General features: G+C 43.7%; 2 protein-coding genes and 4 long non-coding RNA genes across 12 annotated transcripts; 2 read left to right on the forward strand and 4 right to left on the reverse strand.

The window, feature by feature from the left end:
• Positions 1–25,170: 25,170 nt before the first annotated feature.
• POU2AF3 (POU class 2 homeobox associating factor 3) lies at positions 25,171–34,990 on the reverse strand. Of its 7 annotated transcripts, none has more exons than XM_059417660.1 (5): positions 34,863–34,990; positions 32,888–32,982; positions 28,832–29,014; positions 27,224–27,453; positions 25,171–25,836 (listed from the first exon to the last, which is right to left on the reverse strand). In XM_059417660.1, exons 1-5 carry the CDS (start codon positions 34,988–34,990, stop codon positions 25,465–25,467), a joined length of 1,008 nt encoding a protein of 335 aa, XP_059273643.1. In that variant the 3' UTR covers positions 25,171–25,464. The 7 variants fall into 7 exon arrangements, with proteins under 7 accessions (XP_059273643.1, XP_059273662.1, XP_059273681.1 ...); XM_059417679.1 differs by having other exon boundaries at positions 28,832–28,886; positions 34,863–34,934; XM_059417698.1 differs by lacking the exons at positions 32,888–32,982; positions 34,863–34,990 and adding an exon at positions 30,668–30,952 and having other exon boundaries at positions 28,832–28,886.
• Positions 28,903–31,159, forward strand: LOC132028584 (uncharacterized). The gene is made up of 2 exons (XR_009407476.1): positions 28,903–28,995; positions 30,998–31,159. It is a non-coding gene; the product is annotated as an uncharacterized LOC132028584 (long non-coding RNA).
• Positions 33,920–39,627, forward strand: LOC132028579 (uncharacterized). Its single transcript, XR_009407474.1, has 4 exons — positions 33,920–34,008; positions 34,785–37,092; positions 38,055–38,173; positions 39,204–39,627. It is a non-coding gene; the product is annotated as an uncharacterized LOC132028579 (long non-coding RNA).
• A 4,393-nt stretch (positions 39,628–44,020) lies between these two features.
• POU2AF2 (POU class 2 homeobox associating factor 2) lies at positions 44,021–70,757 on the reverse strand. The gene is made up of 5 exons (XM_059405791.1): positions 70,709–70,757; positions 67,310–67,419; positions 48,746–48,788; positions 45,969–46,273; positions 44,021–44,764 (listed from the first exon to the last, which is right to left on the reverse strand). Exons 1-5 carry the CDS (start codon positions 70,755–70,757, stop codon positions 44,363–44,365), a joined length of 909 nt encoding a protein of 302 aa, XP_059261774.1. The 3' UTR covers positions 44,021–44,362.
• A 16,342-nt stretch (positions 70,758–87,099) lies between these two features.
• LOC132013104 (uncharacterized) lies at positions 87,100–92,685 on the reverse strand. Its single transcript, XR_009402877.1, has 3 exons — positions 92,609–92,685; positions 89,352–89,449; positions 87,100–87,176 (listed from the first exon to the last, which is right to left on the reverse strand). It is a non-coding gene; the product is annotated as an uncharacterized LOC132013104 (long non-coding RNA).
• Positions 92,686–111,592: 18,907 nt separating this feature from the next.
• LOC132013111 (uncharacterized) lies at positions 111,593–115,834 on the reverse strand. Its single transcript, XR_009402879.1, has 3 exons — positions 115,766–115,834; positions 113,836–113,957; positions 111,593–111,763 (listed from the first exon to the last, which is right to left on the reverse strand). It is a non-coding gene; the product is annotated as an uncharacterized LOC132013111 (long non-coding RNA).
• Between the last annotated feature and the right edge of the window lie 28,345 nt (positions 115,835–144,179).

Here is a 144,179-nt window from a genome sequence, read left to right on the forward strand (position 1 = left end):
GCGCCCCTATGCTCTTCTATTTAATCGGAGCCGGGTTTCTACCAAACCAGGCAGTGTTACGGGTCGTACTGCATAAGCTCTTCATTAGATAGGGAAAGCCCAAAGGTCTTACCAGTACAGCAGCCTTCTCGAGTGGAAAGGCTCCAATGAGAGCAGCTAAGGCCATCTTAAATGTCAATTATTTGACAGCCGGAGACTTTCTCTGTTTGTAGACCCCTAAGCAAATGCAAGAATGAAACATAAAGGCAAGAGTAGAATGTTTGGAGCCTTCTCCATCTATCTCACCTGGGTACTTTTTAAAAATTAACACATAATGTACTATTTGCCCCGGGGGTACAGGTCTGTGAACTGTCAGGCTTACACACTTCACAGCACTCACCTTAGCAAGTAACCTCCCCAGTGTCCATAACCCCACCACTCTCTTCCTACTGCTCTCCCCACCCCCCAGCAACCCTCAGTTGGTTTCCTGAGATTAAGAGTCTCTTATGGTTTGTCTCCCTCCCCGTCCCATCTTGTCTCTGTGCTACTATCCAAACCCTGTGGCTTTTTGCTACGAAATGAGATAAACACCATTTTGGATGTGTGGTACATACACGATATAGATAGATAAATGAATGGATGCAGACTTACAGAACTAAATATATTTCACGGGTTACACAGACCCAAGCCAGAATACTTACCCTTTCGTACTTCTGTTGGCTCCACGAAACTTCGTCCTTCAACTGACCTAAGTCCGAGGGGTGTGTCCGTGGAGGGGCAACATGGGGCGCGCAGACGCTGTTTCTCAGGGGTCTTGAATGTCAAAGTTGCCGTCAAGATTCGGAGCCTTCCGAATCTTGTTTTGTTTCCTCTCTCAGTCTAGGGGAGTATCATTTCTTAGGGTGAGGAATTCTGAAGATTAGTAGGTTGTGGCCGCAAGCCCTCTACACAAGCTTCTGCGTGGTGCTTTCCCAAAGCGAAGGACGCTATGATGGTTCATGTTCATTATGCTCCTTTTTGCATTCGTTTTGATAGAGTTTTCACCCATTCAACAGGTGCTCTAGAGGGCTCGATCCCGTTACTCAAGTTTGACACTATCTACCTGGAGATAGCTTGGATCCCACTGGTTGAGGGCTCAGTCCCACAAGAATGCTCCCCCACCCACTTCAGATGCCAGTCCTAAATTCTGACCCCAGGGGCTCTAGTTTGGAGTCCAGCGTATTTAACTTAACCGGCAGTTGGAAGAGGCGCACAAAACAAATGGGGGGGCTCACCCTTCTCCCCAAACCTGCAAGTGTTCAGCAATCCAGAAGCTCTCCGAACCCCACCTTTTTAAAAAGAATTATTTAGGGGAGTGCAAAGGGAGAACAAGGCCCCCAAGGAGCAAGAAGACTGATGGGGGAGGGGCGAGATCCCAGGACCCGGAGATCTGACAGGAGCCCCAGACAGACGCTTTAACCGAAGGCGCCCCCACGCTTTTGTCTTTTTGTGGAGGCTCCTTAAAGAATCACTGATCGACAAAATCATCCCTCCCTGTGATCAATCCAAATTCCTGCCCTCTTCCCTTTCAGGAGGTTCTAGCGGCCAATCACAGGTCAGTTCCTCCCTCAACAAGCCCCTCCTCAGGTTACCTAGGGAGCGTTCCTAAATCGCTTCATTAACAAAACAAAAAACACCTTATCCCCCTCACTCAGGAAATTCCAAGGGTTTGGGGAGCACTGTGCTGTGGATAGGATGAAGGCTGAATTTCTGTTTGTTTGTTTGTTTTTAAATCACAGTATTGTAGTGAGTAACTTGATAAATCAAGAATTTCTTGCCTTTCTTTTTTGTTTCCTGGCATAGTTAACATAAATCAGAATATCTAAGAGGCTGAAATTAAATGTATTAAACACCTTGGTCAATTTCAACATAGAATTCAGTTCTTACAAATTATGAGTACCCTATCCTGTAGATTTGATTTTTAAAAATGCATTTCAGAGGGAAGAAAGATGTGGTCGGTATGGCGTTTTTATGAGATCATTCAAAAGAGGGATTTCCCTTTTGGTGAAGGGGATTCTGTTTTGTTTTGGACTTACATATCCACATTTCCCCTTTGAAACAGAAATCTACATGCCATTTTACTAAACGGAAAAGCCCAGAAAGAGCACAAGGGCTTTGGGGAAAGACACAGTAACACTGCCCACTCGCCATGGCAGACTTGTATTTCTGTCTTTCTGCTTAGGGAAGCAAGTCAGGATAAAGATTTTTTTCGAGTTGCAGTAGTTGGCCCTCTTGACCCCGGGGGGAACACTGGCGCTGGTCTATGAACTTGAAGACAAGGAGGCAGAGAGGAGATTCCCATGATGCTGAAGGGGCTTTTGAGCTAACCTGCCAGCTCACCTCGGTGACTCAGCAACAACTCAAGTTCTGAGTCTCTGCATTCAGGGCTGTGTTCTGATTAGATGCACTTTCGAAATGGAATAAGAAACTCTTTTTCACACATGGAAAGCCACTGTAATCTCATGTGAGGCAGTGGTACATAGTGAAAAGAACAGTCTAGAGCAGACAAAACTAGGTTGGAATGGGTATAATATATGTAATAATATAATTAAGTACCCATCGTAATGTCTGACATTTCTATCAGAAGCCTTTCATAAATGTTCATTCCTCCTGAGTAGAAGGTGAGAAGACCATCTTTCATCTCACACTTAGCATTTTAATACAGCTCACAGGTATGCTAGGCATACTTCGTAAACAAAATTTAAAGGTAAATTAGCTTTCTTCTAGCTGATATTAAAACAGAAACTCCTGGCTACAAAATAATTTACCTTGCTGTTTACAGCAGTTGCTTATCATCAGTTTTAGGTCTGACGTGAGAGTATCTTTCATGTACTTAAAGAATGTAGTTGTCATAACCCTAATCATACTGGTGAACCCAGTATTTAAAATTAAAATATATGCAAAGACTTACCGGAAACGTGGTACATTATTCTGGAAAAGTTCAGTGCCGTGACGCGGACTCATCAGAATCTCTATCAAGATAAAAAACGTTATTATCACTCCCCAATTCCCTCCTGCCTGTCTCTGCTGCCACTTCCCGGGAGGAAACCACCAATCATTTTTCGGCATAGATTAGTGTTGCATGTTGCAGAATTCATATGAGCGGGGTCACACAGCGGAGGCTCCCTTGGGTAACTCTCCAGTCACTCAGCAGGATGCGCTTACATTTATCTACATTGTTGCACATGTATGCAGCTTGTTTCTTTGAATTACGGAGTAGTTAGTATTCCATTGCAAGAACATACCACAATTTGTTTATCCATTTCCCTATTGATTGACCCCTGGGCTCTTTCCAGTTTCTGCCTCTTAAGAATACACTGGCTAAAAATATTCTTGTACAAGTTGGTTTACTTTGTGTATGTCTGTGTGTGTACACATACGCTCTTATTGATTTTGGGTAAGTACCCAAGAATGAAACTACTGTATCATACAGTATGTATATGTTTAGTTTCATAAGAAAGCTGCCAGATCTTTTTCTAAAGTGGTTGTGCCATTTTATCCCACATCCTTGCTAATATTTGGTGTACTTCTCTTTGGTCTTAATTTGCATTTCTTGGGGCTCCTGGGTGGCTCAGTGGGTTAAGCCTCTGCTTTCAGCTCAGGTCATGATCTCAGGGTCCTGGGATTGAGCCCTGCATTGGGCTCTCTGCTCAGCGGGGAGCCTGCGTTCCCCTCTCTCTCTGCCTGCATCTCTGCCTACTTCTGATCTCTGTCTGTCAAATAAATGAATAAAATCTTGAAAAAAATTGCATTTCTTTAATAAGTAATGATGTTGGGCACTGTCTGACACGTATTTGTTGTTCATCTTCCTTTGTGAAATGTCTGTTCAAATCTTTTGCTCATTTTTCAAAAGGTATTTGTCTTCTTACTAAATTATAGGATCTTTATGTATTCTGAATACAATTCTTTTGCCCGATATATGTTTTGTGAATATTTTCTCCCAGCTGTAACTTCTGTATTAATTTTTCTATTACTAACTTTTGATGAGTATAAGCTCTTAAATTTGATGCAGAATTTTTTTTTAAAGACTATTTATTTATTTATTTATTTGACAGACAGAGATCACAAGTAAGCAGAGAGGCACACAGAGAGAGGAGGAAGCAGGCTCTCTGAGAGAGCCCCATACCGTGTGGGGTTTCCATCCCAGGACCCTGGGATCATGACCTTAGCCAAAGGCAGAGGCTTTAACCCACTGAGCCACCCACGCACCCCTCAGAATTTTCTTTTATGGGTATTTATTTCTGTGTCTTATCTAAGAAATTTTTGCCTAACCCTCCGCCATCACAAGCTGTTAAGATATCCTATTTTCTTCTGGAAGCTTGGTAGTTTAATGCTTTATATTGAAATCTAAGATCCATTTTTTGGTGGGGTATAAGATAGGAATCAAGGTTTTTTTCTAATACCATTTGTTGAAAAGCCTTTCTTTTTTCCACCAGATTTGTCTGACATTTTTTTTTAAATTTTATTTATTTATCAGAGAGAGAGGGGGAGAGAGCGAGCACAGGCAGACAGAATGGCAGGCAGAGGCAGAGGGAGAAGCAGGCTCCCGGCTGAGCTAGGAGCCCGATGTGGGACTCGATCCCAGGAAGCTGGGATCATGACCTGAGCCGAAGGCAGCTGCTTAACCAACTGAGCCACCCAGGCGTCCCTGTCTGACATTTTTGTTGAAATTAATTGAGTATCTTAGAAACCATTCAATATTTACCATTATGTATGATATTGGTTGTAGGTTTTTTTTTTTTTTTAAAGATTTATTTATTTATTTATTTGACAGAGAGATCACAAGTAGACAGAGAGGCAGGGAGAGAGAGAGAGAAGCAGGCTCCCCGCTGAGCAGAGAGCCCGACGCGGGACTCAATCCCAGCACCCTGAGATCATGACCCGAGCCCAAGGCAGCGGCTCAACCCACTGAGCCACCCAGGCGCCCTGGTTGTAGGTTTTTAATGGATGCCCTTTGATTGAGGAAAGATTGAGGAAAGTTTAAAGAAATAACCTTTCATTTCTAATTTTCTTTCTTTTTTTTTTTTTTAAAGATTTTATTTATTTATTTGACAGACAGAGATCACAAGTAGGCAGAGAGGCATTCAGAGAGAGGAGGAAGCAGGCTCCCCACTGAGCAGAGAGCCTGATGCGGGGCTCGATCCCAGGACCCTGGGATCATGACCTGAGCTGAAAGCGAGGCTTTAACCCACTGAGCCACCCAGGCGCCCCCATTTCTAATTTTCTGAGTTAAAAAAAAAATCACAATGGTGCTGAATTTGTCATATGACTTTTTTAAAAAAAATTAACATATAATGTATTATTAGCCCCAGGGTTATAGGTCTGTGAATCCTTAGGCTTACACACTTCACAGCACTCACCACAGCACATACCCTCCCCAGTGTCCATATGATCCACTGAATTATCATCCAGTCTTCTTCATTCTGTCAATATGGTGAATTACGTGGGTAGGTTTCTTTGAAATTTAAATTAACCTTGTATCCTTGGAATAAATCTCGCCAAAATGTAACTTTTTTAGTAAAAGTCTTTGTCTATATTTATGAGGGCTATTGGCCTGTAGTTTTTATGCACTCTCTTTATCAGGTTTGATATCAGGTTATGCTAGCCCCAGAACATGAACTGGGAAGTGTTTTCTTTCCATAATCTATTATAGTTTGTGTAAGATTGGTGTTCATTTCACCTGAAATGTGTACTACAATTTACCAGTGAAATTACCTGGGCCTATAGCTTTCTTTGTGGGAATGTTTTTGATGCCATATTTAATTGAGGTTTCTCAACTCTGGCACCATTGACATTTTTGACTAGATAATTCTTTGTGGTGGGAAGCTGTTTGATGTTTTGCAGGATGGTTAAGGCCAAAACTAACATCTGTCCATTAACAGCTAACAGCTCTCCCTCACCCAGCTGTGACACCAAAAATGTCTCCAGACATTGCCAAATAACTCCTAGGGAATAAAATCACTCCAGGTTGAGAATTATATTTAATCTATATTTTAGAGGCATATCCTAAAGTCATTGAGTTTTCTTTTAATACCTTTTTAAATATATATATATTTCTCTATAAATTTTCCTTTAACACTACCTTAGCTGTGTTTTGCAAATTTTTATAAATTGCATTTTCATTACGATTAAATCAGGGATATTTCCTAATTTTCCTTGTGATTTCTTCCTTGGCCCATGTGTATGTGGATATGTTCTGTTTGCTGTCCAAGTATTTTGGCATTTTCCAGATATCATAATATTACTGGTTTGCCTTTTAACTCTATTGTGAGAGAATATAATCTGTGAGAGTACAATCTTTTCAAATGTATTAAGACTTGTTTTATGGACCACCATTTGGTCTTTCTTGGTGAACATACCATGTTCTCTGGGGGGAAAGAATCAAATTCTTAATTGTTGGTTGTTGTATTCTACACATGTTATTTCAGTTAAGGTAGCTGATAGTATTGTTTAGGTCTTCTATGTTTTTACTGGTTATTTTTGCCCAATTTTATCAACTGCTGCAAGAGGGGGTGTTGAAATCTGCATGACTGTGAATTTATTTATTTCTGTGTTTAGTCCTGTTGACTTTTGTTTCGTGTATTTTGAATTTCTGTTATTAGGCGCACACACATCTATGGTTGTCATGCCTTCTTTGTAAAAAGATTCTTTTATCATTATAAAACATCCCTCTTTGTCTCTGGTCATACTGTTTGTTTTGAAGTCTACTTTATTTCATGTTAATATAACCACTTCAGCCCCTTTGTGCTTACTGTTTGCTCAGTATTTACCCTCCTTTGTAAGGAGAACTAATACTATAGCATTTTATATTTATACTGCCTTATTTCTGAGCGGATTCAGCTTTTACGTTCTCCTTTGATCTCCACAGCAGTCTTACAGGGAAAATGATGCTGTTACCTGCATTTTACAGAGATGAAACTGAGTCGGCAGGAATTAAGTGACTTTCCTAAGAGCAATGGTGGTCAGTGAGTAGAAACAGAACTGGATTCCTGACTCTTGGCTGCTATGACATGCTTTTCTCGTAGACGAAGTGGAAGGAGAATTGGAAAAATCCAGTGTGGCATGCCTGGTGATAAGCAAGGGCAAATGTAGGAAGCCTATACTGAGGACGTGGTCCATTTTCTAACATCTAAAGACACGGATGCCCACAGTTCCTCTCCAAGGCTCCAGGCTGACTCTAAAGAAAAAGCTTTTGGTTATAAAGGCAGTGAGATGTGGTCACCATACGGTGAATGGAATCATTAAGATCTCTGGGCCTCAGAGGCGGTCTGGGCTGTGAGCCTCACGGTTCCAAGATACATTTGAGGAGTGTCTGTGTGTTTGCATTTTGTTATATGTAGTACTGCTTGGCCTGGAGATAGAGGGAGGGATCAGATGCTCTCTGCTTGGTCTCTTGCCTGCTCTAAGATTCTCTGACTCCTCCTTGTGGAAGCCATCAGAAAAGCCGATGTCTCTAGTTGCCCCTCATAGGCGGAGCCTGACCTTCTCTGAAGGAGCCTTTCCTTACTTCTCACCTGGCAAACTAAGCCACAGGTGGCCAAGCTGTTGGTCCTCCTGGGGCTTGTCTGCTCCAGCTGGACTGGGGAGCTCGGCTATGCAAATACCAGTTATGAGCTTGAGTTTGTGCCGACCTCATCTTTTGCTTTGAAACCTCCAATGCCCACATGCCTGCCTGGTGAAGGAAATCTGCCTAGGGAATGTAGACAATTGTTTGTTTGTTTGTTAGTAATTTGCACAAGTGGTGAATTATATAACTCATGGACATGAGCTTGTGATTCTTTTAAATATTCCTAGCTTTACAGTGATTTCTATAATAAAAAAATGCACTCTACCTTTGTTTGCCTCCCAGTCCACTTCACTTCGGTCACTTGCTGTTCTTAAACTGTAGACCCTTCTGCTTCTGTGTCCTTGACATGCCCTTTCTCTCTGTTGACTCACTTCCCATGCCCAGTTCAAATACCACCCTCTCTGAGGACTGCCCCAGCCTTGTCAGTCAGAGTAAATGACTCTGAGCACCTAGGGCCCACTGTAGGAATCCTCCAAATGGAGGTGATCCCCAAGGGTCCCCTGGAGGAAAAACATTCCCTTTCAAGAGGTGTAGGAAGGCAGAGTTTGGCCTTCAAAGCAGCTGCAGGGCAAACCATGCAAACGGAGGGGATGAGTGTGCACCCCGTCCTGAGCGGTCCTCCTCTGCTCACCTGGCTTGTCAAGTCCTGAAACTGTGCATTGACCAACGGTATCTGTTTTCAGTCTGGAGCTGGATGGAAAGGGTGAAGCAGTCAGGCAAATCCCCCGTGGCTCGGTAATTTCTGGAGAGTCCTGGCACAAGTCATTTGCATAATGCAGACTTAGCTCCCGAAGGGAGCTGCAATCCCGATGCAAACGAACTCCAGCTGTAGTAACGTCCCAGGCTCGGGGTGGGGGGGCTGATGGCGCCATTGCTGGGAGCCCTGGTGGGAGATCACTCTTGCCCTTTCCAGCCCCAGGGACAGTAAAGTATAAGTGGAACTTCCTGTGTCAGGGGTGGGGATGGTGCTGGGAGCGACTCTCACCTCCTCCTCCCCACATCGGGCTGGGAGTACAGGCGGGAGTCTGAACCCGGCAGAGAGAGCTGGGAGGCTCTTGGCTCCAGTCCCATGACTCCTGCACTTGTGGCTCTGTCCTGGCCACACGGATGCTCAAGGTCATCTTCTCCCGTGGTCCCACAAGACTTGTTGTTAATTAATAAGCGCTCGCACGTGCGCACTCTGTTCTAGGCTCTGCTCTAAGAACTTCACGGTTCTTCACTCGTTTCATATTCTCGTAACCGCCGCAGTCGTGCCGGCTGGTTGGCTGAGACCAGGTTCTATGGGGCCGGGTGGATCCAGTTTCAAATCCAGATTCTGTCCCTTCGTAGCCATGTGACCAAGGGCCAGTGGCTTGGTGCCTCTCCGCCCTAGCTCCCCCATCTGTAAAGGCGGTTCTGAAAGGATTGCCACGAAGATTAGAGGAGATGATGCAATATGCGCAAAGCTCTTAGCCTGGGGCCTGGGGTCTTGAGTGACTGCCGGCACCGAGAAGTGTGAGGAAAACCCCGTCTCTCAGAACTCCCTCTCTGTCGCCCATGGGCTCCTCTCATGGGATCACCAGAAACATTCTCCCGTGAACCGAATTCCATCTTCAGGGTTCTAGAGACCCACGTCCCCTCTCTCACTGCACCCCGGACTCCATCCCTAAGCGACCTGCCGCCCGCGGAGGGGCGGAGGGGCGAAGCGGGCGGGGGACTGCCGTGAATCCGCGCTGCGACCGGAAGCGTCTCAGGACGCCGCGCGACTGAACACTCCGTCGCGCGCGTTCGTGCTTCCGGTTGGACGCACCTCTCTGGGGGGCTGGGCGTGGGTGAGGGGGGAGAGCGCCCTCTGGCTCACCCCTGCAGAGCAGGGCCCCCGCTTGGGGGGGTTACGAGCGCCCACCCTCCTTAGCCTCCTTGTGAGGGGGCGCCCGACGGCCTCCGTCCACAGGAGACCGAGGGCGGGGATCGATGGGATCCATGGGCTCGCCCCTCCTCATCTCCCGGGAGATCATCGCAGGGAGATCTCGCCCCTGCAGCGGGCTGGGTAGGGAGAGGCAGGAGTCCTAAACAGGGGTCTGGGCTGTTCCAGGGAGACACGGCGAAGAGGCCCAGGTTCTGGAATAGTCTGCTTGCCCTGGCTGGACTTGACAAGCCCAGATCAAAGATAACCTTTGCCCCCTCAAAACGTCACTTCCGGTCTGGCGCTCTGACCCTGGGTCAGACCCAGCAGGCCCCGGGCCCTGGGCCCCTGGGTGGGGCAGGCTGCATGGTCAGCAGCCTCAGGCACAGGGAACAGGGATCCCGCCTGTCAGACCCTTCACGACCCCTCCCCCACCCCAGGTCACCCGTGGCAGAGAAAGTTAATGAGTGATTTATTAAGTTGCGCAGGTGACATTCCTGTCCTTCACTTCCCAGACCCAGATGGCTGAAGGAGACCTTTTATTCGGAAAACTGATTTTGTCCGTGTACACATTTGGATTTTATGTATTTGAGAGCAGTTTCTTTGCAGAGATGGGCTCATAAAAGAGTTCTTGGTGTTCAGTGTGGAGGCGAATTCCACCCTGCACAGCTCCTTGGGGACCAGGGCGGCGCGGAGTCGAGATAAGGCAGTAGCACTATCACCAGCATTCAGCCAGGCCACACAGGATTGGCTGTGTAAAGCAACGCTGGGGACCTGTGTTTGTGAACCCTGGCTAAGTGCCAAGGAGAGTGCCCTCGCTTTAAGGGCAAGATGACCGAGCTGATTTTCCCAAAGGCAGTCATGGGGATTTGGATGGAGATGAAGCAGCCTCTTTCCCAGAACCAGTCTGTGTCTGGCCTGAGCTGGGCTGCGCTGCGCTGGGCTGGGCTGGGCGGGATAGAGCCTGCAGCTCTAGCCCTTCCTTTCTAGGAGACGTCCCTACCATCCTCTTCACTGGACCTCCCCGCCGCCCCCCATTTTTATCCGGGTCTGCCCTGTCCCGCTTCCCTGCTCAGCCAGCTCTCCCCGGGTCAGCTGAGTGGGGGACTTACAGAAAGCATTTCTCCTCCTTTCTATTTCCAAATGACTTATACTAGGGATTTGGTCTCCCCGCTGGGGAATCTCCTGCCCTAAGAATTGAGGGGCTCAGCCATGCCAGGGATAGGATGGTCGATGAGTCCCAAGTCCCAGGACCTGCTTCCATGAACATCCTCTAATCTCAACGGACAAGAACTGTCACTCCCGTTCTCCACCCAGCTCCCCTGTCGGCTATCCCTTGCCCTTCTGTGTCTTCACTCCGTGTGTGTGTGTGTGTGTGTGTGTGTGTGTGTGTTGGGGAGGGGGGTTGCAGAATGAGCTGTCCAGAGCTCCCTGGTAGAAATCCTGCAGTGGTGTTGGGACGTCTAATGCTCCCCAGGAGACCCCCGCAGCTCCATGGCACAAGTCACACAGGTCTTCAGGAGCAACACGAGCTGCCAATAATGACTGAGCTTGTAGGCTCTGGGCGTAAAGTGCTTTCTCCTTTACATCATTGATTTCCTCACTACAGCTCTGAGCGACGTGCTATTACCAGTTTCATCTTATAGATGAGGCTAATGAGACAGAGAGAAGTTCAGTAAACTTACTGAAGGCCACACAGCTACGAGTGGTCAAGTCCTCCTGGAAGCTAGGGTCTGTCTGAGTCTACACTGCAGCCTTTAACACTATATGCTACTGTTCCTCATGTGAATATTTATAGCAACTTTATTTTCAATTTACTATAATTGCACAAGTAGCTCAGGAATACAGAATTCTTGTGAACAAGTTAAAACTGCTCAGATAAGGCAGGAATCCCATTCGTTCAATATCCCCTAGATTTTGTCACTTTCCCCTCCTCAAGTGGTCATTATTCTCAGTGTGGCTCATGTAATATCAGGGCTTTTCCTACTCACAGTCACGTGAGTACATGCATAGAAATCGTCAGCATTGCTCGGTACTTGTCATTACACAGAGCTGGGCTCATAACCAGCATTTTGGACCCTCCTTCACTTCATGTCTTGACCCTCTTTCCAGGTAAGCAGGGCGGATTCGTTCACTGCTGTCTGCCACTGCCTAGAATTTCCTATTACGGATACATGCCTTTGTTGTCTGGTTTCTGTGTTGTTTGTCATTCCACAGTTGGTGAACATTTATTTACGTTGTTGCCGAATTTCCATCATCGCGATGTTTTATCCCAAATCCGTGGACGTGGCTCCTGGTGTGCTTTTGTTGAGTATTTTTCTATGGCAGACAAAAGAGAACAGCTGTGTGCTAAAGTATGCAAATTTAAAACTTTAGTTGATACTGACAAATGATTCTCCGAAGTGGTCGCACCAATAAATTGTTTTTTAACATGGTTACACCCATGTTGGGGAAAAGTACCATCTCTCCAGGAGGATAGTGCAAGAGAAAATGGGCTTTAGTGGAAACAGCCCAAATGGGCAGCAGGCCATAAGTGATAGCGCTGTGGCTTCACAGCCTCAAAGCTGGGGAGATGACAGCCACTCTGAGTCTCAGTGTTCACATCTGCAAAATGGAGCCAACAATCTCACTAGTTCAGAGGGCTGTTGTGAGGTTTAATTGAGAGGATATATGAAAAGCTCATAGCGTATGGTCATGTACCTGTGAAGAATGGATGACAATGATCATTAGCTACATGGGAAAGAAATGATGACGGGGGGCACTCAGAGCGGTCTTTCCTGGAAAATCCTTAAGTACAGCGAGCTCACACCTGGTCTGGACCCAGGCGCCATCTCCTGGAGGCAGAAGACTGGATGACGGGCTGTGAATGACCAGCCAATGTCAGAGCAGAGCTAGAAGTCACAAGCCATGACCTCAACCTTGACAGGCCAGCCTCGGAGAGGGGGAAGGCCATATAGCGTGGACATTCATCATCTTTTTATGCCAACTAGACATTTACAAGAAATGCTCCTGTGCTTTTGAGTTGTCAACTTTGGCCTTTGAAATACTTTTTTGTTCTTTTTGCCTTTGAAATACTTTGAAATAGCTTTTTAACCCTAACTTCTTTCACATTTTGTGTGGCAAATGTGCAGGCCATCGAGGGACTGCCAGTGTAGTGGTCATGCTTTCATTTGGTGGGTTTCACTTTCCTATCAACATGGCACAGTCTTGGCTCTGACCCTCACTTGATATGAGTAACGTTGGGAAAACCATGGAAAGCTTTAAGTCTCCATCCTTTGTAAAAGCTGGATGACAAAAATGCCCATGAGAGAAGCCAGTGCTTAGGAACAGTTAAAATGTGCCATACGTAGTGCTTATTAATCCCTTTATATGTGTTATTGGTTTATTACCTAATTTAATGCTCACAATAAGTAGAAGTAGGAAGTGGTCCCTGGAGACAAATCTGGGTTGAAATCCACTGGCCGTGGAGCCTTGGGAAAGTGACCGAGTATCTCGGTGACTCAGGAAATTTTGTAGAGAAGGATAATGGACTGATATACAAGACTCCAGAAACAGCCCACGGGATCTTGGTGTGAGAGCAAGCCCCCCAGCCATGATGTCCCTACCAGGTGGCACCCTGGTTATTGGGCTGGAAGTCAGGGAGATAAAGGCCTTTGTGACAACCAAGATAAATACAACCATGAGAGCAATGCTTGACCCCAAGTGCCAGGGCTGGGCCAGCTCTTCTGAGGAGTGAACTCTGGGCTGGGTCGATGGTACCCATGTTGGCTGTCCCCAGCTCGAGAGGAAGCAGAAGGGCTCATGCTTTCCAGAAGGAGGTGGGGTAGGGGCAGGATTTATTGTAAGGAATTGTCTCATGTGATGAAGGGAGCTGGCAGATCCAAAATCCACAGCATGGGCCAGCGGGCTGGAGACCAGGGAAGGACGGATGAGAGTGGAAACTGAGGCACAGAGGGGTGCAGTAACTGGCCCAAGGGCAGACGTCAGTGGAGCCAAAACTTCGACCTAAGCAAACTCTTCTTCAGAGCCTATGCCCCTAACTGCTATCGTCTGTGGCCTTGGGTACGGGGAGGCTGTTACTGTATTTGTTCCCCTGTTGAATTTTCGAGAGGTTCAAAAAAGGCATGTATGTGCATGGTGGCTGGCAGAGAGGAGATGCTCTGTAGCTGATGATTCTTTCTCTTTGCTGTCTTGTTATTAAAAATGAGGCACGTGGCCGCAGCTATCACCCTTTGAATCTGATCCCTCTGTCCCCGAAATGGATTTTGAGCCAGAGGAGCACGTACTATATGTGTGTTGGAGGGTGGCAGGGGACTGACGACCATGGGGGGTGCTCCTGCAGGCCTCTGTGTGTCGCCAAGCCAGACTGGGGCTGAGCCCTGGACAGGCCAGGAGCTGGAGAGAGAGAACAGGGCTTGGGGCTGACCTGTAAAGCCCGGGGCCCTGTAGCCAGCAGGCAGATAGGGGCTGGGGGGCTCTGGGGGCCTTTAGGAGCCTGTCCTTTGTCAGACTGTGGCCTTGGCCTGCACCCAGCCCCTGTCTCTGCTGCCAGGCGCCAAGCACCCTCGTGAAGAGGTGGAACCGGTCAGACAGTGATCCCTGGGACCATCTCACTTGACCTTCAGCCCCAGTTATCATCCCATCTGACTTTCCACCCAGGAGGGGGCAACCGAGCCGCTGGGTTGTGGTATGTGCAGATAAGGCCCCCACTCACGTCTCTGCAGGCTGCTCGCGCTGGCCCCTGCGGGGCAAATGACCCAGTGCAAGGAAGTGAGCCCTAGGGCTGGCAGCCCTGAGTGCAAATCCTGACTCCGATTACTAACTTTGTGATACTGGTCAAATTGCTTTACTTCTCTAAGACTCAGTTCCTTCATCTATAAAACAGGGATAATATTACAGATCTTGGAGCTGCTTGCTGGTTCAGTTAAAGGTGCTCCCATATGTCAGAGGTCGTGGTCTAGAACAAGAGTGCATTCCTCCTGTCTCACCTTGGAATCACTCCTTGTCTGAGGAAGACGTTGGTCCTGCAGCTACCTTATCTACCTTATCTGCCATTGTCCCTGAGCCTACAAGCATCGACGAGGACCCAAAGCCCCTTCTACTGGCCCCATGCTTAGAGCTTGGGCATAGAGTGACTGACAAAGCTAGGCCAGGGTCCCCGTCCAGCACTCTGGAGAGGGGATGCCAGACTTGGCTGAGACTCAGCCAGCGGTGACAGTCCCTGTGCAGGGAAGTCACCCCGTACCCGCTGGGGTGGATGGATTCTTGTGCATTTCAGTTCTCTCCCCTGGGAACATGTCCTGGCTGGCTTTGATTGATTTATTTTGGCTTTCAAGTCACAGCACACGAATTTCTGAATTCCAAAGCCCTCTAGCCAATATGCAAATGGTTTTAATTTGAGGTGTAACAGACAGGTGGAATTAACACTCCAGAGCCTGCACTTCCTTGGCAGCTCCTGCCATAAAGCTGATCACTAAAAAGCAAGATTATTTTTTCCCTGTAGAAATCATTTGAGTCTCCTCCATCCTGTGGTCCCTTTAGGCAGTTAGGTCCTTTTAGGGGTTAAAGAAGAAAACAAAGAGGGGCGCCTGGGTGGCTCAGTGGGTTAAGCCGCTGTCTTCGGCTCAGGTCATGATCTCAGGGTCCTGGGATCGAGTCCCGCATCGGGCTCTCTGCTTGGCAGGGAGCCTGCTTCCTCCTCTCTCTCTCTGCCTGCCTCTGTGCCTCTATGCCTACTTGTGATCTCTGTCAAATAAATAAATAAAATCTTTAAAAAAAAATAGAAGAAAACAAAGAGAAAATTCTAAGTAAGAGGATTTTTCCCCACTGCTTTTGGATATGACACTTTGTTTTCTGTGTGTGAGTTTACCACGAGTGGGTTGGGGGCTGTTGCTTGGTTGATAGTTGGGTCCATCTTGGACCAGAGAGGAAAATGCCAGGCAACTCTGGGGCTCCCCTAGAACTCATTTTAGTTCTTCCTTTGGTCTATTTTTCCTTCCATTCCTGTGGGTTTCTTTGTGGGACACTCTGGTCCAACAGAATAGACTGTACCTAATTTTCATTAAGATAATAGTTAAGAGCATGTGCTCTGGATTCACATCCTGATTTTTCCCTCTTTCTGTCCTTGTGACTCTGGGCGTTTCATTTAAACGTCCCGAACCTACAGATAACTCAGTTACCTGTAAGATGGAATAGAAGAGCGCCTGTTTCACTTTGCCAGGATGAAATTCCCACCACACAGTACAGTACACTGTACTTACAGACTCTCATGGAGTGCTTAATCCTTTGTCGGATGTGTTACTGACTAGGAAAATGGTGGGTAGTACTGTGGGCGCAGACATAAGAGAAAGGTTGGTTTTGGTTGCTTCTTTTCGTTTTTTGTGTGTGTGTTTTTGTGTTTTTTTTTTTTTTTCTTTTTGCGGGTTTTTTTGTTTTTGGCTCTAAGGCAGTCTGGGAGAGACAAGACTTACCTAGGACTGGAGAAAGATGACAGAGCCCAGCCAGTGTGTGACAGAACGGTAAGGTGATGAGAGGAATGGAAATGCAGGGAAGAAGTGTCCCCAGGAGAAGGGAGGAAACACTTCTCCTTTACTGAGCACTTACTATGCGCCAGGCTCCATAGGGCTGGACTGCTCTGTCCCTATCAGAGCCCTGGGAGGTGAACATGTTCACTCCTGCTTTATTCATAAAAAGGCACCGAGGCTCAGAGGCATGGAATAACCTGTCCGAGGGTACATGGCCAGAAGTGGCTGGTTGGCACTGGAGTCTGTACCATGGAGGGCAGGCTTGAGCTGACCTCGAAGGAGGGGTGGGGTTCAGAGAGGTGGAGGCTTGGTTTGCTGCCTTCTGGGCTGTGGTAGTGTTCCTCACTAGGAAGCCCTTGAGAATGCTGCCTAAGGCTCAAGGAGGCCCCCTGGGGACCCACCACTGGTCTTGTCATGCCTGACGGCTGTGGGCATCAGTGCCAACCTGTCCGGGCAGGTGGAGACCACGGGTGACTCTTGCCTTGCCACAGCCCAGCGGCGAAACCTTACTCGCGCCCTGGGCCCACGAGGTGCCAGGCATTTGCCTTCTTATCAGGCTGGGCACATTCCACGGCCAAGTGGCCACCTGGGGTGTCTCAGTCAGAGCTGATCCACTTGGAGCTGTGTACACATTTGCATACTGCCCATCCTTCGAGTTTGCATTTTTGAGAATTTGGCCTGGCTGCAGGGGTGGCTGGCGTGCTCAGGGTGATGCCTTGGCGGCTGCTTGCTCTGTAGCACCGACAGGGCTTTGGGCCTCCTGGGACAAACCTGGTTCTGCTGTAAGAGGACCTGGATTTGAATCCTGCCCATCTTCCCCCGCTGTATGTCCTTGGGCACGTCACCTGGACTCCTGAGGCCTCCTGTTCCTTACCATAAAATGGGACGGATAAAAGTTATTGACCTTTAGTTTCATTTGAGTATCAAATATTCTAGAGCCTGACCTAGTTGCCACATGCTCCGTAAAATTAATAATCACCATTTTCAGTGGTTTCAGTTGCTTCTCGAAGAGTGAGAGTTCCGAGCTCTCAAACAGTGCTCAGAGAGGAGGATGCAGAGATGAGTAAGAGAGTGTGCTGGGGGCTTGATGCTATCTGCCTCGTTCACGCTTGGAGGAGCCCCAACTCCAGGTCCGCAGCTGCCCAAAGCACTGTGTGCCGAGTCTGAACAGGTGGAAATTCTGTGCTTTACCGAATTGCTCAGACAGGCCGTGTGTCTGTGACGCAGCTTCACCCCTGAGAGGTCACCGCTGGGCTGACATGGGGCTCGAGGGGGGGTTTAGCTCACACATACGACCCAGCTGGGAACCGTAGCAACCAACAAGTGAAGATGCCAGCGGGTGATTCTTGCCCATCGTATCCAGGGCTTAGTGGAGAGAACTCAGTGTGTGTGGCCCCCCTGAATTTAAATGCAACTCGCCACTGTGGGATGTTGGGCAGGTTCCTTCCCCATTCGTGTTTTTTTTTTTTTTTTTAAGATTTTATTTATCCACTTGACAGAGAGAGATCACAAGCAGGCAGAGAGGCAGGCAGAGAGAGAGGAGGAAGCAGGCTCCCCAGTGAGCAGAGAATCGGATGCGGGGCTCCATCCCAGGACGCTGAGATCATGACCTGATCCAGGACAGAGGCCTTAACCCACTGAGCAACCCAGACGCCCCTCCCCACTCTTTGAGCCTTGTTCACGCTAGGAGGCCTGCGTCCCTTGACCCCTCCTTTCCCCTTGGCATTTGTAGGAGCGTGGTTAGGTTGGCGTCATTAGCATTATTATCTCAGCGAGCAAAGGAACTCAGTCCGCTTAGGGCACTTGCCCAAGATCACTTCCAAGAAACCCAGCGTGAGAACAAAGTGTCACATTGGGATGGAGCCTCCTGTGTTGCAAACCTCAGCCAGGACCCCTGGGACCCTCGCGAAGATGTTCTGGGCCAGTGGAGACCCTGAGCCCATCCTTGGGCTTCCTAATCACTGTGTTTTTCCAAACTAAATTCCTGTTCTCAGGTGATACCAGCTGGATATTTGCATAGTGTATCTCTGAGAACAATCTCAGGCCAAAAGTCCGACGTTTTATGAGAAGTTGACTAATTATATGAGGCACCCCTGGTCTCCTGCCATGGAGCAGAGAGGGTGCCTTGATGATTTCAGAGGGTTGTAAAACTTCTCTGGACAGTTATTGGCCAAAACAAAACAAAACAAAACAAAAAACCCTCAAGGGACTGTGTGATGTTTTTATGGAGACATTTTTTGGGAGGGTGGGTCTGGCTTTAGGGAGAGTCTCTAAAGAACAGTCTTCACTGGCCTGGGGGTTTGATTTTGATCAGTTCAGCCTGAAATCAACTTTATTCCCAAATCCCTGGCTGGCCAGCCTGCAGCCCGAAAGCCCTAGTCAGGTGCACACAACACAGGGTTGGGTGGGAGACGGGGGTGGGGGTGCGGCTAGCTCTGGTTCACTCGTGGTCCTCCTCTGAGTTTCAAAAAGTGGACTGACCCCTTCCACTTGGTGGTCTAGTGGATTGAATTTTTCTCCAGCAAACGGAGAAAAAAGTCAGTGTGTCTGGAGAAGCTGTGGCTTCTAAAAACCAAACTTCGCACTGTTTCCTCCCGTTGGCCTTGCACTTGTCCGCACAAGCACTTGGAAGCTGATTGTGGTGAGGTCTGCCAGAGAGCAAGGGCCTCCTAGTGGACCGCATGGGACCAGGAGGGGCAGATTCCTGCAATCAGGCCTCGTGGAGGTCTGAGACCTGGGCTTACTCTTCCCTTGCCCAGCGGCCAGCCCGGAGAGCCACGGAAAGTCCTGCACCCCTCTGCGAGAGGAGGTCGGGGAGAGGGTGAGGCAGGGGACGGTCACATGAATTAGGTCCAGAGCTGGAAACTCGGTGGTGGGATTGGCACTCTCGGAAGCATCCAGCTGGGGCTCGGGAGCTGGCTGGCTCTTCGTTCCAACCCTCCAGCCCTGACGGGGGTGTCATCCCCCTGACCTTCACAGGTGCAAGTAGACGGAGTAGAGGACAAAAAGAATTTCTCAAAGCCTTCCTTTAAGGAGAGGTGGCCCATCAGAAGGTACAAATTTCTAGTTACAGGAGAAATAAGTCCTGGGGTCGCAGTGCCCGGCATGGTGACTCTGTTTAACGATACTCCCATATTTGAAATTTGCTAAGAGAGTAGATCTTAACAGTTCTCACCCAAGAAAATTTTTTTTTGGTAACTGTGTGCTGTGGATATTAACTAGACTTATCATGGTGATTGTTCTGCAACATATACAAATACTGAATCATCACCTTGGACGCCTGAAATGGGTCTGTTATGTGTCAATTACACCTCAAGAAAAACAGAAATGCAGTGGCTCAGTCCCTACCCCAAACCTATTTAATGAACAATCATTTTTAACAAGCTCTCCCCTCAGGTGATTCATATGCTCATTAAAGTTTAAGCAGAAAGAAAAAAAAAAGGGGACAGGGAACCGGGCCTGCCCTTCCTAGCACAAGCTGCCAAAATGCATCAAGTCCCTCTGAGTGCACCTGGGTCCCCCCACCTGCGGTGTCAAGGTCTCCTGCGGAGGAGGGGGCTACTGCACCCCCCCCTTTCTCATGCGGTGGGAGGGGTTCCTTTCCCTGGAGGCGTCAGGGTGCACCCACCAGCGGGCGCTCCAGCGTCCCCACGTCCGCCCTTTCTGTCCGGTCTGTATTCGGAACCCGTTCTCGGAATAGGCTCCGTACCCTTTTTCTTCTTTCCCTCCCTTCCCTCATCCGCTTTCTCTTTCTCTCTCCCTTCCTTTCTTCAACTTCCTCTGCCTCCTCTATTTCCCTTTTTTCTAGCTTCTCTGTCCCCAGCTCTCCCCCTTTCTAGGCATTGATTTTGGTCCCTACCCTTGACAACTTGCCTCCTTGACAAAACTGTGGGCTCCGCGAGGCTAGGGACCATGTCTGAACTTGCACCCCACCGGGCACATGCAGGGACTTTCTAGAGGCAGGTGTCAGCCTCGTTCTCAGTGAGGCCGTGTCCTTTGTGGCCTGTGCCCATGCTGCGGAGATCAAGGCAGGGACCCCGCTGTCTTCCCCCCACCTCTGGGCTGTTCTCCTTGGCTGTGGCTCAAGCTGCCGCTGGGGTACCTTCCACAGCTGATGGCTGCTTGTCGCCGCCCTGGATGGCTGGTCCTGTCTTCTACGCCTCCTTCCAATAGTAAATCGAGCTGAAACCAAATCCCAGGGCACATTTCAAGTATCTCGCCCACTGAGCTTCCCCTGTTCTCAGTCTTGGCCTTTCCCGAGTCACTTCCCTGGAAGAGGTCCTTGAAAGTGCAGAGCTCAACAAACGCTTTTAGCCACCTGCGCGCAATCACCGCGGGGAAGAAGGAAGACGGCCGGCTGTCACTAAATGCTTCTCCTGCCAGTCCGAGGCACTTGTATTTCTGTTATGTTTTTGTTTGGCACTTCCATGATTGCGTCTCTTCTGGCTTATTTTCTGGAAGAGAATTTCCCACAGCATTGGGAAGTTTTGTTGACAGGGACGGTGTCTTCATGGCCTTTCCTCCTGCGGAGAGCCTGGGGCAGCATTTTACACACAGTAGCTGCACAATTAATGTCTTTGGAATGTGGAAGAGCGACTCCAGGCTCTTCTCAAGAATGCTTCCTAAAGGGGCCTTCTGATTGCGCTTTAGGACATTTAAAATAACAGTTCCGAGGAATCATGTGAAACAGAGCTATACTGGAGCCGTTTCCCCGTAGAGGCCCCGGTAATCTGACCAAGTCTCGGTTGCTCTTCCGTTCTGCATGTTTCCAATTCAGCATTTTGTTGCCAGAATCAAAGATGTCCTCGTTCTGCTGATGGACAATGCTGAACATGGATGGAGATCATCGTCTTGGACACCTGAAACAGGGCCAGCAGTGCAAACTCCCCACTCAGGAGAATTCTGCTCTAGGAGCATCTAGGACCTCCCCTGGGGGACGAGGACATAAACTGTGGGATTAGACGGATTGTGCTTGAATTATGGTCTTCTCACTTACTGATTTGGGTACTTGACTCCAACTCTGGATTTCAGTTTTCTTGTCTATAAAATGGAATTAACAATACTCAGTCTGTTGGTTGATGAGGGGGGGCCAAGTGAGACAGGGGCAGCGGGGTGGTCTGGTGGACCCAAAGTAGCTGGGGAACCCCATGTGTAGTTGTGACCCACTGATGTCAGCAGAAGCATGGTTTTCTCCTAAAGTGCAGAGAAAACATAAAAGCCAGAAAGGCAGGAGAGGCTTTCCCAAAGGGTTCAAGATGACCCTTTTTAGACATCTGTGCCTTTGACGGTGTTCCTAGAATCCCCATTCTATCCAAGACGGGATGGCCCTTGTGTCAGTAACTTAGAGGATTTGGAAAGGTCTTGGAGGGCCTGGCCATGCCACGTCACTGGACTCCCTGGATGATGCCTGTGGTGTGAGCCTCTTGTGACCAAGGAGAGTAACATTCCACCAGTTATCCCCAGTACAAAAACGAGAGTAGGTTTCATTCCCAGTGATTTGTGCATTTTGGGCACTAAATTGTAGCCCAAAGAGGTTAAGGTCCTTGTCCAACATTACAGAGTAAGTAAGTGGCGGAATCAGGATTCAAACCCAGGTCTGTCTGGCTCGAGGGCTCTGAAGTCTGGGCTCTCCTGATTTGTGTGGAGACGATGGGGTCAGTGTCTGGGATGTGGGACTCCTACTCCTCCCCTTTGGGCTGCAGGAAGGGGCTGCGCCTTCCCCCCACCGTGGAATTGGCGGGCAGCCCCAGGCTCGGGCTGCCCGTGGCAGACCAGAGGGGACGGCTCAGTTACGTGCTCTGCAGATGGCCCCTCTCCAGTTCACTGTGGAGCACTTGCTTCTCCAGTCATTTCCACGAGAAAGAAGACAAGTGTCCGAAAAGGGCAGGCAAGCCCATTGTAGCTTTGCTCCTTCCTTTGGCCCCTGAGGAATGTCGGGGGACAGACCTCATCCTCTTCATCTTCTCATTCACAAAGCTCGGCTGCGAGGAGCGTTTAGAACCCTCAGCAGAGAGACTGAAAGCAGCCGCAGGAAGACCTCCGGGAGGGCTCGTCTGCTTCTGCTCGCAGAGTGTGCCGCGTGGGACACAGGGAGCAGTTGGAGGCTCACCGCGTGGGAGCAGGCAGAGGGCAAAGGAGGAAACATCTTTGTGCCATATTCAGGCCAAAAAACACTCAAAGTGGAGACACCAAGGGCCGCAGAAAGTAGGCAATCTCTCCCACCTGTCCAGCTCAGGGACAGAGGACAGAGACAGAGAAGAGGTGGCTTTAAGTCTGGTGTGTGTCCCCAAACATGCAAAGTCCCTTTGCAGCACGAAGAAAGGAGGAGGCACGCAGAGAGAAAGTCGAAGAATGCCCATGTGACACCACCCTGCGGTCCCTTCAGGTTGGAGCCCATTAATGATAATAATGAATGTGGGGGGGATGTGGACTATTGTCCGAGACCCATGCTCTTGTGGAATTTTGAAACAATTGCCTGTCAACAACCTGATGAGGTTGGAAGAGCTACCCAAGGTTGTGTTTTCTGTGTGTCCCTTAAAGTGACCTCAAAAATGAGGCACATGCCCCTTCCTCTCTTGCTTCAACCCTAAGACAATCTGTTCTTTTTTATAACACTTTGTTGACTTGTAACAACTGCACGTACGGTAAAGATCTTTGGACTGAGAAAGTTCACTGCCTTCCCTGCTGAGAGACAGTGGTGTCCTTGGACAAGTCACTTAGGTACTCTGGGCTCCGTTTCCTCGCCGGTGGAATAAGGGTCAATTGGACAAAACCACTGGTTCTCAGCCCTGGCTGTGTATTAGGCTCTTCTGGGGGAGGGGAGTTTAAAAAATACTGATGCTTATTCATAGAAAATTCCAGACATCGACAACATATAAATGCATGCTGTAAAGAAAATGATATCCATGGTCTGGTTAGCATCGTACTAATGTCACCCTCCTGGTATTGATATTAGACGATAGTTATTCGAGGCCCAGTCACCACTGAGAGAAGCTGGATAAAGGTTATGCATTATTTTTGTAATCTCCTAAAATTTCAAAATAAAGAGTTAAAGAAATCCTACTGGACACAGACTAACTGAATCCTCCTTTCTGATTCTGAGGCACAGGCGTGCCTGTGTACATGGATTTTTTGCAGCCTCCTGGGTACACGGTGATGAGAGCCCCTCCGTCTTGTGCCAGCACTGCGGGCGATGCTCTCTCTGCTGCTGTAGGGCTCCGAGCTGCTCCGTGTGAGTGCTAGTGCCTGGGAGACCGGCGGGCCGTGTTCATTCACCTCTTCGTGTGCGGTCGACCTGTTGGCCCAAATATCTGGCCAGTTCTTCAAGACCAGTTTAAGGTGTTGTGAGCTTTGTTAGCCCGTGTGTCACAGTCTTTTTTGAATCTTTTTCCAAACTATATTTAGGCCAACACTAAGGGACATACAAAGAAAGAACAAGAAGCTCGGAGCAAGCAGTCCCTGTGAGATCTGCAAGATACCGGATCCGGAAGGCGCAAGACAGAAGCAGAGAAAAAGAAGAAAGAAAGAAAGAAAGAGAGAGAGAGAGAGAGAGAGAGAGAGGCAGGCAACAGGAAAAGGATTTTTTGTGTCAACCCTTGGTCATCTTTGGGTTCTCTGCTCTTTGTCCCTTGGGACAGCTGGGGTGGGGTTGGGCAGATGGTATGCCGCTGTTTCTGTCTGTCCCAACAGATGTTTCTCGATGCCAGGCCCGTTTCCATTTAGTTGGAAACTCTTAAAAAAAAATTTCATTTTATTGGCATTTCAGAAAGGCAGCGATTGTTTTATTTCCTGGGCACAACTATCCCAGGAGGCAGGTTGCAACTTGTTCTGTTTGCCGGAGCCTTCGTGGAGTCCCCAGGGAGGTGACAATTAGGCATGTCATTTTGAAAGCCTATCTGCTTCCTGACAGAACAAGGCCCACAGAGGTGGTGGTTTGTCAGCTTCTCTCCCTCAGTCCCCAGAGTGGGGGCCTCAGCTCTCGTGCTTGGCACCTTCATATCTGTGGACAGTCAGCCCTTCAGGAGAGCTCTTACTGGCTGTGTGGGGGACACACCTGTGTTTGTAGGAGGAATTGGGAGTTTCATGGGGTGGGGGGTGATTTCACAGGTTCCAGAGCAGTCTTCCACCAACGACGGCTCAGAATTTTCACCTCCAGAGAGTGAGTACAAAGCACAACTCCGGTGTTCTTCAGACCCAAGCCTGGGTACTTCCTGACTGGGTAACATCGGGTGGGTGACTTGACTTCTCTGAGTCTCAGACTCCTGATTTTGCCATCAGTTTTGTTGTGGAGCTTGTGTGAGAGGAGAGAGAACTGAGAAAACCTGAAGGCAACTCTGGTGCTCAGGGAGGGCTCGGAAAATGGTAGCCATGGCCGGGACCCATGGTACCAGTATGGCCGCCATCGTGTGGAAGCTTGGGACACGGAAAACGCCCCCCTGACTGCAGGGACTCACTGCAGGGATTAGGTCCTCTGCTTCCACGCTCTCAGCAAACAGGATGGAACAGTATACTCTGACATGCTTGACTTAAGTAACTCTTCTTTACCCTGAACGATGGTTGGGCTCGTTCAAATGGATTCATCAGAGGCAGTCAACTCTGAAATTCAGTCACGAACAATGTGGTCGACGGTCTCAACCAACCTGTCAAAAACGAGTAATAGCGTGTGTTTAAGGTGTTACCGTGGAAGTTTGGAAATCTGAGGTAACAACGAATTCCAGACTTTGTGGTCCATCAACAACAGCATGGCGGTTCTCAAGAGAAAAAAAGATCAAGTATTTGCCCAGAAAGTTTACAAAACAACACTTTGGACATGAAAAAGAATGATCTATGGGTTAATATTGCTGTAGGCAAGATGTGCCTTTTGGACATATTAATATTTCGTTGACTAATGTTAGATACAAGAAGCTAATGATTCATAAATGTCTTTCTCTTATGTGGCTCCAAGATGTACACCCTCGTTTGGAGGTGAGGCTGCCTCTCGCTTTCGGCCATCACAGCTGTGTCTACCCTCCGTCCCTATGACAGCCCAGGCAACTCGCCAAATTAAAGTAATTTAAAATTCATGAACTAGTGAGATTAAAATATTGAGAAGTAACTGGTGATTTCCAGAATTAATTGGCATTAGTCAAAGCAACAGGAAACTCTCATCAGAAAATTAAAAAAAAAATAAGCCAACGTTTAATAATACAAAATTTATTAGTTAAAAAAATTAGAATTTGTTCGTTACATAGAAAAGGAAAACTGAACACTCCCTACAACAATTTTAACTGTCAGCATAAAAAGTAGGAGTGGCACGAAGACCAGATCTGACGACTTGGTACTAATGCCTAAGCGAGCATCAGAACATTGGAAATGTGACACAGGAACGGGGCTTTGTGATACTTTGTTAACAGGCTGCATTTCGAGTTGTCATTTGGTGTGGCCGAAGGACCGAGATACTCACGCCATGTTCCAATGTAATGTAATTGCTATTAACTATAGCAGATGTCCCAGTTTGTTCCCCTTTTATAGAACTCGCTGGCCACAGCTGCGGAGGGGGCCAAGTTCACATAGTCTGTGCTGGGGTAGGAAAAGCACTCCGCTGCTCTGAGGGTGTCCACGTGTTCTGCCTCACAGGACGCGCAGTAGCAGACCGAGGGGCCGGCAGAGGGGAAGCAGTCGTACTGAGTGTACGAGGGCAAGTGTGAGTAGGAGTACTCTTCTGAGGAATAGCCACAGTTTCTGGGGTCCAGAGAAGGGGAAGAATTGTAATTCTCCGGGGCACACGCAGGTAGCTGAGCCAGTGAGTAACTGTAGTCTAAGGAACCAGACAGAGTGGAGGAATCCAAAGACGATCCTGGGGTCTAGAAAAAGCCAGGGAACAAAGAGCTTGATTAGTTAGACAGGATTCAAAAAGCTGAATAGAGAGGATTTATTAACTCAAGAGTAAGAACAGTAGGGAGGGGACAGTGAAACACAACAAAACACCCAGCCCAACCCAGGGCTGCAGAAGTAATTTTATTTGCTGACTGCATGATTTCAGGACACCTTAGTCTATATTTGCCTTTTTCTTCCCCAACAATAAATCGCCTTGCTTCACTGGCTTCCTTTGTTGTAACCCTACTTTAGAGGACGCTTTGTTCTTAAACCACAAAACCCCATTCTGCTTCAAGTCACCTGCACGTCAAATCTTGCTGTGGGCCACAGTAGAAGTTGAAGGTGGCACCTTGGATGTTCCTCCACACCTTTAACTGTGGAGAGGAAAGAGAACCAGACTCAGGTACCACTGGGCTCTTCAGTGTGCCCGTGTCTGGCAGACTCCAAGACGCACAACTACTCTCACTGAAGTCTTATCCCCAGAGGAGAAATGTACCTCCGCTTTCTCTTAAGCTGGTCTACAATTATTACAGAGAAAGCCTTCTTTGGAAGCCAAAAGGGAGCTGGGTGACTGGGGTCTGGTGTGTATTTTCTTGGAGTTAATTTCTCATATCCTAAAAATTTAGTCTGATACCTACGTGGACTTTTGACAAACCAAAAGAAAAAATTATGTACATTTAAAAAAAAACAACTTACTTTTTATGGTTTAGAAAACTACAGGAGTATCTAAAAGACATCTCAAACAACTGGTGTTTACTAATGGAAATCTTACTGCGTTTAAATGATACCACATTTTCAAACACGTGAGGTTCACCAAGAATAGAGAATCCAAATTCTCTGAAGTAAGAGGACTTTTTTTATTAGCAGTCTCAGACTCAGATGAGTTCTCATGACTATACCAGACCCAAAACACCAGTTAGTGGGACCAGCTCAGTGCCAAAATGAAATAAAAATCCGTTATCGGGATGACAGTTTGGTACTATGTTGACAAAGCCTTAATGTCCTTTTCTAGAACTCGAAGATCCAAGGACCATCACTTAAGTCAATGATTTCCAATTCACAGATGCCTTCACTACAGTTTGAAAACATTCAATGAATATTGCCAGGAAACCTTTTTAAGGGCTCACACCACTTTACTCGGGTGTAGCTGCCTTGGGAGATCATAATCGTGTGTACCCAAAGGTTTGCCCTGTGCCATGTGTGGTTACTCCGACCGCCACTGAGTTTTAAGTGGCTTCTGGGCTGTTTCCTGGATGACTTCTTAGTTGACAGGGTCTGTGTGATTTCTCATGAGATGATGAAACCCTCTTTACAAAGCCTTACTACCCCGGAGGAGGCAACAATCAGGTTTTGCAAAGAACAGAGATAAATTACCAGGCTCTGGTTAAAGCAGAAAGGGGCAGCTTGGAAGCTGTCAGGGAAATAGGGTGATGTGCTCTGCGTGGGATTGAGCAAGGGGTCCAGGTGTGTCTCTGTCTGAAGGTAGGACTCAAACACCTGGTCGATACAGCTCATATTTTCTTCACAGGAAACACAACTGGAAAATTCTCGGGGTTGAAAGGAATTGGATGTGGAAGAAACCGGTTCAGACTCCAAATACAGCCCTAGAAGAGAAAGGGAAAAAGAGAGATTTTGTTTGTTTGTTTGTTTAAAAGTTACACTTACGACTTTGAATAGAATACTGCATTCTGGATATTTTACCATGTTAGGGGCTTAAGAAGTTCTAGAGAAGTAAACAGGCAGGCAATTGGATGTTTTTTTGTTGCTCTAGTGAATTTGAGTCCCAGTTGCTCAAATCTGGTTAATAATGTGGAAAGTGGCTATAAATATGACGAGGGCACAAATAAAAGAATGACAGTCCAACCTGTGTCTAATTGTCACAGTCAAATAATGGCTCAAGACTCTACTTTCTTGGACTATAAGGCATCGACATCCCATCTGTGGTTCAAATAAGTCTCACCTCTCAGAAGGAAGGCTTTAGGAAAACATCTGAGGTCATGGGAAACAAGTCTCTTGATTTAGGTTTGTAGCTTTGCTAACCTTTTCATACTTTCTCAGTAACTTAAATTTTGAGAAGTGATACAAATGACAATGCAAATGATAAAAATAGAAGCCAAGAATGTAAAGTGAATCAGTAGTGCTTGCTATAAAATACAAAAAGCAAAGATGTGTCCTTAGGAAATATTTTCACATGCTAACGGAGCTAAAATAAGTGAGCTAGCCATCATGCAGAATGCTGAAAACGAGACTCCTCTTCTGTTTTATTGTAAATAGGTTCGATTTCTGATCGCCAGCCTTAAAGGCTCAGAGAAGACAGGTTTAGAGTGTATCCATTAGATGACACTAGAGCACTTGAACCTTGAAGTCTCAAGGTTCCTTAAGGTTAAGAGAAAGTGGCACGTTCAGGGGTGAGCACCACAAGCACAGGTTTCCTTGTGTGCGAGCTCCTGAAACACCTACCTCCTGGCTGGCGTAGGTAATACAGTTACTCGAACGGGGCTGAGAAAATGTGCAGTTGTTTGAGTTGCTTCCCGGGGAGAGAGGGAGGAAGGGGAGGGAAGCCCCGGCCGGTGGCTACACACTAAATCAACAGGAGCAAAGGCATTATTCGAGAACCCGAGGGTGTCCTGTATTCCATCTAACAGTCCCATAAAAAGGACAACAAGCTTCTGAACACAATTCCGATCTGTTAGTCAAGTTCAGTGACTGGGCGATGAGAAACTGGAGCAAATGTAGAGAACTAACTCTCGGGACAGCATAGGTAGCAGCAAATAGACATTTCGGGAAAGAAGGACAAAAGTGTGCCCTTGTTGTCTTGCTGGGCTTGACCTGGACTCACTATGCCCCGTTCCCCTTCTGATTGGTTGGATTCCAATTAAATGGTGGTGTCCACCTTCACCCCTGAGTCAAGCACTGAGAGACGTTTCTGAGATGGACTTTTGAAAGAGGTTTTGAGGGAACCGTGACACGCGTTGAACTGACCTGCTGAAGATGGCGGGGCTGGGTCTGAAAGGTGGACGCCGTTGCCTCCTGGCAGCTGCCAAAGCAAGAACATGACCGTGGACTCAGTGCTCTCGGGAGAAAGTGAAGACATTTTCCCATGAACAGTTCCCATGTCCATGTACTTTGGTGCCTTCTGCTCTAAGGTAAGCCAGATTCTTTTTTCTAAAAAAAGGTGGTTGTCATTACATACAACCAACTTTATTTCCATTCAGTTTTTATGTTTGCTTGGGTTTTTCCCCCCCAATAGATTTTCCCACTTAAATTTTAAATTTAAGTGTAGATAAAAATGAATTCAAATGATTTGTAGATTGCAGAGGAATGGAATAGTTCGAGTATGCCCAGTAAACAGCCTTTCTATTAGACAATTTAATTTAAAAGTAATAAGAGCTAAACTTATTTAATCCCAACCCTCTGTGACTTAGTCCATCCTTCTCTTCAAAATCTTCATATACTCTCTGGAGGCTTAGCCTAGGAATTTGTTCTCCCAAAAGGACACAATTCCTAACTTTGCTAATCCCGGGTAGCTAAAAGTAGGCACACATGCTTACTAGCTATGAAATGTTAACGATAGAAAATATGTCCTTAAAGCTGTCGTCCGTGAGCTGAAGCCTATCTACATTCTAGGTAATGTTCAGTCTTTCAACTCTGTATGAGTTGCTTTTTTTTACTATTCTACCCGAATACCTGAGATTTAGTGAAATTTAAGAGATTTTCCCTTTTAACTATTTAAAGTAAAGCAGCCTGTACCTTCCAATTGAACTGGTAATTGTACTGAGTAATTTAGGACTTTAAAAAAAAATTTCAGATGGTGCCTTTAAAGTTTAAAGGGACCAGCACTGCTCCGTACTCTGTGCTGGGAAGCCAAGTTCACCGCACCTCTCTCTCTCGGATTACAGGCATACTTACTCCCATACACCGTGCCTCTGGGGCTGTCGGCCGCTGCTGAAGCAGGAGGTGGTGTTAATTTTGAAAATGATCCATGCCGTAATGTCATGAACCAGGAAGCTGGAATCCTTCACCAGCTCTTTATGCAAATATTTGGCTGCACCTTGAGCTGAAGGACTTGGAAGGAGTGGGTTTTTAAAAAATCTGCTTTATGGCTGAGCTCACATTAACCCCATTCCTCTCCGGGAATGGTCTGTGTGTCTGCCTACCCGCGTTATCTCCCTCAGGTCTGTTTACAGTCTCCTGCTCGATATTATCTCTCCAGTCATGGGTTCACTTTCTCCTTCACCCCAAGAATACAAAGAAAGGCACCTTTCTCTTAGGTTTCAAAACAGCACAAAAATCCACTCTACAATTTATAAAAACACATCCAGGCTGCTAAAAAAAAAAGGGGGGGGGAATGGTTAAAGAAGGGTAACGTATATCCTTTCATAAATACTAACTCAAGTTTCCCTTTCTCCTAAAGGTAAAAGAGTGTGTGTGTGTGTGTGTATAGGGTTGTTTACAAACTGATCTGGCCGAAATAAGTTATTTTTTTAAATCAAATTTAAAAATCTGACATGCACACCTTTCTCCTGGCACTGTCTGTCACCTGCCATTCGCTTCAATCTATGACTTCCCTTCATGATTGACTTCAAGATTTCAAATGGTGGGTACAGCTGTGACTATAACAAATTAAGATACATACTTTCCTGCTTTATATAGCTGATATCATTAACCCTCTCCTTGCCTTGAAGCTTCCTTAGAGGTGTCCTTTGATCATTGAACAAATTGGAGATCATCTCTGCTACACCAAGGGGTCTCTACCGGGAAGCAGGCATACACCGTCCCCTGACAGCCGCTGTCCTTGCCTGGCGCGTATACCCTTACCGCTTTCCTAGAATCCCAGATCCTTCTGATGGTTCCGAGTGAGGGGTTTTATAGCTGGTTCTCATGATTCAATCATCAGTGTTACTTCCCTGCGCCTGTGAGGGCACTTGGGCTGATATAATCTTCCAGGAAGCCGAGAAGGGTGAGCCTTGCTGTAGGTGTCCCCAAAAGGCATTGGTTCAGAAGGACTGCTTTATTAGTTCTTGGGGGTGGTGGGGAGGGGCTGATAGCTCTCAGAAAAAAAACTTAGATAAATCACACAGCTCCAGGAAATGGATACTGGTCAGATACACAAGTGAAACGTTTTATCCTTTGCTTTCATTCCTGCAGTTAGCTCGCAGGGGGACAGTGGCCAAACCAACCTGCTAGAGGCCAACAGCCATAAAATCATCATGCCCAAGTGGGACTTCTCCAGGTGCATCGAAGCAGAATTCTACCATTTACTTTTGAGCAGCTTTGGCTCCTTAATGAAAGATTATACTTTGTTATGAACATCCTGTGTTTGTTTTTTTTTTTTTTTTTTTTTTTGGCATCAGAGACGTTTCCCAGTTCTCTTGTTCCTGGTTTTACTAATTTTATAACCATCTCTGAACTGAAGGAATTAATGGTTGAGACTACCAGAAGGATGAATTTAGGGAACCAATAGGTGGGAATGGGTTTTTGTTTTTACACGAAGAGTTAAGAAGAACCTGGCCATGTTTTTAGCTCTGCCTTTAAAGTGACTCTAAGACCTTGAACTTCAGCTGGACTAGAAGCATGCAGATCCCCATCTGTCTACCTCACCTGGTTGTTATAAGAACTAAATGAGATAAGGAGTGTGCAAAAGTGCTGTCTTTTAACCACTGCACAAACCTTCTGCAAATGGAAGGAAGCTTTATGTTAGCTAAAGTTACGTACTAATTTCTCCAATGAATGTAAAAGTTGTGCTGTACAGGCTGAACCACAGCACGCTTGCACCTGAACTTGAAACTCTGGGCAAAGGGAGTGAATGGACATGACTGGGGAGCTGGTTTTCGGTTCTTGGTTGTAATTTTAGTTGCTTTTCACAAATCATGATACTGACAGCTCTCATTTATGGAGTACTTGCTAAATGGAAAGCACTTGGACAAGTGCTTTATATGCCATAATTCATCTAACCCTCCTAAAATCCTATCGTCTCCAGCTGAAAGATGTGGACACAGGTGATGACCCCGAGTAATTGCTCCAGGATCCACACGTACCACAGAGGAGCTGAGATCTAAACCCAGGCCACTGGTTCTAGAACCTGTGCTCCCCACCCCTGTATCATTGGCCTCTTCCCACAAAGACTCATTTCAGAAAGTCGAATATCGTGCACAAACAGCACCAGGCTCCAAAACCACTGCAGGGAGGACGCCAATAAGCTGGAGACGGGACGGGTCCTAACACTGATGGTACGGGCTCCGCTGTCGTATCCTGCAGGCGCACAAGCAACCCACCGGCAGAGGTACGATCAAGGGCTTTCAGCAATGAATTACCCTCTGTTGGAGGAGAACCCCGCCTAGTTTATTTGGTTCTGCTGCTGCCCTGAGCACTCGTGGCAGCTCTGTCTGCTTGAGAAAGTACAAAAAGTGGCAGGGCACCCTTAGGACTGCCCACATCACCTCCCGATAACCGGGACCAGCTTAAGGCTTCATTTGAAGGAGGTGATTTTATACCCCGAGCTGTCTCTTCTGTAGACACATGGCCCATTTCTGCTGGGAACCTTCTATGCCTGGTGACTTACAGATAAATGACCTCAGAGGCTGGGTTTCATATGAATGAGAAGCAGGGGGCATTTGCACAGAGATTGTCTCCTTGAAGGGCTCGCTAAAATGACATAACGGAGAAACTTTCTTTGCACGAGAGACTCTCTTTTCACGTGTGAGGGCCCACACACTGTCTGCCTACCAGCATAACAACCTCATTAGCTGCGGGGGGCTCCTCTCCCAGCACCAGGCCAACAAGCTGTTTATAGTCAACTATGATCAGTGAGGGACGAGCTCCCCGCCAAATCCTGAACCCCATGACATTCTCTACCTGTTCTTTGGGGCTTCCAGTGGGGGGGTGGGGGGTAAGGGGCAGAAAAGTTATAAAGACGCTGAGGAAGGCCAGGTCTGGGGATGGTGACTGCGCTTAGTGTGGCCTCCAACACCTTTCCAGACACAGGGTTAAATGAGGCCGAAGGCAAGGTGGGGAGCCCAGGGAAGGGTTGATGCTTACGGTTCCCCCTGAGGCCGCCTGGTGCGCCCTTCTCTGCTGCAGCAGCTCCTTCACCGTGATCTTGACCCGGACACCTTGATACACCTTCGGTTTTTCTGGGGGAAAAGCGACTGAGTCAGTGGTCCCACGGTAGGTTTGGATGTCAGACTGGGATGTGGGGGAGGGGTCCTCGTTATAGGCTATGACGCAGGAGACCAGGTTTCTAGGTTTGAAGAATGCAAAGAGAATGCTGAAAGACAGGTGGGAAGGAACCCCACATTTCTCCAACTTCAAAGGATGAGGAGAAGCTGGGCAGGTTTCAGGGCCTTAGTGGGAGCAGAACCTATGGGTATCTGTGGGGCCACCCATCCCAGCTAGGCCCTATCGCTAGACCAATAGCACACAGGTTTTTCTGCTCCGGAATGTGGACAGCAGCCTAGGGAAGCTCACCACCTTGGCTCAGTTAGGGGAACCACGGGCTCTGGGACCAGCCTGCCTTGTGGGAGCGGGTATTACGGTCCCGGAAGGGGCCCACGGGGCAAGCAGGAGCCCCTGATAGCCCACCCCACCCCACCGTGATGCCCCCACCTTGCGGAAGAAGCTCTGCGTCCCGGCTTCACCAGGCCAAGCAGGCTTCTGGGGAGGCTCTAACCTCTACATGCCCTTGGTCTGGAAGCCAGCCCCGGGGAGAGCGGCGGACAGGGTGGGTGGAGGTGCGCGTTGGAAAGCTCTGTCCTCGGGCCGCTGAGGAACTTGCTAGACCGACCACAGGGAAGGGACCATGCCCGGGGCACTCCCACCCTCCGAACTTCTCTTCTGCCTGTCACCGTCGCCCCCTTTCTCCGCCTTTCCCGCTCTCCATCTTTTTCCTCCTCCCTCCTCGGGCCCCCGCTCCTGCTCTCCCTTCCCGCCGCTCCCCACCCCCTCCCTTTCTGGTGCAGGCGGCTCTCGGCGGCGCGCCGAGCCTCCGGGGACGGTGCAGCCAACGGGGAGGCCGCCCTCGGGGCTGGCGGGGCTCGGCCGCACTGCCCGGCTCGCGGGGAGGCCGAGCGGCGCCGGAGGGTCGGCGGGGAGGGAGTCCGGGCGCGCCGGGAGCGGGCGGCCGCAGCCCCGGGCCGACCCGGCGGAGCCGCAGTGAGCAGGTGAGACTCGGCGGGCTGCTGGGCCACGCGAGGCCGGGCCGGCGAGCTCTCGCCATCTGGGGTGGCCGCGGGCGCGCCGGCGGCTCCGGCCCTGACCTCGACCCTGGAGTGAGCGCCGGGGCGATCGGGCGGGAGGGGCCGGGCCCCGCGGCTCCCCGCGGCCGCGCGGGCTGCCCCGGCGCCTGGCCCCAGTGCAGGGCCGCCAGCGCCGCGCCTGGCCACTGCGGAGAGCGCAGCCGGGCAGCAGGGAGCCCCCGCGCCGGGTCGGGGGAGCGAGGGGGTCTGCGGGGGAAAGGAGGCGGCGCTGTTCGGCGCGCAGACCCGGGGAGCCCCGCGCCTGGCCCGCCGGGCCTGGACTCCGCGCCCTCTTGGCGGTGCCGTCTCTCCCACCCGCGCTCCCCGAGCGGCTCGCGGCTCGGAGGGCAGGGGGCGCGGCCCCGGGGCCACAGAGGGGCTGCCACCGCCCACCCCTGCGCTGCCCGCGGTGCGTGCGGCCCGCATCCCGGGCTCACCGTGAGCCTCTAGCTCCCCCCGCCGCCGCTTCTGGGCACACCGAGTCCGCAGCGCCACATCTCAGGGTCACAACCGTGGCCAAGGGGAAGGGCGGCTGGGGGATCGGGGTACGCGGACGTCCACAGAGGCCAGGCCGGCCTCTGGGCCTCTGCCCTGGGGAGCAGGCCCCGAGCTGGGAGCGGCCACAGCGTGGCCCGTGCCCTCTCGGGATCCCCGGCTCCTACTTGGCAATACCTGACTTTGTGCCTCTCTGTTCTATGCAGGAAAAGCTGTGGAAAGGCACCCGGATCGCAAGGCCCCTGGCTCGCGTGACCCGACCCCAGGAGAAGCAGCCCAGTTACCCGACATCGTGGTCAGCAGCAGCTGGGGCGCTGGCTGGGTGCTGGAGCTCCAGGCACTCGGCGCCTCCCAGGGCCCCTGTGCAGGGAGAGAAGCAGAGATGCAACATTTTTAAAGTTTCACAAAGCATCCAGCTGCACCCAGATTCCCGGAGCAGGAGACAAACAGAATTAATGTTTTATACCTTCGGGTATAGGTTTGAGTTTTTCCCCCCTCATGCCAAGTATTTAAAACCTCTAGAAACCCATGATTTGACAATCAATGATTGCGCGATACTTTCAATTTGAATATTCAAAGGCTTAACAAAATGGACTATCTTCTGCAGAAATCCTGCACACAGACACCCCACAGACAGCCCAAAGAAACAGGGATTGAGATCCCTTTGTGTCCCGGGCCTTGCTTTTATTGTATTTTAAACATTTTGCCCACCTTTCCACAGACAGAGCAGGAGTCCTCAAAGATGCTCTGTATTTCTGCCTCAAAGGCAGCTCTGGGAGCCCTGAGTGATTTAGGGGGCCCTTCTTGACCCCTGGAGCCAGGCTGGCCCACCAGACTGATTCCTGGATCCCTAGTCTTCAATTTAAGGGAAAATCTCAGGTTTTGGGGAGTGACCTTGGCAGCCAGTAGGTACCACACAGCAGGGAGTCCCTCTGGCCCCAGGTTGCAGGCCGCAGGCCCCGCAGAGGCCTCTGCCTCGTGCCTCATCTCCTCCTGGCCCCGCCTGGCCACCAGCGGCTTGCTTGCTTGCCTTTGGCCAGCTCTCTGACTGGGCCCCAGACCCTGCTGGTTCAAAACAGAATGCCTGCCCAGTAAGACCCTTTGCTTGTCCACCAGGAGCTGGGATGTCTGTGCAGCCTCACCCTTGAGATTTTCTGAGGCTGGCGTTTCTTGCCCCGGGAAGCCCCCCGGCTCTCCTCTCGCTCTGGCTCGAGCCATCCCTGCCCTTTTTGCTGCACCAGTATGGGTTGAGAAACCTTGATCTTGGTTCTTCCTCATTTTAGCTGAAAGGACATGGCTTTGTGTTCAGGCCTTCACACTCTGCATGAGAGGTGGGAGATTCCAGACACAGGGCTGCCAGGCTGGGGAAGCTGAGCCCCTCCCAAATGACTTAACTGTGCTGGGTTATGTTCTCCAAGCACGTGTTGTGTCTCTTGAGTGAGATTTGGAAGCTCAGGGAAACAGGAGTGGTGTCCAGAGAGGAAGTCAGTGCCAGGCCAGATCCCCTTCTAGCCCCTGGGGGGAAGAGAGAAGCCCCAGAAGACAGAGAGTCAGGAGGGGGTTCCCTCTGCAAATAAGCCAAGACACTCCCAGGATGCCAGTCCATGCGATGGTTATGCGCCCTGTTCCCTGAGTTCTCTGCAATGCCAGGAGTGGGGCTGAGCCCCGTAGGCCACCAGAAAAATAATCTGAATTCCCTTGAGTGTGTCCACTGGACGGTAGGAATGGGGGTCTCCGAGGTGACAAGGCACCGGGAGTCTGGGATGGGGAGGAGCTAGGCTTGGCAGGGGATCTGGGCTGGGAGCACTTGAGATGGCACCTGGCCCTGGAGGGCAGGATGGGGTGTGTCTGTCTCTAGTCCCTCTGGACTCTGTCAGCCTCTGCAGTCTCTTTCCACAGAGGCCTTTGAGCCTGGATCGTGTTGGGCGTCGGGCCTTGGGACCAGACTCGTGAGGAGGGGAAGGACCCTGGTTGTTCAGAGAGCCCCTGTTTCCTGTCTCCCTGCCGGGCCGGTCTGGGCACTGCTCCTTCTGATGGAAGAGTGAACAAACCTGGGGACGGGGGAGGGGCTCTTGTCCTCAAAGCTTCGTTCATTGTTTCTTTTCTCTTTTGCCTTCCTCCTTTTTGTTTTCCACCTATTTTTGGTTTGCTTTTTAAGATCTTCCTTTTGGACTTCCTATTTACTTTTTTCCAACTTCCTTCCTCGCTTCCTCCCGTCCCCTCTTCCTTCCTTTTTTCTTTCTCACTTTTTGTCACTGCCTTCCTCCATTTCTTGCCTGCATTGCTGTTTTTCTCCCTGGCCCCGAGTCTATTCTGGGGAGCTTTCTCATGTTTTCAGGCTTCCTTTCCTCACTAACCTCTCGTTTTGCTTGGAGATGGGCAGCGGTGCTAGGAGGCCGCTGAGTTCCCTTGGCGACATCGCTGAGGCTGAGGCTGAGGTTCAGCTACGCGGTATTTGCTGAAGGCAGCCAGAGGTTGACGGCCGCAAGACACGAGATCCTTGGAAGTCACAGGGTCTGTAGACACCGTGAGGAATGCTGCCCCTTCCTTAAGAAGCCTCTGCCTGGACCATGGCAGCCTTTCTGGGGGTTTCTGTGTTGGGAGGGATGTTCGAGCGCCAGCACTAGCCAGCAATTTCAGAAAACTGGGTTTCCTCATGCCTCAGCTCTGTTTTGAGAAACGCGTCTCCCAGTTTTTACCTCTATATAAAGGAGTTTGGGTTGCTATAATTTGTATAATTGCAAAACCCCAGCACAGATATTTAAGATCCAATCATCACACTTGTGGGTGAAAGGGAGAGTCCTTTCTAGAAAGTCCCATCAGTCTTACCTCCAGATCCCCGTGGGTCACGAGGCCTGGAGCAACCAGGTCTACTCCAGGACCCCATGGAGTTGGATGGTCCTCCCAGGAGACTATTTTTTTTAAAAGGTGTCATTTAGTGAGTGTTTATTGGACATGAGGCGCTGTCTTGTACAGTCTCCGCATTTCACAGATGAGGCTCGGAGGGTTAAGCGATGCGCCCAAGATTCTTGAGCACATAAATGGCAGGATTGGGTCTCAAACTCTGGTAAATCTGAGGCTAACACTCTCTCTCTCTTAACTCTCAGTGTTGTCTTCCTGATCCTTTATAACAGAGGCTTGCAAACTTTTTGGACTTCAACCCACGATAATAAATCCATTTTATATGTTCACATACTATGTAACAACATTCACATGCTTATTTAACAAATTCCTCATGCAACAATGTACATCTACGTATACGAGGTATTCTGACATACTCTATCCTATCTTTTCCATTTCATTCTATTTGTGAAAAATATATTTGTGAGAAATCTATGCTGGGAGTCAGGAAGATCATTTGCTGAGCCACGAATGAGTTGTGACCAGCACTGGAAAAATTCTGTGAGGCAGGCAAGCACACTTGCCCCCATGGTGCATGTGGAAGTGTTTCGAAGTGTTCTTGGTGTTTCTGTCAGGGCGTGCGAGGAGACCGAGGCAGGGCGGTGTACTGACGAGGAAGGATTCTGTAGAGACGGGGGCACCAGAACCCCTGAAGGGGAGCCCGGCTGGAGGAGAGGGTGAACTGCTCGTTAAGGTAATTAATTACAGTTTGTGCTTCTCAGACTAGGGACTCTTCCCTCTCGCTGAGGACATTGTCACCTCCAAGGTATCTGCCCTGAAATCCTGATAATCAATCTGGGGTTTTAATAAAAGACGGAAAAAAGAAAAATATTATGAGCTTTCAACAGGTCTGAACAGGCTCACTTGCTTCAAAACATAACACAGGGTCCTGATGTTTGGATGTTGAAAGGGACCTTTGAGGTGTGAGAGAGACTTCGATTCTTCTCCCAACATTCTAGCCTCTGGCTCCCTCCACTGCTTGGCTGAGCTCCTGGCCCATGGGGGACATACATGGAGGAAATGGGAGCTCTGTCTTCATAACGGACCCCATTCTGCCATTTAAATATAATGATCACTGATTGAGTCAAAACCCAATGAGGTATTAATTGTGCAACTACTATGTATTGAGCATGATATCAAGCATCCTGGCTTCTGCCATCAACTGCTCTGTAAATAACTTGGGATACCTGTCTTCCCCCTTCCATTCCACTCTTTCTCCACTGTGGGTTTGTCTGGTTCATTCACTGATTCACTCTTTTAACAGCATATACAGATCACCTGCTCTGGCCAGGCCCCGTGCTGAGCCTAATGAGGTCTTGCCCAAGCTCCGCCTCTGCCCTGAGCCATTTCTTTTTGAAGCTCATTATCTGTAGTTTCTCTAATTTCTCACTTATTATAGTTTTCCAGGTCTCTGAAGCACTGAGCTCAGAAACTCTCTAGTTTGTCACTGACCTTCTTAGAGTTACCGAGCACCCAGAATAATGGGAAGAGAATACATTTATTTTGAAAGTTTTAAATGGAATATTTAACTGAATTTTGGGGGCAGGCTTTCCATGCAAGTGACACCGCAGAGCATTGTGTTTTCTCCCCTGAAGTAGAAGATTTCATTTATATGAAAAGATTTACAGTCTAAGGAGAAAGGGGGAGTTTATTTCCTCCAAATTTGACTACGGCTCTAAAATTCTCTTTATTAATGCAAAGTTCCATTGTCATTTTGACTTTAGGACAGTGTTACCAAACCTTGAGGGGAATATCAAGTTCCAGAAACATGGCAGAAGCAAGTCCTTCCTGGGCCCAGAGTGAAGTTTAGTCTGTAGGAAAATGACCAGGAAGACTCACAGCTGGAGGTTGTTTAATGATTTGTGGTAACTCAGTCTCGTCCCATAAAACATCTGAAGTTTTTACTTTCCCTCAAGAAGCTTCTGTAGGGAAGAAGCATTTGATAATTTATCATTCAAATAAGGAAAATACTGTCAGATACTGCTTGACAAGTTCATCTTGAACTTAAGACATTTTCTTGTGCAATATTTGAGATATATAAAAATATATAAAGATGCTTGTGATAAAAGCCTATGAATATGAATATATGAATATGAATATATTACCAAGGTTAAGAAAGAAAAGAAAATAAAGTGACCTTTCATTTAAGACTAACTTAATTTATTGAGCATTAAACTTTTGGATGATTCCACTCAAGATATTTCATTAGGAAGAAGGTCAGTAGGGATATTTATCAGTTTTCCTAATGCAGAAGAGTTCCTTCTTAAATATTATTTGTTTTGTCCACATTTTCTTCCCTTTGGAACTTGTGAAGATTTTTTACTGTCCTCCTCTTTTGGCCTGTAATACGCTAACAATGATAGTGCCAATTGCAAACCCACACATCTTATTTATCAGAGGTTAAGAGCAGAGGACATTTCTGTAGCAAAGATCAAAGATAACATCATGTTATCACTTACAGATAATATTAGAAGATTTCCTTATTATTTCTTTAACCTGATCTTCAGGGATTCTGGCTCCGTATCTATTTGTCCTATTTGTCTTAATTCCAGCAGAGATAACACCCAACTTTGAATATCTTTTATTTGTAAGATTTCTTAACAACCTATTATAGTACATGTAGCTACTAAATGAATATATAACCATTTTTATATGGTTATATATAACCTACGTCGAAGTTCAGTAGTATTCCTTTTTGGAGATATTTAAAAATACTAAGCCAATCATCTTAAATATATTACCACTGCTACTATCAGCTTTTGCAGAGACGATGTCTAATGTGAAACACTAAACGTGGTAGGGTTTTCCCACGTATCAGTCCCAGAGAGATGTCACCCATAGAGTCAAGGTCTAAAGAGTGAATCTTTTTTGTGGTATAATTTTAAGTTCAATTTAACAAAGATTTTGCTGAGCACCTGGAACATGCTGGGCTCTAAGCTGGGCGCTGGGGACCCAGGGCTGAGCCATTCCTAAGTCCTGACTGGATGAGTCCGGTCAGAGACTCACTTTTTAGCTACAGTGGCTGATTTCGCATTTAGGCTCTCTAGAGTCAGTACTTACTGAATATGGCCCGTAAAGGAACAGTGTAGTTTTTTTTTTTTGTTTGTTTGTTTTTTTTAACACAAAGGATACTTGAGACAGAACCCAAAGATAGGACCTAAAGAAAGTATGATTTTGGTGTAGGGTTGGTAGAATTGCTCTAATGTTAAGGCGACTTTAACCTTGGATCCAGCCATTGTAGTCATTTCAGTATTTTAAGGGTTACTGATGTTTTATTTCTTGTGAATATATTATTTAGATTGACATATTAAAGAAAGGAGCACAAAGATGCTAGTAATACTCCTTTTCAAAAAGATTTTATTTTTGTGTGTGAGAGAGAAAGGGAGGGTGAGATTGAGAGAGCACAAACCCGAGCAGGAGGAAGGGTAGAGGGAGAAGCAGGAAGCCAGATGCAGGGCTCTATCCTAGGACACCGGGATCCTGACCTGAGCCAAAGGCAGACGCTTAACTGACTGAGCTACCCAGGTGCTCAAATAGTAATACATATTTATGTGTGTGCGTGAGTGTGTGTGTACACATCTGTATGTGGGTACATGTGTATTTTACTTTAAGGGTTAGGAATTCTCCCTTTGTGGGGTTTCATGTTGAGAATGCTAGTACTTCAGAGTACTAGAGTATTTCCTGACCTCCCACAAGAGTACCATTATATCCCATTATTAACTGAGCTGTAGCAAATCATACTGCTCATGTAAGAGCATTTATAAAACAAACAAAGTAAAGATGTGGTTTTCTTTCATTCTTTGGGGTTTGCATACCATTACAAGAGGAACACAAACATTCTCAACTACACGCTGTTAATGTCCATTTCCAGTGATTTTGGGGAGGACTGTGTATCACAGTTTTTGCAGGGAGAAAATTCACTTTCTGGTTCTTCTTGACATTATTATCTAGCTAGCTTTCTTGGGTGACTTGAACTTGCCATCATCATCTCTGCTTACTTTCAACCTTAAAGGACCTAAAAGAGATAGTGTTTTGAACCTGAGTTCTCTGATTTTCCCTGCTTTCCCCAGCAAAGTTATGAGCTTGAGGATAGCAGGTTTAAAGAAGCAGAGGGAGAGAGGATATATATATATTTTTTTCTGATGCTGACATTGTGGATTATTGTGCCCAGATGCAGTAAGTCTCCGAGGTGCAGAGGGACGGAGAGCACACTCGAGTGGGAAATGGGATAGAATAATGGGATTCAGTTCCGTGTCATAATTTTGTAGCTTGGTTTCACTTTTTGACAAAGTATTGTCAATCCCCAGAACAGTAAACCAGAACCAAATTGAAATATATGTAATAATATAGAAACACATTGTCAAACTAACTAGAATGCCTAAAAATCATTTACTGCTTGGAATTACAAACATCACCTCCCACACCTCTATCCCCTTTAGACCAGGTAGCTGAAATGGGTACTAGATGCCGTACGGGCCCGTGTATGTCTCCTTTCTTGTAAATCAGTTTTGCGAAGCATCATGAAAGGGCTGAGATGCTTTAAGAAGAATGTGCATTGCAGTGCATTTCCTGCATTTCCCTCCAGGAAATGAGGGAATGGCTGCTAAGCTTTCCTTACCTGAGGGCCAGCGCGTCCTTAGGTTGTGAGATGAACATAATCTGTGAGAAGACAAGTGCAGACCAAGGGAAGTGAGCATGTCTAACATTTAGCTTTACGACCAAACCCAAGTTAAAGCCAATAAAGACATTCTGAAGGTCTACCGGCTGGTATTGTGCTGTGTGCTACTCTGTAACAACGATCAGCAGCAGGTGGCTGCAACTATTATGAAGTGTATGCAACCCATGTAGAGAAATGGCTCTTGATATCTTCTTTCAGGTGCAGGGACCTGGATGACCAATGGCTCTGCCGAAGATCCCAGGACCAGGACTGAGGCCTCAAGTCTCACTGGACTTAAGAAAGAGCAACTTTGTTGGCCACAGTAGGAGTTGCCCCTTTCTAGTGAAGAGCTAATATGGAGAAAAGTAAAGATCAGGCTGTGACACCGTGTGGCGGGAGGGAGGAAGTAGGGCAGGGGACCCAGGACCCAGCATGTGGGGACTGTCAGTGCTCCTTCCTGATCTGCTCCGTCAGGGATGCTTTCTCGTCAGGGATGCTCCGTACCCAAGCATTTCTGTAGGCACTCCATAAGTTGGAAGTGTAATTGCTTAACCAGAAAATAGACATGAAGGCATGGAGAAGGTAGAGTATCAGTCACTTCTAAATGTGAATCAATGTCCTTGTTTGATGGTAGAGCATGGGACACTAACAGAGGGTGTGATGGAAACTGTATTGAGTGGCTTAGGACAACTGGTGGAAATGAGAGCAAAGGGCCCCCAAGAGATGGAAGAAAAAGGTGTTGGGCCAAGAGGCACCAGAGGGGCCAGGAAAATGTGATAAGAGAATATAGAAAGGAAGGTGTCAGGAAAGTAGTAGAAGGAGTGGGGGTGGGACCTGTGGGCCTCGACTCACACTTTGCAAAGTCAAAGTGTGTGTGAGGCTTTTATGACTGGCTTGGCCTGCAGCCAGGCCCACGGCTTGATGGGAATTACTTTGTGAACCCAACTGGTGAAGCAATGTACCCCGATCAAACTTACATGAGACAGAAGGAGGCGTCAGATGTATTTCTTCATTTATATATGGTAAGAGCTGAACATTTTGGACCAATGAGCCATCAGCAAGGTCTTCCTTCAAATGGTATGTGTTGTGTATCATGTTGCTGGTGCACACCTGGCCATATGTCCTTCTCCAAGACCCCTGTACATCTTGGTGTTTTGTGGCCTGTTGTTTCTTGCCAGCAGCCCAGTTCTGCTCTCACTATTTTCCTTATTTATTCTTACTTGATTACAGGATGTCCATTTTATGAATCCACTCTGATGACTATAGTTTTTTCCACCAGAGAAACAATGTCTAGCTTGATTAAGGCTACTGCAGATCAAAGAAAGTTTTGGGCTCATATCATTTTTTGGATGAGACTCATTTTTGGACATTCCAGACTTTAGGGCAGAATCAAAGCTATGTATCTATGAAGCTATAGTCTCCTGCTCTCATCCTGTTTTAAAGACATAAAACATTTGTATGTGGTGCTATATTTTTACAGGGCCTTCACAAGTCACTAAGGAAGAAATGTATATAATATTTTTCTTTTTAAAATTCTTAAAAAGAAGATTATTTATTATTTATCATTTATTTATTATCATTTATTTATTTAGAAAGCGGGGAGGGGCAGAGGAAGAGGGAGAGAACTGAGTACAGAGCCTGATGTGGGGCTCGATTCCACGACCTTGAGATCACGACCTGAGCCAAAATCAAGAGTTAGTTGCTCAACTGACTGAGCCACCCAGGTGCCCCAATACTTTCCTCTTTAAAAATCACATGGCATAAAATGAGTTTTGTTATATGTGCCCTAATCTGTATTATGTCCTATGCTTTCTCTCTTACTATAGAACACACTTAGTTCATAATTAAGAAAAACTGAACAGTTTATTTCATGATCTGCACAAACTTTTTAATGTAATTTGAGAAAAATATGAGTGCTAATGATGATATTCAAAGGTAACAGAAATTCGGAAATGTGATGGGTTACTACAGTTCCAACGCCACACGTGTAGCCTGTGTCTCACTAGAATATAGTCCCTGATATCCTGAATTAACGTGAGGCTGTATCTCAGTGGGGCTGTGGGAGGGAGGATCACGAATAAATGCCGTGGTCCCTCTACAAAGGGTGGCACGAGGGCCTGTTCTGGACATCCAGTTCCAAATGAGCTGCAAAGACCCTGAAAACGATCTGCGAAATCCAGAAGCCAGCTCAGAGAACAGCACAGCCGGAGTCCCGTGGCACATGCCTCAGTAAGCTCTACGGCATTCGTACGACCCCCACGCCATGCTCCCGTCTTCCTTGGTCCATGAAGAAGGGTCCTGAAGGCCGGCCGTGTCTGCCCCCTCATCCGGGGAGAGGGGCACCACCTTGTGGGGTAGGTCGTTGGACATGGTCACGAGAGGGGTGAAGGGATAGGGGGGTGGTGTGGGGTACCCCGGCACGTGGTACAGATCCTCTAGTGCGTGCAGTGAGTAGGGCTGAGCCCCGGCCAGGGGGGCCCCCCAGCTGGAGCTCCTGTGCGGGGTGGTGCTCCCCGACTCCAGCTGGGAGAGGCAACTCACGCTGGGTGACAGGGTCTGCAGGGTGTCGGTGGGCACGGGGTCGGGCTGGCTGAGACCATCGGGCACTGTTTGCTCCCACGAGTCCCTCTGAGGAGAATGGAAAGGTGCCTGGGGTTAGTCACCAGGGGACACTCGGATGCTGACAGATTTCCTCACCAACACTGGCTGCCAGCAGACGCGGCTTCCAGGGCAGACTCAGTGTCCCCTCTCTGCTGTTCCGGCCTTCTTACCAGACAGTTCTTCCCTCTGGGGTTTGACACCAGCAGTGACTGACTCATTGGACCCCCTAGATCTATTACAGTCGCTTTCCCCAGAAAACAACATTAAATGAGTAAAATGAGAGAACAACAGAATGAACATTTATACAGCATTTTACCATTTCCAACATTCCATGTCTTGCATTCCTTTAGAGCCTCACAATACATGGGCTCCTAATGCCCTTTCCACCCTGGGGAGGCCCTCCTCCACGAGGGAGGGGGGCTCTGAACCATGTGGTGGGCTTTTGCTCCTACCAAGAGGTAGGAGCTTCCATAGGCCTGGAGCTAGAAAGGTTTGGCTTCCGTCCCTGACTGTGCCCATTACTCCGTTCCTGACTTTGAGTATCTCACTTTGTTCATCTGTAAAATGGGGCTTCAGTAAGTCTATCCGGAGTTGTTGCAAGTGTTCCATGAACAGAGGCACATGGAAGTTCCTGGCTAGAGCAGGTATTTGATGATGGTGTTAATTACCACCCCCCTTGCCCCATTTAGTCCCATTTTTTAGAGATTCATTTCTGTAGTTGAAGACTTTAGAGCTTTCTCTAAGATGGGTGTTAGTATTCTTCACATCTCTATGAACTTCCCTCTTTGTTAGGATTGAGGAAGAACAAGATTCTACAGGGTAGAAAGATCGTGGGAGGGGTGGCCTGGGGCCTGGGAGGGAAAACGGCCTGATGTGCCACCCTGACGGGGTACAGCCTGGTCTGTGGGAGATGGGACCTCAGTGCTCTTTCCTTGTGTGCGGGAGGAGGATGGGCGAACATCTGGCAAGATTAGCAAAGTACTAACAAAGTGGGTAGAGATCCTGCCATGTGGTCGTCCCCTCCCGAGCCCCAGGATGGACCCGCTCGCCATCACGGTGGGTGTGGACCTTTGAGGGAGGCCCCTCGGAGCGTGTCCTGGCCCAGCAGCCTCAGGGGTGCGCAGGACGAGCCAGAGCTTGCTTCCACCCTGTTCCTAGGCGCAGGGACTGGCCAGATGCGCGATAATGGGCCTCGCCTTGCTCCCAAACCGTGAACCACGGGCATACTCACAAGCACGAAGTGCGTGCTGGGGTCCCCGGCGAAGGGTGGCGGCAGGAGCGGCGGCAGGGGCGAGGCGCCAAACAGAGAGCCGGTGCTGGGGGTCAGGCCGGGGGGCCGGTGGTCTCCGTAGGGCTCCGGGAAGTAGGAATCCAGGAGGCCCGAGTGGCTCTGCCCCGTGGGGGCCTCGCAGGCAAAGGGCTTGGCCGCTGGGCCTGAGCTGCAGACCTCGTTTGCGAGCTGTCTGGTGTTGTGGAAGTCCGACTCAGAGAGGAACGATCTTCTGACCCCGTAGTAACCCGACGTTACCGGTGAACCTGTTGCCAAACGGAAAACAAACGGTCAAAAATGTCCCCATGGGAAGTCTGGGCCTATCTGTGGCCGCTGAGACTCTCCACGAGGGAAATGGTCTTTCTAACGTGGGCCGGATACCAGGGCAAACACTGAAACAGAGAGAGGTCTTGAAAAGCATTAAATATTGCTGCATTGCCTCTTCTAACCCGTCCAGCCCAAATAACCAATGTGTTTCAGCTTCACTTTGCCTTCGGAGAGCAGTTCATTGGGCGCGGTGCGGAAACTCTTCTCACTCACTCACTCAACACACTGTGCATTTCCTGTGTTCCAGTTACTGCTCTAGGAAAAGTCTGGCCCTAAAGGGAAAAGAAAATGTCTTTTTCTCAGTGTCTGAGCTCTGTCCCCATATCACAGGACTGTTAACAACAGGCTGCTTCTGGGAGTCTGTAACCTGGTGGTGTTGTAACCCGGTGGTGCTGTAACCCCACGCCACATCAGAGTAGCTCCTACTCCTTTGTGTACTGACCTTCTGACATGTGTCTTGTACCCGGCAGGCAGCATGATGGCTCACCTGCTTTGGGATGGTGAGCATCTGTGCCACCGAATCGGAGGACTTCAAAAAATGTGTTTTCTGGCTTTGAAGAGTCTCATGTTATTTGCTGCCCTCTTGTGTCCATGCCGAGTCCCTGACTCAGTTCACCTGGGCCCTGGGAGAGTTGGGGAAAAGAATACCTCGCACGAAAAAGTTCCCTTGGTGAAAACAGGGGAAGGAGCGGAAGCTAAGAAGAATCTCGTTTATGGCAAGGCCAGTGGAATTGTCCCATAAAGGGAGAGGTGTTTGCCGCAGTCTTCCAGCCCAGCGGCTCGGCTGTAGCAGGAAACTCATGACCATTTAGAACATGTTCAGGGACATAGACTCTAGCTCGGTCAAGTGGATGGTTTGATTATTCCAGCTGGTGGTGGATGTGGTCTGATTCGCTGGGATCTGCACCCCGAGATCACAGAAAGGCTGAGCTGGGAGAGGATACAGGTGCCTTTCTGACCTTCCCCCAAACAGAGCGGGCCACTTGTGGACTCTGTCCCCGCCCACTCTGCTCTCTCGTCCACAGGGAGAGAAGACCCTTCTCCCAGGTTGCTGGGACATAGTCACACATCACTCTACCCGCACGACTCTTTGGCCCTTGCCACGCGGTGTGGTACTGGGTGTTGTGCTCACTACTCCCGCACCGGAGTTACGTCCCTCTTTCTAAACCACCTGCCACCTCCATGGGGCAGAGCTTGTGTCTCGTACATTTGCTGCAAATCCAGGAGGGTAATACTGGGTTCAGCAATTATATGTAAATCTATTCATTCACTCAGAGGAAATCAAAACTCCGTGTAGAAACTTACATCAAATTCTACTCCTCTACTCTCCTCTTAAATTCCCTAAGCCCAAACTTCTAATCTGCTCGTGAATTGGAAAGCTGCGGTTAGGGATTTCATCATAAGCATAGTTTCACAGAAGAAAAAAACATGTGCACGTGGAAAATTAGTATCAATAGAAAAAATTCTGTTTCGTGTCATGAATTTATATCCATGGGACTCATTAAGGCTGAGGAGAGAATGAAGAATAGGTAAATGAGGCTTCCAGGATCTCACGTCTTCGCTGCCAATTTCCGAATAAAAACAACCACCAAGAAAAAACCAAACCAAACCAAAACAAAAAACCCTGTGCTCTCTTCAGCATATATTTTTTTTCTCCTTAAAGGGGAAGGATAATTTGAGATAGTAAGAAAAGCTGCAAAAATGTCCTTCTATAGAAGGGAGCAGATTCCAGGGATGGTAACCATGATTGGGAAACACAAAACGAGACAGTCAGATAAGCGGCATCTCCTGTGGTTCTCATTCCTCTTCTTACCCAGCTCTGAAGCTTACGGAGATTGCTGAGAAAACCTGGGCCACTTCTGAAAGGAGTATGTGTGTATATGTGTGTGAGTGTGCACGCATGTTCATGGGAGTCCCCAACCCTGTCACTAAGAACGAGAATGCCCCTTTCCCATCCCTGCGGGAGGACGTAGTGAGACATATGCCCTGAAATGAAGACCAGATGCTTACCTAAGCGCCTGACCTCTAGAGAGCACCCAATAAATGGTAGTTCCTCCATCTGCCCACCCGCCTCTCTCCTGTTTTAAAGCAGGTGCACAATCTGTCAGATCACGGTGCTGGAATTTTATACATTTTAAAATTGTATCAAGGGCCTAATGGTTATTGTTTCTGCTCAGTAAGCTTCTGCTGGGCAAGGAATGGAAAGGCTGCCTTCAAGACAGAATGAACTCTGAATTCAGGAATGGCTGAATTAAGTCTGTCTTCACTGATTTTACATTTTAAAAATGCCTAGTTTGAAAAAGTAAAATTTCCAAAGTGCCATAAGGCAGTTATAAAAGAACGGAAACCCCAGAGCCTGACTTGAACGCAAACGGAAATTAACCACCTGCTCCTTGAGCTCAAGTACTCACCGGGCATCTGAGTGAACGGAGACTGGGGGTTGCTGGCACCGCTCTGGAAGGCAAAAGGCAAAGAGAATGCAAGTGTTTTCTTTAGTTGTTAAGTTTGAATTAAAAAAAAAAAAAAAGATTAGGGATACATTTTATTTGCTTTATTTTCTGATACTAAGATTATTTGGGGGTTAAATTGGGAGGGCAAGTGGGAATCAGAATTCAAGTGTCCGGAGGTGCCTGGGGGGCTCAGCTGAGGGTCCAGCTCTTGAATTCCATTCAGGTCCTGATCTCAGGCACTTGGCGGAGGGCAGGGGGAATCTGCTCGGGATTCTCCCACTCCGTCTGCATCTCCTCCTGCTAGCGTGCTCGCTCACTCTCTCAAATAAATAAATCTTAAAAAAAAATTCAAGTATCAGGGAACCAAGTTTTACAAGAGATGAGAGAAACCAAAGTTAGAGTCTGGTAAACATGCCAAAAAGCACAGGCTAGGTGAAGACTAGAAGACTAATCTGTCTTCTGTTTTTTATTGTTCATGGCAATATCAAATGTAGATCAAGTGATTTATATACATACAGGACCTTTGAAAATATAACCACATTAAGATGAGGTCATACTGAATTGGGGGGGACCCTAAATCCAACATGACTGGTGTCCTTCTAAGCAGAGGAGAAAGACACACAGAGGCACAGACACAGAAGGTAGAAGGCTACGTGGAGATAGCAGCAGAGGCCTGAGGGATACGACCTCCAGTTACGAACCAGCAACCACGGGCAGCTGGAAGAGGGGGGTGGTATGTCCCCCTGGAGACTTCGGAGAGAGCTGGCCCTGCTGACACCTTGATTTTGGACTTCTAACCTCCAGATGGTGCAACAATACCTTTCCATCACTTTAAGAGCCCCACCCTCCATTTGGGGCACTTGTTACTGCAGCCCTAGGAAACCTACTGTAACTGTCAAGTTACTGATGATGAGGCAGTCACAGCAGTGTTGTGTGGGAAGTGTTGGGGTTGGGGAAAGACGGAGTGAGCAGGGCACCTAAGCTGGGATCAGTGGGGTAGGGAACACATCCTGGGGCGGGGAAGGGGGGATGTTGCCGAAGCTGACCTCTGGAGGAAGGGTATCCAGGTGTGCTGAGTCCTAAAATACACAGTTGCAAATTCTAGCTCCATGATGCCCAGGAACAAAGTGGTATAGGGAAAAAAGCTGTTGCAGAAATTAAGAGTCCTCAACATCTGGTTCTTTGGATCTGCGCTCCTGACCCTCACAGAGCTATAGATTCTTAAAAGTTGGAAGAGATTTTTTTTTTAAACATTTAATTTATTTATTTGACAGAGAACACAAGTAGGCAGAGAGGCAGGCAGAGAGAGAGGAGGAAGCAAGCTCCCCACTGAGCAGAGAGCCTGATGTGGGACTCGATCCCAGGACCCTGAGATCATGACCTGAGCTGAAGGCAGAGGCTTAACCCATTGAGCCACCCAGGCGCCCCTTGGAAGAGATTTTATAGAGAGCTTCGTGCAACCTCCCACCGGGGCCAAAATCCAAAGCCCACTTTATTAACACTGGGTGCAGCTAGCTTCCAGGGCTGTGGAGCCCAGTGCCCACTCTGAAAGCCCACTTCTTCTCTGGGCACTTCTGACTGTCACAAAGCAGGCAGAAAAGAATCACCTTCTTCTTTCTCATCTTTTTTGGTCCATACACAATTGGGTTCATCCCTTCTTCCATATATGGCTCTTCAAATATTTGAAGAGAGCCCATTATTTCCCTAAATGTCTTCATCAGTTTGGGCTGCTATGCCAGATGCTGTAGACTGGGTGGCTTGAACAGGAAACATTTCTCCCAGTGCGGGAGGCTGGAAAGGTGCCCGTGTGGTTGGGGTCTGGGTGGGGACCCTCTTCCTGCTTTACACATGGCTGGCTTCTCATTCTGTCTTCATGTGGGAGAAAGAGAGATCATCTCTCTCATGTGTCTTCTCCTCGGAGGGCACTAATCCCATTCACCAGGGCTCCACCCTCACAACCTAATTCACTCCCAAAGGCCCCATTTCCAAACACCATGGGCCTTAGGGCTTTACACATGAATGCTTTTTTTTTTTTTTTAAAGAAGGGTGTTTTTTTGTTGTTGTTTGTTTGTTTGTTTGTTTGTTTTTTTGAGATTTTATTTGTTGACTTACAGAGCACAAGCAGGCTGACCAGCAGGCAGAGGAAGAAGGAGAAGCAGGCTTCCCACTGAGCAGGGAGCCCCATGTGACGCTCGATCCCAGGACCCCGGGATCATGACCTGAGCTGAAGGTCGACCAACTGAACCACTCAGGCATCCCTATCATGAATTCTGAGGGGACACAGACATTCAGTTCATAGCACTAAACTGGCATTCAGTCTTTACACTGACGAAATCCTTAGAACGTTAACCTTCACTATGCATCTCCTAACCTACATGAGAATGTGTTCTCTTATATTTTAGCTCATTTCTTTATATTATATCTTCCCAAGTTAGATGTCATAATTGTCACCATCTTATGAAGTAAGTCTGTATTAGATTTACTCATATGTTTATCATTTTCTTTGCTTACTCTTCTTCAAAACTTTTTTTTTAAAGATTCATTTTCCATCTTCTTAAAAGTAATCCTTCAGAAAATTCTTTTCCTGTAGGTGATGTTGGTGGTAAAATGTTTTAGTTTCCATTTGTCTGAAAACATCGTGTCTTTTTCTTTTATACTTGAAAGATAATACTGCTAGGTCCACAATTGTAACTTTATAGCTATTCCTCTTTCCCCATTTCTTTTTTAAAAATATTTTTAATTAAGATTTTATTTATTTATTTGACGGACAGAGATCACAAGTAGACAGAGAGGCAGGCAGAGAGAGAAGGGGAAGCAGGCTCCCCACTGAGCAGAGAGCCCGATGCGGGACTCAATCCCAGGACCCTGAGATCATAACCTGAGCCAAAGGCAGAGCCTTAACCCACTGAGCCACCCAGGGGCTCCCTCTTTCCCTATTTCAAAGGTACCCCCTCACTGTCTTTCGGCTTCCAAGATTGCTGTTGACCTTGCAGTTACACTTTGGACAATTTTTTTTCCCTTTCTGACTGCTTTTTTAAGAAAATTGTTACGGAGGTGTAGTTGACACACGATGTTATTACTGGTTAGATGTACAATCTGGTGATTTGTCAGTTCTGTACATCCCTCAGTGCTCAACTGTGGTGAGTGCAGTCACCATCTGTCATCATACAATGTAACTACGAGATTGTTGACCGTGTTTCCTGTACTGTGCTTTCCATCGCTGTGATATTTATTTTGTTGCTGGAGGTTTGTACCTCTTAATCTTCTTTACCCATTTTACCCATTCCCCCATGGCAACCACCCGTTTGTTCTCAGTATTTAAGAGTCTGTTTGTTACTTTATACCCTCTAGCTCCATCCATGTTGCTGGAAATGGCAAGATTTTATCCTCTTACAGCTGAGTAATAGTCCACTGTATATATATATACACCACATCTTCTTTATCCATTCATCTACCGAAGGACTCTTGGGATGCTTCCATAAGTTGACTACTGTAAATAATCCTGTCATAAACTGGCTATTCTAGCATGTATGTCTCTGAACTAGTGTTTTTGTATTCTTTGGATAAAGACCCAGTCATGGAATTACTGGACCATAGGGTAGCTCTATTTTTAACTTTTTGAGGAAGCTCCATACTGTCTTTCACAGGGGCTGCACCAGCTTGCATTCCCACCAATGGTGCACGACGGTTCCCTTCTCTCCACATCCTCGCCAACACTTGTTGTTTTGTGTTTTTGATTGTAGCCATTCTGACAGGTGTGAGCTGGTATCTCATTGTGGTTTTGATTTACATTTCTCTGATGATAAGTGATGTTGAGAATCTTTTCATGTGTCTAATGGCCATCTGTAGTATTTTCTTTGGAAAAAAGATTCCAATCAGGTCTTCTACCCATTTTTTAAAATCTCGACTTTTTAATATACTCCCTTTGTCTTCAGTTTTCTTCAAATTAACCTCATTTTATCTCTACAAATTTTCAACTTACCTCTCTTTAGATATAGCCTTGTCTGTATCATCACGATTCTCTCCTTCCAGCACTCTGTTTAGATATATGTTAAACCTTTTACCTTTATCCTCTTCATCCCAAACTTCCCAATATTTTTCTCTATATCCATGAGTCTCTGTTCTGTATTTTGCTATAAATGGCTACAGACTTCTTCAGATCTACATCCAGTTCACTAATTCTTTCTTCAATGTAGTTAGTTGGTTGTTTACTCATACACTGCATTTAAAAATGGTCAATGAATACATATTTTTTCATTTCTATAAATTCCATTTGATTTTTAAAAAACCTGATTGGCAATTTTTGATAGTCTCTAGTTGACTGTTTCCTATTTATTAAGTTACTGTATATTTTGTATTTGGTAATTCTACTATCTAAAAGTTCTAGGAATTTTAATTTGTTTACTGTTTATGCTGACTCTCACTCATAATGGTTTGCTTCCTTATGCATTTGGTGGTCTTTGGTTGAAGTTTATATCTGATGAACCTTAATCTGTAAAAATCTGGGGTCCTAATTTGAGACTGCTTCCCCTAGAAGATTTATGTTTATATTTCTAGGGAGCCAGTTCCCTTCCAGTTTCCCCAGGTTGATCCTGGAGTCCCAAGTTCAGCTCCCCAAACTTGGTTACTGTTCAAGGACCAGTTCATGCATAAGGCTGATTTGGACACCCGTTCTCAGGGGAACTTGCCTTTTTGGTGTGATCACCTTCTCATCACTCAATGGCTTAATTTCTGATCAAACTTTTCTCCAGACTCCCATGCCAACACCTCTCCCCCAGTGTCCCTCTTGCTTCAGAGATTTCCCTTATTTCCTGCCAGGTCAACAACTGATTAAAATGTGTTTTATGCAGTACCCAGTTTTGTTGTGGATGAGATCTTCCTACCTCCAGACCATCTAGTCTGACCAAAACAATTGAATAGCTAAATATTGCAACTATATGTAGATATATTTCTAGCATAAGATTCTATTTTCTCATAATTTCTGAATTCTCTCATAGGGATTTAAATTATAATAGAAATAATTCATAAACCCATACTTGTTATTTCATAAGCAAACTGTTAACCACACGCCCACATGTATTATACATATTATTTCATTTAATAATCACCACAATCCCCAAAGATAGGTAATATTATTCTCATCTTAATGATGAAGGACTAGAGAACAGAGAAATAACCCACGTTATTTAGTAGGTGGACCTGACAGTGATAGTGGTGGGTGAGATCCAATAAGCATCTTTGGAATTTCAGAACTCATTTCTTAACTAAAGCACCATGCTGTCTCCCATGCATTTTAATATCTCAAAAACAAAAATATGAATATATCATATATAGTTTAACATTTTTTTTGGTATACGTGAGACTTAGGGACAAGAAGACTTAGTGAGATTGATACTCTCCTGTCACACACACACACACACACACACACACACACACACACATATTTATGAATATACTATTTTGGGGGATCAGCTTTATTGAGGTACAATTTACATATAATTAAATTCCCAAATTTTAAACATACAATTTGATAAACTTTGACAAACTTTGATAGACTCCTATGACCCATTACTATAATTATGACATAAAATATTTTCATCAAATTATTAGCTCTAACGCGACCTGCCCTCTCTCTGGTGGCCTGGGAAATATTAAGGGGGGTAAATATAAAAGGCAATGATAATGCATCATGTCAGTTTGCCTCACAGAACAACAAAGAATTGAGTTCTAAAGGCCCTGGGTAGGGACTGGGAAGGACCTCACTGGAAAGATTTCAGAGCTGGTGCTCATTCCATCTCATTCTCAGATTTTATAGGTTGAGAGAGAAGAGCCTAAAATATGAGTCTTTAGCATGTCACTAATTGTCGTTGTACATACGAAGGGAAAACTTACATTCCTTTCTTCCTTGTCCAATATATTATGTTCATACATTTACTTCTTATTCTATGAATCCTTCAGGAATAATATTGAAGAACCCATAACTTTTGACCAAGCAAGATGGTATATAATTTTTATTTTGCATACTGCAAACAACAGGATCCTGCAATGCCAGGTAGCCAAATTCAGAGGTTTATATTTGAATGAAATTTGCCAGTCTGCAACTTCCTGTAGCTTACACAGCAGCCTCACAGCTGCCCCAAAGCCCCTCCATGAAAATGAGTTAATTTGAACTAATGGGTCACCAAGGTAGTAAAGTGATAAGATTAGGAGTTTCACCTTGACTATATTTATCATCATTTTTATGACCCTATAATATTTTGGGTGCCAGCCTATTTAAAGAAATATCTTGTAATGTACTAAGGAAAAGATCCTGACTGGTGTAAGGTTTTTCATCCTGGTATATGGTGTATTTTTAAATTCTAATGACATAGTTTAGAAAGCGTCTCTTTAATTTTTGCTACTAATGCTAAAATAACAATCATAGACCCTTATGAATAGCTGGGCTCCCTTTTAAAGGAATCCATAGCACTTTATATATTTAATATCTCATTGTCATTACACCTATGGTCGAGAGATGGGTCAAGCTGGTGATACTATACTCAACATTCTAGAGCCATGTTTGTTTGTTTTAGATTTATATATTTATTTGAGAGAGAGAGAGAGGGAATGAGCAGAAGGGAAAGAAGAAAGAGTCAGAAGCAGACTACACACTGAGTGCAGAGCCTGACGCGGGTCTGGGTCCCACGAGTGCGAGATCATGACCTGAGCCAAAAACCAAGAGTTCAGACGTTTAACCAATGAGTCACACCGGCGCCCCTAAAATCAGGTTTTAAGATCTGGATTTAGACCCACCATAGGTCATGTAGTTTTCCTTCAACTTTGAAATGAATATGAAGTCAATGCTGGAGGTAACACAGTGAGTCCATGGTTATCCATGTTAGGTTGGAATACCTTTTTCCAGAAGAAAATGGGCATGGAGAATCAGATGCCTCTGTTAATGTTAAAGTATGTGGTAGGAGCAGGGACATTCTGACTGGTGTGAAATCTTATACTATGAATGAACAATGCCAAATTTTATTCATTTTGCAATGTTTGAGGCAGGTTTTGATTTATGGGCCACTTATCTGAGCTGCATAGTAATTTAACCATAAATAAGAAAAACAGTTCATGATGAATAGGAACTACAGTTGGAAGCATCTATCTACCATGTGTCAGATCCTTTATATGAGGTTATCTTATTATAAACTAGATATTATCATATCAGGTTTATGAACAAGGAAACCAAAGCCAAGCATCAGAGAAGTTAAGTACTATGCTCAATATTGCCCTTCTAGTAAATTCCAGAATCAGATTTCAACCCAGAGTCTCTGACTACCGAATTTCTGCTCCTCAGTGATGTAATAAGCAAGTTACGTCACTTCCTGGGCACCTCTGATGGGCGAGGCGTGGGGCTGAGTGTTGCAAGTTCGAGACGAAATGCAACTCCAGAGCTTAGATTGGGATCTACTTTGGGAGACAAGACGTCTGTGGTAGATTAACTATGGCCACCATGCTTGCAGCCTCTCCCACCCAGAAGTGGAGTCTGTCCCTCTACCTCCTGAGTCTAGGATGGTTTTGTCACTTGCTCTAACAGAATGTAACAGAAGTGATGTGGTGTGTACTTCAGAGTCTAGGCCTCAAGAGGACGTGTAACATTCACCTTCTCCTGCTTGAAATCTCTTATCATCTGTTCACCCGCCTTATCATCTCTTAAAGAAGTCAGTCTCAAATTCTGGAGGATGAGTGACTGTGGAAGTGAATTCCAGTGCTCCTTCTGACGGCGAGTACCAACTGCCAGACATGTGAAGGAGGCCATCTTGGACTCCCAGCATGGATGAACCTCCAGCTAAGGGCCATTTTATGACTGAGCCACGGGGAAACCATCAGCCAAACATCCAGCCAGCCCACAGAACTGTGAGAAATATAGGTAATAGTTATTGTCACCTACTAAGGTTAGGGTGGGTTCTCACGCAGCAGCAAGTAACTGGTGCAGACGCACCCAGGACAAAGTCTCTCACAGTGCAGAGCTCATGAACTCCAGTGCAGGCTAGATCGTATGGTGGAGGCGCAGGCTAGATCGTATAGTGGGGGTGGGGTGCAGTGAGTTGCTGCCTGGGGGAGGCAACTGAGCATATCATACAGGGGGAGATACTGGAGTCCATGCACCCATGCACTAGAGTGTGGCCCACGCTCTACACACTCTGGAAGTCAGACAAGGGGGGAAACTGAGGTATAGAGGGCTTAAAATGGACACTGAAGGATGAAGGAATGCAGGCAAGAGAAAGGAGACTCCCAGGTGCGAGGAGGGACTGGGGGAAGGCGGCTGAACACACTATATTGTGGGAGAGATATGAGTCTGGTTTTGAAGGATGAGAGGAAATCAGGAAGCAGACAGGATATGGGCCATTGTATTTGAGGAGAAAAGCAAAGGCTGGAATGTGTGGCCAGTGTGTCATGGACATGAAAATGGCAGGAAGCATGCAGACAGAAGGCTGAGGAGAAGTGGTGGAGGGTGTAGGAGCCGGGTTATAAAGGGTTTTTATGAGCCATGCTGAGGAGCTTGGACTTTGCCCTATAGCAGGCAATGGTCTTTTAGAAACTCATTAGCCGTGTGGACACAGTTGTATTGGCATTCTAGCAAATTGAATCTGGTGCTGAATATGGTGGGTCAGGAATGGATATGATGGATGAGTGTAGGGGCTGTTGCAACTGAACAGAGATCCAGTGATGAGGGGGTCTGATGGGCTGTCCTTGGGGCAGAGTGTCAGGAGGTCAGCATGTAACATTTATATCAAATTCGAGGTGGCTTTGTTTTAGAGCCTGCCAAGGGCTGACACTTGCTGTGTGAGTGCTGCTAAGGGCTGGGGGCTACCTGTTCCAGATGTACCAATTCCCAGGGCTCTTTCTGTCTTTTCTTCTTTATCACCAACGTCCCTGCTGATGCTTGCGTGTGAGGAGGGGACTGGTATGTCTCCCTCAGATTATACTATTTATAAAGAGAAAACCCCTACATTCTGAAATGGTTTAATAGTATATTGTATAGGTCCAATAAGCATTTGTGAGGAAGGAATATTGACACATCTATGCTTGAAAACATTTGCCTTTTGTCTGCAAAGCCCTAGATTGCCCAGGATTTATCTCACAAAGACATCGCTCATCTGGTTCTATGCCCTTGGTTTTCATTATCACCAGCCTCTGGCAAAGTAAGTACTACACAGTTGATATGAAACAGAGACATAAAAGGGTTAAATCATTTGCTTACAGCCCTCAAATGTATAGAGCTAAAACTGAAGACCTCAAGTCTTTAGACTCTCTCTTGGGGAAAGGGAATTTACCACGAGAATGTGAATTTATGCATGTTTGTAATAGTACGGGTAAATATTGAACATAGATTTTGATGTTCATTGACTTGTTGGTACAACAACATAATTTCTTTTTAATAAAATGTCATAGCGAAATTCTGGAAGATTGTACATGGAACTCAGTGTTGTGACCCTGGGAAAGTAGGACGAGGGGATGAGTAAGCATTTTACTATGCAATTTTACTATGCATTCTTTGGTAATTAAAACAGCTCCTTAATAAAAGTTAAAAAAATAGAATTTAGGGCATATCTTTATGGTAAATCTCAAAATTAAAAAAAACAACAACAAACTATGATTCCAAGTGTCTTACATTTCTGGTGTATAAAGTATTTTATGTCCTTTGGAAAGCTAACACAATTACAGAATTCCAACTTTCTGACAGTTTCTTGACATTTTATGGTTAAAACTCTCCTGCTTGGCATGAAATGACGTCCAGGCTGTCTCTGTGAGAAAGTGATTTCTGTTGCCTAAGTTACAAAGTGAAATGAATTTCTTTTACCCGGGGTGTGCCTTTGGAATGTTATTTGTATTTCTGTAAAAAATACAGAAATACATGTAAGGACAACAGGAGCCACTAGCTACTTGGGGACAAATGGTCCTGTGTACTACAGCTGTAACAGAATATGCAGAAAGTTCAGCCTGGCCACGTGGACTCGCCGTGGCTGTTTTACCGCAGAGCTCGATGATTTTTGCAAGCTGCGGGAAAGAATTCACCACCAGGAAATATTTTAGATTTCGTGGTATTAAAAAAAAAAAAAAAACAAACCTACAGAACTACTAGAACAGCTGAAAAAATAAGTTGCTTGCAAAAGGTTCGCCTTTATTATTATTATTTTAAAAATTTTCTGGAATTGTGAAAGAGCAGGTGGTTGGGTGGGGAACTTGGAAAGCCCTGGAAATGTGGTTCAATTCTATAAACAAGGCAGGATAGTGGGCTAATTAAAGTCAGACAATGGGCGATTTTGAAAGGCATAGATAAAGCGTCCATTCAAATGAATGCCAAGGACATAATATGTACCTCTGTATTCAAACATGGGCATTTTGAGTTGACAAGGCATTGCCTGCTCAGAAAACATTTTTTTTTCTTTTTTAATTCTTTCTGGGCTCATAAAGGGGGTTAGCTGGCAACCTTAAAAAGGATATGCAAAGCCCTGAAATATAAGAGGGAGCAAAAGATGTGGGGGAGACACTCCCAGGGTAGACACTGATTCCCTTGAAAACATTACAAATAAGTAGGATCCTTCTGCCGGCAATTCAGAAAAAAAAGTAACATGTACTTATTAAAGAAAAATAACAGTTTTCCTAAGAGATTTAGCAATCAAACACAGAGGGACAGTTACTTCTGAAAAAAGAAAAACAAAACACTAGCAAAGCAGGAAGACACACACTGGGTCAATCGATGACCATCTGTTGAGTCCAGGCAACCAGGAAAATCATCATAAAGCCAAATCACATGGTAGGGTGGGTTCAGTTTATGAGAGTTGAGGCAAAAAGTGATCTTTATAGCAAATTTTAAGAAATCAGAGAAGAGCGTGGGTATTTCTTGTAATGGTTGTACAGGCATTTTTACACTCGTATATCTTCAGAGCTTGGGACCACTACCCAAATCTTATCCTTCTTCTAACTGTGGATTCAATTTCACTTACAAGTGCTTTGTTCTTCGATTTGACAAGACAGTCATGGCTACAACGGCTGGGATTTCTTCCTTGAAAAAGGAAGGTATGGCTGACTCCCTAAATTTAAAGCATGGATAATCATTTTATAGTCTTCTTCTTTTAGCCTCTTCATTATTAAGTTACCACCATTAGAATACCAAAGAGAAGTAGCACAACCTATACATTGTCCAAGTTTCAGCAGGTTTTGGGGGGGTAATATCTTGATTAAAATCAGTAAAGACTGCTTTTGATATCCGCATTAGCATCAGAATTAGCATCGAACACTAAAAATTGGCTTAGTGTCTAGGAAATGAGACCATTGGTGGTCTACCTTGTTTCATCTTTTCCCAATATTTCATGAGAAGTTAAGAGCATAAGGAAATTACTCTTCCTTTCCTTAGTGGCTGTTATATGTATCAGGAATATACATATGAGTCTGATAGTATGTGAAGTTATGAGAGAATGCTGGACACCATGGAGACTAGGAGAGCATATAAGAGGTGAATCAACAGAGATAGCAGGTCACCTGACCTGATAAACTCTGCATTCTCTGGGCTCAGGGTTCTGTCTCTTCCAGCCCTTGAAAGGGAGCCGATATGCTCTCTGCCTTCTTAAGGGCGAAGTGACGTTCTATATCCATTCCCATGGAGTGAGCCATGGGATACCAGCTTCTCAGGTAGTTAGGTAATATTAAAAAATGAAAACATACTTTATCAAAAGGCACAGGAGAGGAAGCTACAGGCAAGAGGAAAAGGGCAGTGAGCAGTAGGCTGGGTGAGGTAGATCCTTGAGATCTCTAGGAGAGCAGCAGAGAAGAGTCTGCAAGGTCAGTGTGGTGTGGTATGACTCTGGTTCAGGAAGTGTTTTCCTCTTTTGATAGAGAGGCCAGGTGCCATGGTGAGCCCAAGAGATCAGAGGTCCAGGAGTGGTGCGGAATGACAGAGAGGAACGACAGTCTGGAAGCAAGTTCTAGGACAGAGCTAGAGATAGGTTCTAGAAGGACATCAAGACATATGAGTCTGATAGTGTCTAGTTCTTCTAAGGATGTCTGGGCATCACAGACACAGAGGGTAATGGTTCTAACTGAGACTGGGTGTGGCATCCTGTAAACAACCTACAAGAACCACTGCAGGGACAGAAGGGATGAGGTCAAAGGTCATGACTCACCATCATGCCTGGAACCTGAAGGGTCACAAGAGCACTGAGTGGAGGGCCTGAGACAAAGTGGTTATTCCAGTGCTAGTCCTTCCTTGGACCAGAGATGTAAATTAAGAAGGCAAAACAAAGTCAATCCAGCAAACCTGGGTCAAATCTACACTCCACTGCTTTCTACCTGATATTTATTTTCCTCATTTGAAAAATAGCTATTTTTCAGATAGCACAATGGATTCTCTCAAGTCCTCTTAACAACCCTCTCAAGTCCGTTGTGCTTCCTGTTGACAAATGGCATATGTTGTAAAGTATATAAATGAAAACTCTTAAGTCCCTCTATCAGAGCCTAACGATAAATGATAACTATCATTAGTAAGAATTCTTATCTATCCCAGAGAGAACTGAGGTGACAGGAAGAGACCCAGGCTTCGAAGTCATCTCTGTGGTGCCACCGATACCATCTTCGACTAGACATTAAGTTAGTGTCAGAACATTTGTGCTCTCCATAATCGGCCTCGTGCTTTCTGTGATTTCTCTGCTCCTCGTTTCCCTTGAAAACTCAATCTGCAAAGTTCTATTTGAACTAGCGGAAAGGTGACTCATCTTTCTCAGAACAGAGAGGGCTTCAGCTTGGCCTTGGAAGTTGGGGATAGGGTTGGCAGTGGGTGGAACATGTTCTGAGGTCAGGAAAAGCTATCAAGGCAAACTGAGCCCTGAGATGGGAAGAACCCAACTCTCTGCTTCTATTCACAAGGGCTCTGAGGCCCAGTGAGAAGAAAGGAGCTGCCCATGATCACTTCGAGCCAGAAGGAAGGGTTAAAAGAGACTGAGAAAGGAGCCTTTACTTTTAGTGCAGAAAAGATGTCTTGCATGTGTTTTTCAAAGCTTCAGAGGAATCAGAGCACCTTGAGTTGCTATAATATACAGTTGCCAATTGCCTTACTTCTTTTAAACGCTTCACGAGAAATCCAAATGCAAATTGCAGATACGGACATCACCGTGTTTGCACTCGGTGGTGACTGACATGTGCCTGTTGATTGGAGCTGCAAAACAGCAGCTGGGTATGTAACAAACAGACCTGTAGCCAGCAGTGTTGATAGAGAGGCAGACAGTTACGGACGGAGCTAGGCAACACACATCTGCCTTACAGAGTTTCGCCATCTCTCAACAAAAGATCAAACACTTTCAATTACTCTAGGCCATAAATGCACTATATGGCACCCATTTACCTGCTGTTCCTCCAGATTCTTCCATCAATAGTTACTGTTGTCATGCTTCTTTCTGTGTTTACAATGTTTTCCTTCCAGAAATAATTAGGAAATATTATTAACCAAGACAACCCAGCTGACAATATGGCTCTATTTTATGTGTTCTTGGCATGGAGATTTCAGCAGCTAATTTAAGTGTAATGATTTAGGAAAATAGAGAAGAGGAAAGTCGTTATGACTTGGAAAGCAAACAATCGAGGTTGATGTAAAAGAATCATGACAACGGAAACAGCTAACTTTCGGTCTGTACGTGTATATAATATTTATAATTTAAGACTGATATAATCCAAACATATTTCCCACTTGGGCTGTCTCGTCTTAACATGTTCTTCAGTTCAGGCCTTCCCAAACAACCTAGAAAACTTCATGTATTTTCCTTCATGTTTATGTAGAATATTAATCTCAAATAACTTTCCTGTCTATTCCTTATTGTTCCTCACTATAGCATTTTGATGAATGGGCAATAGTTATTAGCATGCCCATAAACCAATCAAAGAAACTGAACAACAGACGCTGATCCCAGGCTCATCGGTATGTCCTCCACAGTGCCCTGTAAACCCCTGTGCTGCTAATAATTTTTACTCCAGACTGATCTCTATTTCCTACTTTGTAAGTTAAAATTTCTACCCTCATGCCAGCTGTTGTGTACTCAATGATTTTAAACGAATCTTTATGATAGCTTAAGAAAAACTTGATTAGAAAGCTCAAGAGCCTGCAAATCATTCACTCAATTTCAAAGAAAAATGAAAAAATTGTGGCTATTAGCCTTATTGCTTCCTCTTGTTATCCCTTTTTGTTTTTTACTATAGATAACCGAGAGTTCACTGAATTTTGTGATGTTATTAGACTTTTTCAATGATTTGCTTTTATGAAGCCCAACTGAAATCATGTAATTGAAAAAAAGCATGTAACAAAAATCTACATCAAAAGTCTAATTAGGTATATACACATATATATTTTTGGTACTAGCTGTGGGTGAATGGCTCATATTTTAAATATTCTGATTGAAGATCGAGTAGTATGGTAAAGAATAACACAGAAAAAACTGAAAAAGGAAGAGAAAAACCACGACTTAAAACCAGATGTTCACAGTAATAGTGTGAAACCACAGGCTCATGGCGAGGATGTACAGAAGTGATTTTAAGTCCAGTCTTTGGTGAAAATCTCTTCGGTGAAAGGGATTTCTCTCCTTTTGATTCCTACTGCAAAGATGTGAAAAATATTTCATGGTATCAAAAACAGATGTTCTGGAAGGAAAGTGTGGTAAAGATGCATTAGCACAGCCTGTGTAAGCTTGTCAAAGTGTTGTCACAGAGAGTAGAGCACCAACTTGGGCATCAGTAGATACTTCCTCAAGAAGACGTATCCGGAGGGACTTACATCATATATGTGTGTTGACTTCCTAGGTCTCCTGTGAGACATTGCCACAATCCGGGTGGCTTAAAGAAACTGAAATATCTATCTGTATGGTTCTGGGAGCCGGGAGCCCAAGTCACCGTGTTGGCAGGGCTGTGCTCCCTGTGGGACTCAAGGGCAGTGTCTACCCTTTGCATCCTCCGGCTTTCTGTGGCTGCCCGCATTCCTGGGCTTGTGTCTGCGTGACTCCAACCTCTGCCTCCTGACTTCCCTGCCCCTTGCTGTTTTGTGTGTCTTCTCCTCTGTGCCATTTATGTCTCTCTCTCAAAGCCTCTCTCATGAGGGGCAGGTGCTAGCATTCAACGTAAGGCAAGGTAGTATCTCCTTGGATAAACTAGGGTAGGTCCTTCCTCTGAAGTTCCTTAGCTGAATCATCGACTTTGCCATAGAAAGGAACATGTACAGGTTCCAGGATTTGGGCCCTTGGCCTAGAATGCTCTATATGACAGAGCTGTATTACCATACAGCTCTGGGTCTCCATTCTCCTCAAGCTGGCCTCTCATTTGTTATTACCCGAGCTATCAGTAGCAAAGTTTAAATGCCTAAGGATTGCTTCCCATCTGAACTTGTTTAAGACATTCAACTCACTGTTGCCTGGACACTGGCATGAAAAAGAGAAGGGAGGTTCAGTATTACCCATGTGATTAGAACCCCGAGTGCCCCCCAGCAACCTGATTCTCCATGATTTCTGCTCACCAGGTTGCACTTGCACAAGGATGGAAACAGGTCTTCCTAGGAATATGGTGTCCTTCTTGAGATATATAGATCTTCTAGAATAATGGTTAACAGGTGGATGGTAAAATCAATTTATAATGGAGATACCGTAAGCCCAAATAACCATATTTTGGGAAAATATGCATTTAATTACCTGAGTTTAACAGGGCTTTGGAGCAAGGCTGAGAGTAAGACATGAGTGTTGAGATCTCAGGTAATATATATGAACCTGTAGACAAAGTTAAGTTCATGTTGCCCATGCACTTGGTTCCCGAGAATGAGTACCATAGTTAGGGTGGGTTTGTACCTTTCTTATTCTGCAAGTTCTTTCCACACAATATATTTTCCTGTGTTTTAATTTCCTTGTTTGCATGGGCTACGGTCTGAATGTTCATGTCTTTCCAAAATCCATGTTGAAATCCAAACCCGGAGCATGATGATATTAGGAGCTGGAGACTCTGGGAGCTGAGTAGGTCATGAGGGGGAACCATCATGAATGGTATTAGCGCTCTTATGAAAGAGCCCTGAGAGAGCTCCTTAGGCCCTTCCTCCAAGTGGGGGTGTAATCAGAAGTCAGCAGTCTGCAACCCAGAAGAGGGTCCTCATCAGAATCTGGCCATGTTGGCCCCCAGAACTTGGACTTCCAGCTTCTAGAGCTGTGAGAGATAAATGCTCGCTTCTTAGAAGCCACCCCATCTGTGGTATTTTGTTATAGCGCCCAAAGGGACTAAGGCAGCATGAATCACAGATTGTTCTACACAGTCCGCATCAATCTGTCCCTTTTAAAGGAATATTGAATTGGGAGCCAGAAGACCTGCCACCTGCTGACTGTGCAACCTGAGAACCATCACTTCCTGCCTCTTCTTCTTCTCAATGTTTCCATCTGTAAAATGGGAAACCGTGTAAATATCAATTTCACAGGACTAGTGTGTCCATCCAATGTGACAACACAGGGAAGTGCACTTTAAACTGTCTTTATGCAAATAGTACCGTACTCCCCATATCACATGGCTGTGCTGCCTGGTCCTTTGAACACAGATTTTGGTCTCCTTTTCACTTTAACATTGTCAGTGTCACTGGGCCCACAACAGTAGCTCAACAAACTGTGATCCAGGTAGAGATAAGAACGCTGGCTGTGTGAGGCTTAAACCTCTGTTCTTCGCTCTCTGGTCAAGTTCTCAAACTCAGATGTGCAAAGGAATCACCCAAGGAATAGGTTAAAAATGATCATTCTCTGGCTCCCATTCAAAATCTCTACATTAATAAGACATGGGACAGAGACCTAGAATCTGCAATTAAAAAAAAAATTAAACAATATGGCCTATTATGAATTATGTTTATATTGTTACATCTCTGAAAGAGTGAAATGTCAAAAAAAATAATGAAAACATATTATGTGATAGTCACAGATCTTAAGCAAAAGATGTTAGGTAATTTTTCAAAGAAGAATATAGTTATGGCTCCCATTTAGAAATACTATGCTTTCTTGTCTTTTTCTGTAATTGTGTTTGGCCTTGTGCCTTGTCACTGAATGATGTATTGACAATGATGCCAAGGGGTGAGTGAGAGCTCACTCACACCGGGCAGATACAATATCTGTTCCTTGACTACGACTTTGATCTGTGATTCTTGCCTTCCCCATTGACACCATGACTGGAACGTCCTTAGATCTCACAATTTTGGCTGTAGCTGTGGCCAATCCACGTTACTTCCACAGAGCTGTGGTTCCTTTGGAATAGCCTCTGAATTCCCTCTCTCAGGTGCCTGGGTGGCTCAGGTGGTTAAGCATCTGCCTTTGGCTTGGATCACGACCTCAGGGTCCTGGGATCAATCCCTGCAACGGGCTCTCTGCTCAGCGGGGAGTCTCCTTCTCCCTCTGCCTCTGCCCTTCCCCCCTCTGCTCATGCTCTCTCTCTCAAATAAATAAATAAAATCTAAAAAAATAAGTTTGAATCCCCTCCTTTCTCTCCCTCAAGAGACCAAATTAGTATGGATATTTGAAACGCACACCCCCATGACTTCTGAGCGGACAGAAGAAACACTGCGCTAGAAACAGACAAGGAGCAAATTACTCCAATTGTATTTTTATCAACTCATTTGTTGAACTAGAAGAGAGGAGGTGCTTTAAAATAAAGGAAGACAGGGGCACCTGGGTGGCTCAGTGGGTTAAAGCCTCTGCCCTCGGCTCAGGTCGTGATCCTAGGGTCCTGGGATCGAAACCCGCATCGGGCTCTCTGTTCAGCAGGTAGCCTGCTTCCCTTCCTCTCTCTGCCTGCCTCTCTTCTTACCTGTGATCTCTGTCTGTCAAATAAATAAATAAAAACTTTAAAACAAAATAAAGGAAGACAGAAGATGTGCAATGAAAGTTCTTGGGTGGGAGGAAATAGAATCTGGAGTTGGTTCACTTGAAATGCATCCCGGCAGTTTGATTGTGGAGTGGTGTTGAAGCCTGAGCCCACATTTTGAGCAGAGCCGCCTGCCCCCAAGAACCATCGCCTTCTATGCCAGCCCCTGTTCTTGATGCTGTACATGCTTGCCATATTTGCTCTTGTGTCCTGCACCCAGCAACATGCGACGACACATGACGTTCATGTGGCTACATGTTATCAACAGACTAAGCAATCACAAACCCATCTTGGTAGCCAACCACTACTCCCACTCTAGATTCAGTTTTGGAGATCTGGGTGCAACTCCTGAAACATCTGAAGCAGGGCGGAGCTATTCAGGAAGACATGGAGGGTAGGCAGAGGCTTCAGATGGAAGATGTCTGCAATTAGAATGTTTTAATCCGATTTTGCATGCTACAGAGAGGCTTTTTCTAAGCTGTCTCTACCAGATCTAGAATAACATGTCGATGACACTTAACATCAGACTGGAGAAGGGAGACCCGGTGTCTAGAGAAGGGAGAGGGGAATAACTAACCTTGAAAGAGGACTTCGGCTCTCAAAGACTTTAGAATGAATTAAATCGAGACTTACATTGAATCTTGAGTTACTTGTCTGCCTGGATCGTTTTTCTGCCAGTAGATCTTTGACTGTGTGCTTCACTCGTACGCCTTGATACACACGTTTGCTGTAGTCTCCTGGGACTTAAGCAAATGGAACCAATGATCAAAGGTGGATGAAATGATAGGTTAACCTCCCCAGGGGATGTATTCAAGGACTCATCATTGTGGTGCGGTTTGCTCATAAGAATGACAGACTTCTTGAATCTGAAGAGGCTTCAGTAGAAGTCACTTAGTCACTTTCTTTGATAGAAACTTGGCCAAGCTCTACTTACCTGGAACACCCCCACCCCCTTCCACCTTCTACACAACAACTCTTCAGATGTCTCTGTTTTTGTATCCTGATTTGTCAAGATTTATTCCAGGAAGGCTTACAGTTTATGCTTCAGTTGCAAGATGAGGAATCGGATGCACCTTGAAATAATGCTTCTTACTACCTGATGCAAAAGTTCGATTTGCATGATTCAGTTTGCAGAGTGACAGCATTCCTGCCATATCATATTCCTACCTGATGCGGGTGAGCTGGTCAACCAGACTGATGAGGGTGTGCTGGTCAACCAGACTGCGTTAAGATTATGTTCCTAAGAGGAAAGCCATCTGTTTCTGTTTACTGCACCAAATTAAGCAGTTTTTATTATTGAAAATACAGTCTTTCTTTTTCTTTTTAAAAGATTTTATTTATTTATTTGACAGAGATCACAAGTAGGCAGAAAGGCAGGCAGAGAGAGAGGGGGAAGGAGGTCCCCTGCTGAGCAGAAAGCCCGATATGTGGCTCGATCCCAGGACTCTGGGATCATGACCTGAGCTGAAGGCAGAGGCTTTAACCCACTGAGCCACCCAGGCACCTGAAAATACAGTCTTTCAACACGGAGAGTTGCTGCTTTGAAACTAGCCTAAGGATAAGGGAAGAGACATTCATGACTTAACAAATATTTATTGAGTACTTAGCAAACATACTAGTATGCTCGTTAATTTACCTGTATTATTTCATTTGATCCATTTTATGAATGAAGAGACTGAGGTCTGGGGCTGGATTATTTGCCATTGTCTCATAGCTGCTAATAAGCAATGGAGTTGGGATCCAGATTTAGGTTGGATTGTAGCTCTAATAACTGGGAACATTTGCTATTTTGACCGTGATGAAATTAACAGAGAGATAACAGACTATAGAGAAGAAATTTCCCCCAAGATTCTGAAATTGGCAACACTGCCCTTAGGGATGGTGCATTCCTTGTCATGGAGGACAGTCAAGCAACAACAGGGGAACCTTCTGTTTGGACAACTACAGAAGCATTCAAGCACTGAATTGCAGCTGAACGGCAGGAACTAGAAGATACTTTCTAACTCTGAGATCATGGTTCCATAGTAGGTTGGATGGTTTCAGTTCATTTTAACTGAGCTGTTGTACCCACTAGCGATTTCAGCTGGTACAGAATTCAGCATCAGTACGTATGGCGAAAGGTAGTCACACGTATATGCGTGGGCATGTTACCAAAAAAATTCTTAAATCTGGTTAAATTTGTGGATATTCTAGGATATATTTGACTTCTGAGTCAAACTTCACTACAAAGAGAATAAAAGGCAGGAAGAAAGGAAAGAAACACAGCCCAAGGAGGAACCCATCGGAGGGAGGAGGCTGCTGGCTCAGTGGCCAGTTCCTCCATGACCATGTGTTCCTCTGTGCATGGATAGGAGAGGACCACAACCTCTTAGCCCCAGCTTTTTTGTCCATAAAATCTCTCTGCAGCCATGTGAGAGATTTTTAAGATGGCCATGTGAAAATATCCTGAACTACCAAGTTTTATACAAGATGCCTGGATAAAATGAAAGAGGGGGAAAAAATGGAGGTTCCAAGGCAACGTATTATTTAGCTCAAATAAAGCCACATAGAAACCTGATTTCACAAAAATAAAGTTATTTGAATGGTCCCTCGGGTCTAAGTTCAACAGGACCTAATTTTGGTCTAAATATCTTTTAATGAAAGAATGAAATATCTTTTAATGAAAGGCCAATTCTTTCAAATTGGCCTCCAGTTTAAAGCTTGAGGACTTTATGTTTGTTCTGAAGGAATCTAGGTGCTGCCTCTAGAATGTATGGGATACTTTCCTTTTTGGAGAAGCCTAAGGCCACATTTACCCATTGGTGATTTATCGAAGTATTTTCTTTCTTTTTTTTTTTTTTAAGATTTTATTTATTTATTTGACAGAGAGAAATCACAAGTAGGCAGAGAGGCAGGCAGAGAGAGAGAGAGAGAGAGAGAGAGGGAAGCAGGCTCCCTGCTGAGCAGAGAGCCCGATGCGGGACTTGATCCCAGGACCCTGAGATCATGACCTGAGCCGAAGGCAGCGGCTTAACCCACTGAGCCACCCAGGTGCCCTATCGAAGTATTTTCTATGTGTCAGGCATGGCGTCCGAACTGGGGATATGAAAGAATTTGCTATCTAGTGGGAGAGAGAAACTTAGGAGATAATTTCAATGCAAGGGTGCTCAGGCAACAACAGAATTATGCCTAGGACATTCTGGAAAACATAGACGTGTCAATTCCCTGTGAGGGTGGGGAGGGACTGGGGAGGCTGATGGTAAAGTGGGCAAGAACATTCTAGGCATCGAGGACCTCAGGGGCAAAGTCCTGAAGGCAGAAATCAAGCAAGATGTGTGACGGAGGAAATGAGGCTGAAAGAGGAAACAAATAGGCTCAGTTGTGGAGTTTCTGGTGGGCAAGGGAGTTTGGACTTCATCCTGTGGGTAATGAGTCACTGGAAGCTTTTAAGTCTCTAGTGTGGTTCGATTTGCATTTTAGATAGACTTTTCTGGCAGCTGTGTAGGGGGTGGATTTACGAATCACAAAGCCACAGGGAGATCAGTCAGGAGGGTTCTAGAAGAATTCATGCAAGAGATAATAGATTCATTTTTGTTGTCATCTTTGTTTTGTTTTTTGTTTTTTTAGAGAGGGAGAGATGGGAGATGAGGGAGAGAGAGAATCTTAAGCAAACTCCATGCTGAGCACAGAGCTCAATATGGGGCTCAGTCTCATGACCCTGGGATCATGACCTGAGCTGAAATCAAGAGCCTGATGCTTAACCGACTGAGCCACTGAACCCTCCCCACTGCAGGAGATAATGGGTTCTGAGTAGTGGGAGACAGGAGGGCGAGGAGCAGACATTTGAAAGTTATTTTTGTGTGGGAGAGAAAGAAAAGGGAAGATTCAAGGGTGATTCTCGAATTTTCCCCCATGGAATTGGTCTGGGTATGTAAGTTTTGGAGCCAACATGATGTGCTGGTAGTGAAACCAGGAAAGAGGATAGAATTACCTGGGGGAGTAAAGGTTGGTCACATGATGGCACATATAGGAACAATATTAGGTGTCTCGTACACTGGGAGAAGCAGGCCAGGCTGTTCCCAAGGCCCCAGCGGATCGACATCTTGGGAACTCCTCTAACGCCAACTCCCAACACACTGGTTGGGGAAGCTCTGCGGTAAAGATGGAAGTTACAGATGAAAGCCTGGGCAACATCCACATTTGAAGCATTGCCAGAGGAGGAAGAGAGAAATGAAGAAGATAATGTAGAAGAAACAGTTGGAGAAGCACCAGGAAAACCCAGCGGAATAAGGCTTCCACAGAATTCAGGGGAAGAGATTTCAAGAAAGAAGGGAAAAGCATGAAAGGCAGGAGCGAGTGGTCCAGGAAGATAAGGACAGCAGAACTTCCACTGCTTTCAGTTCAGTGGTTGATGTCAACTTTAGCAAGAGAAACTTTGGAAGTGTAGCTAGAAGCCAGGTCAAGGGTCAAGACAGGGATAGAGATTTCTTCTTGATGCTTGAATGAGAAAGGGAAGCAGGTATTGGATGATAATCGGAGAGAGCTACAGGGTCAGAGAGGTTTGCTTATATTTTTATGTCTCTCAATTTATGGATGGCAGGGACTTGAGGATATTTGAACAGGTCAGAGGAAGGAATTAAAGATTTAGGAAAGGGGAGAGTTTGATGGAAGGAAGCTGAAGATAAAGCAAGAAATTGGCAGCAAGGGCATAGGTTGGCTCTCAGTCCCTGAGATGAGGATAAAGACCAGAGATCCGTGGTGGCCAGGTGGCCTGATTCATGGCTGAGACAGCTCCCGTGTGCCTGGAAGCAACCTAGATAGGAGAGTGACTCAAGCACTAATAGAATAATACAGGTGGCAAAGCCAGAGAGAGAGGTCAAAGAGAGAAGGCACCCCAGGTATCCTCACAGCGTGATCCCTGGACCAGTAGCACCAGCACTGCTAGGAACTTGCTAGATGGGCAGAGTCTCACGCCTTACTCCAGATGTACTCAATCAGAATCGTGAGGGCTGGGGCTCAGCAAACCATAGTTTAATAAGCCCTCCAGGTGATTCTAGTGTTTTCTGAAGTTTGAGAACCACAGGTACACATAACAGGGAGGACTTCATAGGGTTCCTGTTCAGGTGGGGGCCAACTCTAACGTGGGTATTCCTGGTGGAGTGAAAAGTGGGAACGGCTGGTGATTGACGGTGGGCATGGGTACAGGTCTGAGAGAGAGAAAGGTGGGGGAGCTGAAGAGGTCCAGCCCGGATCCCTTGTCTGTCTCCAGACAGGCTTGGCTTCACTTTTCCCCCGAAGGGCTTTTGAGTTGAAGATTTCAATCTGATTCATCCATTCATACTTTGTGTGCATGCCAAGAAGCCTAGGAGAAATATACTTATTTTAAATAAGTTTAACAAATAACCACATGGTAACTGATAGAGGGATAAAGTTTATGAGACGGCAAACAACCAGATCAAAACTTCTGAAGTTTTGTCATCAACAATCAGTCTTATGTACCAGTTGGCACCAACTTGGTACAAAGTATGGGCCAAATGCCACAGGGGATGCAAAATAAATGAGAACATATAGCAGATGTCCTCAAAGAGATCCTATTTTCAGGAGAGAAATGAGATGTTCACATGTGAAAGGGGAGGGGAGGGGAAGAGCACACTTTGGGTGGTCGGTGTCAGTTTTGTGGGAACGGATGGGATTCAGGTTGGACGCAGGAGGATGTAGATGTGTTAGGAGCAGGAACAAAGGTCTTGCAGACATTGGGCATGGCATGAACAAATGCAGAGGTGGGAAGGAACAAGGCACATGCGGAAAGGGAAGGAACAAGTATAAATGGAGTTAATGGGCTTAAATGCCATCTACCACGTACATGAATGTCAAATCGATATCCTATAGCCCAGACTTTAGGCTTAGATATTCATCTTCACTCCGATGTCTAGGAGACATGGAAAACTCCTCACGTCCAAACCCGAACTCTATTCTCCTCTCCACGTTTTCTTTATCTGGAAACCTCCCTGCTCTCAGTTGGTGGCATCTCTACCCTTCTAGGTGCTTGGTCACAAAGCTATAAGCATCATCCTGGGTTTTCTCTTTCCGTCCCGCTTCGCAAACTATTCTTTAGGAATTCGTGATGGGGCTACCAACAAAATAGATCCAGAAGCTGCTGACTCTCCTCCCCAGCAGCCAGACAGGAAATCACAACTGTGTCACTTTTCCTCTCAAAACAATACAATGACTCCCTATTTCGCTCAGGGTCAAAGTCAAACTCCCTAGAATGATCCGTGATCCTGCCGAGCTCACCTCCCCTTGCTCATGGTACTCCCACTAGTCTCTGAAATGCACCAAGCACACCGCTTCTGCCTTTGGACCTTTGCACTGGCCGTCTGCTCCATCTGGATTGTTCTGCCCCCAGTTATACACAGGGCTACGTGCCTTTGCCCCCTTCCCGTCTTGGCTCAAATGTCAAACATATTTAAAGTTGCATCTTTCCCATAAAACATTCCTAATTCCCCTCACCCCATTTTACTTTTTCTTTCTACATAGCACTTGTCACTTCATAATGACCTATATAATTTCCTTATTAAGTTTCATTGCTTGCTGTCTGTCTGCTCCTTGCTAGAATGTAAGCTCTATGAGGGTGGGAATATTTGCTTGTTTTCACTCACTGAGACATCTCAAGTGCCAATGCCTAGAATGGGACCTGGTGTATAGTAGGCTCTCGTAATTATTTGTTGAAAGCATCCTTTTGTGTGTGGGGGGTTGAGATTAATGCACATGCTGAAGATTAAACACCAGAGGGTGAAAGTTATGATTTTTTAACTAAACATTTTGAAGAGGAGAGTACTGTGTCTTTGTCCTTTTGGGGAAGGCTTAAAATACTGTTTCAGAAGATTAATCTGGGGCTGAAGTCCTAGGAAGGGATGGGGATGAAGAAGGGGAGGACGGGAAAAGTAAAACAGAGGCTAACCAGAAACAGTGGAAATGACCAGGAAAGCACAGATTTAAGAGAACTTTCAAAAGAAAACACACATACACGTACACATACATACACGCACCCATACACACAATAAAAATGACCTCCAGGATTAAGAAAAAAAGTCAAGACAGGGAAGAGAGTCAGTTTTCATGTGGAAATAGGAGTTCGGTTTCGAACGTGTTGGCTTTGAGATTGTGGGGGGCGTTATCAGACTCAAATACCCTACAGACAAGATAGGAGCCCTGGGGGCACCTGGGTGGCTCAGTGGGTTAAAGCCGCTGCCTTCGGCTCAGGTCATGATCCCGGGGTCCGGGGATCGAGCCCCGCATCGTGCTCTCTGCTCAGCAGGGAGCCTGCTTCCTTTCCTCTCTCTCTGCCTCTCTGCCTGCCTGTGATTTCTGTCTGTCAAAATAAATAAAAAATCTTAAAAAAAAAAAAAGATAGGGGCTCTGACCAGCACTTCTAAGAAACTCCTTTTAAACTACTGTAAATAGAATTATAAAAATAAAGTTCTCTAAGGAAGACTTTGTGGCAATAGAAAGTTAGACATCCAAGCAGGGAGCCTTGGAAGCTGCTACAGTTCTGATGCCCAGGGGAAGGTGGACTGGGAAGGTGGGAGCAGGGACAAGAGGTCGGAAATGGAGGTATGGGGGCACCTGGGTGGCTCAGTGGGTTAAGCCTCTGCCTCTGACTGATGTCATGGTCTCCGGGTCGGGCTCTGTGCTCAGCAGGGAGTCTTCTTCCCCCTGCCCCTTTCTCTCTGCCTACTTGTAATCTCCATCTGTCAAATAAATAAATAAAATCTTAAAAAAAAAAGAAATAGAGGTATGTAATGTATCAGAGCATTAGCATCACGGAAGTGCAGAAAGACAGCATAGAGAAAGGAATTATTGATGTTGTCAAGAATCCAGCCCCTTGTACATGCTTAATAAATACTTGTGGAGTAAATAAAATGACTTACAGGAAAATGAAGGCACAGAAAGACTATAGGGTTTGGAAAGGTGGAGATACTCAGAATGTGGGGCACAGCATTTTCATAAGAGGGATGGATGAAATCCTTTCTCTAGGGCTTCACGAGGGTGTGGGCGGTAAGGAGATGGGGACACAGGGACGTCGGTGTCCTGCTCTGAAGCAGAGCTACAAAGCTACAAAAAAAGCAAGTCCTTACATTTGACACAGCACGAAAAATGAATCCCAAGCACATTTTAATTAAGCAATGGAGCCTGGTACAATTTCTTTAAACTATCACCCAGAGTATTCTTTATGCCTTGAGAAATCTGAAAGTTCTTTAACCTGTCCTGTTCTCCCTTTATAGAGAGGAGTTAAAAATTCTACTAGTATTCCTTTCCCCAAACATTTCTTTCCGCCTGTGCATTGTGTCTATTTGAAGAACCCACACCTGCATAAACCAGGAGCTGCTTAAGAGTTTTTATTCAAATACTCTAGATACAAACTTGCATTCTGATCAGTTGTTGAGAAAACAAAGACCTGTGTTTCCGGAGAGAAAGCACAAGCAAATTTATTAAGAAGAATTAACGTATCCTTTAGAATTTGGGAAAAAATTTTGTACTGCCGTATTGTGACTATGTACACTCAGAGAACTGTCTCATTCACATCCTCTCCTTTCCACTGTTTATTTTGATAAAGAATTTAGCCCATAGTATGCTTAAGAGTGCTGTTGCTCTATTGCTTTTGAAAATTAAATATTTTCTCCATCACAGCAAACCCATATCTTCTGAAATAGAATATTCTTTAAAATATTTTATTTATTTATTTGACAGACAGAGATCACAAGTAGGCAGAGAGGCAGGCAGAGAGAGAGAGGAGGAAGCAGGCTCCCCAATGAGCAGAGAGCCCAGTGCGGGGCTTGATCCCAGTACCCTGAGATCATGACCTGAGCCAAAGGCAGAGGCAGAGGCTTTTAACCACTGAGCCACCCAAGCGCCCCTGAAATATTTAAAATGTGGGCGATTCATCAACTGTTTCTAGTTATTAAATTCAAATACACTTCCTTGCATTTCCTAAGAGGGTGCTTACTATCTATGGTAAGGGAAAGGAGAGAGCTTGAAACAAAAAGAGAATAGAACCGAAAACTCTCCCACAACTTTAGGAAAGAGCAATTCATGTTTTGAGTTGCATCATTTGACAATGGAAAAAGTAAGATAATAGGTGATGTCTCTCTGAATTGTAGTCCCTCATGGTATGGATTCACACATTCCCACTCAAGACGGATTAGAATAAAATCCTGAATGACGGGTTATTGATGGACAGTGTTCATGTTTGTTCCATGTCTTGGCCTGTCAGGGAAGGGTCAAGAATGAGGTCCCAGATGGTCAGGTGTCAATATGGTGTGTTGGCTTACCCCCCCTCTCGCCCAAGGACCCCTCTCTGCCCTGCTGACCAGCTCAGCCTGCCTTGCTGGGGATGAGAAGGGAGGCAGGTGCCCCCATAGGAATACAAAGTGCTCGATCTGCACCTGCTAGAGGCTTGGTGTTTGTGGTTCCACTTCTGACCTGTGGGGTAGATGTCCTACTAGTTTCAGTATGGGAGACCTCCAGGAGAATACCAGGAAAGGCAAGTTCCACGATTAATAATAAAATGTGCAAATATTAATTACTAAGCAGAAAATAATATATACTATTTATGAAAGTTTCCACTGGAAAGATTAAACTTTTTAAAGTGAGGTCAAGTTAGTTAAGTGTGTTAGGATTCTGTGGGGGTTTCGTTGGCTCGCTGCAGGCACCCACAACGCACCCCCCACCCCTACCAGGGCTACCCTCCCCCCACCTGAAGTCTCACACCTGGATCCAAAACTTAGCACTTCTGTCATTTACCCACTCTAGGCCGCAGGGCTCTTATGTGATGGCTCTGTCGTCTTATTTTTCGAGATCAGACTTTGAAGAGCTGGGGCATTTTAAAAAATATTAATTTTTCTTTCAAGTTCCTTTACAAGGCATTTTTGAAATATTCGGTCATTATTTATTCACACTGAAAATTCTCATTTTCTTTATCTCAAATTTGTTCCTGAAGGGGTGGGTTTTACTCTATGTTCATGCTAAAACCTGTATCCTCAAAGTGAACAAATTGGAAAAGATCTATAGACATGAAATTCTATGAATTTTGTGAAATGACAGCCGAAGCTCTTCCTTATCCCAGGCACGTGGGAAATCCTTCATTCTTAAACTAAGAACCTAAAACAAGATGCATGAATAAAAGGTATTTCAGGTTCTACATTTATATATATTCTTCTCCTGTACTTCCCTTATAATTGAGAGCTTTCCAGAAGTTCCATTTCACACATTTCACCATCATGGAAAGGAATGCTGCAATACCCAAGTTTCTGTTTTATAAAAACAACATTCTGTAGAATTGAACCCAACAATTAGTAATTCAAAGCGACTAGAATTATGAAAATGTTACCAAGAGTCCTAAATTGTCAGTCTCTGCTCTGTGTTTTTATAGTTCTGCATGTTCTAGTCAGATTTTAGGGGTATTTGTTCTTGTTCTTTGCTTCACGTTATGACTTTGTGATGTCAAAAATAAACACAAGGACTATGAAATTTTTTTAAACATTGTAATAATTGACATTGACTCACCACTTTCCATTCTGGATGGTTCTGGTGAATTTCCTTCTTAGCGGCGATGTCGTATGTGAATGTCGTGTTCTCCGTGATAAGGGATCCTGGTCTCTGGTCAGGTAAGCCTGATCCTGATGGGAAAGGCTTCTGTACATGGTTGTGATGCTTCTGCAATGACTTGCTTTAGATTTGATTACATGCAAATCCTCTGGTGTCTGTTTCTCTACAATTTGCATCCCCGATGTAGATTATATATAAGGTACTTTTTTCCTCTCCAAGAAGATTTTTATTTAGTAACAATGAGTTTCCATTAGGAACAGACTCTCTTAAAAGTTTATTATGGAAACAAGGAATCCATTATTTGTTTTGTGAATAGCAGTGGCATTTTCTATTTCTTTAATTTAGAGCTAGGTTTAAAAAAAATAGTGCATATGAGAAAGCTTTTACATCCTGGTAGGAAATATAGGTTCTATGCCTGTAATTCGCAGATTGTGGGTATATAATTTTTAAAAGCTAAGTATCTTTCAGATATAGAAAGAATTCTAGGAAGAAAAAAATCAAAATGAATACAAAATGAATACATTGTAATACAGTTGGATAACCTTCTTGTTATCTATAAAACATAAACATCTGATCTAAACCAGAGGCTCCTAAACCTGGAAGTACCTCAGAATTAGCAGTGGATGTGGTAAAAATACCTATGCCCGGCCCCAGCCAATTCTAATTCAGAAGTTTCTGAGATACTGGGACACCTGGGTGGCTTAGTCAGCTGAGCATCTGACTCTTGGTTTGGCTCAGGTCATGATCTCAGGGTCATGGGATTGAGCCCCACGTAAGGCTCCCTGCCCAGCATGAGATTCTCCCTCTCATAAGATGAAATCAGAAAGGGAGACAAACGATAAGAAAGTCTTAACTGTAAGAAAGAAACTGAAGATCGACGGAGGCGAGGTAGGTGGGGAAATGGGGTCACTGGGTGATGGGCGTTAAGGAGGCCACTTGATGGAATGAGCTCTGGGTGTTACATGCGACCGATGAATCGCCAGGTTCTACCTCAGAAACTAAGAATCCATGATATGTTAATTAAATTGATTTCAAATAAAAAAAAAGATTCTCCCTTTCCCTCTCACTCTGCTCCTCCCCCTCTAAAAATAAAATAAAAAACCCCTTATTAATCTTTTTAAAAAACAGTCTTTTTGAGGAATATTCAGTGTCATGAACTCCTTTAGAGTAAAAAAAAAACAAAAAACAAAACAAAACAAAACAAAACCAAAGCAAAACCAAAGACAAAACCCCCAAACCCCAAACAAGCAAACTTTAGGTACTTTCTGACACTTCCCTTATTCATCTTCAAGGACCTAGAATTGCTGCTTAACCTAACTTTGGTTCTGTCTCCCAGTCCTGAACAGTTAGTTCAGTCTGGGTTGGTCTGGGACTTGCAATTTCAGGGCTTGAAATCGCTATTGCCTGTGGTTCTCCGCCCTGGCTCTGCCTCACAGGCTCTTACCCCATTTCGGATCACTAGGATCTGGAGGTCCCCAGTGGTCCAGGGCACTCAGGAGGTCTGTGAAGTGTAAACCAATTTCAGAAACTAATAACTTTTTTGCCTTTTACTCTCTCATTCTCTCATGAATGTACGGAAGAGTTTTCTAGGGGCGAGGTGACTTGGTATATATGAATGGAAGAACATATGTGAGAGTCTAGCTGTTTTCTGTGAAGCCAGACTTTCAGGAGGGATTTGCCAAATCATAAGATAATGCCACTCTTCTCAATAAATTTGTTTGTTTGTGAAGCATAGTTATTTTTAATTAAAATGGTTTTTTTTACATCAACATATAATGGTTCATTATTGTTACTTTAAATGAATAGTAAATATCTTTTCTTAATGCTTAAATTTCCAATATAAGATATATAAATATATATATATATTTACTATTCATATATATATATATATAGATATATATGGATATGGATATAAGTCATACTTTAAAAAAGCAGGGTCTTCAATTATTTGTAAGAGAGTAAAGGAGTTCCGAGACCACATGGTTTGAGACCACATCCTTTAGAAGAGAACCTGTAGTATAAATGAGTTTCTAGAGTGTTCTAATACAGAGATCTGAACTTTGTATCTGTGCTTCTCTTATGGACAGAATACGCCTCGCGGGGTCTCTATTTCTAAAACAAAACCAAAAGGACAAAATCTGTCTCAATTCCCCAGTGTCTAGCACCTGTTTCCTTTACTCCTTTAAGTGAATGAGACGAGGAAGAGCCATTGCCACATGATCCGTCAGCCCCGCAATTTGCGTTCTTTTCCAGGCAGGGGTCACCCCAACTCATTCTTTCTTACTCCTCTAACTGAATAGCTCCATAGTAACATAGTAAAATAAAGTAAATACTCTTAAGTGAACTCTACTATTTCTGCAATGAATTCCCCAAGCATGCTGATTCTTGTCAACATTGCACTGGAAGATTTTAAACCTTTCGAGTAGGATGGAACCATTTTCAAACACGGCTACAACACGCATTGCTGATAGAGCCCAACCTTCTCAGCACAGCATTTGAGGCTTCCTAGGAGCCGGGTCCGGCCTACATTTTGTTGTATCTATCACGTCTGCATTCCTCACAGTCTCTACTCCAGTGCTCCATGAAGATCTTGGGCCACCTGCCTCAAAATCACCTGCAACGCTTAGAAAATCTAGTCTCTCCTAGATTTGCTGAGTTGGAATATCTGACGATCAGGCCGGGCCATCCTTCATGTTAAGCGAGCTCCCTGCCCCCATGCGATTCTTCATAAATACTGAAGGTTGGGGACCCCTGCTCTCACTATAATGGTCAGTGTTCAAATAAGTCATCGGCATTTCCATTTGTCTACCTTTGCTCATGGTATATTCTCTCAAATCCAAGCACCCTTCCCTCACTTTGTGTGATTGAAATTCTACAAATTTTTCAAGATTCAACACCAAGGCTACCTTTGCCAAGATGGATTTAACGGCTCATGTCATGGTGCTTCTCGCTTGAATCTCTCTAATGGCACTGATTTCATGCTGCTTTCCATGCCAGTTAGTGGTTTGCATATTCCTCCTTCATCCCCGACCAGGCCGTCTTTCTCTTCTTCTCCATATCCCCACGGCACTCAGCTGTGTAGACGGTGACTGGTTGCAAGGGTAGATTGCCGCTATGGTAGGTCTCGGCCATGCAGAACCTGGTTGTAAAATCCATCAGAAACAATAGTTTCTGGGGACAAGCAGCAAGACAAAAAACATAAAGTATATCAGAGGGGATCCCCTTATTTTGCACGGTAAAGAAATGTCACTACGAGTACACTTCTCTTTTTCCATGAGCTGAACACACCGCTGGAGTTTGTAAACATCTCCCTGTAGGGGGTCCCATACTCATAACTCAACAACATAATGATTTTCTAGAGTAAAGTTCATGTAGAAATGTCCAGAATCCTGCAGTGGCATTTCAGATATTAGATGTCATTGGAAAAGCTAGAATGCTTTCTTTTGCAACAGATACTTGCTTCTGCTTTAAAATACCCTTTATTTTGGATGCTTGCTGTATTTGCATACAACTCCAGAACTGTTTACATAGAATTAAACACACTTTTTAGAAAGTTCCCAGAAAGGTTGTTTTCTTATTCCGAGGAAACAAGTCTTTGCAGATGGGAGTGGATGGTTGTTGCTGGAAGGGTGTGGGTTGGCGATAAGCTTTTTCTGTGTTTGCTTCAGTTGCTGGTGGCTTCAGAAACATGGCACGGACAGAAGCAGGTTGTTGGGTCCAAGCGAGGTCTGATGATGGTCTGGGGGTGGCCTGCTAAGGAGGGTGAAACAAGGGTATGTTTTGGTAGAATAAACACAAATCCACATAGCACAGGCACGATTAGTATTTGTCTCCTTTATCTTGTATCGGGAACACCCCTCAGATATTCCAACCACATTGTTTCTGTATCAGCTTTTTTATTCACTCCAGGGCTGGGCACCTGCTGTGTGGTTGGGTAGCTCCTGACAACTTGGCAGGGACTTTGCTGATAAATTTGCTATAAGGTAGCTCTGGTGGGTGTATGTGGCAGGTGTGAGGGACCCCGGAGCAGGCAGGCCAGAGTGGGGACCAAGGCACCCCCTGTTCCCTTTATTCCAGGACTTCCCTATTTCTCTGGCCTTTCTTTGAGGGATGGTTGAAGGGAGCAGGTGATTCAGTGTTCGAGCTCCATTGACATAATGCATAGGAGCCCAGGGGCCCCTTTATTACAGGGGCCAGGGAGGCTTCTACTGGGAGACAGAGGAGAAATGTGCTAGCAACACATGCTTCTTAAATGGAGGAAAAAAAAATGGTACTGTGACATAATGCGAAATATGTATTTGGTCTCTGCCCTGGGTTCTAACACAGAGTTCCTCAAACCTTTGTTATTTCCTGACTGACAGGGGTGCTAGGAGCATTTTGCTTTTTTCTAATATTGGTCTTTGACTGCAGTTCCTGGCCTAGAGCTCCTAAATCCCTTGGAATTTGCTAGATGACAGGAACATCTTTTGCTCTACTCGAGGTGATACCTGGTAGCCTCCTGCATATTCTCAGGATGGGGACTGGTCACTGGGAAGACCAAGACATGATGAGAAGCTTGGAATTTTCAGCTCCACACTCCATCCTCTGGGCAGGGGAGAGGGACTGGAGACTGAGTTAATAACCCGTCTTGCCCTCATAATGATGTCTCCATGGAAATCCCTAACTTACGTGGTCCGGGAAGCTGAAGGGCCGGTGAACACATAGAGGTGCCCGGAGGAGGGGACCGCAGAGCAGGCACAAACCCTCCCCACTCCTTGGCTCATGCACCTGTTCCATCTGACCGTTCCACAGTTGCATCCTTACAATAAATCAGGAATGGCATGTACTGGGTTCTGTGAACCTTTCTAGCAAATTAGTAAATCCAAGGGTGGGGTCATGGGAGTTCCTGATAGATAGCCTGCAGTGTTGAGAAGGTCTTTGCATCTATCTGGACAAAGTATCTTATTTCACTGAAGCTAAGCACTGGTGACTATAAGACCCTCCACGATTTTGTGTGTCATTGACACTGTGCCCTGTGCGTTCAACCAGTTGCCAGGTCTTGTCAGTCCCGCCTCCTTTGTGGGTTCCCTTCAGGCTTCTTCTCTGTACTTTTAGCCTGTTTTAGCCCATTTTTTCCTCCCTGGCTGTTGTGTTGGCTTTCTGGGTATTTCTCCACCCATAGCTTACCCCTTCACTCCATCGATTTCAACCAACCTCAGAGTTACGCTCATTCATCCCAGCCTCAAATCCCAAAAGATACCTAATAGCCCACCAATGTAGGACAGGTTCCTCATCTGGTCTTCTGCAGGGGCTCTGCCCTCCCCCTTGGAATCTTGTTAGGTTTGGACCTTAAACTCTCATGCTCACTGCTTCCTGGTTTTTCCATGTTTCATTACGTTTGAGCTTTGTCTCCCCCTGTTCTTCCCCTGGTGACATTTTGTTCTCTTTTTCTTTATCTCCTGAGATTTTGTATGTCCTTCTAATCTCAAGCTTGTAGGCTTCCTCAGTGAAGGATTTCCTGTTGCTCTGATTGGAACGTGATTCCTCCCTCCTTTCATTCCTACAGATTCTACAAATTCTACAGATTCTACAGATTCTACAGTTTCTCTTTTCTGAACACACTTTTTCATTGACTAGCTTCGTCATCTCATTAGATCATGAGTTCTGAGGCTCACACTGTGTCTCCTGCAGAATGTAACCCAGCACCTTTTAAATAGCAAGTGCTCAAATACTTAATTGAATCTGTAAGAATTCTCAAAAACATGGGGAAGAAATAAATTAGAAGAGTCCTCAAATGACTGTGTGCAGCAAACGGCTTGCCACTTTTCTGAACTATAACAAGAAAGAGAAGCGAACTTGATTTTTAAGCCAGTGGAATTCAAGATCTTTTCTACAGCACTTTAGTCTTTCACACAAATCCAGGGGGGAACATATACAAGTAGGTGATGCCATCCACCCCTACAGAGCAAGTCTCATCCATTCGCTGATCTCAGGGCATGCAAACCAGCTCTGCAGGACAAACAGATGATGGCCTTGGGGTGACTTCTCAGGTTGGAATGAGTTTAGGGAGCTCTTTGGTTGTCTCAGCCTTTGCAATAGGGAGAGATGGTGGTCTGGCAGCTGTGGGAGGGGTTAGATGGAGATGGGAGAGGCTCCTGAGGGGACATCCCTGACCAGTAAGGCCACAGGACCACTGGTGAGACTAACCCTGAGCTCAGCTTAGAACAGCAGGTGAAGAAGCCACGCTTCACCCAAGTGATAGAAACAACACTGAAAGATGAAAATAAAGGTGAACCAAAATAGATGAGAGAGAATGGAGTCGGGGAGCCTGGAGCTTCAGGAACTCCAGCAGAGAGATTAACAGGAAGGTGAAGAGTTGGATGATGCCAGTTCAGCTGTGCCAAAGGGCAAGAACTTTCAAGGCTCAAATAAGGGAAATATTATCCTCTGCTTAGGTGTGAGTCTTGGGCTTGTCCTGGGGTACCTGAGAGTAGGTATATATAATAAAGCCCAGGGACTAAAATGATCATTTGGAGGCTCATCCTGAGAAAATGTACCAGAACCTTAGGTCCTATGAGTCAAAGAGTCTATTATACCAAGCTCAATGCTAACCTAAATGGCCTTGGGACTAATCTGTGTAGACGGACCATGGCTGAACCTGGCATTGACAGACACTGCATTCGGCTGCTTCCTGTGGTCTGTGCAGACCTCTCCTGTCTGATCCTTTGCTTCGAATTTCTCCATCCCCTAAGTTTCTAGAGGCAGGGTGGAGGGAGCCCAGTCAGCAGGCTGGTTTCCTGGGCCAGGGCCCTACCTTTCCCACTGATTTCACCAGTTATCAGCCTCCGCTGTACCAGGCACCAAATTGGCATGAACACTGCTCAGCACTCTAGAAGATGTCCCTATATCCCGTTCCCTCAGACCGGACCTCCTAGTTGTCCCTTCTTTCCACGAGCCTGATCTACACTAGAGCTCTGCTGGGGGCATTGAGCTGACCTGCCAAACCCTCTCCTGCAGGGGCGTGTGGGCAACGTGCTCCCACTTGGTCTGTTCCCCTTGGAAGGCTCCTTAACATGTGCGAAGTAAGGGACAAGGGATGGACACCCACTAACAAGTCCTGGAATGACAAGGAAGGAGGGTCCCTCCTGCAGTAGTGTCCTCTGCTTTCCCGTCTGTCACTTGAATGTTTCCTCCCATCTGTGACTTGGAGCTTTCTGCATAAACTCGGCAGAAGCTCTTCTTTGAGAAGAAAGAACCTTCTCTTTCCCATGTTCCCTTTCTTTCCCAGCTCCTTCGTTGTCACTAACCTCTCTACTGAGTCTCCCCCAGATGCTGAATGCGACCCACAGATATGCAGGGGGCCACAGTCTTGGGGAGAGATCTTAGAAGACTCGGTTTTCCCATTTGTTGGACAGTAAATGGCCAAGGTCTGGGGTTTAGGTCTCCTGGATTCTAGCTCTTTCTTTTTTCCCAATATGCTGGGTAAACCCTTGCACAGGCTGGCAAAACATTGCCTTTTAATGATGTGTGGCTATGGGCTACAGGGAAGGCAGAAAGTCTTTGAGCGGTGGTAGTTTTTGCTTTCTAGTTCCCTTTTCCTTCCTGGGACAGATCACAGTTTCCCTCCTTGCCTCTGGTTCTCAAGGGACATCCTTTGTGGGTATTTTCAGTTTACGCCACTAGGTGGTGCTTCAACCCTATCAGTCACTCACCGAAGGGCTGGCTCTAGTTGGGTTTATGAGCAAGGATTTTGGGGGGTGGAGGGGTGGGCAACTGCGGGGAGATGGAAGGAATGCTATTCTTTTCTTCCTGAAAACCCTGGAAGTCAACCCATATATTCCTTCCACGACTGCCTGGAAGAAGGAGACCATTTCCCAACTTCTCCGTCTTTACCCCTCGACTCATTCCACCTGCCCTTTGGGGCTAATGGGAGTAGGAAATATCATATTCAGGAGGAGCCCTCTTTCTTTGGGTGGTCCCCAGGGTGGGAACTCTTCCCTTGTTCAGGAGAGACAGCAAAACCAAGTGGTTAAGAGCACGGGCTCTACATTTATTGGATCAGATTTAGACCTGACTCCACTTATAAACAATGGAAACACAGGCAAGTCACGTAACTTCTCCCTGCCTCAGTCTGCTCATCTATAAAATGGGGATAAAGAGAGCGACCTGCTGCAGGACTGTGACACTGCGGTACTGTAGCTTTTCTTTATTAACACTGTCTGGTTAGGTACTAGATCAAACCAAGCAAACATCAGTTTTTGGTAGCTTCGATCTGCCAACTTGCTGGCTCTGGTGAGAGATCTTTTCTAGTCTTTTCTCCAAGAGGAGACTTTGGTGAGCCTCCCGCTCCCAGGGCTGGGCGAGCCCTACCTCTGAGCGCCGGGCTGGTGGAAGACAGTGAGCCTGCTCGTTTGCTCTTGAGCTTCTGGTTGTCTGTGCCCTTGGAGGCAGAGCGCCCAGACCATGGGCCACAGCTCCAGCTCAAGGATGGTCTTCCTGCCCCTGTCAGCCAGCCCTGGGCACTTCTCTCTGTGACTGTTGTGTATCTAGGTTGGTATTTTCCTTCACATTTTTGGGCCCTCTGGTTGATATAAAATTTTTGAAGTCAGTTTCTTTAAAAACATTTATTTAATGGCTCTTTCGGCCACATACCGGCTAATGTGTTTTCTAGCTGTTGGGACACCATTCCTGGAGTGTGTGTCTTCTAGCCGCCCTCTGCTCCTAGTGAACAGCAGGGAAAGCAAAGCCATCATCAGTGTCATTCGCGCTTTGGGTGACCGTGGGGATGTGGAGCTGCAAAGGGAGAGGACCGGCCTCTGACACACCAGCCCTTTCTTCTCTCTGTCGGACTGTAAGATAAGACCCACATCGCCTCAGGGGTCTACTCTGAAAATCACAGAGGGAATATCCTGTTCTCTATTGATAATGATTCTCCTTACCTCAGACTTATCTGAATTGTCTGTGTTTTATGTCCTTCGGATTTGTCATCCAATTAGTGGCTTATCCACCGAATTTGGGTTTAAGTGGGGACTGGAGTTTGAGGAAAGATTGAATTCTCCATGGGCTCAGGAATTCTGAGCATGACCTCCCTCAGGTATCAGAGGAGGCACGGGAGGGTCCTGAAGCCCTGGGGGTCTGTTCCATCGCATAGCAGCTGTTCGGCTTCTTCAGCTGGGCACACAGTCCTTCCTTCCTGACTGGCTCGCAAGACAATGACTGTTCAGGTAAGAGAGGATTTCTGCGCTTACACGAAAAAGATGCACTGTCTCTCTCATCCTTGACAGACAGATTTGTGCCTTGGATTCTGTGCTGAAAATATTGTGTGTGTTTTGTTTGTTTGTTTTTTGTTTTAAAGCCTGTGCATTTTTCTGTTGAAGGCTGCTGAAGTCTGTGAGCGATCTTTTTGCTGATACCCCGCATGGGAACTAGGGCCCATAGCTGACAACAATAGGTGAGAACTATCCGCCATTGTGGAGAGAGCCACCAACTCCTGGAAGCCCCTGGAAGCCATCTCCTCTAGGCTTACTAGGAAGCAATGAATAGTCCCTCCACCAACAGCCACTTGCCCTGCACCCCCCACCTCCTGTACCCACATCTATACAAGAACACTAAGAAGTGAAGAAAGAGAGAACAGAAGCCATAGCTGGGCAGTATTTGTGTTGAGAAGTGATTTCCTCTCTGTTCTCTGGGCAAGGGAAGGAGGACTTGTATGCCACTCCCCTCCTCAAGCCCAGTGACACGGAGGTGCCCAGGAAATTACCTGTAGGAGCTGGAGAAGGGGAGGTGGGCATCCTGGTCTCCAAGCGGGTGACTTGCTGATATGCACTGGCTGGTCCCATCTGATCTCACTGGAACAGCGGATTGGGAGATGCGGGTGTTGAGACGTATGGCCGTGGTGAGGACACACGTGCCTCCTGTGGGCCTGGAGAACACCCTGGAAGGCAAGCGTGCTTGCGTCACTTAAAAGAGCTGCCTCTGAGAGGGGTGCATGGCACTGTGACAGGGTCTGCTCGTCCTCTGCATGTGCAAGCTGTGGGTGGCAGGGGTGGCAGGGATGAGGGAGAAAGAGGCGGGGGGAAGAGGTGGAGGTAGGGTCGGGTCTCCCTAGTCAGAGCAGCCAGAGCTCCCACATGGGCTTTTTGAAGAGCAGGGGTTTGAAGACCAACCACATGGGGGGTGTCTACAGCTAGTGGGTGTCACCCCAAGAAAAGGAACAGCCTTTGAGGAGAGGAAGCACGGAGACCAGTTCAATGACCCCTTTCTCTGCCTCCCTCCTGCCAGCATACTGGAGAGGCCATGCCCTGGAGGGCCCGAGAAGGCGGCTTAGTGTTTCCCAGGCCCTCACCTTGGGTCTCAGGTTAAAACCATGCTGATGGGCGGAGATGTGATATGCAAATCAGTTTGAGGTTAGAGTTGAGGAGACAGAGTAATATACTAATTACAAGCCCTTTAGAAATGGTTTGTCCTAAAAGAGATAGAGGCATCTCTAAGACAAATATTTAGAGATTCCTTTATTAGCAGGAAACGACAAAAGTTTCTGTTATAAGACACAAAGTTTTCCTAGCATCAATATCTTAATCAAAAGCAAATTATAAAAGGCCACTTGGTTGGGGAGGGGAAGACAGTCTCCAGGTCTTAATAGATTTCTACACACTTTAAGGTAAGAGTTGAGGGTTAGGATTAAGGATTATTGATTGTGTGTCAACGGTACTGCAATTAAAAAAAAAAAGGGATTATTGGCCTGAACTTCTCTTGTTAGAGTAGGCTCAGCACCCACCAAGCTTCTGAAACTCATGTCAATTAAACATTCCTCAGAGCAAGCTTACATTATCAGAACATCTCTGGAGTTATTCTAGAATCTACATCCATTTGGATTGGTTCAGTCCAAATACTCAGGATCTAGAGTTTCAATTCGTTCTCTTAGGACTAATGATTGCTACAAAACTTGAGTAACCATCCCTTAACCCTCGCGACCAAGTCAGGAAAAAGGCACCTACCTTGTGTTGATCATCACTTTTGCCTGGACACTCAGCACGCCTTCTCTCAGCCTATGAGGCTTTCCTTGCCTGGTCATTGGCCATCAGTTTTGACTTGAGTTTTGCTAGACTAAGATTCCCCTTCTCATTGCCCCTGACCATAACCTCAACTTAGCCTAACTTACTAAATACCCCTGTTAGGCCGAGACCTTTGCTCTGGCTGTTAGGCTCTGCTGTCTGCCTTGGTGAAATATTTTCACACTGTCACGGTTTGTTTTCAACCCATTTTGCTGTTTAAGGACACAGCACTGGAGGTGACTAGGGACAGCGGACTTTGGGAAAAGGAAAGGACACTAGTCGGAAAGCATTTATGGCAGAGCTAGATCTCACAGTGTTAAATCTGTGTTTTCTGATATAAATTCAGTATATCTTTTTCCCTCTGCTCTCTCACTGGTGCCCAGGGGGGCTGTCTTCCCCTCCCCCTCCCACACAGAAGCAGAAACAAAGATTAAAAGAGCTGCTGGCCTATTTCAGGAAGAGGAGACTCCCCTGCAAACTTATATTTAGCTAGAGTTTCCACCCCCAAAAGGCAAAGTAAGCCTGGAGGCAGAGGAAAGGGAAGAGGAGGTGGAGGGACTAGGCAGATTAGAGAGTTAGACGTGTTTGAAAGGGGGAGGGGAAGACACCCAGGTTTGGGGAGCATTCTGGAGGGAGCCAATGGTTGGTCCTTGTCATCCATGAATCCACCCACTGCTTATGCACAGCTGGTGGTCCCACAGTCCTGCATCCTGCAAGCCTTGTGAACAGAAGGTGAAGAATTTGGGACACCTTGTGAGAGAAGGGGTTATAAAGGGAAAACTTCATCCCCCACGGAAGAGGAACTGTTTAGAACCTGTTGGAGCTCCCTTTGACCCAAGGAAACCAAGACCGAAGTTCCACTAAACATAAACAGGTTTATGTTTAGAATTATCTTATGGATACTTCAAGATGAGCTGAGCTGGTTTGCTAGCTTGTGAGTAAAAATAATGCATTTCACCTGAGTTTTAAGTTCCGTGTCTGCTAATTCTAGAGGGGCTAAACTCTCAACTAAAAATGGTAATGTTACAGATTATATTTTATAGATAATATCTTACCTGGGTCTTATGATAGTTCTTTGCACGTTCACTTGACTCTGACTGTGGCATTGGTCATCCTGTTGATCTTCAGCGTTGACTGTCTGATCTGGGTCTTTCTGTTAATGAAAGTTGTATTAGCCAATGCCAGCTTTTCAAGTAATCAACCCGTGATTTAGCTGGCAACTCAGAAATTCAAGCTCTGGCTTCAAATTATGTGTCCCAATGACAGACTCAGGCTTGATTGCTTTTGCAGAATTAAGTATACACAGAAATATCATCAACAAGTCAGGTACCAGGATTTATTGAGTCGATTTGGGGATAAAAAGGACATTTCTTCATGCAAGAATGTGTTTGTGTATGTATGTATGCTACAAAGTAGTAGAAGATGTGATTACAGCCCTTGAGGAGCTTTTACAGTTGACCCTTGAACAACATGGGGTTAGAGGCATCGACCCCTGCCCAGCAGAGAATTTGGTATAAATTTGACTCCTCCCAAATTTAACCACTAATCACCTACTGTGGACCAGAAGCCTTACCAATAACATAAACAGTCAATTAACACCTATTTTGTTACATGTATTATATATGACATTTTTACAATAAGTGAAGCTACAGTAAAGAAAATGTTAAGAAAATCATAAGGAAAATAGATTTATAATACCGTACCATAAAAAATCTGCGTGTAAGTGGATACGTGGTGGATACAGATCAAACCTGGGTTGTTCAAGGGTCAACTGTAATCTGGCTCATGTAAACATATAAAGTTAGCAGGTTTATGTTTAGAATTATCTTATGGATAAATATTTCTTGGCCTATGAATAAAGTTCTTACATACATTGATAGCAGGACATTAACATTGAAGTTTCTACGAAGGCATTAAGATACAAAATGCTGTTTACCAGAATGAGATATGAGAAAAAAATATGTAACTGGAGTCAGGCAGAATATAACCTTTTCACACTGGCTTCTTTCACTTAGTTATATGCATTTAAGATTCTCCCATGTCTTTTTGTGTCTTGATAGCTCATTTTTTCTTATCATTGAATAGTATTCCATTGTATAGATGTTACAAAGTTTAGTTATCCATTTACCTATGGAAGGACATCTTGGTTACTTTCGATTTTTACAATTATAAATGAAAGTGCTATAAACAGGGCACCTGGGTGGCTCAGTGGGTTAAGCCTCTGCCTTCGGCTCAGGTCATGATCCCAGGGTCCTGGGATCGAGCCCCACATCGGGCTCTCTGCTCAGCAGGGAGCCTGCTTCCTCCCTCTCTCTCTGCCTGCTTTTCTGCCCATTTGTGATCTTTGTCTGTCAAAAAAATAAATAAAATCTTAAAAAAAAAGTGCTATAAACATTTGTGTGCAGATCTTTGTGTAGACGTACATTTCTCCTATCAGTTGGGTAAATATGTAAAGTGTATGAAAAAAAACTATATTTAGCTTTCTAAGAAACTGCCAAACTGTCTTCCCATGTGGCTCTACAATTTTGCATTATCACCAACAATGAATAAGTGTTGTTATTGTTCTGCATCCTTGTCAGCAATTGGTATTGTCAGTTTTTTGGATTTTAGCCATTTTAATAGATGTTTGGTTAAATCTCATTATTTTAATTTGCAATTTCCTCATGACAAAGAAAGTTGAACTCCTATGCTTATTTTTTATCCATATGTCTTCTTTGGTAAGGTGTCTGCTCAGATATTTTGCCCATTTTTTACTTGGATTGTTTGTTTTCTTATTGCTGAGTTTTAAGAATTTTTTTTTTTTCTATTTTGAACACAAAGTTTTTATCTGATAGTGTTTGCAGAGATTTGTTTTCCACAATCTTTGGCTTCTCTTTTCATTCTCTTAAGAGTGTCTTTCACAGAGCAAAAGTTTTTAGGTTTAGTAAGTTCTAACTTATCATCCAGTTCTTCTTTCATGGATTTTTGCTTTGGATTCAGTATTTAAAAATTCATTGCCAAACTCAGGGTCATCTAGATTTTCTACTGTTTTCTTCCAGAAATTCTGTATTTTGCCATTTTACGTTTAGGTCTATTCTTGAGTCAATTTTTGTAAAAGACGGGAGGTCTGTGTCTAGGTCTGAGTAAAAGATAAAAGGTCTGTGCAAGCCTTGTGCATGTGTGAGTGGGTGTGTGTACATGTGTGTGTGTGTGTGCGTGCGCGCGCCTGCGTGTACATCTAATGGTTCCAGTGCCATTTGTTGAAAAGACTATTCTCTTTCTATTGAACTGCTGCTTGTATTTCAGAGATCAGTTGACTACATTTGTTTGGGTCTATTTCTGGACTTGCCATTCTGTTCTGATCTTTATGTTCTTGTTCCTTCACTAGCACCATGCTGTTTTGATTATTGTAGCTTTTCATTTTTTAGGTGGAATCACAGTACCTGTCCTTAGGAGGGACTAGATGAGTATAAGGTACACGTGTAAGCTTGAGTGGAGATTGAGTATTGGTTAATGTCCTGACCTGGACTCTTACTTTTGAAATTTGACTGTATTTTGTTAAAGTGACTATGGCAGTGTCTGTTACCTTAGAATGAATACAAAACTCAGGTGACCTGCTGAGTTTTTATCTAGTGCAGGGGCAAAACTTCATTCACTGAATAGTTTCAAAGGGCCTTGGGGAGATAAAAATAAAGTTGAGTTTCAGTGAAATCCCACTAAATGGGCCTATTGAACACATGTGTCCAACACATAAATACATTAGAACTCGTATAGCATTTAAATAGTTATTTCATGCACTTGGGTTAGCATGGGTCAAATCATGTATGCTCAAACACTGCAAGTATTTCTAACATGTAAATACTTGAAATGTATCATCAAGTATAAAAAATTATAAATGTTATGGTGTTACTGGTGCCACACTTAGGAAGGAATTATGTTACTGGTGTCACACTTAGGAAGGAATTTCCTTTTCTTAATGTTTTATAGATATAACGCAAATACAATGTGAGGAGTTCCAAATAATGTTTCTGTTTTGTTCTCTTTAAAAGTATATACTTCAGATTTTCTTAGTAACATTATAGCCTTTTAATTACCAGCCATTCCTCAGGCCTTGTAATTTTCCCAAATCGTGGCTCTAACATTGGTTATGTCTTACTCTGAATAGAACAAGTACTTTAAAGGTATTTTCTATCTCTTCTCTCACTTCAATATCAGAGACAAAATGATAACATGCAGTGAGAAATAGACACACACACACCCAGGCTTGCACACTTCCCTCAGAGGAAAGACTCTACCCTGTCAGGATTGGCTTTGTTCTTTTAGAATACATTACCTAATTTCTTAGTCCTGGATGGATGAAAATCAGCAACTTAGGAAAGGGGGGTGAGAGGCCGTTGCTGGAGGCTGACACCCTGCAAGAAAAGGAGGACATGAGCTTCAAACAGATACAACAACTCAGACCCTCAGCCCTATAGTCATTTACTGCCGGGATCAACCGTCCTTACACACAGATGGCTGCTATTGATTTTGGTGATGATAATTATGAAATATGGACAAGATAAGTCAGAAGCATCCTGGGCATCAAGGGGTATTGATATCTGTGTGTTTATGAATAGATGTGACTCAGGCACTGGGAAGATAACCAAAGTCATGGCTTCAGTGCTTATGAACATGAGCAATTTTCTGGAGAAAACACGCTCCCACCATGGGGCATCCCCAAGGGCCACTACCATGTATATTTCTGGGAGACAATGGTGGACAAGGGGGCTCTGGGATTATATGACAAAATGGGATTAGGAAGCCTAACTGATCTTGACCCTAGGTTAACATGAAAACCTTAAGCATATTCTGTCTTCTGTATTAAAAAAGGGGAGAAAAATCATCCCCATGTGTAACAGCTTTCTAAAAGTGATTTCAATCCAAGTGGTTAAAATGATTAAGAACAAAAAAAAAGTCTTGGCACTTAAAGGCGTAAAATTATTTGAAACACTTCATTTCACAATGATGTTGAATAAATAAAGCATTGCTCTCCTTAAGTAAGGCCAGGTGTAGAAACAAATTACTTTTTTTCCCCCTGAACCCTTTCAGAGATTTGTACTTGCATAAGATTGTTTCCATATAGTACAAAGTGTGGTGGGGGTTTGACTGCTCTTTGGTAATTGCGATCAATATTAAATACCCAAGAATAAGGGATTCCTCACATGAATTAATTTCATGCAGATTTTAAGCTTAGATGTCTAACACTGATACAATTAGCTGAATAACAGCCAAACATCTTTCTTTCTTCCTCTGTGGAAAGCATTTGTATTGCTGAGCGATTATTCTAAATTCTTAAGTCATCTAAGGTCTTCAATCTTGTTGCCAAGAGGAATTGATGGACATTTTCTCTCATTTAAAAAAATTTGCTTGTTCCTCAGGTTAAACTGTTTCATGTTTCTCTCCTCTTTTTTAATATAATGAATAAAATATAATAGGTATAGATAAAGACCCATTTGTATGTTTCCCCAGCCACACTATCTCGTTTCTTACCGCAGAGATAACCTCCACCCAAATTTCTGTGTTGATTGTTTTGTGTGTGTATTTTAACCGCTATGTACTATTCCAGTGTACGAATACGCTGAGTTAACCCTCTATCCATCTGTTGATGGCATTTGGGTTGTCATATTGGTGTAAACAATAATGAAATCAACTTTGCAATGTTTGTTTCCATGCACATGTATCTAGAGGCATTATTTCTGGGTTTGTTGATCTCCAACCTGGCTTTTAGTACAAAATGACTCCTACTGTGGCTGCACCAATGTATGGTCTCCTCAGTGTGCGAAGATTGTCCTGTATCCTCATCTTCAACACACTCAACAGTAGCAGGCTCATCATATCAAAAATGTTGCCAACCCCACAGTGTTGAAACTGATGGGTTTTGTTTGCATTTGTTTGACTATTAGTCACATTGAACAGCTGACCGTATATTCTTGCCTCCTCCGTGTCTTAAAGCTCATATGAGACAACAGGGAATGATAATGAGCTGCGGTGGGGGGTGGCAAAGGTTTCCATGGCTAGAAGTCGAATTCTTCAAAAAATGAGGAAGTGACTACAAGTTGGGGAGACGTTAACAGTGAGGAGAGGGAGAAGGTGTCAGGAACGTCTCAAAACCAAGGATATGGGAAAAGTGGTCTGAGAGGGGGCACCAGGTCACGGGGGGCACCAGCCACCAGAGGAACGTGGGTCTACTTCTGGAGGGCTGAGAGGGCTGGGGGCCAGACAGTTTCATTAGGACACAGCCAGGTTCTCATTTAAGGCAAGAAAAGAAGTGGAAGACACAGGGGAGTTTGCTGATTGTTGACTGGAAGATCCAAGGACTGGGCTAAAGAATTTGGTTAGAATTAGTCATAGAGGGAACAGGATGGAGATGAGATTTGGGGGATAACAGGTATGAAACATGGCAGGATCTTTTAGAGGAGGGTAGAAGCCTGTGTAGTGGGATGATCCTCCCCTGATGGTCCTCCCCAGCTCCTGGGAGAGTGTCTAGGCCTGTTGCTCTTCCTCATGTGTGGGACCTTAAATATGGTGCCTTTGCTGAGCCAACACTTCCTATGCTTTCTATCCCCTAAGAGACCCAGCTATCTACACCCAGAGCCTCAGTCAGAAGCAATTGATAATCTCTGCTTTTAGAGAGGGTTCACAAAAGGAATTTGGAATTTAGAAATAAAATTCACTAAGATGCTCCCCCAAAAAGAATTTAAAAAGTATTTCTGTTTTAGCTATATAAATATGAGTTATTTTGTTTTGAGTTGAGCCTTTATCAGAAACTTCACAGGAAAATATTTTTATTATTTAAGCATGGCTTTCCACTGGGATTACATTCTATGCAAACATCAGTTCTGAGTGACCCAGAGATTGTTTGTCTTCGAATACTGCTTAAAGTAGAGTGTGTTTACTTTACACACATTAATCTACAATTGAAGGTCTGTATTTGGGGAACATCTGTTACTAGGAGTACTTGATGTTTATAAGAAAATCAAATTTTATACATTTTACCAAAATTTGGTGCTGGTGAAAAAATAAAGTTTCTGCTGTTGTGTTGTGTCAAATTTGTAACAGCAAAGCAATTGTAGGCATTTGAAAAATAGCCAAATCACAAACCTTCTAAATCAATAGAGTACTCGTAATTTCTTGGTAATTAGTGGAGACTTCCAATTTGCCAAGATTGACTTTAGACAAGGAGTTAAGACTGGAACCCATTTGGCCCAGTGCCCCATGTCACATCAGGTGATGGAAAGGCACATCTTGTTCCCACATTTTGCCTGTCACCATGTGGCCTCTTGTCTTGAATGTCTGCTGCCTTTCCCCAGACTCAGATAACACATTTTTTGTAACTGCATCTATTTAAATACTTAAATGTGTATTTAAATATTTATTTAAATATTCAAACATTGGTTTAATAAAAACTATTATAAGAAATTAGAGAACCATCATTTGAGAACTGTAGGTCTTAGTCCAATTAATCTTCAGTTCTACCCTTCAATTTTCCTATATTTCTATCATGAAACTGTTTTTTCATTTACAATGTTTCAAAGAAATGACATTTTTCAACTGGAGTAACCATGCATCTAGCTCACACTTTTGGGTCAAGTTGGTCAGTATGCAAGGCCTAGAGACTTAGCCAGAATGGCATGCTTTTCAAAGGCCTTAATTGCTAAGACCCATTCATTCATTCAACAAAAATTCAGTAGATGTTGACTCTATGTCAGCACTATAGAAATGCTGAAGACAGAGCAGAACTGTAGCTCTCATGAATGTTTGCTTTCAAGCTTAAGTTCTACACCAAAATGTATCTGTGTAGAGAACCTACCTTCTGGTCTTCTCACAGTGCCCTAGTGCTTCCAGCAGTCTTCTCTGGTTAAAGTCTGAGACCAAGGAGCAAGAAATACTTTCATATTATTTACCTTCAGACCCCTGGCACCAAGAGAATGTCAATCCTTGAAGCACCCTTGTGAGAATCTCAAGAGGAAATCCCACCTCCAGTTAGGAAGAGGAGTAATGGATTCTTAGGGCTGCCACAACAAAACACACTTGACCTTGAACAACTTGGGGGAGCACTGATTCCCACCCCCATGCAGTCGAAAATATGTGGATAACACTTGAGCTTCTCCATAACTCAACTACTAATAGCCTACTGTTGACCAGAGACTTACTAATAACACAAACAGCAGATTAACACATACTTTGTTATATCACATGTATTATATACTGTATTCTTACAATAAATTAAGCTAAAGAAAATGTTAAGAAAACCATAAAGAAGAGAAAATACATTTATAGTACTATCTTATAGTTCATGAAAATCATCCACGTGTAAGTGGATCCGAGCAGATCAAACCTGTGTTGCTTAAGGGTCAACTGTACTACGAACACAGTGGCTTAAAACAACAGAAATTTATTCCTTCTAAGTTCTGGAGGCGAGAAGTATGAATGAATGTGTCAGCAAGGCCCTGATCCCCCTGAAGGCTCCAGAAGAATCTTCCTGGCTTCTTTCAGCTTTTGGCGGTTATGGGCAATCCTTGGCATTCCCTGGCTCACGGCACCATAACTCCAGTCTCTGCCTCCAACTTCATATGACCTTCTCTGTGTATCCTCCATGTCTTCAAACCTCTCTCTCCTTATAAGGGCCACCCTAATCCAGTATGACCTCATCTTAGTATAATTATCTTTGCAGAGACCCTATTTCCAAATAAGGTCATATTCACATATGTGGGGATTCAGACTACAACATATCTTTTGGGGGAACAAAATTCAACCCGCAATAGAAGGGAATGGAAGAGACATTGTGAAATGGGGCTGAGGGAAGAGATGAGCTTGTTTATAGTAGGGTGAGGGCTTTATAGAATTAATCAGAAAGGATTAGGTGGAAGGCTTGGAGTGGGAGGGGGAATTATAGCAGTGAGATGCCCATAAAGCAGGGCTTGCAAACTTGCATAATTGGAGGAAAGGTCAGCTACTGTCAGGGAGGAAGGCAGGCTAGATGGGGAGTATAATGAATGGACTGGACAGCATGTGCTCATTCTGAAGGAGCATCACTGTGCTGCTCCAGCTGGCTGTCATCACGAGAGACTGGGAATCAGTGTTGCCAAACTGTTCCATTTTCTAAAAAAAACAGTACACCAAGATTACGTGGCATCTCCTGAATTTTAAATGACGGCAGCTAATTGACAAGTGTTAATGCACTGTAGAGACTATAAGTCCCTATGCAGGCTGGAATGATACCATCATGGTCAAGGATCCTGGGACTGGCGTTGGGGCGGGGGGGCATAAGAGACAAGCAGGTGGGACAAAAAATGTAACAGGCAGCTGTGGGTTCTCATGGGCATGCTGCCCTTCTCTCTGATTCCATGGTATGCTGATTGTCTGCAACGGATCAGCCCTGGGCCATGAGGGTCACATGATGGTTTTTGTTGAGGAAGTTGCTGGAAATAGGCCTTCTCTGCTAGAGACGGTCATGGTCCTGGCCTTCCCAAACCCTACTGTCATTTGAGGGGACATCACAGTTGTACCCAAGACGGAAGGTTTACTGTGCAAATCACCTGTATAGCCAGAGCCTTTAAGGTTGAGAGGATGTAGATCCACAGAAGAGGTGGCAACAGGGTACTCCAGCACGGAGACAAAGGGGTGGGGGGGTATGTGCCAGGGAAGGGGAGGGGCACAGTGATGACCAGGTGTCCAGACATAACAGCAAGGTCTCTGGGTGCTCCAGATTCACTTACTGCCTCACTCTGTGTCCGAAGAGGCTGCCTCCCTGGGCTGAATCAACTAAGCTCACTTGTCCTTTGGCATCATGTTCGGCCAATGAGAGTACCAGTAACGCGCAACAGAAAGTTGGGTGGAAGAAAAAAAAGATCAAGGTATTTATTCCCGTGGAAGCCCCTGTCGCTGGGCTGTGGGTTGGCACTGGCTCGACCAGAGGTCAAGGCTGCTGTTGCCCTGGGAAGCCCTCGTCTTCAGCTGTAGGTCTCACTGAATTTCTATAAAGGCGTGTTCTCCTTCCCTGATCAGACCTAGGGGCAGCTCTCTGCTATTGCCAGCTCCAAGGTCCTCACTAATCCTGGTTTCTCTCGACCCTGTGGCCTTCTTTGTGGATAGTCCTTCACTAAAGTCTCCTCGGTTATCCTGTTTGAGCGTGCCATCTGCTTCCTTCTGGGGAAACTGATAAATAAAAAAGAAACACACACATATGTGTTACATATATGTTCCATCTCTCTATCTCTATCTACCTATCTATATCACATGCTTTGAGCTTAAGATATCTTTCATTAGGTTTAATGTTTAGCATTGTAAGAACAATGAAAACCTCTACGGAGCTCCCAAATAGAAAGTTCTCCAAATGATTCTTTTTGCTATCAGACAAATGACAGGGGACTTTCCTAGAATTCTATCCCCTTAATTTGTGCCTTTGCATTTCACTTCACTAGCCATGTGCTGCCTGTCCCCAGGGATCCTTGTGCTATAGCTCACTCACAGTCAGCCACTTAGAATGCAAAAACTCTAAGTAGATCCTAGGATAAAAGAATATAAAGTTATGATATGTAATCATGGCAAACTTGCACAAGTGAATGCAACAATCAGATCTTTAATGGCACCTGTGGTTTTAAATTGGATTCACCTTTAGTATGTTCACCAGATGAGAACTGGAGTACTGTCTTTATTGTTTCCATGTCTGAATAATCAAGGCCTTACCCCCAAGTCTAGTCTGGTTCCAAGCCAAAGGTGTGGTCTCTACAGCCCTCTGAGCAGTCAGGCCTCTGCTTCCGCAAATTCCTTCTTGGTCACAGAACTCTGGAGGAGTCACTCTTGGTTTTCCTTCTATTTTCTTTTTAAAATTATATACATGTATATATAATTTTTTATCCTTTTATTCATTCATCTACCCAAGTAGACACTAGGGCAGTTTCCAGAATTTGGCTATTGTAAATAATGCTGCAAAAAACATGGGGGTGGCATATCTTTTCCAATTAGTGTTTTTATATTCTTTGCCTATACGATCCAAAACAATCTACAGATTTAATGCAATCCCTATCAAAACACCAAGAGCATTTTCACAGAACAAGAATAATCTTAAAACTTGTACGGATCCACAAAAGACCTTGAATAGCCAAAGCAATCTTGAAAAAGAAAAACAAAACTTGAGATACCACAATTTCAGATTTCAAGTTATACCACAAAGCTTTAGTAATCAAAACAGTGTGTTACTAGAAAAAAAATAGATACATAGATAATAGGACAGAAAAGAAAGTCCAGAAATAAACCCATCTTTAGGGACAGTTAATCTTTGACAAGAGGCAAGAATATGCCATGGGGAAAAGATAGTATCTTCAACAAACCGTGTTGGAAAAACTGGACAGCTACCACAAGAGAATGAAATTGGACCACATTCTTACACCATACACAAAAATAAACTCACGATGGATTAAGGGCCTAAATGTGAGACATGAAATCATAAAGATCCTAGAAGAGAGTGCAGGCATTAGTTTCTCTGACATAGGCTATAACAACATTTTTTCTAGATGTGTCTCTGGAAGCAAGGAAAACAAAAGCAAAAATAAAATGTCAGGACTACATCAAAATAAAAAGCTTCTGCACAGTGAAGAAAACTATCAACAAAACTAAAAGGCAGCCTACTGAATGGGAGAAGATATTTGCAGACAACATATCTGATAAAGGGTCAGCATCTAAAATGTATAAAGAATTTATACAACTCAACACCAAAATCCTCTAAGTCATTCAATTAAAAAATGGGTAGAGTACTCGAATAGACATTTTTTCAAAGAAGACATCCAGATGGCCAATAGGCACATGAAAAGATGCTCAACATCACTCATCATCAGGGAAATGCAAATCAAACCACAATGAGATAACACTTCACACTTGTCAGAATGGCTAGTATCAAAAACATAAGAAACAACAGGTGTTGGAGAGCTCACGGAGAGAAAGGAATCCTCTTGCACTGTTGATGGGAATGCAAACTGTTGGAGCCATTGTGGAAAATAGTATGATGGTTCCTTAAGAAATAAAAAATAAAATTACCAAATGGTCCAGTAATCATGCTACTGGTATTTACCCAAAGAATACAAAAACACGAATTCCAAAGAATAGATGCATATCTATGTTTTCCTTCCATTTTCAACACAGCCCTGGTTGGAACCATCCTTCAAACTGTACCCAGCATGCCCAAGGGCTATGTCGGCATTCCCGAGTTTCTTTGCTTCCTTGGCATAAACACTGGCATATAAACAGGCAGACATGCAACTCAGATTGCATTCCCACTGCTTTGGCCTCGTTAGATGGGTCTTTCTTAAATTATACAAGGAAACTAGGTGCTGAGACAGGGAATTGTGTTGGCTATATTTAAGTGTGACGTGATTTCCATGAGGTCAGTTGTCTCCTCTGGGTCTTAGTTTCCTTATCTGTATAATGGAAGGAACCAGAGAAGTACTTTTTAGCAGTGTGCGTTCTTGTCAAACAAAATGTTGTATGTAAACTATGTCTCTATATATTTTCTGTTCACATTTATAATATTTACACATTTTAAAGTCAGTCAAAGACAATGACATTAAAAGACAATTTAAATTGGAAGAGGTGATGATCGAGAACAGATGAGAGATGCGAATTGTGATGGTGGAGAATGGATGAGAGATTCGAGCTTAGATGAGCCTCATCTAGCAAATGCAATCTGAGATTGCAGAATTGCCCAGCACTCTCTACAGAGTCCTAGAGTTCTGAGAACACAGTTTGGCAACCTCTAGGCTGGGAGATCTCCAAGACTCCACTGCTCAGAGTGTGATCATGGATAACACTCTGTGATTATGGATAACATCAGCTTCACCTCGGTATTTGTTAGAAATACAGAATTTTGGCCTTACTCCATACCTACTGAGTCAGAATCTGTAGATCCTCAAGTAATTTATTTGCCCATTAAAATTTGAGATCTAATTTGGAACACTTTCTCAAACTCAGATGCATGTCGGAATCAACTGTGCTTCTCAAACCTTCAGTCTTTTCAAACCTTCTGAGGTCCTCCCCAGCTCTGATGTCCCATGATTTTAACATCTAGCCTCATGAACTGGGGGTGAAATATGTTTTTGTTAAATACACAACTAGTCTGATCATTTCGTCCTGAACTGTTCAGGTGTTGTTGTTGTAGTTTTAAGCCAAAGGTTGACAAGTAAACTAGATAGTAAAGGAAGTCTATGTTTCAGAAATGTGTGAACTGCCTTTATTACCTTTATTATATATCTAGGTAATTTTAGGACATTAAAAAAGGACATCTTGACTCCATGAAAAGATGCTCAACATCACTCATCATCAGGGGAATGCAAATCAAAACTACAATGAGATGCTTCTTCATATCTGTCTGACTGGCTAGTATACAAAAGGTAAGAAACAACACATGTTGGTGAGGAAAAGGGAACCTCCACGTGGGCTGCTGTGAGAATGTAGATTGATGCAGCCATTGTGAAAAACAGCCATAAAAAATAATGAAATCTTGCCATTTGCAACAATGATGGACCTAGAGGTTATTATGCTAAGTGAAATAAGTCAGAAGAAAAAAAGATAAATACCATATGATTTCAGTTATATGTGGAATCTAAAAAAGAAAACAAAGCAAGGAAAAAAAAAACGAAACAGAAACCGACTCATAGGGAATAAACTGGTGATTGGAGTGGGGGTGGGGATGGGTAAAATAGGGGAAAGGGATTAAGAGTTACACATTTCTGGTATAAAAGAAATAAGTCACAGAGAGGTAAAGTACAGCAAGGGAATTTAGTCGATAATATTGCAATAATTTTGTATGGTGACATATGGTAACCACACTTATAATGGTGAGCACTTCATAATATACATTAATATTGAATTACCATGTTGTACACCTGAAACTAATGTAATACTGTATGTATTCAATTAAAACAACAAAACTCTTTCAACTGTACAATTAAGGTTCATGCATTGCTCTATATTTAAATCATATCTCAATAAAAAGGTTATCTAAAAACAATGACATCTTGGTAACTTTATGGGATGTACCAAGGAGAAACATCCTCAGTATAGAAGTGTTTTCCCTGGGCGGGGGGGTGAGGGAATAACCCTGAGTAACCACATCTTACCACATCTTAGAGTTCTCACTTTTGTTTTTATTCTCATTAGCTGTCTCAAAGCAGCTATCAGAACTCAAAATACTTTATTTCTACATATTCTTTCCCTAACAGTGATGTCTGTTGATGGAGATCACAAGGTGGTGATGAGCAGGATGTACATATCTCATTGCACCTGTGAGAGCTGGTCTCTTCCCCAATCAGGGGAAGCATCTGCAATTGGCAGTCTTTTTGACATTTTTGAAAAGTCCTTGCTCTTTTTTATTCCCTTACAATTTCTGCCATAAACTCTACTTCAATACAGATGCAGCCTATGAATTTCATAACATTGAAAGCCCCACGTCCCCACATTATTTCCATTTGTAGAAATTGTATGTATAAAAAAGCTGAGCAGGAAGTGTGACGACTGATGAAAACAGCTATTTTTACCCAAGCCAGAAAACTGGCTCCAGTAGAACTGCTGTTGGCAAGAAAAATGCACTTTTCTCCAGGGATGTCGCAGACACAGTTGGTACGAGCTGTTGGACATCTTAGGAGGCAGCACATAGTTCCACCTGAATAAAAGGAACCAAGGTCTATCTATCAGGTTCATGGCTAATGGACAATATATTTTTCAATCTGAGTCTTTCATCTTAATCATCAAATGGGTGAATGAAATATAAGGATCTAACTACAAAATGGAGGCTACCACATTCCATAGGATGAGAACTGCAGTGACTGGCTTTTCATTCGAAGGTAGTTTTGTCTTGCTGTTTGTAGCATCAGATCTGTCTTTATTATGATGTTCGAAACATACTGTCCTTCACTGAGGAGGGAATCAATTCTCACTTGCTTTTTGGGTTACAAACTGGTCCTGATCTTATACAAACCAAGGCCAGAAGGCTAAAAAAAAGCATAACTACCTTAAAAACCCAGAACACTGTGTGTGAAAGAAAATAAAATGAAATTGACATTAATGATTTGATCATACGCTGGAATGTTTGTCAGTATGAATATAGAAAAAGCCCCAGCTATTGGCAAACTTTCCTCTATTCACCTGAGAACACTTGCATATTCAACAACTAGTGTGTTAAAATTCCCGATTTTTTTCTTCTTGGGACTGTACTCAGTACTCAAATCCAGGGTGTTTCCTTGTGCTGGGTGAACTAGAGCCACAGAGGACAGTCTAAGGGGTAGTACTTATATTTACAAAAATAATTAGGCTAAGATCAGAGGGAAAACGTGGGTCCTTTCTACTCCTCAGGGGCTGAATGCAGATCCCCTTGTCTCCATAGGAAGAGTGGGATACAAAGTCTGCCCAGAACGGCTTGAGGCACTTGAAGGGTTGAAACAGCTGGAGCTATTTGTCCATCAAAAGAAAGTGTAACCAAAACATAAGGGAAGAGGTATTTCTCAAGGTGGGGGATGACTCTAGCTGAGAATGACCACTCATCTTCAGTTTAAACTTCTCTGGATTCCTGTTGAGGGGCAGACTTTTGAATAATAAGGCAACTGATCTAAACCATCTGTCTTAAAAACACTCTGCTCATCTGAAGAGACTACATTATCCTCTATTAGGGAGGTTGAAACTGTATGCAAAGCCAAATTCGTGACTGGTTACAAATCTATCTGAAAGCTTTAGGATTTCCCCAAAATACCTTATTTTCAGAGGGGTTGCCTAAAATGAACCCACTGTCTAATGTTAGGAATAGCAATCATTTATTGAGTGTTTACTATGTGCCAGGTACAGCACGTGCTTTATGATGTCCTCTCTTTTTATTCAATGTTCTCTCTTTTCATGCATTATGCAATACTTTCTTTCCTTTTTTTATTAAAGAGAGGGAAGAAGAGTAGGAGAGGGAGAGAGAGAGAGAGAGAGAATGAGAGAGAGAGAGAGAGAGAGAGTGAGTGAGCCTTAAGCAGGCTACACGCTCTATGCAGTCTAACACAGGCTGCATCTCACAACCTTGAGATCATGACCTGAGCCGAAGTCAAGAGTCTGACACTTAACCCACTGAGCCACCTGAGCACCCCTTGGATAAGCATTGTCCAATTCTTATCTCTCCAATGAAAATCTGAGCCACCAATTATACTTCCTTCTACCTCTCTCTTTGCATCCACACAGACTTTACTTCTGACCAAATCTTAGCCCCTTGACATCAGAGGCTATATACAGGGCACTGTTCTTAGAATAGTAAGGCAGGTAACACAGATTATCCTTTGTGCCTCATAGAACTCAGAGTCTGTCCCATAGCACTCAGCTCCTCGCGTGGCTCAAGTTCGCTGAATGGAGGAGTATATATTTATACAGATGACACACATTTGCCTGGATAACAGCAGCCTGATGCTGAGTTAATGAAGTCAGTTATATTCATAGTATATCTAAATCACAGTCGTCGCCACAAAAAATCACTTGCTCCTCTCACAGTCCATGAGGGGAGAGTCACAGTTTTATCAGAGATCTTTTTTTTTTTTTAAGATTTTATTTATTTATTTGACAGAGAGAGATCACAAGCAGATGGAGAGGCAGGCAGAGAGGGAGATAGAGGGAAGCAGGCTCCCTGCTGAGCAGAGAGCCCGATGTGGGACTCGATCCCAGGACCCCGAGATCATGACCTGAGCCGAAGGCAGCGGCTTAACCCACTGAGCCACCCAGGTGCCCTATCAGAGATCTTTTTGAGTTCACAGTGTATCACTGTAACTCCATTGTAACTGACTTTCTAGTCCTCATTTTCAACAACGCTTGTCTCATGTGATTTTTACTCTCATTGATTTTGGTGTCCTAGATGTTGTCTCTTCTGGTTATTGCCATCTAGATATAAAGAATAAGTCTCCTGTCCATTGATGTTCAGGGCACTGCTCCTGGAGCCATGCACACAAATTTATTATTTGTCTCCAGGCTGTTGAGGTCTTGTATTTGACTTGCTCTTGGTATATTCCACTCTACTTCTCACCTTTTAAACATGTGCCTTTGTTTCATACTAAAAATGGACAATCTTCTTGCTGTGGTGTTCCAATTTCTCTCCTTTCAGAGTGAGTTCATCTAGTATAACACCCACATTTTTTTTTTTGTTAGAGGTAGTCATTATTCCTTATATTTAGAATTTTTGACTCTGAAGACCTTATGTTAGCACCAATCCAACTAAATCCTGAGCTCACTGGACTCCTTCCAGGGCTGGGACTTGCCTGGCATCACAGCAGATATTGAAGTTAAGGTTTTTGCTCTGTGACATTTTACACACACACACACACACACACACACACACTCTAAAGTCTCTAATTATCAAATGTCATCCGTAACAAGCTAATGTTGAAATTAACTCAAACAACTGAGAATCCAAACACCCACCCACTCCCCACTTCAAGAGAGGATCACTATTGAGACTCACCATCTAAGGTTTCCAGTTTTCTCATGTAATTTCCAAATCCCATGGCCATTTCTCCCTCTAGTGTTTGCTCTACTCATTTTACTTGACTGGTAGCATTTCACACTTCTGACCAGCTCCTTCCTGAACTTGTTCATCTCTTAAACTTCCAAGCTACTATTCTCTCTTGATTGTCTTCCAACCATTCTGGCATTCTCTCCCAGTATCCATATTTTTTTTGCGCATTCCTGAACTACTGGTCTTCCTTAGGGTTCCATATTTGACTACCTTCTTTTCTTATGCTATCTGCCCTATTTGATTATGTATTGGGTTGATCTCATTACTCCCAGGGGTTCAAACTTCTATCTTTATGCCAATATCTATATTGGCATATTATATTAATTTGTATCTCCAGATCTTTCTCTTGAATGCCAGACCTGAACTTCAAAGTGCCTAGTAGACATGTTCACTTAGATGTCTGTGATCATCTAAAACTGAACTTGTTTTCATGTCATTTGTTTTTCTCCCATATTGCTCACTTTAGTCAAAGGCATGTCATCTCTATTCTAGTTGCTGAAGCCAGAAGCTTTAGAGTCATCTTAGACATATTCCTCCCACTCATCACCTTCAGAATCTTAAAATTCAAATACTGTTGAGTGTATCCAACTTCTCACAGCTGTCCCTCTTCTCTATCCTTAAAGCCACTTCCTTACCGTTTCTCAAAGGTGGTTCTGAAAATTGTCTTTCACCTGTCCTCCATATATGTGGTCACTTTTGTTCTTATCCCTCTTCTCTGTTCCAATCAGAGTTCTAGTTCTCAAATGCGGATGTGATGATGACTCCATCCTGCTTAACATTCTTCCATGCCTCCTTAGTGACAATCAGACAAATGTTGAGCTCCTTGACCTGATCCACTAAGACCTTTCCCCATCTTCAGCTCTTCCTATCACCCTTCCCACACAGGCTATGCCCCAGTCATGCCAAAACTTCTGCTGTTTCCCGAACAGTCCATTCTTGCATGTGACATCATGTCTTCAAATTTCCCAATAAACTGTGTGGATTGAAGTGTAACCCAAGATAATAGGCCTGGTCATTATCAGAGTGGGACCTCATGAATACTCTGTCCTAGCAAGAGGGAGGATAAGCTAGAATAGGTTGTAAAACTGGGGCATGAACCTGGAATGTGCTGACTTACTCCTTGTAGAAGCAGAGAGAATCTTTTCTAGGAGAGAGGGGAGTCTCTAGGATGATGAAGATGTAAAGTAGCTTGTGGGGTGTCAGAAGAAGAGAAGATAAAGCTCTTGAGAGAAAAGGTAGATAATCTGGAATGCTGGGGCTTACATGAGGCAGAGGCCAACCTGTAAAATCTTAAAAGTGAGGGCATCCCTGAGATGATGACCCCCTAGGAGCTAACAGATCCTTAAAGCAGGGCTTAATACCAGAAAATCTTATGTTAAATCTGGGTTTACTGAGCCAGGATTTCACGAATAAACAGAGCAGTTTCAACCTGAAATTGAGGCGTTTATCTGGGATTCAGTCAAAGAAGAAACTATTTTCTGACAAATAAAGGGTATGATTAATAACAATAACACTTAGAATTTTTGAGTATTTATTCAGTACTAAGCATGGTTCTAATGGTCTCATATCATTTTATCTTGACAAAACTATGAAGTAGGTAAAGTATTGGTATCCGCTTTTTATGGATGAGAAAATTGAGGCACAGAAAAGTTAAAACAATTGCCCAAAGTCATAGGCCTATGTGGATTAGAACCCAGAACACTGCCTCTGAGCCTCATGCACACACATGTATGCACCCATGCATGCTCCTGTACACACATTCATGCTTTTGAGCACACACATGTACACATGTATGCACACACACGATCACACACAATGCATATACATGCTCGTGTGCACACATGTGTGCACACATGCTCACATACCCACACATGTAATTCATACACACATGCACGCACACACGCATGCTCATAAACACACACGCACACACACTCATGTAAATATGTATACACACGCCCACATACAAACATGCATACACATGCTCATGTGCACACACATATGCACACATGCATGCCCCCCCTTCCCTGACACACAGCCGGTAAAGGGCACACCAGGATATTGCCTTTCAAGAAACCCTCCCATTTCCAGTAACAGCATCCTGATGTTACCCTGGGAAGCCAAAATAGGAACAATGTGTCATCACACTTGCTTTGATATTTTTTCTCATCTATAGATTTTTTTTAGCTTAAAGCTAAATATAGATTAAAAATAAGAATTCTGAAATGTGGTAATTTTGGTTGTAGCTATTTACAATACACTTTAAAACAGATCATTAAGAGCTAGCTTTAAAATACAAAGGAAAAGGGGTGCCTGGGTGGCTCAGTGGGTTAAAGCTTCTGCCTTTGGCTCAGGTCATGATCCTAGGGTCCTGGGATCAAGCCCGGCATCGGGCTCTCTGCTCAGCAGGGAGCCTGTTTCCTCCTCTCTCTCTGCCTGCCTGTCTGCCTACTTGTGATCTCTGTCTGTAAAATAAATAAATAAATAAAAATCTTAAAAAAAAATACAAACGAATGGAAGGGCTTGGGTAATTTGGTCTGATGATGTACAGGGTCACCCTGAAGACCGTCCAGAGGCTCTTCAGTCTGAACTAGAGAACAATATGACTTTTACCTACTGGCCCCCTGAGGTAATCTGGAACTTCCAACTTCATACTATTTGAGTAGCAACAGTGTGAGAAGTTGGGACATCTGCAGTCTGGCTTCTGGTCTTGTCTGTGGTCACAACTTGTTTAAGGATGACCCTTGGAGAGGCACTAACCTGTCTGCTCCCATGTGGGGTTTGCTCGGTACTATGACTTTGGTGTCCTTCCACAATTGATATGTTGAAAGTTAACCTCCAATATGATGGTATTAGGGGTGGGGCCTTTGGGAGGTGATCAGGTCATGAGAGTGGAACACACCTGAATGGGGTTAGTGAGCTTATAAAAGAGACCCCGGAGAGGTCCGTCAAATCCATGTGAGGGCACAGTGGGCAGACGGCCATCTATGAACCAGGCAGTGGGCCCTCACCAGACACGGAATCTGCTGGCACCTTGGTCTTGGACTTCCCAGCTTCCAGAACTATGAGAAATAATAGTTTATTGTTTAAACCGCCCAGTCCATAATACTCCTGTTACAGTGGGCCGAACAGATTGAGACAGCTTCCAAGAATCAGAATGCCATGTGGTCAGCCTAGGCACATTCGAACATCACTGAAAAGATACAGGAGTACCTCCCTGAACCAAGGGTAAGAGGCGCAGTCAGCCTCCTCTCCCCCCGCACCTCCCGGGCTCCACCAACATCACTCTTCTCAATTTCTGCAAAATGGCTCTTTCTTCTTTGCACATATGTGACTCTGACTCTAGCTTTTGTATCACATCTATTTCTTGAATGCCCCAAGTCTTCAGGGTGGGTGTTTATGAATGGGATCATACTGACATTAATGCTAGAATAATGAAGCACAGAAAGTTAACACAATTGCAGAAGTGTCACAGCACTGCTTGTCAGAGTTGGGATTCAAGTCCAGAATACTGGCTCAAGACTCTTATGTGTCTTGGACTAGGAGGCTGGCAAGAATGGAACCAGGAGGAAGAGTTTGGACCAAAGAAAGAACCAAGAGAGCAGAGAGGATTTGTGATTGCTCACTTACAATTTACACACACACATACACACACACACACTCAGGCTGAGTCCTTGCTGATGTTAAAAACCATTCTCTTGGGCCACCTGGATGGCTCAGTGGGTTGAGGCCTCTGCCTTCATCACAGGTCATGATCTCAGGGTCCTGGGATCGAGCCCCACATCAGGCTCTCTGCTCAGCAGGGAGCCTATTCCCCACCCCCCTCTGCCTGCCTCTCTGCCTACTTGTGATCTCTGTCTGTCAAAAAAAAAAAAAAAATTAAAAAAAATTAAAAACCCTTCTCTCAAGTATTTCTGCAGATCCCTAGGGGGTGTCTCACCAGCACCATGTGTCTGGTCACTCTTAGTTAACTCTGCCACACCTATTAGAGCCCCTGTGATTACGGCTGGTTTTGTTCATCCTGCATAGGCTTCCACCCCAGTTAGGCCCAGATCCTGCTGGTTCATCCTAGCCACGAGTGCTGTCAACCACCCCTGGCATGGGGCAGGAAAGGCCCCTGTTCTGTCTTGTACTTCCTCGGGGCAGGATGCGCTCTCGTGTTGCAGGGTTTGGTGTCACGGGCCTTCCCGTTCCCATGTGAGGTGCTGTTATCTCTAGGGCCAACATACTGCTGGGACAGTGGGTAAGACTCAGCCAGCATCTGACGGTGACCTGCCAGGCCTTGTTGTTGATCTGCTCTGCCTGCACATTTTCAATTCCTTCCTCTTCAGTGCTCTCCGTTGCGTCTTAGATGCTGATCCATTGTGAACAGCCGAACTCCAGTCCTGGACACTGTTAAGCGTTTGCTACAGTGAGGCTGCTAGTTTCCATGTAAACTAATGATGGGAAATAGATTTATGGGGTGGGTATGTGTGTGCCACTGGCCGCTAACTCCAGAAGATGGACTGGGACCTCTCAGTGGAGACTCCAGATACCCATAGCTTGCCAGATGTTGTCTCAGGGATGTGTGAGACCTCCAGCTTCCCTGCGGGCTGTGCACAGATCTTTCATGCAGACCACAGTCCTTAACTGGTGGCTGAGAATGTGTCAGTATCCTGTAGGTATGGGGAATTTCTGGGGGTATTTCTTTATTTGGATTTTGGACCCTCTAGGAGTCTGTGAGTACCAGGGATCTGTGATTGATAGTCTCTAAAAACTCATGCACGGAGAATATATTTGATTGTAATATTGCTCACAAAACAAAGTTTTGATCAGTGGTCCGTGATATTGCTAAGTTTTGAACACAAACATCCATTGTTGTCTCTCATTCATTCATTATAGTGATGGCTGTTATTAATTATTATAAGACATTGTCTATTTATTTTTAACTCATTTTATCTTAAGATACAAATGGGATTGTGTATAGTGGCAATCAGGATTTCTTCCCTTTTGCTAATAGGCAAGGTGGTGCAGTAGACTAAAATTCTTACTCCGGATTAACTAATTATGTAATCATGGGTCATTTAATTTGTCTGGGTCCCATTTTCCTTAATTAGAACATGAGATTAGACTAGATTATCTTTAAATTTTGAGGTACTAATGATATGTGACTTTTAACATTTTGGGGGGGAGGAATAAATAGTACATGAATAATATCAGGGAAAACTTTAAAAAGATATATTAATTCTAATTTAGTCCTCAAAGTAGTTTTGAATCTCTGGTCTATTTTCCACAGCCTTCTTAAGTATAGTGTAATCTATTCAACTAATGTGGTAATAACATCCATAAAAATACACTGGATTCTGGTGACTTTCTAACCATATGTAATATCTACTAATAGAAAATTTTCATTCTTTCTTTTTGTTCTTTTCATGTTCCATATAATTGGTTAAGTCAAGGATCATAAAAAAGATCTTCATAGATTATTAGTAGACTCCAAATCATTTCAGACAGACTTTTACTTTCTTCATACCTGTTTACTTAAGTGTAAGCATAGAAAATACTTTATATTCCTGCTTTAGAATTAGAAGTTGGAGTTCATACTATTCATATACTTATACAAATCAAATTTTAAAAAGAATTATAAATTAAGGAGTTTGTCCTCAGAGTTTAGAAAGTACAAAACTAATTTCAAATTAATACAGTCCGTTGTCCCTGTTTTTTAATAAAATTCCTCTCAGAGGTGGACTTACTCATGAAACCATTTGCACACCTCACTGGATGGTCGACTCCATGATAGTTCGTTATGCTTCTTTCTTTAGGATGTAGAGAGACTTGCTTGACAAAACCAGTCAACGGTGGTGATGGCGGGAACTGGGCATTTAGTCTCTGTCTCAAATATGCCCTTGTGGATGACATCTAGGGTTGGAAGGGGGGTGTTGATCCCACCTAGAGCAGAAAGAGCAGCTGTTATCAGTTACCACAGCTTGGAGACGATGTTTCCCAAACTTGCTGATAGAAGACTAACAGGAAATGCCTGGAAGATAGATGGCTTCCCCAGACCACCATCTTGGAAGTTCTGATTTCATAGAGATGGGTTGGGTGCCAGGAATTTGTGTTATCAATGAGAACCTGAAGTAATTTTATTCATCAAGAAGTTCAAGCAAACATATCACTTCGAAGCAGCTCCCTTCTTCCTTTAAAAAAAAATTCCTATTAAATTTCTCTAAAATCACATTACGACTAGTTCAATGCCATCAACGATGCTCTCTTTCTGAATGGTTACTTGGTTGCTGCTCTCAACCCACCATTCATTTGGTACACATCACCAGCTTATTCGTCTGGAAATTCAGCTCTCGTCACTATTTTCCTGATCAAAGAATAACAGGGCAGCTTCGCTGAATGGAGAATTACAGTCAGATTCCTCAGCCTGGAACGTCAGGGACTCTATCAATTGACCTGTCTTTTCAAATTCTTCATTGCCAAGTTCCCGACTTTTTAATGTCCCGACTCTCTGCGCATCTATGTTTGACCATCTCTATCTTTCAGGGGCCAGCTCCAAATTTACCTCCTTTCTTTTTTTTTTTTTTTTAAGATTTATTTATTTATTTATTTGACAGAGAGAGAGAGAGAGAGATGGAGATCACAAGCAGGCAGAGAGGCAAGCAGGGCAGAGAGAGAAGCAGGCTCCCCACTGAGAAAGGAGCCTGATGTGGGGCTCGATCCCAGGACCCCGAGATTATGACCTGAGCTGAAGGCAGCAGCTTAACCCACTGAGCCACCCAGGCACCCCGAATTTACCTCCTTTCTGAGGTGAGACCTCATCTTACCAGTCAGAGAATATGAATTTATTGACTGCTAACCATAGGGTTAGCATGTGCTACTAACTGTAGGGCATTGTGCTGAACTTCCTATATGGATTATTTCATTTATTTTTTATATTTTTTAAAAAATATTTCATTTATTTGAGAGAGAGAGAGAGAGCAAGCAAGTGCAAGCAGGGGGAGCAGCAGGCAGAGGGAGAAGGCCCCCCCCCCCCCCATCCAAGCAAGGAGCCTGATGTAGGAATCCATCTCAGGACCCTGGGCTCATGACCTGAACTAAAGGCAGGCGCTTCGTTGACTGAGTCGCCCAGGCGCCCTGAATTGTCTCATTTAAGTCTCGAAATGAGACTTAACCCACTGAGCCACCCAGGCACCCCGAATTTACCTCCTTTCTGAGGTGAGACCTCATCTTACCAGTCAGAGAATACGAATTTATTGACTGCTAACCATAGGGTTAGCATGTGCTACTAACTATAGGGCAAACTTGTAGGTCCCTCATCTGGACCTCATCCCCACAGTCCTGTAGTTCTTCCTGTTTGGGATTTCTTGTTTGCAAATCCCCCCACTCACTTTTACTTCTAATCCCATAACCAATACTGATTCTTATCGGGTCATTCTTCGACATGTTCAGAGTGGAGAAAAATTCAAACCACTTGACACACGCACCTCCCAGCTGAGGTCAAGCAAGGAGGAGTCTGCCCTCTTGTTTCAGGTTTCAGCTTTCATACTATAAACAAGTTCCTTTTCTCAGTCTATTTAGTGCCATGCAATTTTTTGCATTTTTGTGCGTATCTCATTAGTAACTTGGTTTATAAATTAGTAACGTGGTTTATAAATGGCCCGAAGAAGAGTGCTGAAGTGCTCTCCCGTGTTCCTAAGTGCCACAGGGATGTGACGTGCCCAACAGACGACACATATGTGTTAGATAAGCTTCATCCAGGCATAAGTGGGTGCCTGTGAGTTCAACATTAATGCATCACCACTGCAGTCCATCCAGGAAAAAATGGGGACATTCACCGATCTATACACGAGGCTGCCTGAGAAAGTGCTACAGGACACTTCTTGGTGTGTGATGAAGTTATGGATAAGAAGGAAAAGCGGGTCAATTTGTCGCTTCGTGAGATGAGGACCTTATGAAAACATAGTGGGCCTCACTGTGGGGACCCTGAAAGCCAAAGAGACGTGTGGTCACGTTACCTGGGGTCAAGCTTTATACCCTTCATCTTGGGGTCCTCTTGGCTGCTCCACATGTCCCAAAAGGCAGTATGTCAAGCACGGCATTAAACCTGCAGGCCAGCCAGGTTCTGCTGGTCGGGAGGCTGTAGAACAATTAAGAAGATACCTGCTAAGTGTTGCACAGGAAAGGGGAAATGCGAAGAGCAGGTCTTCTGTGCTGCTGAGCCCTGCTTATTTTATAAGAAAGTTGGCAAACAAACCTATATGATGCAAATATGTTTCCTTGATGAAAGTGTGATCTGCAGCTTGCAGGAAGCTAATCCGTATTTCCCCTAGAAGCCATAGATGGCTCAGTATTTGCTAACTTGGTGTCCAGAGTGACTTTAGAGAGCATCACTGCTGCAAATAGTGAGAATCGGCTGTCCTTTATTTTTAACTTTCTTTAGAAAATGTATTACTTTATCTCTTGTATTATAGATATTATACCATAAGCTGCCCCTCACTCTCACCCCCAGTACTCTTTCAGAAACTCCTCGACGGGAGAAGCCAGTTGTTGCGGGTCTGGTAGGAGATGATCAGAGGCAGCCGATGAGAGCCCAAGCTCTCCCTGGCAGCTTGTAGTCCAACAAGAGAGAGAGACAAGCAGACTGGTAGTTGTCCCAGGGATTCGGAAAGGCACAGGAGGCCAGATGTGATTCATTTTCATTTTTTTTTAAATAACTTTTTTTTTAATTAACGTATAATGTATTATTAGCCCCAGGGGTACAGGTCTGTGTATCATTAGATTTACACAATTCACAGCACTCACCACAGCACATACCGTCCCCAATGCCCATAATCCAGCCACCCTCTCCTTACCTCCTGCCCCCGGTAACCCTCAGTTTGTTTTGTGAGATTCAGAGTCTCTTATGGTTTGTTTCCTTCCCGATCCCATCTTGTTTCATTGATTGTACCTAATTCACAGTCTTAGCATCAACTGATCTGATCTGCCATTTAAATTTCTTTAAATGTATACTCTACCATTGAGTAAGTCTTTGCCTCTTGAAAATGATTCGTTGTCTCTGTTTCTGTGTCTAATGTCTATTTCTTTTTTTTTCCATGCAAATGAACACAGTAATTTATTAAGACACAATGAAGAAAAAAAATTGACAATGAGTTCCAGATTTTAAAAATCACTTGCCATTCTAATGTCTATTTCTTTATCTTCTTGAAGACCTGTCATCGTTACTGTGTGGTTTTGGTAAATCACAAAGACATTGGTTTGCATTTTTCACTACCACGGACAAGAGAATCATAGTTCTTAGGTTGTGAAGAGGTGAACTGTACAGGCTCTGCCTTGCCAAGCTCACAAAATGAGCAGGCAGTCCCGACTCGGGCAGAGCCCGTGAAGCTGTGACTACACAGCCAGAGAGCCAACCATGCCCTCTATCTTCAACAGCAAAGCTTGGAGGCAAAGTCCACATGCCAGGGCTGCACACTGCAGAACAAGGAGGGCCCCAGCATACCTAGGTGAGGGGTCTCAGGGCTCCTCGTTCCAGCAGGCCTTGGCTTTACCACACCAGCCCTAACTAATTACTGTGGTTTGGATCAAGACTTTATGGTCAAGTAACAAATGAATCACTTTCTTCCCTTTTCCTCTTTTGGCAAGAATTGAAAATAATTAGTGATCTATTCAACAATTCCAAATACTTCTGCTAGTCTCTTTGGAAGAAGACTGTAATATATTTGCTAGAAAAATCTGGCTGATGTCCAAGGAAGGCTGCACTTCTAAGCCATTTTTAAAAAAAATTTTTAAAGGAGGCAATTGTGCAGAAACATCAATTTTAGCAGACAAAAGGGAATGAAAATGAAATGGAACTTGGATTTTGCCTTTCAGATTGTTCTTCCTGGCTTCTCTCGTATGGATTTTAGACTTACCCACCCAGCCCTCCGACCGGATTCCTAGACCCACCAGATTTTTCGCTTCTGGGAGACTTCCATCGCCTTCCTATCTCCAGGTGGCTAGATGGTTCCTCTGCAGCTGTGTCAGTGAAAAAAACAAAACACAACACCCAGTTAGGTGCCCACTTGGCTCTACTGTTGTGGTATATGCTTCCAAGCTAACTATGACCTAGCCCCTGACCGGGAGGAATTAATTGTCTAGCAAGGAAAAGACGCAGCAAGTGATTGCAATGCTTTGTGGTGAGTAGAATCGTTAAATCGGCAGAGTGGGTGAATGCTTCATCCCATGTGGAGGAGAATCTCGGGCTACCCACAAATGCTCCTTCACCTTGGCTTTTGACTCTCAATAATCTCTTTCTCTTTCTGCTTCTCTTCAGCTTTGGCTCTTGGAAAGGGGCCTGCACTTCTGCTCCGTTTCACTCTGTCCCTCTCTGGCTTCTCTGAAGTACACTCCAAAGCCATATGTCAAACTGATTCTTCCCTTTTGTGAAGCTGGCTCTTTTCTCCCATTGCTCTAGGCTAGGATCAAGGCTTACTCCCACTTGGGGCCTCATTTGTAACAAATCTTATTTGTTTCTCCATAGATAATCTCATCTCCTCAAGAGGATTTATCAACTCCTGAGGCAAGACTATGCCAGTTACTTCAGTAATATGTCTCTCATAAAAACCAACATAATTTTGAGACCATAGAATTTGCTCCACAGTAGTTTTTGAAATTTGGTTTTGTCAGTATGGCCTCAGGATTCACACGCTCGTTCAGACATACAGTATCCAATGAAAGCCAGTAATGCAGAGAGGAGGGTGTCTAGGGAGATTTTTCCAAACAGAAATGATTTTGTTTGTGTATTTCAAGCCTTATTATTTTGCACTGAATCCTGTAAAAATACTCTTGAGGTTTAGAAAATAAACTGACTAATTTCCCAACCCTAGTGGCTTGGGTACCACGTCCACTTTCAGCGGACTTTCAAAACTGATTGGTCATCATACATGGACATGGGATGCAGGGATGGGAACTTTGCCCCGCCTCTGATATTCTAAGTCAGGGTCTTCAGAGATGGAGAAAGGCTCTTTGAGTTCAAAATGTTGATCCATTTTCTCTGACTTCGGCCTCTGGGGAAGAGGTAAGAGTCACATAATCTTTCAAAAATATTTCCCTACATTGGCCTTTTATGGTTAGACTTCTCATTTTTCCCTTCAGGCGTTCCTGTGACCTGCCAATTATCTAAAGGCTTTCTTCTCTACCCTACAGAGTTACCCACTTTCCTTATGTTTCTTCCATCACTCTGCGTGTTCGAGCTGTGCTCTGATTTTTCACCTACTCACCAGCACCCCACAAGGATATGGACAAGTCATATTAAAATTAGAGCTATTTGATTTTTTTTTTCACGGTTGTAATGAAAGGTTTGGTGAAGAAAGGGATTAAAATTACTGCTTTTAATACCATGTTGGTAATTTCAAAAGCACACGGATTGTACATTTTGTTCTCCCAGTAAGAGAGAAAAAGTTTGTTTTATAGATGATCTTTACTTTTTTTTTTCTGTGAATAAGGCCCCTTAATAGAATATAGGATGTTCGTTACCCATGTTTTATATATTTGCCTATTGTTGGATTCCCACCTCAACTCAACCAGGATTTTCTTTATTTTCTACTTAACCTAATTCTCTGCTGTGAAAACTGCCTAGGATCTCCTAAAACAGCATTTTCATATGCATGGCCTCATCCTCCCCTGTTTTCACCTGGAAAGTAAGAAGTGTTCTTTTTGGAGATGAACCCAGTGCTTCACTGCTGTTCTAAGGGCCACATTCTCCATTTCTTCTGGCACTTATTTTAAGAGAGTAAAATCAACTTTGTTACAGAGTAAGGAAGAATTTTCTAAAGTGTTCCTGGGTGAACCCTCTTACACTGTTGGTGGGAATGCAAACTGGTGCAGCCGCTCTGGAAAACAGTATGGCGGTTCCTCAAAAAGTTGAAAATAGAGCTACCCTATGACCCCACAATTGCACTACGGGGTATTTATCCTAAAGGTACAAATGTAGTGATCCAAAGGAGCACGTGTTTATAGCAGCAATGTCCGCAGTAGCCAAACTATGGAAAGAACCTAGATGTCCATCAACAGATGAATGGATAAAGAAGATGTGGGGTATATATACAATGGAATACTATGCTACCATAATAAACCAAAATCTTGCCATTTGCAATGGCAGGGGTAGAGCTAGAGGGTATTATGCTGAGAAAAATAAGTCAGTCCGAAAAAGACAATTATCACATGATCTCACTGAGATGAGGAATTTGAGAAACAAGACAGAGGATCATAGGGAAGGGAGAGAAAAATGAAACAAGATGGGATTGGGAGAGAGACAAACCATAAGAGATTCTTAATCTCAGGGAACAAACTGAAGGTTGCTAGAGGTGAGGTGAGTGGGAGGGATAGGGTGGCTGGGTGATGGACATTGGGGAGGGTATGTGCAATGGTGAGTGCTATGAATTGCATAAGATTGATGAACCACAGACCTGTATAACCCTGAAACAAAGAATATATGTTAATAAAAAAATAAAATGTTCCTGGGTACTCTAGTTCTCTAAAAATGCTTCAAAAAAAAAGGGTTCTGTGGTCCCATAACTTTGGACACATGGCATACAGACTCATTCCATCCCCTTCTGGGAGATTTCCGATGCACATACTGGAATATATTAAGTATATTAAAACCTCGGAGAAATGCTGTCTCTGACAAACATGTTTACTCTTGTCTCCTTGTCATTTCCCAAATGCATTTGATCACCAAGCCCCTTTCATTCTTGAAGCACAAAGTTGGCAAAGCTTACTTTGGGAGATACTGGGAAAGGAATTAGGAAATGCAGCTTGATAAGCCTGAAAAAATCGCAGGTATACAGGAGTGGATTCCTGTATCCAGCCTTCCACGTCCTATTTGTTGTATCAGGGAAATGCACGCTTCACAGCAGCGAAGACTTGTATGGGTCTTCAGCAGTTCACCATTCAATCTCCAGGCTCCAGCATGTATTTGCATCAGTAACCATTTGCTAACTGGGAGGACACCGGCAGCTCTGGGTCACCTTGGACACCATGACCTTCTCAGCTTAGTCTCGGGGCTGGCACTCATTTTAGCCTGAAACCAACTGCCTCTACCAACTGCCTGAATCCTGTAACCAGTTGCTTTTTCTCCTTGTTTTAACATTCAGAATGTCCTGAATTCTTCATCCTTTAGCAGTTGTGTGGCCCACATTTATCCTATTCATAGCTCCCCATCGTATTTTGACAAGTTTTTCTGTGTATTTGAGGGAAATGCCTTTGTTATAAGTCTCGACTCCTAAAGTAGAAGTCAATACTCAAATTTCCAGGCTTTTTTTTGTTTGTTTGTTTTGCAAGAAGATACATGACAACCATGAGAGCAGAATGTTGTGGGGGAATAGGCTTTGTTTCAGACCTGGTGGTACTGCTGAGGTCAGCTTCAATGTACGGACAGGAGCACGGGTGGGACCTTCAGTCGAGTAGCATGGATTGTTCTGGGGTGGCTGGGAAAGGTCAGTGACTGCCTCAACAGGCCAGTTCTGCCAGGTGGTCTGAGCCTTGTTCCTGGAAGTTTAGCCATCAGCCTGGCTTTCCAGGACCCAGAATTTAATTCATTCTGCTAAGTTTAAATGTTCCTGCTGAACATGATATCCACCCTATAATTCTGCAAGTCTCAAATTCCCATTTCAGAAGACTTTTTATCTTTCTTTTTTAAGAATTTAAGGTTTGTTTTTTAATTAAAAAGTTTTTTATTTTTTAAATTTTCATTCTAGTACAGTTAACATACAGTGTTCTATTATTTGCAGGTGTACAATATAATTATTCAATAATTCTGTGCATTACTCAGTGTTCATCATGGTCAGTATACTCTTAGTTCCCATCACCTATTTCACAACCCCCCCAACCATCAGTTTGTTCTCTATAGTTAAGAGTATTTCTTAGTTTCTCTCTTTTTCCTTATTCATTTGTTTTGTTTCTTAAATTCCACATATGAATGAAATCAGATGGCATCTGTCTTTCTCTGACTTATTCTGCCTAGCATTATACCCTTTAAATCCATCCATGTTGTCACAAATGGCAAGATTTAATTCTTTTTTATGGCTGAATAAATATCTATATCTATCTATCTATACCTATATCTATCTATCTATCTATCTATCTTCCTTGTCCGTTCATCTATCGATGGACACTTGGGCTGCTTTCAAAATTTGGTTATTGTAAATAATGCTGCAGTAAACAGAGGGGTGCATCTATCCTTCTGAATTGGTGTTTTTGTATTCTTTGGGTAAATACCCAGTAGTTTGACTACTGGATTGTAAGGTAGTTCTATTTTTAATTTTTTGACGCATCTCCACACTGTTTTCCACAGTGGCTGCTGCAGTTTGCATTCCCGACAGTACACTAGGGTTCCTTTCTCTCCACATCCTCGTCAGCACTTGTTGTTTCTTGTGTTTTTTTATTTTAGCCATTCTGACAGATGGAGATGATACCTCACTGTGGTTTTGATTTGCATTTCCCTGGTGATGAGTGATGTGGAGCATCCTTTCATGTGTTTGGCCATCTGTGTGTCTTCTTAGAAGATTTTTTCCTTATTGCTATTGAGTTTTTTTCCTTATTGCCCATAGCACTTAAAAAAAAAAAAAAAGAAAAGCAAAAAGAAAAAAATTTCACTTATCCCCTTTGATTAAATTAATTAATGTATAATTAAATGTGTAATTAAATACACACACAAACATTTCTCCTTTGCCTCTCTGTCCTATCTGGTGGTTTGTTTGTTTGTTTGTTTGTTTGTAATCACACTGTGTGTACGACTCTCCCCTTCTGAAGGTCAGTGTCTACAGTTTACTTTTTATAACGGGTCTTTTTGTTTTTAATTTGGATAACTGAGACATGGAAGGGTTCTTAGTCTCTTGTAAGTGATTTCTTTCTATGCCTCTCTTGTACTCCCAAGATTATTCCTCACTGACATGGACATGCTTAAGAACGATGGATTCTATGTCCCCTTTGTCGGAATCATCTAAGTGAAATTTCAATAATTTAGGTTAATACTCCATCATTATATGTGCCCAAAATAATTTGGGAAGGGAATAGGGAGACAAGATTAGGCTGCTAGTAGGAAAGATCCAAAGCAAAAGTAATTAAAATAAATCAGAGGTGTTTTATTTTTTTATTTTTTTTATTTTTTTGTAACAAGAGAAGTCTAGAAGTAGGCTAATAAGGTGCTAAGTATGGTGACTCCATAGTCCCTGAGGACCCAGTCTCCTTCCTTCTGTTCTATCACCTGTAGTAAACAGCTTTCATTTTCAGGGCAACCGGCTGTTCACAAGATGGTGGAGCAGCTATAGCTTTCCTGTTCTGCCACCCACTTGAATCAACCCCCTGTCCACAAGACTGCATGCAGTGACTTCCGCCTATATCTTACCGTCTCTAAGGGATGCTTAGAAATGTAGTTTTATAGTTGGGCAAGTTGCCACACCCAGTGATGGAGAGCTCTGTGTTTATTCAAAGGAAGAAGAAAGGAATACATACTAGGAAAACAACTAATAGTCTAACAACTAACAACAGAGACTGCTTTGAAGATTTTTTTTAAGTTTACTTTTTTGGGTTATGTTTTGTTTTTGTTTTTTAAATTTTTATTGCTGTCTTACATAAGATGCTATTGACTATAAATCTGATGTAAAAATACTGTGAAGATTTCTCACTAAATATCTTTTATAGGTAATAATCATAGCTCAATTCTTCACATTTTGAGGAATGTCCAGAAATTCATGTGGTCTCTTGGGTCAGAAAGTGGGCACAAGTTACCTGCATTTACAGCCACTGTGAGCTGTGTTGTCCTCCAGATATAAGCCAAGCTTACTTTGTTAGTATAACTTCTGATACGCATTTAAAAGAAAGCGCAAGATGCAAGACACATTCCAAATGAGGCATTTTAATAATGCTCCATCGTAATTAATTCTTGAGAGCCAGATTCCCAGTTCAAGGCCTTTTGAGCATTTATAAAAGATTTACAACTTTGAACACAAAACAGAATCAGCTCTCTCTAGGCTCATTATAAAAACCAAATCATAACCATCATCACAGAAAACAGTTTTGTTATTTCTTCTTGTTCCTGGGTAGATAATGGGAGGTTGGGTCAGGGTGATCCAAGTCAGAGAAGGATCTGCTCAGGATAAAGACACAGGATGCAGAGAAGAAATGGTCTACGCCGATATCATCTCAGATAAGCTATGTTGGCATGAGCTTTCTTTTGTCATTTTTTAAAGCTCAAGACCAGAATTCAGTTCTTAACATTTTTGTGATGTGATTACCTTTTTAAAAAATTTCTTCTTACTTGCAATCCACCAAAAGTCATCTTCTAATCATTCATAGTCCCAGATATCCAAGGGTCAGAAGACTGAGCCATTTTTTCAGGGTTATTTATTTGCACTAATAACAAAGAATTCAGACTGGAAAATGCTGTACAAATCTTGCCTTTTCTCCTTCTTTCTCCCACATGGCTCGTCCTTGTAAAAAACAACTGGTTCTGCTCCGCCAGTGTGATGTATCCATAACCACCCTTCCGGTCCCTTCCTCTTGTGGCTTGCTGGGTGAAAAGAGGACGCAGTGACACTGGCTTTATAAGCTGCTGAGGAGAACTCTGCCTTTTACCAAATTGGGGAGAGACTGATGCTGGTCAGTGAGGCCTGAGAGAAGTGGACACAGACTAGGCCTGTACTGTGGGAGGATGCAAGTTTCCAATGACACCGGTGAGGAGAAGATAGATTAGTGTCTGGTGGCACTTTAAAAGGAAAGAAGCCATTCCCTAGAAGGTTTAAGGAGGAACATAAAAGAACAACCAAAATATTGTAGTATGTATTTTAAAAAAATTTATAAACCCCAAAGACTGCACTCCCAAACTGCCAGAACTCATACAAGAATTCAATAAAGTGTCAAGATGCAAAACCAATGCACAGAAATTAGTTGCATTTCTATATACCAACAAGACAGAAGAAAGAGAAATTAAGGAGTCGATCCCATTTATAACTGCACCCAAAATCATAAGATACCTAGGGATAAATCTAACCAAAGAGGCAAAGAATCTGTACTCAGAAAACTAGAGTACTCATGAAAGAAATTGAGGAAGACACAAAGAAATGGAAAAATGCTCCATGCTCATGGATTGGAAGAAAAAATATTATGAAAATGTCTATGCTCCCTAAAGCAATCTACACATTTAATGCAATCTCTATCAAAATACCGGCAACTTTTTTTTCAAAGAAATGAAACAAATAATCCTAAAATTTATATGGAACCAGAAAAGACTCAGAATAGCCAGAGGAATGTTGAAAAAGAAAACCAAAGTTGGTGGCATCCCAATTCCAGACTTTAAGCTCTATTATAAAGCTGCAATCATCAAGACAGTATGGTACTGGCACAAAAACAGACACAGAGATCAATGGAACAGAATAGAGAGCCCAGACATGGACCCTCAACTCTATGGTCAACTTATCTTCAACAAAGGAGGAAAGAATGTCTAATGGAAAAAAGACACTCTCTTCAAAAACAGTTCTGGGAAAATTAGACAGCCACATGCAGAAGAATGAAACTGGACCATTTCCTTACACCACACACAAAAATAGACTCCAAATGGATGAAAGACCTCAATGTGAGACAGGAATCCATCAAAATCCGTGAGAAGAACACAGGCAGCAACCTGTTTGACCTCAGCCGCAGCAACTACTTCCTAGAAACATTGCCGAAGGCAAGGGAAGCAAGGGCAAAAATGAACTATTGGGATTTCATCCAGATCAAAACCTTTTGCACAGCAAAGCAAACAGTGGACAAAACCAAAAGGAAACCAACAGAATGGGAGAAGATTATTCACAAATGACATAATAGATAAAGGGCTAGTATTCACAATCTATAAAGAACCTATCAGACTTAACACCTAAAGAACAGATAATCCAATTGAGAAATGGGCAGAAGACATGAACAGACATTTCTGCAAAGAAGACATCCAAATGGCCAACAGACACAAGGAAAAGTGCTCAACATCACTCGGCATTAGGGGAATACAAATCAAAACCACAGTATGGTACCACCTCACACAGATCAGAATGGCTAAAATTAGCCAGTCAGGAAACAACAGGAGTTGGCAAAGATGTGGAGAAATGGTAACCCTCCTATGCTGTTGGTGGGAATGCAAAACAGCATGGAGTTTCCTCAAAAATTTGAAAACAGAGCTACCCTAGGACCCTACAATTGCACTACTGGGTGTTTACCCTAAAGATACAAATGTAGTGATCCGAAGTGGCATATGCACCACAATGTTAATAGCAGCAATGTCCACAATAGCCAAACTAAGGTAAGAGCCTAGATGTCCATCAACAGATGAATGGATAAAGAAGATGTGGTGTATATATACACAAAGGAATACTATGAAGGCATCAAAAAGCTGAAATCTTGCCTTTTGAAGATGTGGATGAAAGTAGAGGGTATTGTGCTAAGCAAAATAAGTCAATCAGAGAAAGACAATTATCACATGATCTCACTGATATGAGGAATTTGAGAAACAAGACAGAGGACCATAGGGGAAGGGAGGGAAAAATGAAACAAGATGAAACTAGAGAGGGAAACAAACCATAAGAGAGTCTTAATGTCAGGAAAGCAGGGGAGAGCAGTGGGAGGGATGGGGTGGCTGGGTGATGGACATTGGGAAATATGGTGGGAAAAAATAAATTAAAAAAATTTTTTTACTTTAAGTCATATAATGAATATGTGAAGCTAAAGAGGTGATTATTTTGTTTTGTCTATTTATTAAAACTAATTTGTCTATTTATTCAAACTCTAAATTATACAGGAGGAAACACGTGGATCTTAAATCATCCTCCAATTTTGGAAAGAAGTTTTTACTGTTTATTCATGAAGCACTTTGAGCAGGGCATCCACAATCTTTTCAACTACTGAAAAAAAGGAAAATGCAAGATGAAGCAGACTAGGGACTCCAAGCTTAAGTTTGGTTCTGGCCTCTCCTTTTTGTCTTCTTGAGCTTAGATACTGACTTAGATACTGACTTAGTACCTCCTTGACATGAGGAGCAGGATCACACATTTGGAGGACCAAGAGCCTTAAAATGGAAAGTATTTCCGAATGTGGGAGATCAGGAAGAAGTTTACAGTGTGGGATGACAGATCGCGATGGCTTGACAGTTCTGATAAAATAATGATGACAAAGGTTAAAACTCTGTTTTTCCTTTTCAGAGCACAGAATATGAAGTTGCCAGGAACTACGATCTACAGTTTCTTTTCCTAAAATCCTTTACTGTCTCATTTTTCTGAGTAAGTCACCGTTATTCTTACATTTTCATTTTTATCTTGGCCTGCTGGGGACCTGCCTTTGTCAGGGACTTTGACATGATTTTTTTTCTCTCTGACTGTGTGTTTTATGCATACACAGCTTCTTTTGAAGTTTATATATATAGAAGTTACAGGGAAGAGATAGAAGCAACGAAATCCTCACTTAAGCAGAAATCTGGAAAACTGAAAGGACAATTGTCAAGGAAGAAGAGGAATGTCTGGCACATAGTAGGCACTCAATAAATGGTTCTTGAATGGGTGAATAAGGGAAACTCCTCCTTCATTGAAAGAGGGTTGCTATTTCGGAGAATTACATAGGTGAAAAACATTATGGCATACGGTAGCTACGTGATATTCTTTTTTTTTTTTTTTTTTAAGATTTCATGTATTTATTTGAGAGAGAGAGAGCAGCAGGGAGGGCAGAGGGAGAAGCAGACTTCCTGTCGAGCAGCCCCACATGGGGCTCCATCCCAGGACCTTGGGATCATGGCCTGAGCTGAAGGCTGATGCTTAGTCAATGGAGCCAACCAGGTGCCCCTATAATGTTATTCTTAAAATATCCTCCAGAAATGAGTAGGTCAAGTGTTGTTAGCCCCATTTGCTGATGCAACTTGGAGTCTGAAGACTTGTTCAGAACTGGTAAGTGGCAAAGCTGAGTCATGGCCCCAGTCAGGCGATTCTAAATTCTATGCATTTTGTCACTTTTGATTTCTGTCTTCTCTGTGTGTGTGTGTGTGTGTATGTGTGGTGTATTAGCCCAGTTTTTAGAGATGGCTATGGTTATAGTCTGAACATTTATGTTTTCCCATAATTCATATGCTGAAATTCTAATGCCCAAGCGAATGACAGTGGGAGGTGGGGCCTTTGGGAGGTGACTAGGTCTTGAGGGCAGAACCCTCATGAATAAGATCAGATCAGTGTCTGAATAAAATAGGCTCAAGAGAGCTCCCTTGCCTTTCTGTCCTGTGAGGATGTAAGAAGTCTGTGACCCAGAACAGGGCCCTCGGCCAACCATGCTGGCTCCCTGATCTGGAGTTCCAGCCTCCAGAACTAAGAGAGCAAAGTTGCTGCTGTTCATTAGTCCCCCGTCTGTATGTTGTTCCAGTGACAGCAGGGCCGACTGGTGTGCTTGTGGGGGTCGGCTGGGAGATTATTCTTTAATTTACATTTGTTCCCATTTTTCAGCCTTACCTTCGCCCCTCACTTTGTAATATCCATTTCATGTCACATTACTTGTTCTGGAATAGTCAGTGAAAAACAAAATCTTTGAAAGGAGAAAACAAAATCTTTGAAAGGGGGATAAAAAAAGAAAGACAATGGGCTTTACTGCAAAGTTATGGACCCACTGCCTTTGTGTTGGAGAATTTTCTTCGGCTAGAACATCCATCTCCTGTGTCTGTCCTTTTACACATGTGCCACACATTTCAGAAGGACATGAGTGAGCTTAACGATAACAAACATTCATGCTTCCCCATCTCCCTTCCGCTCAACAATGGGCTCTCGAGTCTTTACATGGAAATGACCGTGGGAATCACAAGCAGGCAGGACAAAGAGGCAGCAAAGAGTTTCTTGGCAGAAACAGCAACTCAAAGAACTAAAACAAACTCACACCCCAGGGTGATGTTGTTCCTGGACCCTGGAGAAAACAGCTGAGACGACGAGATCTGGGTCTGACCAGGGAGAGCCTCTTTCTGAGTGGGACTCTTTCTGAGTGGGACCTTCTCCTTCAGCATGCCATATTTGGATACAATAAAGCACAAGCTCTGTTTTTGAACAATGATTCCCCTTCCCTCTTCATTGTCACACATTTGTGTAAGACTTCAGATCTGCACATATATTATACCCTTCAACTTCTCTGCAATCCAGGAGCTGACCACAGGGAGAATACAGGAACATTTTCTGTTTATGGAATGTATTGTGGTTGAGAACCATTTGTGCTTTGGAGATAGCTCAGCAATGTGTCCGTTTCTTCCTGCTGTTCTTGCCCAGCAGAGTGCTCACTACCTTAGGAGCGCCTGCCTCTGAGGAGAAGGGCTGCAGGGAGCTGGTAAGCCCACTTCAGGGACCTGGTACGCCCACTTCAGGGACCTGGTATATAGAGGGTTGCCTGAGCTCCTAGGGGCCCATGTGAACATGCTTGATCTGGAGATCTGGCCCTAGTTATGCCAGGGAGGAGGAAATGAGCCTGAGAAACCCCCTCAGTCACAGACTTCTCTCAAGGAAGCAGCCAAAGGACTTCTAGTCACCCAGGGTCCTTTGCTTTCCTTCATGGCACCCTGATGACAAAAGACTGAACAAGACACTGTGCACACTAATCTAACAAGGGCAGCCATTCATTCCAGAAAAATGAGGTCTTGTGACCTCTGAGGTAGGCAGGCTCCTTCATGAATATCGTGGTCTTCTCTTAGGAAGTTTTAATACCACACACACAGATACACACACAGGGAAGTGAAACAGAGGGTAGGAGAGGAACAAGAAGACAGAGAAACTGAGTCAAAGACTGCAAAACCCCTGAAGTAAGGAAAGAGTGATCCTCTGACAAGATAACCTAGTCACTGGAGTTGCCACAGTGCTCTGAGCAGTGATGAGCCTCTGTTTCCTTTCTGGCTCGCATTTTTCTTTAAGGGCTGTGTTGAGGTAGAGTTCACATGCAGTAAATGACATGCATCTAATGTGTAAAATCTGATAGATTTTGACACATGTAGGCACCTGTGAAATCATCATCACTATCAAGATAATAAACATGTCCATTTCTTCCAGAAGTTTCCTCTTGCCCCTTGGGAATCCTTCTCTCCTGTCTTTCCGTCTTCTCCCGCTTTCCCTTGCAAATCATCTGCTTTGTGCCAGTATAAAGTTGCTGGCATTTTCTAGAATGTTATATTAGTGGAACCATACAGTGCATGCTCTTCTTATCTCTCCTTCCTCATCCAGCATAATTTTGAGGTTCATTCATGTTGTTGCATGTATCACTAGTTATTCCTTTTTACTACTGAGAAGTATACCACTATAGGAACACTTCTGGTTTTTCAAAAAATCCATATACTTGTTGATGTACATTTAGATCATTCCCAATTCTCTATTACAAATAAAACTGCTATGAACATTTGCATACAAGTCTGTGTATGAATATGTGCAACTTTTCATATGCTTATTTATCATTTATATATCTTAATATCCCATGGGTCAAAGGAGAAATATAAGGGAAAGAGTATTTTGAACTGAATAAAAATGAAACTGCATCATATTACAATTTGTGGGATGCTATTAAACTGCTACTTTGAGGGAAATTCATAGCACTAAACACCTATAGGAGAAAAGAAAATGTTTTTTAAATCTGTGACCTCAGTTTACACATTACAAAACTTGGGGGAAGAAAAGCAAACAAATCCAAAATATGGAAGAGAAAGGGAATAATAAAGAGCAGAACAGAAATCAGTGAAGTTGAAAACAATAGAAAAAAATCAAGGAAAGCCAAAGTTAGTTCTTTGAAAAAGACTGAATATAACCAATGAAATTCAAAACACACTGATTAGGAATGAAAAAGAAAAAGCACAAATTACCAATATCAGGATTGAGAGAGGTGTCATCAGTAAGAATTCTACAGATATTAAAAAGGTAATGAAAGAATATTACAAACATGCTCTACCAATAAATTTGACAACTTAAACAAGAAGAACCAACTTCATAAAAGATACAAACTATTAAGGTTAATTCAAGAGCAAAGAGGTAACCCAAACAAAATTTATCTATTAGAGAAATGAAATTTGAGGTTAAAAATTGTCCTGCTTAGATTCAAAATCTAAGCCCAAATGGCTTCACTGATGAATTATACCAAATATTTATAGAATCAGTAACTGCAATTCTCTATAAAATATTCAAAAAATTGAAAGGAAGGAAATATTTCCCAATTTATTCTATGAGGCTAACCTTACTTTGGTATAAGCTAAAACATTTTAAGACAAGGCATGAAAATCACAAGAAAAGAAAAACGCATAGTTGAAGAATTGCTTAATAAAATTTTATAAAATCAAATCCAACAACATACATACAAAAATATATCATGACCAAGTAAGAATTATCACAAGAATGCCAGGTTAATAATAACTCTGAAAATCAATCAATATGATTCACCATGATAGACCAGGGGGAAAAAGAGAAAAGGAAAGAAAAGGGAAATTGTCTGATTGTCTTAATAAAAGCAAAAAAGTATCCGATAAAATTTATCATTCATCCTTCACAAAAACTCTCAGCCACTTAGGACTAGGGGACCACTCTTTCAGTTTGGGCATCTGGAGCTAACATCACATTTAATGATGAAATGTTAAATACTTTTCCTCTAAAACAAGGATGACTGCTCTCACCACTTCTATTTAACATTGTACTGAAGGTTCTAGGGATGTAATGCAGCAAAGAAAAGATATAAAAGACATATAGCCTGTAAAGGGAGAAATAAAACTGCCTGTATTCATAGGTACTTGATCATCTATATGGAAAAATCTTAGGAATCTATAAGAAGACACTAGAACTTATAAATGAGTGTGATATAAGATCAACGTACAAAAATCAATTGCATTTCTTTACACTAACAATGAACAATCAGAAACAGAAAAAAAAACCTTATCATTTAAAATCATATCAAAATAGGAAATATTTATAGATAAATATAAAGAGATAAATCTAATAGATAAATCTAGTAGGTAACATGCAAGACCTGTAATTAAAAACCAAGTAACATTTCTGAAAGAAATGAAAATATATGAATGCGATATATAGATCTATCTATATATACTGATAGATATATAGATCTATATCAATATATATCGATCTATATCAATAGATAGATCTATATATGAATATATATGAATGCAATCTATATATCGCATTCATAAACTTGAAGACTCAATGCTGTTAAGATATCAATTCTACCCTAACTGATTAATAGATTCAAAGTTATCTCAATCAAAAATCCCAGCAGAATTTTTGTAGAATTTGATTTTAAAATTCATTTTGAAATGCTATGAACCTAGAATACCCAAATAACTTTGAAAGGACAAAAGGAAAGTTGGTATAAGTATAGTACTGACTTCAAGATTTATTATAAAGCTACAGTATCTAAGATACTGTGGTAATAGTGTGAAAATAACAATCTTCAACGCATGTGCACCTAATTACAAGCTACAAAACAAAATGACAGTAATGCTAATAAAAGTTAAAGGAAAAATAGACAAATCTAGACCTGTATTTGGAGATTTCAACATTCTTTCAGTAATTGAGAAAAAAAAAACTAGACAGAAAATCAGAAAGGATATAAAAGAGAACAGAAGAATATAAATGAACAACTTGACCTAATTATCCTTCATAGAACATTATCTGCAAAAGATACAGAATACTCATTCTTAAATGTATATGGAACATTCACCAATATAGATCATATGTTGGGCCATAGGATGAGCCTTAATAAATTTTTAAAAGAAGGAAAAAGAGAAATCTTACAGACTATGATAGAATTAAATTGGAAACTAATAACAGATCAGGGGCACCTGGGTGGCCCAGTGGGCTAAGCCTCTGCCTTCGGCTCAGGTTATGTTCTCAGGGTCCTGGGATCAAGACCCACATTGGGCTCTCTGCTCGGCAGGGAGCCTGCCTCCCCCTCTCTCTCTGCCTGCCTCTCTGCCTCCTTGTGATCTCTCTTTCTGTCAAATAAATAAATAAAATCTTAAAAAAAAAAAAAGAAATTAGGGGAGCCTGGGTGGCTCAGTGTGCTAAGCCTCTGCCTTTGGCTCAGGTCATGATCTCAGGGTCCTGGGATCGAGCTCTGCATCTTGCTCTCTGCTCAGTGGGGAGCCTGCTTCCCCCTCCCCCTCTGCCTGCCTCTCTGCCTGCTTGTGATCTCTCTCTCTGTCAAATAAATAAAATCTTTAAAAAAAAAGAAATTAGTAACAGATCAGAAGAATAAACATTGTTAAAATGTCTATGCTGCCCAGAGCCATCTATAGTTTCAATGCCATCCTGATCAAAATACCATAGGCATTTTTCAAAGTGCTGGAACTAACAGTTCTAAAATTCGTATGGAACCAGAAAAGACCCTGAATCACCAAGGAAATGTTGAAACGACAACAACAACAACAAAGCTGGGGGCACCACGTTGCCTGATTTCAAACATTATTACAAAGCTGTGATCACCAAGATAGCATACTACTGGCACAAAAATAGACACATAGATTAATGGGGCAAAGTAGAAAGCCCAGATATGGACTTTCAATTCTATGGTCAAATAATCTTTGACAAAGCAGGAAAAAATATCCAATGGAAAAAAGACCCTCTTTTCAATAAATTGTGCAGGGAAAATTGGACAGCTATATATAGGAGAACAAAACTCAGCCATTCTCTTGTACCAAACACAAAGATAAATCCAAAATGGATGAAAGACCTCAATGTGACACAGGAATCTCTAGAGGAGAACACAGGCAGTAACCTCTTTAACACTGGCCACAGCAACTTCTTTCAAGACACGTCTCCAAAGGCAAAAGAAACAAAAGCGAAAAAGGAACTTTTAGAACTTCATCAAGATAAAAAGCTTCTGCACAGTGAAGGAAACAGTCGACAAAACACAGGGGCAACCCACAGAATGGGAGAAGATATTTGCAAATGACAGTACAGACAAAAGGCTGATATCCAGGATCTATAAAGAACTTCTCAAACTCAATACATACTAAACAGATAGTCATTTCAAAAAATGGGCAGAAGTTATGAACAGACACTTCTCCAATGAAGACATACATATGGCTATCAGACACATGAAAAAAATGTTCATCATCACTAGCCATCAGGGAGATTCAAATTAAAACCACATTGAGATACTACCTTACGCCAGTTAGAATGGCCAAAATAAGCAAGACAGGAAACAAAGTGTGTTGGAGAGGATGTGGAAAAAGGGGAACCCTCTTACACTATTGGTGAGAATGCAAGTTGGTGCAGCCAATTTGGAGAACAATGTGGAGATTCCTTAGGAAATTAAATATAGAGCTTCCCTAAGACCCTGCAATTGCACCACTGGGTATTTATGCCAAAGATACAGATGTCATGAAAAGAAGGGCCATCTGTACCCCAATGTTCATGGCAGCAATGGCCACGGTCACAAACTGTGGAAAGAACCAAGATGTCGTTCACTGGACGAATGGATAAGGAAGATGTGGTCCATATACAGTATGGAGTATTATGCCTCCATAGGAAAGGATGAATACCCAACTTTTGTAGCAACATGGATGGGACTGGAAGAGATTATGCTGAGAGAAATAAGTCAAGCAGAGAAAGTCAATTATCATATGATTTCATTTATTTGTGTAGCATAAGAAATAACACAGAGGACATGGGGAGATGGAGAGGAGAAGGGGTTGAGGGAAATTGGAGAGGGAGATGAACCATGAGAGACTATGGACTCTGAAAAACAATCTGAAGGTTCTGAAGGGGCAGGGGGTGGTAGGCTGGGTAAGCCTGGTGGTGGGTATTATGGAGGGCACGTATTGCATGGAGCACTGGCTGTGGTGCATAAACAATGCATTCTGTTACACTGAAAAGAAATTAAAAAAAAAAAGAAAGAAAAAAGAAACATTTTCAGTCTGATAAAGGGCATCTACAAAACACCTACAGCTAACATATTCCTTAGTGGTGAAATCTGAAAAATTTCCCCCTAAGATTAGAAACAAAGCAGAGACATCCTCTCTATTTCTACTTGACATTACATGGGTGGTCTTACACAGAATACTATATCAAGTAAAAGAAATAAAGGGCATGTAGACTGAAAAAGGATGAAAAAAGTGTCTTTGTTCATAGGCAACATGTTTTATATAGAAGACAGCCCTAGAGAATCTACATGAAACCACTAGAATGAGTAAGTGAATTCAGTAAGGTTGTAGGATTTAAAGTCAATATACTAAAAGCAATTGCACTTCTATATACTGGTAATAAATTTCTGTAAAATGAACTTCAATATCATTTAGAATAGCATGTAAAATTAACAAAAGATGTGTAAAATCTGTATACTGACAAAACAAACATAAAAATATTGCTGAGAGACATTAATGGAGATCTAAATTAAATGAGTTATACCATGATAAATTAAATGAGTTATACCATGATTGGAAGACTCAATATTGCTGGAATGATGATTCTCAAATTAATCTACACATTCAACATGATTCCAGTCAAAACACAGTAGGCTTTGTGTGTGTATGTGTGTGTGTGTGTACACAGAAATTAGCATGTCATTCCTAAAATTTATTTAGACATTCAAGGAATGTAGAATTGCTAACATAATCTTTAAAAAGAAGAGTTTCAATATTAATTGCATTATATACAAATAGTGTGTGCTATTGGTGTAAAGACACACAGCTCAGTAAGAGTTCAGAAATAAAACTACACCTTGAAAGTATGGTATCAAAGCAATTCAGTGACAAAATGAAAGGCTTTTAACAAAAGCCTTTGTTAAAGGCTATATATGGAACCACTGGATATCCATATAGAGAGGTGACCTCCAACCTTTACCTCACATTATACACAAAAATGAATTAGAGATGTTTAATTTATTTGAATGTGGAAGGGGATGAAAATCAGCCCCTTGGAGGGTAAAAAAAATCTTGGATATTACAACAGTTGCTGGCCCTCCAAAAGGTCATGGTACACGAAGAGATATACATTTTATCTGTGGGTATTAACATATTTCATGTTAGGGGACGGGGCTGATTAGAAAGAAAATATCTAAAAAGACTCCTGTGGAAATATTGTTGGTATGAATCATGTTTCTCCAAAACTTATGTTGAGGTCATAACCCCTGGTACCTGTCAAAGTGATCTTGTGGGGAAATAGAGTCTTTGTAGATGTAATTAAGAAGCTAAGATGAGGTCACACTGGAATAGTGTAGGTCCCTAATACAATATGACTAGTGTCCTTATAAGAAGAAGAGAAGAGACACAGAAACAGACACACAGGGGTGAAGGCCAAGTGAAGACAGAGCAGAGATTGCAATGAAGTGTTACAAGCCAAGGAATGCCAAAGATTCCTACAAACTGTCAGAAGCTAGCCAGAGGCAAGGAAGGATCTCCCCAAGGCTGTCAACGAGAGCACGGCTCTGCCAACACCTTGATTTTGGACTTCTAGCCTTTAGAACTGCAAAACACTACGTTTCTGTCGTGTGAAGCCCCCTGTTTGTTACTTTGTCATGGCAGCCTTAGGAAACTCCTACAGGGGAAGATAATATAAAAAAGGTCAGGAAACTTTGTTCTAGAAGAAAGCATAAAATATTTTTGTAACTTTTTATAACTTTTGGTTAGGCAAGAATTTCTTAGATGGCTCCAGAGAGCACTACTCATAAAGGTAAAAAACAATGAAAAATAGGTTTTTATCAAATTACACACTTCTGATTGCCAAAAGGTTAGACCTGTTAAGATCTGACATGAACAGAGAAAGTTAAGAAAATGTTAAGAAGATGAACAGAGAACTCCTTGGAGAAAGAGTTCTGGAGAAAATATTTGTAATAGATAGCTAACACAGGACTTATAAACGGAACATATGAAGAACAACAATTCAATAATAAAGAGAAGATTGAAGTGGCAGGGGTGTGGGAGGTTGGGGTACCAGGTGGTGGGTATTATAGAGGGCACAGATTGCATGGAGCACTGGGTGTGGTGAAAAAATAATGATATTGTTTTTCTGAAAATACATAAATTGAAAAAATTTTAAAAAAAGAGATAACTCAATTTACTAGTGAGCAAAAGACTTAGTTCTCAAAGGAAGAGATCTGAAAAGTCAGTATGCACGTGAAAATAATGCTCAATATCATTAGTCATTAGAGAAATGCAATGAAGCACCACATGCCGCTTACATCATACAATTAAGAAGACTGACAAGATCCAGTGTTGGCCAGGATGTGGAGCTGTGGGGGTGCACACCTATTTTGAAAAGTGGTCTGCCATTTTCTCATTAAGTTAAACCCATGCCTATCCTTTATCCTTGCAATTCCACTTCTAGGTGTTGACGAAGAGAAACGAGTAAGTACACAGCAAGCTTGGCACACAAATGTTAATAGCCCCAAACTGGAAACAACTCAAATGTCCACTATCAGGAGGAGGGATCAGTAGAATCAAGGGCGTTTATACAATGCCCACTACTCAGCAATGAAAAGGAAGAAATGACAGAGGGTCTCAACAACATAGATGGAGCTCGAGCACATTTTGCTGAGTGAAAGAAGCCACACCCAAAGTGTATCTACTGTACTCTTCCATTTATACGAAGCTCTGAACAGACACAAACCCCCTCTCGAGGGATAGAAATCAAACCAGTGGGTTCCTGCCTGGAGGGACAGTCAAGGGGTTTACCCTGAAGGAGTGCAGGGAACTTTCTAGTGATGGAACAGTTCCGCAGTCTGAGGGGGGTGGACAGTACCTGTGTGCATGCACAGGTTCAAACTCATCAAGCTAATAAAGGAGCTAATGTCTGTGCATTTTACTGTTCCACCTGGTGGAGGTCAGGGAAATGGCTGTTTTACCTGATGTGGCTAGGTCAGCCTGGAGAACTCCAGTCTGGTGGGGGAGGTCCTTGCGGGGGGGAAGCATGGACATTTCTCAGAGTGAAACCCTCTTTGCTTTTTGTTAGTTTTGTGGACACAAGGGCAAGAGTCCCACGAGAACATGGGCAGCTGAGTGCCAACATGGAAAGCCTATGTTCTCCAGTGTCCAGGACTGTCTACCCAGAAGCCCAAACTCTCTTACACACCTGGTTGTTGTGTAGGTAAATCAAAGGAAGTACGTCACGATCCTGTGTAAAGAAGGTCAATTCATACACTGGAAAGTCTTACTAAAAGAAGTAGTGGAAGGGTCTAAAACTCCCATACATTCACAAGAATGTTGACAGCATTGAAACAACCCTTCCCACAAGAGACCCCAAAGTCTCTCTTAAAAAGCCTGCATTTGGTGTGATCATTACACTTGTTTTCTTCCCATTTCTTGTGCAGAATGGTTTTCCTAAGGAAAGTGTCAATCGACTCTCTACAACTTGTTTCCCCTTATCTAATATGAAAAGGGTCTTTGTTTTCTAATTCCTTTTACATAGCTGATTTTAATTAATGGTGATAACCACTGTCCTCCCCTCCAGCACAAAGACCTGGTTAGAGAAAAGCCACAGCTGGGAACTAGCGAGCACAGGTTGTTACGGCTCAGAGTTAACATTGCCGGGAACAAACTGAGCTGTGAGCTTACAATAAAGTCCCACTTGCTCCTTTCACCCTATTTCAGCAGCACCTCGAAAGCAATTTCTTTCATTGGTAGGTGGTATGATTGGCGGGTTATTTAATGTTTTTTTGTTAACTTGTAAAGGCTTTCTTTATTGTAGCTCAATGGTTAGAATGGCATTACATTCAGAACCTAGCTCTTGATACAATATTAACCTATATATGTATATGACTCAAGTTACATTCCATACTGCTTTTCAAGCCCAAGACAACAGCATATATCTGTAAATTGTTCCTGCAAGGAGGCGACACATGCCCAGCTGAAAGCAAATTCTCCCTCCTCCGAGTCCTGTAGTAGGCTGCGCCCTTCCTGGCCCGGGGTTCGAGCTGCTAAGCTTTCAGAAGTGCAAGTCTGCACTGCCCAAACCTGTTTGTAGTTAGGCAGTCAGCAATTCCTCCATCACTCAGAGTGGCTGTTCCCTAACTTGTAACTGACTGCTCTCCTGGGAGGGTAAGACGATCCATCAGTGAGGCGGGGGCTCTGTGGAGGAGGAGATCTACTCCCGTGGGAGTCTACCTAGCGGCCCAAACTTTGAGTGCGCTCTATCGTGGGGTCTCTTCCATATTCTGTTGACTGTAACCTCCTTCTCTTTCCATTTCTTAAGAGAATGCCACTCGGCGTAGGCACAATGTAGACACTCCATTTGTGTTTGATGCATAAGCTGAATGCCTGCCTGTTTCGACAGTTTCCCTACTTCCAAGGGACTCACAGAGCTCTCTCCTAGGGGGCACTGAGTTCCATACAATGTGCTAGTCTTTTTGCTGGACCTTTGCCAGTCACCCAGACCCTTAGCTTATGTTCCAGTCTTCAGTATTAAGGCTTTACAGATTTGTTCTTTACTCTTTTCCCAGAATATCCTGGCTGCTGCAAGTATAATAATTATAAATACAAATATAACCTTTACAAATATATCCCCAGGCATGTGCTCTGGGAATCTTCTAGAACCTTCTCTCCAGGAGGCCGACATTTATTGATCCGGGCAGTGTGCCCCGCATGCATCATCTAGGTGTTCGACACTCAATATGTAATTCAATCCAAATGAAATTATCCCCATTTTATAGGTTAGGAAACTGCAGACCTGGAGGCTTAAGGAACAAGATCCAAGTATTTGGACAGACAGCGTGCTACCGATGCTCTTTTCCAACTCTCCTTACACCACAGGCTTCTCCGACCAGGGTTATTTGAGGATGGTAGGAAGCTTGTTGAATAGGATGCACAGGGTGCTGACAGAGTTGAGTGACTGCACTCTGTTCTCCAGGCTCCACAGGGCACGTATGTTAGGGTGGTGGGTCTGCATGTCCTGACATCTTGTGAGGACGGTATGACCTGTCACTCCCCAAGCCTCCTCACTACCCTCAAAGTCACCTTTTGTTCATCACTTTCCTTTAGAACCACACGTAAGTATTTCTTCTTTAAGTGTGTGCAACCTGTGTTTGTTTTCCAGATCGGGCAGCAGGTGACATTTCCTCTGGACTCCATTAGAGCCTGCTGTGCGATGTTCGCACCTGCCTACTTAGAACTATCCCAAAATTTTGGTGATCTCTTGAGTTTTGTTCTTTGGCTTAAGGCAGAGATGTGTGACCATCCCAATGATGTCATTTGGGGAGACACAGTTTTGAATAGTTGTCTGTACCAACTCTGAGGATTCACTCTGATAAGCCAAGTTCTTTGAAAACAGAAACTGTGTCATCTTTATCCACGTATCACTGGTGCCTGACCCTGCTCCTGGCACATAGTATCAAGAAGTGTTGGCTTCATAAGGTAATTAGATATCACTGTTTGGTGCATTAGAAAGCAGCATCAAACTCTAGTACCCGGGTGAGAGGAACATCTGTTTCTGAAAAACCAAATTTACTCCCTAGTTTCCACTTCCATTTATTTAAGATAGAGCTGACATAGCATAATTGGCATTAAGAAGGCCATTTTCCCCTACTGCTATTTCACTTTCTTATAGATTTCAAAGACGTGACCCATTGTTTTTCTGGGTGCTTCTATGTTTTCATTTCATACAAGAGAGTTACATTTGGGAAGCTATACAAAAGTAAAACTATGAAAATTCATGTGAATTCTGGAAACCTATGCCTGGACAAAGCTAGACACCTGGAGTATGCAGCTACACAAGAAAGTTAAATAAACAATTCTGCATAGAAGGACAGGACTATTACAAAATACTTGGTAAAAAGACATGTCTTTCTGCCTGAGCTCACCCAGGAGCTGGCTCGTGAACAGGACTGCTCCAGGCCAGAGCCTCACTGATTTTTGTCTTCCCAGCTCTCCACTAGCGCTGTGACCAAAGAGGATGCTTGACAAGTGTTGATTGAAAGGATTTATGAAGAGATTAATGAAGAAATCAATTTTTTTTTTTTTTTTTTTTTTTTTTTTTTTGGAGAGAGAGGGAGAGTGAGGGGAGGGGCAGAGGCAGAGAGAGAGTGAGAGAGAATGTTAACCAGAGTCTGATGTCAGGCCTGACCTCATGACAGATTGTGACCTGAGCCAAAATCAAGAGTCAGATGCTTAACTGACTGAGCCACCCAGGTGCCCCTAAATCAAGTTTCTTTTAATTTTAAAAAAGTGTTCAGGATCAAGAAGCCTGAGGATGTAAGAGATCTATGTCTTAGATGTATATTTTTCTCAGGTGTTAGACGGTAAAGAGAATCATGGGCCTATTTGGGTCAAGATTTCTGTCCTGTGAAGGCCATGAAGGAACACCCCACGGGGGGAGCAGTCTGTGCTCACCCCAGCCCTGTTTATCCAAGTGCACCCTTACCCCACATAAGGAATGTGGCATGTTTTAAGGGATGATGGATTCCATTCGACTGCTTATAAAATGCTCAGTTTCACTTAATTAAGACCAGTGGACAGAAAGTCAGTCTGAACTCATGGCAAAGCTTAAGCAGGAACACCAAAAACAAATAGAGAACAAGTAGCAACAGGGGCATCCATGGCCCTTGATGCTCCTGGCCCATCCCAGTTCTGGCAGAGGTCACCTCCCACTTCAATCAGCACAGAATAGGAAAGAATGCCAAGGTGGGGACATTAGCGTGGCTCCCTGAGAGCTAGCACAGGGGTAGCTGAGTGTCTTAGATCATCTCGCTCTCAAAGTAGGAATGGTTTCTGCAAATACTTTGAAAGCAAAATTTAGGGCATTTCAGGAGAAATGTGGTCCAAAGGTAAGATTCTTCCTTTTTCTGTCCAAGTTATGGGTTTTCTTCATTCTCCACTCCTATCACCATCTATCTACCATCCATGTATGTATCCAGGAATGGGTGCATCTATCATCTAGCTACTTACCCATCTATCTACTCAATGAAGTGGGATGAAATCATTTACAAAATTATATAAGTATAATAAGATTATATTAGGAACCAGGCCAACTATGACTATCTTACTCTTGTTTTAACACTGCTTTGCTTCTATTGCTAAAACACTTACTTTCTTATAGATAGTGCTTATATGAACAACCCCCCTTCAAGTCTTGTTTGCCCAAATATATTAGTTTTTTTTTTTACATTGTATTAGGTCTTCTTCATTAGACTGTATGTTTATGAGGACAATAATTTCTTTGTGTTCCTTGATGTTTCTCTAGACCTAGCATAATGCCTTTCTTGTTAGGTGTTCATATAAATTTATCAAATGTAAGATTGTAGGAAAAAAACCAAATAATGAATTTAGTAAACATATTTGAATCCAGAAAAATGCCTACTATGTTAATACCCACTAGTGTGGGTCTTGGAATAGGACAGACAGGAATATAAATGCATCCTACTTTTTACTAGCTGTGGGAATGTGGATGGATGACATCTTCCCAAAGCTGGTTTCTTCATCTGTGAAACATTTTAAATAAAAATGCATTTTGATCATCAGAGTTGGTTCCTTGGCCTCTGCTAATTATCTTCCTTTATTGCCTGCTAATTCTATCCCCTTTTAACATTATGAATATGCAAAATTGGCTCAGTCCCAGGGAAGTTTCACTATAGGTTCAAATTTTATGTTTAAGAAAGTGTTTTGATTAGGAAGCTACCCCTCAGTAATCATTCTACTGAGATTCTTGGGAATTATCTGATCTTAGACAAAGGATTTAACATTTTAAGAAAATGGTGTGGATCTTAATCTGAGCAAGATATGATCACAGTACACTTAATTCTCAAGACCAGTGCATTAAGTCTGTGGGATTTAAATCAAAGTAGTTTGTGCATGTGTCCTGGGGCCTCTTATGCGGCTTGGTTCTGGGAAGGGGAGTAGTCCCTCCCTAGGGGTGAGGAGTCGTGTGGGGGCATTCAGCCTGGACCTCAAATTTGCCAAGATCCACCACTTTATAGTTTTAGATATTGTCTTAACCATGTGTTAAAAGGGCTGATTTGTTAAATATAATACTTAAAGTAATATTCCACAAATTTTCTCTTTCTTGACATTCATGTTTTTAAAATATTATTAAAATCCTCAAGAAATAGAAATGACTTGCTTTCTCTTGACTTTTGAAAGCCCTGTCAGGTCTGTGAAGCCACCTTTGTGTTTCTGTAACCAGCGTTTCCATAAGAAGCTATGCTTTTGCACAGGCCATATAACTGCTTGGATTTATCTCAGAAAGGAGAGGCAGAGATCTCTTTGCCACATTGCTTTTTAACCACCCAGTCACTAGATGATATCTGATAGTAGGCTTAGTGATAGTTATTGTGGATCAAAAACCAAGTGCCCTTAACATGTTGCATGCTATAGGTCGTTCCTCTGTGCCAGAGACAGGAATTCCTGGGCATTATCTACCAGCCACAGAAGCCTAAGCTCTTAAGAAACCTCATGTGAAATGTTTGCTTCTAGCAGTGATGATCTAGGTAACCTGGACAAAACTGATGTATTTCAAGAAGATACTGTAAAATATGTAGATGTGTCTACTTTTCCATGTGTCGCTTTTGCTTTATATGTTTTCATGTAAAATTAGTAGCTATGTATGTATTGAGAATTTTTATTTCTTCCTATTAAAGAAAATCTTTTGCTATTGTGAAAGGACCCTCTAGTTGCAGCAATGCTCTTTGCCTTAATTTGCTATTTGTTATCTTTCTCTATAGCTTTTCTAGATCTACTGGGTTTTTCTTGGGCTGAGCTAAAATATTTTGTGATACTCAATAACGTTCATAGAAAGCCATATTACCCTTATTTTATCCTAATACCTTTAATATTGATGCTCTTTGAAGTGAACAACTGTGGTATTTTCTGCTCTGTATCACTATCTATATGGCTATTGTAAGAGCTGCTTTGTTCTCAAATGACCCCAGCCCTGTGGGTAAGCATCTGACCCCAAACTGAGCCAGTATCTTTTTTTTTTTTTTTCAGACTCTGGTTAGAACTAAAAGGGTCAGTCCTTATTTTGTGCTAGAAGTTATAAAAAGTACCTAGGAGACTTTGGTGCCTATGTTTCCCATTATGTGAAATTGATATCTTTTGTGAGAGAGAAGAAAACTTAGCTGAGATGAGGGGTATCGGGAAGAGGTAGGTGGGGTGCCATCAGGGTTGTTAATTTCAATAGTCCCTGAAACCATCTGGGTATATGCTATTTCAAAGGTCTTCCCTTGCCTCAATCTTTCATGAATGCTGAAACAATAACCCTAGTCTCTTGCTCAAACTAGTCAAAGTTGGATTTCTATCATTTACAACCAAAAGAGTGTTTATAATTATGTTCAACAATGAACCATCCATTTTGGCTATAGGAAGATATTAAGACATGGTTTTTAGAAAATGAATTTCAACTAGAGGCTCAGTGGTGCCAGCTAAAGCTCTGCTCTGGAATTCTGAGACACAAGATGGCAGGTGGGGCCATCCAGAAATTAGCAAAGTCAGTGTGACTTCTCTTAAGCAGCATTACCTGGAAAAGTGTCTTATCCTAAAGGGTGTACACACAAAACCTTACCTTTTGCTTAGGACCAAAGTCACTGTGTGTAGAACTTGGAATCAGTGAATACCAGCTGTGAAACATCACCCTACAGGCATGATGCCAACCTCTTTAGGCAAACAGAACAGTTAAGAGAATGAAAACCAAAAGAACATGCATGATTGGGGATGAGGAAATGACTTCGAAGTTGCTTCTCTTTGAGGCTTTTTATAACTGTAGCAGTATTGGGGGAATATTTATCAAATCCTATTTCCTCCTTTTTAGAGAATGGAAATTACCTTCAGTCGTTGAAATCAGCTTTGCTCCTTGATGGCTTGATTAGTTACCCCTGTTTCTCTCTCTGGACTCAACAGATAGCTGCCCAGTTCCTACAGTCTGCCAACAGGTTGGTTCCAACATCCTGTGACAGTAGAAAAATATTACAGCCAATAAATCAGAAGGATTCCAAACAGATTCTAAGTCCACTATTTGTTTGTGTTTATTTAACTGTAGGAATATTATACTTTTCTTCCTGTCAAGGGTAAGACAGGGCTGTTTCAAGGAGGGGTAAAATCAGAGGAAATGAAGCTAAGACGTAAGTCAGTCATGAATCACTCTTCTCACTTCTGCCTCCTCGTCTGGCCTCTCAAAGCTGCAGAAATTAGGAATTCAGATTATATAATATAATTGGGCTTCAAAGAAATATTTACTCAATAATGTCTTATGACACTTAATTTGCAAACTTCAACTCACGCTGAGTACAACTCTAAATCACATGATTCAAACTGACACTGAAAACTGACCCAAGTGCCACAAACAATAAGTAAAAATGAGGAGGAAGTTGTACCTTACTTAGCTACATAATTAGAAAATGAAGTATTTTGCATAAGTACATTTTCTAAATAACCAAATATTTTTTAAATTACTGAAGTTTACAATTTTTAGATTGTTTCCAGTCTTAATGGAAAGTTTTAAAGTTTTTCTGCTAAGAATGCTGTTTGCTTTAGGTTTTTGGTACTTGATCTTTATTAAGTTAAGGAAATCTCCCTTCATTATTCCCAGTTCTTTGAGAAGTGTTTTAAAATGATATATAGTTATTCAATTTTATCAAATTATTTTCTCTGTATCAGTTGAAATAATCTTATGATTTATGTCCTTCAGTTTACTCATAGGGTGAATTATACTGACATATTTCTGATGTTGAACCAACTTTGGGTTTCTGGAATAAAGCCCACTTAAGCACATTGTAGTATTTTTAATACACTTTGGGTTTGCTCAGCAAATATTTTTGTTTAGGATCTTTTACCAATGCTCCTGCGTAGCCCTGTAATTTTCCTTCTGTGACCTGTTCTCACCTACTTTGGGAATCAAGGATAAACTAGACTCATAAAATGAGTTGAACAGTGTTTCTTATTTTTCTACATTTTATAATGACATGCAAAATAAGGACATGTTCTTTGAATATATGATATAATTTATTTATAAAATTATCTCGAGCCTTGAGATTTTGTTGTGTAGAGAACCTCACTACCATTTCACTTTTAAAATTATTTGTTTATTTGGGTTTTTAATTTCTTTTTGAACCAATTCTGACCATGTTATATTTTTAATTTTGTATATGTAGTCTAATTAGTTACTGTGTAACTGTTATTTCTTTAGTTCCTTTTGCAGCTGTTGTCCAGAGCTTGTTTGGAGGATCCAGCGTGGGGAGCATAGCTACTCATAACAGTCTCCTCTGTCGGGGAAGGTCATCCTCTTGGAGCTTCTGCTTCAGCGGGCAGAGGAGACAGCTGCCTAGCCAGCCAGATCAGTGGGGTGACAGATGTTGCAGATAGATTGCCCCCACATCCAGCTGTTCTCTTTTCCATAATGTAATAATTTGTTTGGGTATTTATACAGTATATAATATA

Source organism: Mustela nigripes, chromosome 1 (genome assembly GCF_022355385.1).
Source record: "Mustela nigripes isolate SB6536 chromosome 1, MUSNIG.SB6536, whole genome shotgun sequence".
Classification (NCBI taxonomy): Eukaryota; Metazoa; Chordata; class Mammalia; order Carnivora; family Mustelidae; genus Mustela; species Mustela nigripes.

Coding starts and splice junctions, on each gene's coding strand:
- POU2AF3 (XM_059417660.1), bottom strand. CDS start 34,990: ATGCTTTGTGAAACTTTAAAAATGTTGCATCTCTGCTTCTCTCCCTGC. Junction 32,983..34,862: donor GCTGCTGACCACGATGTCGG/GTAACTGGGCTG, acceptor CTTTTCCCCCAG/AAAAACCGAAGGTGTATCAA. Junction 29,015..32,887: donor AGGCGGCCTCAGGGGGAACC/GTAAGCATCAAC, acceptor ACCTTTTTTTAG/AAAAAAGAATCTGGCTTACC.
- POU2AF2 (XM_059405791.1), bottom strand. CDS start 70,757: ATGTCGATCCGCTGGGGCCTTGGGAACAGCCTGGCCTGCTTCTCCCAG. Junction 48,789..67,309: donor CAAGTAACTCAAGATTCAAT/GTAAGTCTCGAT, acceptor TTTGCCTTCCAG/AGCGGTGCCAGCAACCCCCA. Junction 46,274..48,745: donor TCCGTTCACTCAGATGCCCG/GTGAGTACTTGA, acceptor GTTTGGCAACAG/GTTCACCGGTAACGTCGGGT.